This window comes from Schistocerca gregaria, chromosome 5 (genome assembly GCF_023897955.1).
Source record: "Schistocerca gregaria isolate iqSchGreg1 chromosome 5, iqSchGreg1.2, whole genome shotgun sequence".
NCBI classification, from domain to species: Eukaryota; Metazoa; Arthropoda; class Insecta; order Orthoptera; family Acrididae; genus Schistocerca; species Schistocerca gregaria.
In genome coordinates, this window is record NC_064924.1 from 476,261,315 (window position 1) to 476,405,493 (window position 144,179).

General features: G+C 42.8%; 1 protein-coding gene and 1 non-coding gene across 4 annotated transcripts; both read left to right on the top strand.

Annotated features, from left to right (window-relative positions):
* The first annotated feature begins 513 nt into the window (after positions 1 to 513).
* LOC126272245 (solute carrier family 52, riboflavin transporter, member 3-A-like) lies at positions 514 to 84,661 on the top strand. Of its 3 annotated transcripts, none has more exons than XM_049974950.1 (3): positions 514 to 772; positions 40,058 to 41,267; positions 84,261 to 84,661. In XM_049974950.1, coding segments are annotated over exons 1-3 (1,407 nt in total). In that variant the 5' UTR covers positions 514 to 770; the 3' UTR covers positions 84,456 to 84,661. The 3 variants fall into 3 exon arrangements, with proteins under 3 accessions (XP_049830907.1, XP_049830909.1, XP_049830908.1); XM_049974952.1 differs by lacking the exon at positions 514 to 772 and adding an exon at positions 932 to 996; XM_049974951.1 differs by lacking the exon at positions 514 to 772 and adding an exon at positions 14,622 to 14,784.
* On the top strand, positions 42,118 to 42,194 carry Trnas-cga (transfer RNA serine (anticodon CGA)). Its single transcript has one exon. It is a non-coding gene; the product is annotated as a tRNA-Ser (tRNA).
* Positions 84,662 to 144,179: the final 59,518 nt, after the last annotated feature.

A 144,179-nucleotide genomic window follows, 5' to 3' on the forward strand; every position in this document is an offset into this window, starting at 1 on the left:
AATGTTCCTTCACCAGACAAACCAGCAAGCAGTCGCTAATATCCTTTCTATGATTGTTGTTCGAATGGGTAAAACATACTACTGAGCCACTGAAACATCCACTTTTCCTCGCTACAACATTTATTTATACGGGTAGTTTTTTTTTTTTTTTTAACGCCCTTCAATTTACTAATGCGATGAATCATTTTTTGGTGTTAATGAATCTTTCCGATTTCACATCTCACAGTTTTCCGCAGATGGTACGCTATGTGATACTCACTATTAAATTCGTCCTTACAGGGTTGCTCAGCAAGCGTATCAGCCGAAAAAGCTGGACGTTGATACAGTAGGTCTAGTGAACCCGTTATAGTTGTCAAAGGGGAATGTTTTGAGAAAGAAAATGTTTTGTAAAAATTGATAGTCGCATTTTTATACATCAAACTACACTCGTCTAACTGTTCTACGGCTGTCTTTTCACGGGAACTCATATTCGAACTTCCGGCGTAACCCTTCCGCTACAGCTGGGCTGCTGTGTAGAACTGTCACTTCCTTATCGCGTGAGGCGGGGTCACGCGAGGCTCCTGTACGTTCCCGACATCTAGCGGCGTCGTGTTTAACTACACGACGGTTGCCTTCCCTCCCGTCAGTAGCTGCTAGCTGCTCGGAGTCTCTGAAACTGAAAACATGTCTCAGGACTAAATAAGTTTGTGTTTACATACTCGCGCTACAAGAAGTGTTTCACCGTTTGAAGATCATCTCTGTAAACAAGTCTTCTGGATGCAGTCGTCTCCATGTATGTTATTGCTAATACTTACTCATCGATTTAGCCATTAGAAAAAGTGTTTCTCGCAAGCTGAAGTGCCGTTCTATCGTCGCACTACACACTAACACACCGTAACTTCCCGAATAAGCTGTGGTTAAGTGACGTACCCACTACCGCGTCATCTAAACACGCTGAGTCACGACTCCATCAGGAAACGTAGTCCCTGACAGTACGAGCAAGTAGACGGTGATCGGGTGAGAAACTTTTCAATATTTGTTTCGCCTTATGTTCGCCTTCGTTGCTATGAAACAAGTTCAGTTTTCAAAAACCTGCGATTAACATTCTCGACGTTGGCTGCGAGTGGCCAATACACACTTCGTCAATTCCGGTTAAAGAACAGGGCTCCTTGGCGCTGAAGTGTGTTATCAGAGTTGTTCTGAGTGGTATGCGAATATTACGTCAGCGTTGTGACAGCGGGATTGAGTGTACACAACGGAAGCAGTGTCAAGAACTTGGGGTAGATCAGCTGAGAAAGTTTTACTCGGCGGTAGTGGAGTACGGCAAAACTGAGCGCGACAAATTCTGGATGACCGCATTGAGGCGTGAACTCGTCTCCTCTCGGTCGTAGGGATGCACTTTACAGCAGTACCTCACTCGGTTTCATCTAGGACTGCAGAACGAATTCGTGTTGAGAGTAAAATACACAGTTAATCCAAATAAATGGTGAAGTTGCAAAGCGACTGAAGTCCACATTTTCATGGTTTTGCGTTATGAATACAGCCACGTTCAGATGTCTAACTCGCCTAGCTTAGACCAAAATCACTTTAGTCCGCATTTTCCGTACATTAATTATTTCTAGTAACACAATACTCGTGTTTATCAGCAAAACAGCCTTAGTCCAGTACATTAGATGTTTCGTTTATCAGGCATGCAGTTTCCTCCTCCATTATTTCAATACCCGCCAGAATAAGAACAATTCTCTCACCAGGTTTTTAATGCCTGTAAGTGCTCAGAAGCATTTTTTAAACATCAGACTCCTTTTCCCTTTCTGAGGGCAATTATTTCTGCCAGCAGGAGGGGACTTCAAGTTATAAAAACAGACTGCACGATGACATGTGAAAACGTAGGTCAACAACTGGTGGCCACATTATTAAAAAATAAATGTCAGTTCCATAGTGACTTTTTTTAAGGACGTCCCTGGAGAAAAAAAGTATTGTTTACTATTCCAACTTTATGGAGTCCTGCTGTTCTGTGAAACGAAACGGAATAATTTTGGCAATACGATTCACAGCCGGAAAAGTTCAACATTCTTTCATCCTCCGTCCATCATATCCATGTCTTCTGGGACAATCAACTCGACATGCTTATCCAAATGATGCGTGTCCAGTCAATGAAATCAAAATTCAAGATACATGCAAAATCCTCAAGTACATCCCGACAGTGATGAATCCAAAGTATTTCAAGAAAAAATTGGAGCTTGGGAAACAAAGTTAGATGAGTAAAATCGCAATTCCATTTTGGAAAGATTTTTCTATATGTTTCATTTCCCTTAATGATTATTTGTTCTCTGGACTCTGAATGTGATTTTCAATTAACAAGATATATGTGTTTATATATCAGATTTAAATTGCCTGAGAAACGCAACATAAGTTCATTTTAAAAACGACTTAAGTTCCATTTTTTAAAAAAGAAAAAATGGAAGAAAGAAGGTTTAACATGAAATTGGCACCAGATCTTGCTTTTTAATAACAGTTTCATAACACTATTTTAATACAGTTTTATTTCATTTATTTTTAAGTATCATACCATACGACAATATAAAGCAGTATTCGCTTCAGTAAGATAATAAACCTTTCTATTGTTGTTCCTGAAAATTTACGTCTACGGGCTTCAGTCATTTTCCAAATTCATAATTCAAATATAATAACTTCCAGTATTATCTGTGGAATATTTTTTAGCCTCCAAGTTACTATTTACGAATTCGTATATTTAGTAGTTTAGTCCCATAAACTAAATCGTTAAGGAGATTAGTGTATAATTTATTTTACCATATATTCTTTTCTGCAGCATCATTACTTATTGACTCAGAGAAAAAATTGCTACAATAACACTTTTGTCTTGAATTCTGAACAGTTATTCAAATTCACCAAGGAGGTGAGGCAGCAAAACCTCGCTTCAGCCACAGTGTTAACAAACATGGTTTACATATTTTGTATTATATAAGACAAATTAGGCTATAATTGTGGCTTTAAAACTAAGCACAAATGACAATTTTACAAATTTTAAACACTGACGTGCAATTTGGTTAAAATGGCTCTGAGCACTACGGGAATTAACTTCTCAGGTCATCAGTTCCCTAGAACTTAGAACTACTTAAACCTAACTAACCTAAGGACATCACACACATCCATGCCCGAGGCAGGATTCCAACCTGCAACCATAGCGTTCGCGCGGTTCCAGACTGTAGCGCCTAGAACCGCTAGGCCAGACTTGCAATTTAAAATACAGTCTAAGACAAAAAAAGGACGCACTATGAAGGAATTATCCGAATAGGACGAAAATATGGAAGAGTGATGTACTTTTATAGGCAGGGCTCTGGCTAGGGCTCTCCCTAGGTTGATTGCTTTCTTCTCGGCGTTGTGTTCGGCCATGTTCCACCTATTCCTGCCAACATCATAGAATTGTGGCATCGCTCCTATTCAAATATCGAGTGATTCGCCGGTTACTCCAGCCGGCGTCTCTGGTCCCAACTACCCGTCCCCTCTCAAACGCTGACATTTGATTATAATGTTAACGCACCAGTCTGCAGTGCATAGTTGTCGTCCAACTCAACTGAACAACAGAATCGAATTCGCAAAGACTGTATGTCCTGATATCAGCATGTCCTCTGTTTATGATCCTAGCCAGCTGTGCAGTGAAACTGCGCTGCAGCGTCACACATTCATCCATCGGCCGTCAAAATCCACTATTTTAGTTCTCCATCGACGTCTGTACTAATATGAATTTGTGACCAGTCTGCATAACTCCTTCGTGGTGCGTCGTTTCGTTTGTGTTAGATTGTACATAGCGATAATGTTGTTGATGCTGCTATGATTTAATGGTGGTGTTGGTGATGTCAGAAGAAGGATCAAATTAGCGATGGAGATGAACACATTTTTGTGGGAAGAGGATTGTGGAGAATTAGGCCTGCCAAGTTAGCCTAGAGCGCTAATGCGCTGCTTCCTGGACTCGAGTAGGCGCGTTGGCCCCGGATCGAGTCCGCCCGCCTGATTAACGACGAGGGCCGGTGTGCCGGCCAGCCTGGATGTGGTTTTTAGGCGGTTTTCCACATCCCTCTAGATGAATACCGGGCTGGTCCCCCAGTTCCGCTTCATTTACATGACTCGCAGACACTTTTCCATTATTTACACTAGACGCAGACAGATGGGGTACTCTGATGCCATCCCGGGGGGTACGGGTTGGCGGCAGGTAGGGCATCCGGCCACCCCTTCACATTAACATGCCAAACCCGAATTAACCACGCCAACCCCGTGCACACTACAGGAACAAGGTACAAGCGATAGAATAGATTGTGGAGAATTACAGGAGGCATATGCACTGCTGGCTATTAAAATGGCGATACTAGGAAGCATAGAGCATAGTAATTTTAGTTATTGTGTGAAAACAGTAAAGTGGAAAGAATGCACGATGAAATGTGCATTTGAAATGGGGTGTACAGCGTGCGATAGTTGGTATAAAGGGGTTCTACCCTGACAGCAAAATTGCTCCAATCCGTCTGGGCATCGAGTCGAACTGAGCTTGGATGACAGATACGAGTACTTCATTCCATGCTGCTTCAACTTCAGAGTTGACCTGACGTAATGGCTGGCGAGTAGTGTGCCAGTTCCTCATCAACCCATGACCGCGTGGCTTCAATGGGTGAACGTACAGGCCAGTGTCACAGTCTAACACCCTCTGTATAGAGGCAGATCAGGACAGCATGGGCAGTGTTGCCACCTTTAGTTACCTTGTTGACAGACGGCGTCACGGAGACCTCTAAAACAGATCATAGCCACTGGCCTTAACATGTCACAAATTTAACATTCGATGTCCAGTTTACCGGCTATGCAAACTAGAAGTGCACCCAGTGGCACCCCATACTATCTCACCGAGTGCTGATCCCGGAAGACAATGACAAATGCACTGGCAATGTTCGTTCACCACGGAGTCTCCACACTCGGATACGTCCAACTCGATGCTGTAAGCATAACCCGTACTCTCCTGACCAGAGGACTTGGTGCCACTTCTTGATCCAGTTTTATTGAGTGCACCGCTACCAGCGTGCCTGTTTTCCGTCGCGTGGTAGGAAGCTGGAACAATGGGTGCTATAGTGGCAACACATGATGTTCCATACGTCGTCGCTCTGTCAGTGTGGGTACTTGTGTTGCAGCAAACAATTCCAGTTCCTGACTCATACGTGAATTATCTGTATGATCCTGCACAGAGGAGTTAACGGTATGTCTGTCCTCTTAGACGCTAGTCGCATGAGAACGTTGAGATCCTGTATAGTGTTGAGTATGGCCCTCCTGAACCCATTGATCCCCAATTCGCATGATAGTCGTCGTGTCCCCATCAACGCACCGGCAAAATACGAGGGCGGTTTGATAAGTCTGGTAAAAAAGCAAGAAAAAATGTTTGTTGCGTAAACAACTCACCTTACTTCTTGAACAGCCTCCTTTGAGGGATATACACTTAGTCCAGCGATCCTACAGCTTCTTCATTCCGTCGTAAAAAAAGGTTGTCAAACTTTGCGAAATAATCATTAACTTCAATTATCACTTCCTGATTTGACGTTAATTTCGTCCCATAAAGCCCGAGTTTCAAGTTATTGAACAGTAAGAAGTCACACAGGGCTAAGTCTGGGGAATAGGGTCGATGAGAAACCAATTCAAAGCCCAATTCATGAACATTCGCTGATGTGTGGGATGGTGCATTATCCTGGGGAAAGAGCACTTTTTTGCGTGCCGAACTTGGTCTTTTTACAGGTAACGCAAGTTTCAAACGGTCCAACAATGAATCAAAATAGAGTCCAGTTATGGTTCTGACTTTTTTCGAGTAATCTATGAGGATTATTCCTTGAGAATCCCCACAAAAATAGTGGTCATCACCTTATTAGCTGACAAAATGATCTTTGACTTCTACGTGCACTATCAGACTCTGGTGTGTAATGATGGATCCAGGTTTCATCAAGTCACATATAGGTGCAAGAAGTCTCGCGGATTGCGATTAAGCATTACAAACGATTCTATCGAAGTGTTGTGCCAGAGGCGCTTTTGGTCGATTGTGAGCAATCGTGGCACCCACCTAGCACACAGCTTCTTCATAGCCAATTCTCGGTGCTGGATGCTATGCACTCGCTAGGTTGAGATGCCTAAAGTGTCAGCAGTCTCACGAATTTTAATTCGTTGGTCCTTCGTTATCATATCATGGATTTTATCAATGGTTTACTTTTTGATGAACTCAGCTGAAATGTTCGGAGCGCGCTTCGTCGTCAGTGTTTGTCCGACCACGTTTAAATTGCTCTGCGCCACACGGTTTTTCCTTTATTTCAAGTGCTGGCGTTCTGCTTGTGCAATATCTCAATGAATGGATAGCTGGGGATTCACCTGAATGTTATTCCATACCTTCAAATCTTCTGATCTTCTTACAGTCGGAGGTGGGAAACTGCTGATAACAGGAAACTATAAGGTGTTTGTACTCCGAATACATCCCGTAATGATTTGCACTGCCAAATCGAGTTGCATGTCGATCTTCTTAGTGAGAGCACTATTAATCCAGGTCGAACAGGAGTATTTAGCAACAGAATATGACAAGGCTAAGGCTGTTGATCTTAAAAGTTGAGCATTAGCTCCCCGTGAGGTACCAGCAAGTTTTTGAAGAATTTGTTACATTTTAAACATCTGCTTGAAGTCAGAGTTCTATCTAGTGTTATCCCTAGGCATTTTGATGTACTGAAGGACGGCAGGATTTAGCTTCTTAATCTGACTCCTGGTTTGTAATTTGACTGTCTGTTGGCTAGGTGAAATGCAGAGATACACATGTTTTCTGAAGTTTTAGGCAGAGGCACCATATTTTAAAGTAAGCAACTAAGACTTCCATATCTGTGGATAAGTAGCTTCAGCATCAGAAGTGTTGCAGGTCTGAGACATCAAAAAATATGTTTGCGGTAAGTCGTGTGTGTACAGACTAAAAGGGGAGTCGTAACAGATCCTTGAGTCAAACCATCATTTACTTTGAATACCCTACTTCTGTCACTCTCAGAATATATCTGAAAGTACTACTTTCTATTGCTTAACGTGTTGTTAAGTAGATCCGTAAATTTGGGACGTGGAATAACCTTTAATTATCCTATACGTGATTCTCAGATGGTGATAAGATTAGACCGAATTGGCTGAAAAGATCCTTCGGTCAAAGGACATATAACTGGTCGGAAGATCCTTTTCAGGACTCACAAGTTCGTAGAATTGGACTATATTTGCCCATTTGTTGTAACAAGAAAATTTAGCTTTATGTTGCACGATTGTCAACTTGATTATACAAGTCTCACTATACGCCTTTTTAAAACTACTCCTGTTATGTTTGTTTCATTCAAATTAATAAACCGATATACCACTCTGTCATCAAAATCTCTCTTGTGGATCGTTCCTCGCCAAGGAAAATTCATCCTAAATGTTACAATTCCCTTGATATACCAGAAAGAAATGTATTCCAACTCACGTTCACCATTAGCCTACTTTCACCCACTGGTATCCTTAACCAAGTCATCCATTTTGCACACCTCTTTCCGTTTGTAGAGTACTTCCGAATCCAGTACAGCAACCAAAAATCCCAATCCCAGCTTCCTAAATTCAACTCACCAATCACCCATTTAGGTCCCCTGGTACGCCTCCACATCCAAGACTCATCTTCCATATGTTATCCATTCTTCCGTCTATTTCTAAACCAACCCCCACTTAAAAACCACGAGATTCTTCCCCGGCAGATGCCCTCCCTAACAGCCGCAACCTACAATGCCGTATCCTGTTATCCATTTCATAATGATTGACCCCTGCCTTCGAGCTCATATTCTGGTTACTTAGCATGACGAACTTCGATTTGTTGTACTTTGTCGGAATTGTGGGACTGTCTACTTTTATTTGGTGTGTGAACATTGCATTTTAGATGAAAAGAGGGCGACAAACGTGGAAATGTTTAAGGGATTGCGTACTTTTTCTAACATTTTTTGATGGGTGTCAAATACGAGGAGTTATAGGAAACAGAACATAATTAGGGGAAACATTTTCTTTGCACAGTTTGAAGATTCAAGCCTTTTCTCTTTGAAAGCGTATTTTCGTTGTTTTACGGTTAGCGCTATATCAAACGCAAGACGCTGCGATTGAGATTACCGTTGTAGCTATTGCAGCGAAAAAAGCACGGGCGTAAAGTTTGAACTTTTGTTGGTTACATCGTATGTCATTACTAATCAGTACTCCACACGTTTGTCACTTAAGTGACTGTAAAGCCTGCGGGATTGTGATGGAGCTAGTTATCATACCGATGCGCTACCATTATTATACTGTGCAATGAGCGCCTATTTACCAGCGAAGAATGGCAACATCGTACTCGCATTCCAGTACACTCCGCCGCTGACATTAAATAAAAAATGAAAGGTACTGTAAATTTTAACAGTGAATGAAAGATCGATTAGCCCGAATAACATTTTGCAGAAAAGAATGATGAATGAAATGAAACCTACCTTAATTGCTTTCGCTGCTGTCTGAGTCTTGCTGCTGCTATTACAGTCATCTACTTGGATCATCAGTAGTTTTATTGGAATGCCAAGACAGTAAGCTTTTTTTGCGTATCTGTTCTCGCGTTTCTTCACATGACTTGGAATTCCTCCGGACACTTTGGGGAACACTTTCCGGAGCAAAGCGACACAACTTTAAAGTATCATTTATCTTAAAATTCTTGTTCTAGTTTTCTACCTTGTTATTCACAAAGACCAAAATAAGCCACTGAGTTAGCAGTAAGCCACAGGCAATCACGAAATTTAATTTCCTTGTCAACTGTGTGTAACACCTCTCCAAAACATATTCTTGTGATGTGAAGTGCGATCGTGCGTGTGCTAGTAGGTCTGCTTTACTAAATCCCTTGTATAACGAGGCATTACATAGAAGCTTTACGTTATCCATCCATTTCACAGACGGATTTCGTCATACTAGATTTATCATCGCCAACGGCGATGCCGTAGTGGTAACACTGGTCCGCGCCAGATCACTGAAATTAAGAGCTGCCGGGCTTGGGTAGCACTTGTATAGGTGACCGTCTGGGTATGCCGAATGCTGTTGGTAAGCAGAGTGCACTCAGCCCTTGTGAGCCCAATTGAGGAGCTACTTGTTTGAGAAGTAGCGGCTACGGGAACGAAACAGACAACGGCTGGGAGAACGGTGTGCAGACCATATTTCCCTCCGTGTCAGCATCCAGAGACGCCTGTTGGCTGAGAATAACAGAGCGATCCTTTGTTATCGTTGGGCCATCCGAGTCCTGTTTGGACGGAGAGATTTTATCAGCTTGTGGCTTTTACCCTAATCTATAATAATCGTAATTCAGTTCGGAAATTTTTTCAAGAATGTTCCTGAAGTAACCTTCGTAGTGTCTGGCATTCATCTCAGAATGATAATCTGCACCTTCTATTTGCCCAGTGAAACATAACCCATCATTTTGTATGAATCCGTCTTCGTTCCCAAGGTGGCACTTTACAATCCTTTTTCCTGACCTGGACGGTGTTTTAATACCCCCTTTCCAGCCACTCCACTTTTGAAACACTTCATCTGCTAGAACCGTATAAGTTTTCTAACGTGTAAGGTATTTTTTACCCTGCCAACCAAACTTTCTATAATGGTTTACACCACAGTAACTCTAATCATTGTAATAAATACACTACTGCCCATTAAAATTGCTACACCACGAAGATGACGTGATACAGACAGGAAGAAGAAGCTGTGATATGCAAATGATTAGCTTTTCAGAGCATTCACAAAAGGTTGGCGCCGGTGGCGACACCTACAACGTGCTGACATGAGGAAAGTTTCCAACCGATTTGTCATACACAAACAGCAGTTGACCGGCGTTGCCTGGTGAAACGTTGTTGAGATGCCTCGTGTAAGGAGGAGAAATGCGTACCATCACGTTTCCGACTTTGATAAAGGTCGGATTGTAGCCTATCGCGACTGCGGTTTATCGTATCGCAACATTGCTGCTCGCGTTGGCCGAGATCCAATGACTGTTGGCAGAATATGGAATGGGTGGGTTCAGGAGGGTAATACGGAACGCCGTGCTGGATCCCAACGGCCTCGTATCACTAGCAGTCGAGATGACAGACAACTTACCCGCAGGCTGTAACAGATCGTGCAGCCCCGTCTCGATCCCTGAGTCAACACATGGGGACATTTGCAAGCCAACAACCATCTGCACGAACAGTTCGACGACGTTTGTAGCAGTAGGGACTATCAGCTCGGAGACCATGGCTGTGGTCACCTTTGACGCTGCATCACAGACAGGAGCGCCTGCGATGGTGTACTCAACGACGAACCTGGGTGCACAAATGGCAAAAAGTCGTGTTTCGGATGAATCCAGGTTCTGTTACAGCTTCAAGATGGTCGCATCCGTGTTTGGCGACATTACGGTGAACGCACATTGGAAGCGTGTATTCGTCATCGCCATACTGGCGTATCACCCGGCGTGATGGTATGGGGTGTCATTGGTTACACGTCTCGGTTACCTCTTGTTCGCATTGACGGTACTTTGAACTGTGGACGTTACATTTCAGATGTGTTACGACCCGTGGCTCTACCTTCCATTCGATCCCTGCGAAACCTTACATTTCAGCAGGAAAATGCACAACCACATGTTTCAGGTCCTGTACGGGCCTTCCTGGATACAGAAAATGTTCGACTGCTGCCCTGGCCAGCAGATTCTCCAGATCTCCCACCAATTGAAAGCGTCTGGTCAATGGTGGCCGAGCAACTGGCTCGTCACAATACGTTAGTCACTACTCTTGATGAACTGTGGTATCGTGTTGTAGCTGCGTGGACAGATGTACCTGTACACACCATCCAAGCTCTGTTTGACTCAATGCCCAGGCGTATCAAGGCCGTTATTTCGGCCAGAGGTGGTTGTTCTGGGTACTGATTTCTCAGGATCTATGCACCCAAATTGCGTGAAAATGTGATCACATGTCAGTACTAATATAATATATTTGTCCAACGAATACCCGTTTATCATTTGCATTTCTTCTGGGTGAATGGCCAGTAGTGTATTTGAATTAACATTCTGTCATTTTGTCTAGAGACAGTAAGCGGAGCTGTGGACACCAGAAAATTGCGTCCCAAAATGGAAACATTTCCACAACATTCTTCTGTCTGTGGATAACAGAGGGTTGGAAGCAACGAAGGCAGCCAGAAACATGTGCACCTTGTGTGGGGATAATGTCATCGGACAGAGCGCGGCAAGAAAATGATTTTCTCGTTTTAAGGAGGATCGTTTTGACATTAGTGACCCACCGGAATCAGGAAGACCTTCAGGGTTTGATGAAGATCGTGTAAACGCATTAATCCACAATGATCCACGTCGGTGTACAGGATAACTAGTGAGTGTGATGAACTGTGATAATTCCAGCATCGTCCGACGTTTGCATGCATTGGGAATGGTTCTAAAATCGCATGGTCGAAGCCAAAATCACAGAAATCAGTGAGTGGCCAAATGTGCATCCCTGCTTGTTCGTCATTTATTGTGTCATGAAAAACAGCAACCATTTCTATCCTGTATCAGTACTGGTGACGAGAAATGGTATGTTTATGCTATCAGAAGGAAAAGAACGGAATGGTTGAGCCTAAACAGACCAGCAGTGACCTCTATAAAGACCTGCACGTACCCACAAAAGACTGCGGAACGGCGAAGGTATGGTGTAATAATAAACGCATCCCCAAGGTAACCATCGCTGCTGAGATTTATTGTCAACAACTGAGATGTCTTGCAGACATAATCCAAGAACAACAACGAGGAAGACAGCGTGATGTGACGCTACTCCACGATAACATCTTCTCGCATTCTGCTAGACTGACAAAAAACGCTATACAGGAGATGGGTTGCCATGCCATTACGCAAACATCTTATTCACCTGATCTTCCGCCCTCAGGTTTTCACTTTTTCCGCTCTCTGTCGAATAGCCTTCAAAGAATTTCCTTTCCGGATGAAAATGCGCTCTGAACATATCTGTTGAGTTTATTCAACTTAAGGAATAAAGAGATGAAATTATGCAACAACCTAATCAGTTGATCAGATGGTCTCACATACGAGGAATGTCCAAAAAATAAGTTCCGTTTGGTTATATGAAACAAACGTGTACAGATACAGACGAGAAGATATTTATTGTACAAAAATCTACCACTGTCAAACTACTTTTCTACATAGCTTCCTTAATTATGTCCTAGTGAGGCACAAGTTTTTGTACGCCTTCTTCATTGAAGGTTGCCGCCTGTGTATTCAACCATGTGGTAAATGTTTCTTCATCTCGTTATAATCGTTGAAGTGTTGACCACCAAGGACAGATTTTAGGTGTAAGAAGAGATGAAAGTCGCTAGGAGCGAGGTCCGGGCTGTGTGGAGGATGATCAAACACGTATTTGTCATCCTTCAGAGTCATTCAGTTTTAATGGCCAATGACGTAAATATCTCCCAGTACCGTTTAACCATGCACGTCTTGAAATTTTTCCAGCGCTAAGTTGCGATTTCGTAAAATGACAGGATTGCATATGTAACAAGATCGTATCGGATTCTAGAAATCGTACCACTACCATTATACACTGTTCAGCCAGAACATTAAGACCTCCGACCTACCATCGATACAGACACGTCCTGGCGATAGCAGCAGCACGTGGCGACGAATGAATGCTAGTCAGACATGCAGAATCAGTGAGCGTGCTGTCCGTGTGTAGAATGGGGAAGACACGCGTTCTGACAGAGTTCGACCGAGGGCATACTATGAGGGCACGGAGACTCGGCACGAGCATTTCGGAAACTACTCGACTTGTCGGGTGTTCGAGGACTGCTGTGGTGATCGTCTTCAACACGTGGCGAAACCAAGGCGAAACCACAGTTCAGACGCCTTGACGCTGGGAGGCTACCCCCCTCCACTACAGATGTCGAACTTCGTAGGCCGGGCAAACTGGTAAAACAGGAACCAGCATCAGACTTTAATGCTGGGTAGAGTACAAGTATGTCTGAACACACAGTGCACCGAACACTCCTAACGGTGGTCCTCCATAGCCGACGACCCATACATGTGCCAATGTTAACACCAGGGCACCAGCAACTACGACTGAAATGGGCCAGTGGCCGTCGGCACTGGACTCTGGCGCAGCGGCAGAACATTGCATGGTCTGATGAATCCCGATACCTTCTTCATCATGTTGATGGGAGGGCGCGAATCCGTCGTTTCCAGGTTAACAGCCAGAACAGTATGACCAGGTATCTAACATGCAGTGCGGATCTCGGAAGCAAGCTGGCGGCGGCTTCATTATGCTCTGGGGAATTTTCAGATGAGCATCGATGGGTCCAGTGGAGCTCGCGCCAGGTCCATGAAGGCCCAGGAGTATCGTACTTTGGTTGCAGACCACGTACACCCCTTCCTGACGACCACGTTTCCCGACAACAGTGGCAGTTTGCAACAAGATAATGAGTCATGTCACAAGGCCAGCAGTATGAGAGAGTGGCTCGAGGAACACAGCGGCGATTTTCAATTGATGTGCTACCCACCGCCCCACTCCCCTACCCGGTAGATCTGAACCCGACCAAACTGGAATATGATTAAACGTAGCGTCAGAGCTCATCACCCCCCCCCCCCCCCCCTCCCGGGAATTTACGGAATTAGGTCACTTGCGTATGCAGATGTGGGTCCGGTTCTCTCAAGCGACCTACCAAGGACTCATTGCTTGCATGCCATGTTGCGTCGCCACAGTTATCCGTGCCAAAGATGGACATACTGGCTATTAGGTAGGTGGTCATAATGTTCTCACTGATCAGTGTAAAAGCGCCAGTAAGAAGCATCACAGAAATAAAAAGCTATGAGTGTGGCGTTCGGATCGAAAATAAATCCCAAATATTCGATATGTTGCAAAGAAGTTACCTCCCTCCCAGAAGTGGTAAGTTATTCTCTTCAATGGAAAGTTTTGCTCTCTGGCAAGCTTAAGCTCACAGATTGTTTCATCGGAACATTTAATCTCTGGTCCTTGGGTAGATGATGACTGTCTCCAACGTATTGGGGGCAGGGGGACAGCACATCAATTGAAACTCGCCGCTGTGTTCCTCGAACCACTATATCACACTGATGGCCTTGTGATATGACTCATTATCTTGTTGCAAAACGCCACTGTTGTCGGAAAACATGGTCGTCAGGAAGGGGTGTACGTGGTCTGCAACGATCCTAGAGTATAACGCGTTATAAATGAATACTGATATTTAAATGTAACATTAAAAAGAATAACATTCAAAAAAATTTATGACAATATGTTTGTTAAAATTAAAAGTACAAGTTCAAAGTCTGTTTTGCTGTAATGTGCTTCTTCTCGGGTACAGCATCGCTTTTACACTAATATCGTTTGCGAGATTATAACCTCAGAACACTGAAGAAGAAACAGAACTTTCCTTGAACATCGTGTGTATTTACATTCATTCATTATATTTAATAACAGATTTGCCTGATTTGTTTTATTGTTAAATACACTGACAAAAACTTCTCCCAGATTCTGGATAAATTGTAAACATGGAAGAGTCCAAGAAAATTAATAAAATCTCAGATCCAGCGATAATCGTTCGTTCAAAAAAGAGTATCGATCTATGTTAGAGTGTGTGCATCATTAGTCGAATGTCCGTGAATACACGCATCTGATAGTTTGCTTCTAACCTTGTTCTCCACGCTAAGTGGTGAAGATTTCAGTTGATCACTAGAAGTCTCGATTAAAGGTGAGTTCTGTATACAAATGTTATAGCATAACTGTGATCCAACGTGTATAACATGAAACGTAGTGAAGACTGCTTGTAGGTAATATTTCTTCTCTGTGAGTTATGGAACTTCGTAGACGTCAATTTGATTACCGTGATGTGAATTAATTCATGGATTACCGAACGTGGAAGTAAGGAAATCCTACTAGAAAAAGGTCGAAGCTCATACTATTCTAGCACCAGAAGCTTATCTATATTACAGTGGTGGCAACACTGACAATGAGCAGTCGTCCTCTGTCAGATTGCTAACAATACTCCCGAATAGCGGTGAGAGTCATCGCGAACATCGATGTGAAATAGAAGATCATTTGCAGATCTAGCTCTCATCTTCATCTACATGAATGCCCTCTGTAAATCACATTTAAGTGCCTTCACAATTCTCTATTATTCCAATTTCGTATAGCGCACGGAAAGAACGAACACCCACCCGTTCCGTACGAGCTCTAATTTCCCTTATTTTATCATGATGATCGTTTCTCCCTATTTAGGTCCGTGTCAACAAAATATTTTGGCATTCTGAGGAGAAAGTTAGTGATTCAAATTTCGTAAGAAGATTCCACCGAAACGAAAAACGCCTTTGATTTAATGATGTCCACCCCAAATCCTGTATCATTTCAATGGCACTCTCTCCCATATTTCACGATAATACAAAACGTGCTGCTCTTCTTTGAACTTTTTCGATGTACTCCGGCAGTCCTATCTGGTGAGGATCCCACACCGCGCAACAGTATTCTGAAAGAGGACGGACAAGCGTAGTGTAGGCAGTCTCCTTAGTAGATCTGTTACATTTTCTAAGTGTTCTATCAATAAAACGCAGTCTTTGATTAGCCTTCCCCCACAACATTTTCTATGAGTTCCTTCCAATTTAAGTTGTTCGTAATTGTAATTCCTAGATATTTAGTTGAATTTATGGCCTTTAGATTTGACTGCTTTATCGTGTAACCGATGTTTAATGGATTCCTTGTAGCACTCATGTGGATGACCTCACACTTTTCGTTATTTAGGATCAATTGCCAATTTTCACACCATACATATAATAGTAGTAGTAGTAGTAGCTTTATTCATCCGTAGTTCTCTTTTTACAGGGATATAGGACATGTCAAAGTATTTACAAGTTTAAACCAATTTAAAATAAGCTAATTCGTATACACATATATTTACAGACCTCTAGTTAGACATAATCATTAGGTTTACTCCTGGTATACAATACTTTTTTTCAAATAAGTTATTAAAATAATGTAATGTCACACCATTCAGTCATATCTCACTATCAGTCACTGCACACACCACACGCACATTGTTTCGTAACACTTGATTCACTACACACACACACACACACACACACACACACACACACACACACACTTGTGATCTCTGGGACATCCCCCCCTCCTCCCACTATAATGAGTGAGTAGTTGAGCTCGTTTCGTAACACTTGATTCACTACACACACACACACACACACACACACACACACACACACACACACACACTTGTGATCTCTGGGACATCCCCCCCTCCTCCCACTATAATGAGTGAGTAGTTGAGCTCAGAAAGAGGAAACGGTGTTAGTATTTTGCTATGCATAGCTTGGGGGCAAGTATTTCTAGAAAGGAAAAAAGAAGGAAAAAGAACTAGAAGTGAAAGAGTTATGTGGAATGTTGGTTTTTATAATCATTATTATTATTCTTATTATTATTAATTGTACAACTATGTTTTATCAAACCCCTACTCTGTTTTATCTAAGTAATCCGTCAATATATAAAATGTATTGCTTAACAGGTACTTTTTAGCTCCCTTTTTAAATAAGTGTATATTTGCAATTTCTTTAATCCCTCTTGGTAATTTGTTGTACAGTTTTATTCCCTGGTAGAAAATGCTGTTTTGAGTTATATGTTTATTTTTTTCTTAGTAAATGTAAGTTCAGTCTATCTCTTGTTGCATGGTCATGAACAGAGCTGTTTGTGCAGTAACTAACAATGTTATTCTTGATGTGTTCAACTGACTGGTAAATGTGTTCACATGGCGCAGTTAAAGTCCCCAATGTTTTCAACAGATCTTTACAATGAGCTCGACTAGTATTTTTGGTTATTATTCATATGGATTTTTTCTGGAGTTTGAAAATTGTGTTCATATTTTGTGCATTTGTTCCCCAAAAAGGAATGCCATAGCTAAGAACTGAGTGTACATATGAATAAAACGTAACTAAAAGACACTGCATGTTACACACTGATGATAGGATTCTAAGGGCATAACACGCAGATGACATTCTGTTTGTGTGTTCACACCACTTCAACTGAGAATCAATGTTCATTTCTAGAAATTTTGTATTTGTTACACAGTTTATAGAGGTGTCTTCTACATTTAATTTAACATTGACATTTTTCCTCTTCAAAATGAAAGTCATGGCATTAGTTTTCTTTATGTTCAATGTCACTTTATTGCTTATTGACTAATTATAAACTTCCTTGTGAGTTTCATTTGCTTTCTCAGCAAGGAGTTCTCTTGTTTTCTCAGTGACTATAATATTGCTGTCATCAGCGAAGAGAATTTTTTCACCATGAGTAACACTAGTGGGAAAGTCATTGATGCATATAAGGAAGAGTATGGGTCCTAATATGCTACCTTGCGGATCCCGTATATTAATGTATTTTTTGTTCTGATAAGTGTTCTAAATGTTTAGATCTATTTGAAGTATTTGTTATCTCTACTCTTTGTACCCTATTTGCTAGGTATGATCGAAACTAGTCATTAGCTACCTCTCTTATTCCTAATGCTTCTAATTTATTTAATAGAATCTTGTGGTCGACTGTATAAAACGCCTTAGAAAGATCCAAAAATATGCCTGTGACACACTCATATTTTTCAAGAGCATCAAGTACAACTTGAATTCTACTATGGCTGACTCCGTACTTTTGCCACTTCAGAAACCAAACTGTGATTATCTTAAAAGATTGTATTTATTCAGGTAATTCATTAACCTGTCTTTCATAATTACTTCTATTATTTTTGAGAAGGCTGACAACAGGGAAATGGGGCGGTAATTTTCTATATCTTCTGCAATACCTTTCTTAAGCAATGGTACAAATCTCGCCTGTTTTAAATGCTCTGGAAATGTCCCTGATATGAAAGATTCCTTTATCATATTTGTTAAGGGGCCTTGTATAATCCCTATGCATTGTTTCAATACACACATTGGTACTTCATCTAAGCCTATTGACTTTTTATTTTTTAGTTTTCGAACAGTTTTATTGACTTCATTCTCTTTGGTTGGAAGTAACACCATTTTATTTAGTGCAACATTATTTACTGGTGTTATATTTGTTTTGGGTAATTATTGCTGTAACTTCTCTGCAATTCTTGAAAAATGCTCGTTTACAGAGTTTGCTAAGTGTTGTGGATCATTTATTACCTTATCCCCCTCCTTTAGCAGTATGTTATTCTGCGATTGTTTGCCTCTCCCCGTTTATATATTTTCTAAATCGTTTTGCAATTTGTTTTGATCTTTTGATGACTGATGACTGATAAACGACAGCGTCAACTGCAAACAACCTAAGACGGCTGCTCAGATTGTCTCCCAAACCGTTTATTTAGATAAGGAACAGCAAAGTACCTGTAACTACCTTGGGTAACACCAGAAATCAGTACAAGCCGCTCGTGTAGTACAGTGTAAAAAGCCTTCCGGAAATCCAGGAAAAGGGGATCAATTTGAAATCCCTTGTCAACAGCACTCAACACTTCATGGAATAAAGAGCTAGTTGTGTTTCACAGGAACGATGTTTTCTAAACCCATGTTGACTGTGTGTCAATAGACCGTTTTCTTCGAGGTAATTCATAATGTTCAAACACAATATATGTTCCAAAATCCTTCTGCATATCGACGTTAATGATATGGGCCTGTAACTAAGTGCATTACTCTTACTAACTTACTTGAATATTGATGTGATCTGTGCAACTTTCGCGTCTTTGGGTAAGGATCTTAAAAAATCTTTAAAAATCTAATGAATGGCAATCCTCGCGCAGCTACATCGTTCCTTCCGAAGATTTGGCAGAAAAGTGATCTGATTTACATTTTTAAATATTTTTTTCAGATATTAATTTTAATGCATATCACGCACAGGAAAACATCGTTTGAAAATCAGAGCTTGAAATATTAGTAATTTATCAATTCTAGTCGTTCGAGAAATTTATTTATCTACTTGTTATTATTTCCCACTGATTACTATATTAATCCTCCTCTTCCTACCGATTTCGAGACGCACAAAATAGAAATTAAAAATAATCGCAGAACGCTTTTGGAAATCGAACAATGATTACTTGTTCCCAAGTCACATGCCTTGGTCGCTACACAAGAGACGCTTTCTTGTGCGGCGCTCTCCTTAACGGTGCATCAGCGGCAGTCGTAATAGCTTCTTTCATTGATTTCTAGGAAAATATACGTTTGTGGACCCAACATTTGATGATGAATAATGCTCACTTTTCAAATATCTATTAATCCTGCAAGTTTCGAGCCGACTGCGGGTCATGAAATTAGGGTTGGTTTCCTCAAACCGGGGGAAGGCTGAGTCAAAGTGTCTTTCGTTTTAGGTTGTACACAAATGACCTGCCAAATATGACGGAATCGGTTGGCTGTGTCTGAGGGCTTCCCCTTGTGAGTCAAAGAAAATGGCATCTCGCCTTTGAATAAGATCGAAAGCCTACACTCTGTAATTCCTGCGTTGAATATCTTCACCTCAAACAACGTCATCTCATTTCTCAACTAGATGTATTTCCTTGATGTTTAGGTGTCCACTCTGAATACCAGGTTGTTGCAGCTCTCCATGTCAATCCACATTGTGGATGTCTTTTCACTTCCGCATTACCTATATAACCAACCTCCATCCACTTGAAATTGCTTGTTGTATTTAAACTTCAGCCTCCTATACAATTTTTATTCTTCACACTCACCTCCATTGTCAAATTAACTATTCTTTGATGTCTCAGGTTGTGTTCTATGTACCTGTCCCTTTTATTGTCAAGATGTGCAATAAATTTTCCCCCTCCCTTCGGACCCTCTTGTTTAGATTCAGTACTTTTCATGGGTGTCGAGTAATGTATTTCAAAAGCTCGCATTCTCTTCTTGCCTCTACTACTCATCTTTCATGTTTCACATCTGTAGAAGGCTACACTGCTGACAAGTACTTTCAGAAGGGACTCCCTAATAATTAAGTTTATATTCGCTGTTAATAAATTTCTCTCATCCGAAACTCTTTTTTTTCTATTGCCCTTCTACTTCGGCCATCGTCAGTTCTTTTGTCTCCAAATAGCAAAAATCACATACAGTTTTTGGTGTTTCATTTGCTAAAGTAACTCCCTCGGCAAAGCCTGATTTAATCTGACTTCGCGCTGCTGCCTTTGTTGTTGTGGTCTTCAGTCCTGTGACTGGTTTGATGCAGCTCTCCATGCTACTCTATCCTGTGCAATCTTCATCTCCCAGTACCTACTGCAACCTACATCCTTCTGAATCTGCTTAGTGTAGTCATCTCTTGGTCTCCCTCTACGATTTTTACCCTCCACGCCGCCCTCCAATACTAAATTGGTGATCCCTTGATGCCTCAAAACGTGTCCTACCAACTGATCCCTTCTTCTAGTCAAGTTGTGCCACAAACTGCTCTTCTCCCCAATCCTATTCAATGCCTCCTCATTATTTATGTGATCTACCCATCGAATCTTCAGCATTCTTCTGTAGCACCACATTTCGAAAGCTTCTATTCTCTTCTTGTCCAAACTATTTATCGTCCATGTTTCACTTCCATACATGGCTACACTCCATACAAATACTTTCAGAAATGACTTCCTGACACTTAAATCTATACTCGATGTTAACAAATTTCTCTTCTTCAGAAACGTTTTCCTTGCCATTGCCAGTCTACATTTTATATCCTCTCTACTACGACCATTATTAGTTATTTTGCTCCCCAAATAGCAAAACTCCTTTACTGCTTTAAGTGTCTCATTTCCTAATCTAATTCCCTCAGTATCGCCCGCCTTATTTCGACTACATTCCATTATCCCCGTTTTGCTGCCATAGTTTCACTTAATTTACTTGTTATTAGGAACTGGCCTTCGTCACGCAGTCTACCTTGCACGATACACTATTATTCTTAAAACAGATTGTATTATGCGCCCCATTCTTCCTACCGAGTGAAGTAACGCAGTGGTTAGCACACTGGAATGGCATTCGGGAGAACAACGGTTCAGTTCCGCGGGCAAACGTTCAGATCTCCGTCCGACCATTCTGATTTCAGTTTTCTGTGACTTTCCTAAATCGACCCCATGCAAATGCCGCAATGGTTCCTTTCGGAATGACTCGTCCGATTTCCGTCCATAATCTGAGTTTGTGCTCCGTTTCTAATCTTCCTTCCCTCCTTCCGTTATTTCTGCTAGCTCATTTCGATATGGAAAGTAAAGTAAACCGGCTATGTTCAAATGAACAATACCAGCATTCGCCTGGACTCGTTTACCGAAACGACGTTGAGCTTACGTGAGGCTCGCTAGACGCCCGTTTGGACTCTGATTTTGCTTGTGTGAATCCAGTGCCGCAACCAGTGCGTTACGTCACTCGATTCCGCAACGTGTTGTGCGCTAGAAACTAGCGAGGCTCCTGCGGGTCTGGTGCGTTTATCAGGCAGGTCTAGCCTTGCGGCCATTCCTGGCAGCTGTTCCGCCGCGGCTGCCGTATACAAGGTCAATCGCTCGTGTAAGCAGTGCGGTTTGGCTCCCTGCAGCGCTGTGTAGTTCCCTTAGAGACTAAGCGAATACCTTGGAACACACACTCCTCCAATTACAGTTTTTACATTAGCTTCCATTACATTCTGCGCATATTGTGACTGTTGAACAGGGCACCCCAAACATATCCAAAACAAGGAAATACATTGACGGAAAAACTCGCAGCACCAAAATATAATTAATCTACAGTATTGAAATTTCGGGAATACATTGCTCTAGCTAAGTGATTAACATTACAAGATCAGAGGTTAACGTAACAGCGAGATAAGACATTGTAAATGTGAAATACCGGTTCACTAATGACCGGTGTCACCGCCGGAATGTTGAATGCAAGCATGAAATCTGGCATGCATGGTATTGTTCACTTGCCGGATGTCAGTTTGTGGGATGAAGTTACATGCCTGTTGCACTTGGTCGGTCAAAACAGGGACCGTTAATCCTGTTTGTGGATTCCGCTTGAAACCTTCCCGTGTCCTCGATATCTCTTTTGTTACGCAACCTTCTCTACTACAATAACCTATGAACCCTTCCCTTAGGATTTCTATCTCTTCCTTAATAACAACAAATTAAATCTTCCCTTTGAAATTTATTCTCTTTCTCAATCTTCGCATACAAATTTAATTGCTGCTTATTAAAAGCGATCCCCCCCATGAACCATAGACCTTGCCGTTGGTGGGGAGGCTTGGATGATTGACTGATCTGGCCTTGGTCACATAACTACCCTCCCCCCATGAACCATGGACCTTGGCATTGGTGGGGAGGCTTGCGTGCCTCAGCGATACAGATGGCCGTACCGTAGGTGCAACCACAGCGGAGGGATATCTGTTGAGAGGCCAGACAAACGTGTGGTTCCCGAAGAGGGGCAGCAGCCTTTTCAGTAGTTGCAGGGGCAACAGTCTGGATGATTGACTCTTCTGGCCTTGTAACATTAACCAAAACGGCCTTGCTGTGCTGGTACTGCGAACGGCTGAAAGCAACGGGAAACTACGGCCGAAATTTTTCCCGAGGGCATGCTGCTTTACTGTATGGTTAAATGGTGATGGCGTCCTCTTGGGAAAAATATTCCGGAGGTAAAATAGTCCTCCATTCGCATCTCCGGGTGGGGACTACTCAAGAGGATGTCGTTATCACGAGAAAGAAAACTGGCGTTCTACGGATCGGAGCGTGGAATGTCAGATCCCTTAATCGGGCAGGTAGATTAGAAAATTTAAAAAGGGAAATGGATAGGTTAAAGATGGATATAGTGGGAATTAGCAAAGTTCGGTGGCAGTAGCAACAAGACTTTTGGTCAGGTGAATATAGGGTTATAAATACAAAATCAAATAGGGGTAATGCAGGAGTAGGTTTAATAATGAATAAAAAAGTAGGAGTTCGGGTAAGCTACTACAAACAACATAGTGAACGCATTATTGTGGCCAAGATAGACACGAGGCCCACGCCTACAACAGTAGTAGAAGTCTATAAGCCAACTAGCTCTGCAGATGACGAAGAAATGTATGATGAAATAAAAGAAATTATTCAGATAGTGAAGGGTGATGAAAATTTAATAGTCATAGGTGACAGGAATTCGGTAGTAGGAAAAGGGAGAGAAGGAAACGTAGTAGGTGAATATGGATTGGGGGTAAGAAATGAAACAGGAAGCCGCCTGGTAGAATTTTGCACAGAGCACAATTTAATCATAGCTAACACTTGGTTCAAGAATCATAAAAAAAGGTTGTATACATGGAAGAAGCCTGGAGATACTGACAGGTTTCACATAGATTATATAATGGTAAGACAGAGATTTAGAAACCAGGTTTTAAATTGTAAGACATTTCCAGGGGCAGATGTGGACACTGACCACAATCTATTGGTTATGAACTGCAGATAAAACTGAAGAAACTGCAAAAAGGTGGGAATTTGAGGAGATGGGACCTGGATAAACTGAAAGAACCAGAGGTTGTAGAGAGTTTCAGGGAGAGCATAAAGGAACAATTGACAAGAATGGGGGAAAGAAATACAGTAGAAGAAAAGTGGATAGCTTTGAGGGATGAAGTGGTGAAGGCTAACGCGAATTCTGTACAGACGAATGGAAAATCTGGTAGCAGCCGACCTCGGGGAAGATCGGTTTGGATTCCGTAGAAATATGGGAACACGTGAGGCAATACTGACCCTACGACTTACCTTAGAAGAAAGATTAAGAAAAGGCAAACCTACGTTTCTAGCATTTGTAGACTTGGTGAAAGCTTTTGACAATGTTGATTGGAATACTCTCTTTCAAATTCTGAAGGTGGCAGGGGTAAAATACAGGGAGCGAAAGCTTATTTACAATTTGTATAGAAACCAGATGGCAGTTATAAGAGTCGAGGGGCATGAAAGGGAAGCATTGTTTGGGAAGGGAGTGAGACAGGGTTGTAGCCTTTCCCCGATGTTATTCGATCTGTATATTGAGCAATCAGTAAAGAAAACAAAATAAAAATTCGGAATAAGTATTAAAATCCATGGAGAAGAAATAAAAACTTTAAGGTTCGCTGATGACATTGTAATTCTGTCAGAGACAGCAAAGGACTTGGAAGAGCAGTTGAACGGAATGGACAGTGTCTCGAAAGGAGGATATAAGATGAACATCAACAAAAGCAAAACGAGGATAATGGAATGTATTCGAATTACGTCAGGCGATGCTGAGGGAATTAGATTAGGAAATGAGACACTTAAAGTAGTAAAGGAGTTTTGCTATTTGGGGAGCAAAGTAACTGATGATGGTCGAAGTAGAGAGGATGTAAAATGTAGACTGGCAATGGCAAGGAAAGCGTTTATGAAGAAGAGAAATTTGTTAACATCGAGTGTAGATTTAAATGTCAGGAAGTCTTTTCTGAAAGTATTTGTCTGGAGTGTAGCCATGTTTGGAAGTGAAACATGGACGATAAATAGTTTGGACAAGTAGAGAATAGAAGCCTTTGAAATGTGGTGCTACAGAAGAATGCTGAAGATTATTAGATGGGTAGATCACATAATTAATGAGGAAGTATTGAATAGGATTGGGGAGAAGAGGAGTTTGGGCACAACTTGACAACAAGGAGGGATCGGTTGGTAGGGCATATTCTGAGGCATCAAGCGATCACCAATTTAGTGTTGGAGGGCAGCGTGGAGGGTAAAAATCGTAGAGGGATACCAAGAGATGAATACACTAAGCAGATTCAGAGGGATATAGATTGCAGTAAGCGCTGGGAGACGAAGAAGCTTGCACAGGATAGGGTAGCATGAAGAGCTGCATCAAACCAGTCTCAGGACTCAAGACAACAACAACAATTAAAAGCGATTTTATAATTATTTCGATGAAACATAGAATGTGTCGTCGTCGTGGTCCTCAGTCGTTACCTGCCATAACCCCAAACTGTTCCTTACCATTTTTACTATTACTGGATCGCCGTCTGACTGCTACATCGAACTGCGACATGAATATACTTACTCTGCTTTCTATCCTCTATTAGCTGCTGGTGGGCTGTCATAATAAGTGGCTGTATTTATTACCAAAGCTGGCGTTGTTCTTTAATAGCAAAGCTTACGTTATTCTTTAATTAATTTGACTGAAGTTACGTAATTCATGGTTAACTTTTTCTTGACAACAATAAAATTTTGCAAAGTTTTACGTTGATAGTTTTTTTGGGACTGATTATAATCAGTAATGCAATGTTGCTGGCAAAAATTAATTATATTCTGAATGAAATGATTTTACAAACGTTCAAATGCGACTTTAATCTTACAACTAGCATTGTGCAAACATACCTTCAGTAGTCTTGAGTTTCTCAAAAAATTAACTCAATAATATTAGTTTCTCTTATGATAATAGTTAACTGATGTCTCTGTACATCCGTTTATAATCTCTTGTAAATCATAGCTGGTGGCTGGCAGGCACTCTGCTGCTCTCAACCAGTCTCTTCAGATCTGCTACCGAGTCACTTCACATCTCGCTTACTACTAGCTTCCTGCGAACGCTAAAGTGCGGTCTCTCCTACCAACAATGCTCTCTGGTGCAGACATCCCTGCTACCATTACAAAATGTATAAATGCGAGGTCTTTCCCGCTCTTTTCTTAAAATGTATCCATACGCTGTCTCTCCCTCCCTTTTTAAAATTATATCAATGTGCAGTCTCTCTTGCCAACAATATTTTGGTGCAGACATTCGCTGCTACCACTATTGTTTCCAACGTGACAAATATTAATTATTCCTACTTAATCCAATTAATAAAATACAAACATCTTTCATAAATTGTGGTTTGACAATAGACAATAGAAATATACACGTCTTACACGCTTGAGCTGTCGTACTCTAATGTCCCATGTGTGCTCAATCGGAGACAAATCAGGTGATACAGAAGTCCAAGATAGAGAGCGAGTTGAATTACAAAAGTGGTAACTGTGCGAGCGTTATCCTGTTGGAAAACACTCCCTGGAATGCTGTTCATGAATGGCAGCACAAGAGATCGAATTACCAGACAAAAGTACAAATTTGCTGTCAGGGTGAGTGGGATAACGATGACAATGCTCCTGCAATCACACGAAATCACACCCCCAAGCATAGCTCCAGGTTTAGGACCAGTGTGTCCAGCACACAAACAGGTTGGTTGCTGGTACTCAACTGGCCTCCTCCTAGCCAACACACGGCCATCACTGGCACCGAGGCAGAACCAGCTTTCATCAGAAAACACAATAGACCTCCACGCTTCCCTCCAGTGAGCTCTCGCTTGACGCCACTGAAGTCACAAATAGGTGTGGTTTGGGGTCAGTGGAATAGACGCTACAGGGCTTTTGGCTCGGAGCTGTCTTTGAAGTAAGTGATTTTTAAGACTTCGTTGTGTCACTGTGGCGCCAACTGCTACCCAAACTGCTGCCGCAGAGGCAGCATGATGCGCCAGAGCCACACGCCAAACACAATACTCTCTCCTGTCGATAGCGCCATGTGGCAGTCCGGAGCCCAGACTTCAAGGGACCGTCCATTCTCGGGACCACCACCGCGAGCAATCATGTACAGATGTTACATTCCTGCCAATCCATTACACGGCCTCGTATCTCAGTGAGGTGCTGATAATGGTGTCTTCGTTACCTTAAAGGCATTCTTGACTACCTTCAACTCACAACGTCAGTCTCAATGGTAACTAACCCTCCCGAACGTTACAGCGTGTATATAAAGCAACCCTGATTTGCGTCCTCACAGTGCCACTCTTTTGTAACTGGCGCGAAATTTGAATAGACATCGTCTTTCAGATGAAGAAACAACCAACTTTCGTTTACGTCGCAAATTTTTTTCCGTCAATGTATATCGAGATATAATTACAGCTCCTACGTCGCATTTTCCAACATACGCCAGTAATTCCCAACGTTTATAGAAGTTGAATTATGACACGGATTTTTTTAATGAGGCTAGATATATGAATAAAACGTTCTCGGTTTTCCAGCCGCGACAATTCGAATAAAATTCTCGATCTTGGTTCATAGAGCCAAGATTATCTCTGACGACGACCACTTACAGTCTGAATTGCAGAACTTAAAACGTGTTTTCGGGGGAAATGGATACAGAAAAAGAGACATCGCAAACGCTTTCAAGGCCCGCCGACGAAAGACACCTGGTGAATCAGAAGAAGAGGCCAAACGGCCTGTATTCCCGCTATACTGTGGAGCAACTAGCAGCAAGTTAGGACGTCTGGCCGGCAGCGGTGGCCGAACGGTTCTAGGCGCTTCTGTCCGGAACCGCACGACTGCTACGGTCGCAGGTTCGAATCCAGCCACGGGTATGGATGTTTGTGATATCCTTAGGTCAGTTACGTTTAAGTAGTTCTAAGTTCTAAGGGAATGTTGACTTCAGATGTTAAGTCCCATAGAGCTCAAAGCCATTTGATTTTATTTAGGACGTCTGCTGCAGAAACATGGACTAAAACCAGTGTTCTAGCCCGCCCCCAAGATACGAGATATGTTGCGCCCTGTTAAAGACGACATTGCTCTTCAAGTGGTCGGAGTGTATGGTGTACCCTATGAATGTGGCAGCATGTATATTGAACAAACAGTTCGCACGGTTGCGGAGAGTTGTACCGAGCACAAACGCCATATAAAACAAAGGGAGCTTGACAAGTCGTCCATAGCGGAGCATTGCCTAGGAAACAGACATAAAATACATTTCGAAAATACAAAAGTGTTGGCTCATGCGTATAAATATTTTGACTCTGTTATAAAGGAAGTGGCCGACATTCGTTTAAACAACAACAGTTTCAACAGAGACCAGGAGACCAGGGATACACACTCAGCAGGGCATGTGGGCGGGAGTTGGACATCGAAAGAAAGGAAAGAGAGATGCGCGACGCGAGAGAGGCAATTTCGAACGTGGCGCCTGCCCCTGGCGCCACCTGACGTCACAGGTGCTGCCACGGGCAATAGCTCCGCTAGCTGTCCGGGTCGACTTATGTGCGCGCGCCACATTGGGTCGATCTGATTGGCTGCTGCTGATGTCATCATGCCTATATAAGCGAGCGTAGCAGCCCCATGGCACCTTACAGCCATCCTAAACAGTTGCCTCTCCACACAATATTTCACTTAAGCCTGGAAGGTTGCAAAGATAATCTCTATTCCAAAGCCCAATAATGATCAGCTACCTCCACAGAACCACCTCCCTATCTCTTTACTATGTCATCTTTCCAAACTTCTCGATATTCTTATACAAAACTCCTTACTCTAATTCCTATCCACAAACAACATCATCATCCCAGAACAATTCGGTTTTCCTGCTGGGCATAGCACCGTACAGCAAGCCATTCGCCTGGTGGAAAACGTCTGCACGGAGAAGAGACAGGGCAACAGCACCGCGGCTATTTTCCTGGATATTGAAAAAGCTTTCGATCGTGTTTAGCATGACGGTTTGCTGTACAAGATTTCCAAACTAAACTGCCCTCTCCACCCGCTGAAAATCATTCAGTCCTTCCTCTCCGACAGGAAATTCTACTCCTGCATAGAGAAGCAAATAGTGTCATGAAACATATAGAAGCAGGTGTCCCACAGTGATTTGTGCTTTGCCCCCTCCTATATCTCCCATACACCAACGACCTGACGAAGGACCTGGGCGGTAACATTGCCCTGTATGCAGATGACACTGCACTCTACCACAGTGGCAGGAACATAAACTATTTAGCCTACAGCCTACAACACCACCTAGACAAAGTGACAAAGTGGTGCAATCTGTGGAAAATAAAGATAAATGCAGACAAATGCCAGACCTTCCTATTCAGTCACAAAATCAAACGCCACATAGTGAACACCACACACAACGACCAGTTACTACCCAGGAAAGAGGAAGTTACCTACCTGGGGCTAAAACTCGCCCAGCTCTTTCAGTTATATTCACTCTTAAAAGGCAGAGGACTTACAGTACCTGCCAAACTCAAAATCTGGAAAACTATCATCCTGCCAGCCATCCTTCACGGATCAGTAGCGTGGGGCATGGCAGCTGACACCAATCTCAAACAGTTGGAAATTATTCAAAACAAAACCTCCCGAATCGTTATAGATGCTCCATGGTTCTCGAGCAATAAATGCTAGACAGCCCTCATTCTATCATATCATAAAGCAGAAGTCATTAAAATTCTATGAAACATCTCGCGCATCACCACACCAACTCATCAACTGTCTTGGGAAGGGCTGACAACCCTGACCAGAGGGCACCAGTCACTACCATCCACCGCCAATTCAGGCGCTAGTCATAAGTAACTCGTAAGCAAACATACAATCACATCATCATAGCCGACGCCTCCACTAACATCATCTACCCAGGGGACAACCGACCCCTAACCAATACCGCATAACCCCCGAATCCGCAGCAACAAGGATCATTTCGAAAGACAGAGCGTTTTTCAAGGGCCCAGCCATTTTCATGTGGTCCCCACGGTCGAACACCAGACGTCGGAGAACGACCTCGTCCGCAACTTGGGCAACCAAGTGCACTGGCGCTCGAACACAAAGTGGCCAGACCCTGTTGCTGGTGTAAAGGAACGCCGCAACATGAGCCAGAAGAACTGCTAGCAGCAACGCAACCGTGAGGACGATTCAGACGAGAAGATAACATCCAACACCCCGGGAAGAAGTAGGAAATGCGTGATCCGCCACCCTATAAATCACCGGAGTATGAAACTCCGTGAATTGCGAAGCAAGCAAGAAAGCCCCGGCAGTCAGTGAACCCCAGACGACGATGGCGGAGATGGCCATCGAGAGCTCGAGGATTTTATTCGAATTGACGCTGCTGGAAAACCGAGAACATTGTATTCATGTTTGCCGTCGCGAACGACTCCAAGGACACGAGGCTACATACCTTATTTCCTGGCACGCCTGCTGTACACAAGGTCAAACGCTCGTCTAAGCAGTGCGGTTTGTCTCCCTGCAGCGCTGTGTAGTTCCCTTGTGTAAAACTAAATTAAATGCACTGGTGTGTAAAACTTAAAGGCAAAAGTAACTTTCGCACGATGTGTCACTACCAGGCTGGATGAAACTTCGGCCACACACAGAAACATCTGCTACAATGTGGTGCAGAAGGTAACTGAAAGAAATACGCAAAGTGACGAAAAAAATTACACCTTGCTTCAAAAACAATAATTACGTTTAAGTCAGCAAGATACATGATGGTCCCCTAGACATAACAAACGGCGGGACATGGTCCTTAATAGGGTGTGTGAGCACAAGTTTGGTAAGGAGTGCTTGTGATAGGGGGTTCTGTTCCTCCATCAGCGCGGGTGACGACTGCTGGATGGGCGATGCGGTATGTGGGCATGCTGCCTTACGTCTCCCCAACGCATCCCACATGCGTTCGATGTGATTTAAGTAGGGGGAACAAGCAGGCCTGAGCATTCGCCGAATATCCTCTCGTTCCAAGAGCTACTCGATCTGGGCAGTTCGAAGCGATCAAACATTGTCTTGCATAAAAAAGAATCCAGAGCCGCTTGCACCCCTGAAAAAGACACAAAGGGGAAAGAGTACAGAGCGACAATAGCGTTGAAACTTCCTAGCAGATTAAAACTGTCTGCCGAACCGAGACTCGTACTCGGCACCTTTGCATTTCGCGGACAAGTGCTCTACCAACTGAGCTACCCAAGCACGACTCACGTCCCGTCCTCACAGCTTTACTTCTGCCTTGGTTGAACTCTTGAACTCGGGTTGAGAACTGGTTACTTCCTGAGAAAACAGAGTGTGTTCGTTGCGAACTTGGCGGTGCTTTTATCGCGGGAACAGATGGTACCCGCCTCAGCGAATGCTAAGCTGGCCCTACGTGACTGATAATGCGTGTCAGTGGTAGTCTCATGTCAGCGAGCATTGTTCTCCTGCAGTGCAAGATAACGCAAGGATTACTTTATCCTCGCCTTTAACTCCGCGACACTAAAGATCGCAGCGATCTGCTGATGGTTGCAATAGCCGGCAAGTGCGGAATGGCGACACAGCTGGCTGCAAACGATTTGGTGCACAGGCGGTGTTCTATTATGGCACGTCACTGACTATCGACTCTCCGTCTCAGAATATAACACACAGAATACTGTCAGGTAAGCTCTGTTGATGAATCGTGTGAATGCTGTGGTTCGGATTACATCTTACTGCTAGTACACAAAAGGTTGTCGTATTTTCTAAATATCTACCGGTGTCGTGCATTAGACGTATGACAGGTAACTGTCAACGTTGGCAGGAATACAATTCGCGCAGTCCAAGCTGACATTCACCGCGGTGGCTAATGGGAGCGATAGCAAAGGCATTTACCATTTACAGTCGCTCCCATTAGCTGAGTGTCAGCTTGGATTGCGTGAATAACACACTCTTGAGAACTCTGAAATTATCAGGGATAAAATAACTTGTACTTCAAATAGCCTGCACGGTCGGTTCGATAATTTTTTTTAACATAGGCATATCACTGGATGTCCTCCCCTCCCCACAGTCATTACCTGCCTTTTCTTGGGATCTTGGTAAGACCTTTAGAAACAAACCTAAATCTGGTGATCGTGGAAATAGGTCGTTTTTAGGGTTGCGTACCTCAGTCGGTAAAAATGGAGCAGTTATAGGATCAGTGTGTTGTCTGTCTTCCGTTTGTTAATACCCAATTCTCAGTAACGGGCAGAGGTTACAAGTTGAAATTTGTTTCAAATGCTCAGGTCTATGGTCCCTTGGCGGTGTAAAAAATTTAAGCTTCTACGTCAATACAATAGAAAGGTATTGCCATTTGTACCAGATATTTTGGCACTCGCAAATTGACTCATAAAAACCTGTAGCTGTACACATTACATAATACGTTACTGTGTTTGCATTGAACACGCAGAGCGTGAATCCTACTCTCATTTGTCTTTTTTTTCATATAAGTGCTACATGCACATTCGCTTGTAATAGAAATAAATTTATGATTGTTAACAGCATGGTAAAAATTAAAAGAAGAAGAAATACACTAGCATTTAAGATAATTTCTGAGATCTGTAGAGGATATTAGGGAGAGCAGGAAGAACTAGATTCATTGAATTGTTCTAGCGCTAATAAAAATTTACTATCTATTAAATCGAGTAGAAGAATGAAAATATAAAACTTCTGACATTTTAGGTTAACTAAAAGAACATTTTTAACGATAATTCACTTTTCATCGGGAAAAGCAGGACAAATACCAAAATACCATCTAATTTTGTATTGACGTGTTAAACATAAGTCACTGTTTAATTGTGTAGATTGTATGTGGTACGTAAATAAAGTTTATCGGTAAGTAAATACAGTTTAGAAAATATTCCATGAAAGTAGCTGAAAACTGAAAAGGTGTTCAGAATTTTTATGTATGCAACTTAAGAGAAAAATACAGATTTGTGTGTGATACGAAAGAGAAATATTATATTAATAATGTCACGTATAATTCCTATTAATTCCTATTCTTCAGTATACATACTTATAATTATTTCCTAGGATAAAAAACATGATCACTTTTTTCTACCCTTCAACTCAGAAAAATCTTTCAAAATTGAAACAGAATCTATTGAGAGCATGGCTATTTAAACGTAGAGTGGGAATATACTTCATTCATTAGATAATAAATTAGGGGCTACTGCTATTTTCTGTGACCTGTTAAAAGCCTTTGACTGTGTGAATCACGTTCTCTTAATTAACTTAGAATATTACGGTGTTACTGCCAGTGCTGCAAAATGGTTCGAGTCTTACAAAACTAAGAGCAAACAGAGGGTGTCGTTGCGAAATACCTATGGAGTAAGAAATCAGTCTTCATTTGACTGGAAATCGATTACATTTGTTGCTCCTCAATATTCCATCTTGGGTCCGTTGCTTTTCCCTGTGTTCTTAATGACCTTTCGTCTGTTACATTGCCAGATACTAAGTTTGTTTTGTTTACAGCAATACAAACATCGCAATAAATAGCAAGTCAAGTACAGATTTAGAAATGGCTGCTAGTTAAATTTTCACTTACATTAATAAATGGTTTAAAGCTAATTCACTGTCATTAAGCTCTGAAAAACCCACTACATGGAGTTCAGAACCTGTAAGAGATTTTCTTTCAGCATGTGTATAACGTATAAAGACATGCACATAGAAATGGTTGTGAGTGCTAAATTTCTGGGATCACAACTCGGTAATAAATTCAGTTGGGAAGGGCATGCAACAGAATTTCTGAAACGCCTAAACAAGTCTGTATTTGCAATGCGATTAATGTCAGATGCAGGAAATATAAATATAAAAAAACTTGCATGCTTTACTTACTTTCATTATGTTATGTCACATGGGATCATATTCTTTGGTCACTCGTCACTGCGCAAAACTTTTTAGAGCTCAAAAGGGTGTAATGTGAGTCATTCGTGGAATAAATTCAAAAACATCATGTACAAACCTGTTCAAGGAACTGGGTATTATAACCACTGTTTTTTAGTATATTTAATCCTTATTGAAATTTATTGTAAATAATACGTCTCTATTTTTGGCCAATAGCTCACTATAGAGTATCAATACTAGGAATAAGAACAATAAATAAAGACCACATACCTTAGTCCAAAAAGAGGTCCAATATTCAGGAACACTTGTTTTCAGTAAATTGCCAGCGGCCATTAAAAACCTAATTTTAGATAAAGCACAGTTTGAAGAGAGTTTGAAAGACTTGTTGGTAGGTAACGCCTATTCTATAGAGCGATGTCTTAACAGGAACTGCAGACCAGATTAAGTAAAAATGTCTGTTAGATTTCAGTTTTGACTGCACTTGATCGCAACACTCAAGATTAGGTATATTGTGTCAGATATATTAGCAGTTCCAGTTTACTGTAATGTATTCATATATCTTGAACAGCTGCTGACAAATGTTCAGGAAAGTGAGTATTATATTCAAATGTTCTATGTTCTGTTCTTTTTTTTTTTTGTTATACTTTCTGACATGTTCCACACCCACGAGAATCATCTCATTTTTGGTTCTATGGAACGAAAACGGAATCTAATCTAATCAATGATTAAAGTTGGCGGTCCAATCAAGCGTACTAGAGAAACTGTTGGTGTAAAATGTGTTCTTTGTTGATAAAGGCTCCTTTCACCACTAACTGCAGCTACACGGTGTGTCACAGGAGGAATGATAAATATTTAGGAATACGATAGGAACGATTGTTGGAAGCAAAAGAAGTCGAACAAACATGGGCGCTAAAATGCTTACCTTAAGAGCTATAAGCACTTCTTTATATCGATAGTGTGAAGCCTGTTACTGCAAACTCTTTGTTTCACGTATTTTGGAAGGAGGTATTACGGATCAAAACAATAAAAGATTGTCTAGTGAACATGGACTCTAAAATGCTTACGTTAAGAGCTATAAGTCTTTGCTCAGTAGACGAAACGTGCTTCACAGTAGGAAGATGAAAAAGGGCTCATAGCTCTTAAGGTGTGCACTTTAGAGCCGGTGTTTACTGTGCATTATTTTCTTATCTTAGTTCATACTACCACTTCTCAAAAATATGGAAAGCAAAGACCTTGCAGTAACAGAAATTTGTTTCATAGTATCAGAGATAAAGGAGAGCTCATATTTGCTTACTCCTCGGCTCTACAGCCCTTGAAGGGCCTTGGCCTGCATCAAAATATCCTACCATTCTATCCGATCCATGGCTTTCCGCCTCTATCCTCTGACACCCAGCTGTTTCATGTCTTCTTCAACCCCATCCATCCATCTCTTTGTGGGGGTCGTCCCCTCTGCGTCCAGCCTAACCATCAAAAATCCTCTTACCAGCTCTGTCTTCTCACCACGTGCCCTGCCCACCGCAGTCTTCTTATTTTACTGGTAGTGACAATGTCAGATGCTTCAAAAAGGTGTTGTAGTTCTGCATTCGTACGAATGCGCCAACCTTCTTGATCATATATTGGGCCATATATTATAAGTAGCTTTTTCCTCTCCCAAATGCTAAGAATCCTTTCCTCATTTACAGTAATGGTCCGCGTTTCGGCACCATACATGACAACTGGTCTTATAATTGTTTTGTAAATTAGGGTTTTGTATTTTCGTGCTAAAAGCGAACTCCTAAGCATGGGTAATGCGGCAAAGTAGCATCTGCCACCTGCTGCTATTCGGGCTTTCACCTCACTTACAATGTCATTTGTCTCAGTGATAGTCGACGCAAGGTACTTGAAATCCTTCATCCTTTCAAACTCCCTGTCGGCTATCCTGAGATTTGGTAGGTTTTGTTGGTTGGTCATTGTCATATACTTGGTCTTTTCGACATTGACTCTCAGGCCAAGTTCTCTTGCACCTTTCTCCAATTGTTGATAGTCTTCGCCTAGCAAAGCAGTGTTTCGTCCGAGTAATGCCACGTCGTCAGCGTAGGCTAGGTACTGTAGTGAACGGTTTAATTAGGTTCTTCCTTTGTTTAACTCTATCTGACTTATGATTTTTTCTAGGCAAAGATTGAATAGCAATGAGGAGATACTGTCACCCTGTATAAGTCCCTTCTTCACTTCCAGTTCTCTGGAGATTTCGCCCTGTATTTTTACTTTACAGTTGGTTTCGCTGAGGGTCATCATAGGACTTTAATGAGCTTCTTAGGTATTCCAATCTCTTCAATTACATTCCGCAATGCAACTCTCGAGATGCTATCATAGGCTTGTTTAAAGTCGATATAAAGCTGGTGTATGTTAATTTGATATTTGTAACATTTTTCAAGTAGTATACGCAATGTGAATATCTGGTCAGTTGTTGACCTATTTCTTCTAAAGCCACTCTGATAGTCTCCAACTCTCTCTTCCACGTATGGAGTAAGCCTGTTGGTTAGAGTCTTGGAGAAAACTGTATATGTAGTATTTAGTAGGGAGATTCCTCAATAGTTCTGGCAGTTTAATTCATCTCCTTTTTATGTATGGGGCACATTATTGCAGTTTTCCACTCCTTTGGCATGCTCTCCTCTTGCCAGATATTCCACAGTGTTTCCCCACCATATTTGAGAAGTTCGGCCTGGATGTGATCTTCTCCAGGCGCCATATTGTTTTTTAAGGTTTTGATGGCTTGCATCACTTCCCCCAGTGTAGGTTCAGGTGTTACAACCTCTGGTCCACAGTAGGTTAGTTCCACCAGTCTCTCTCGTTCTAACCCTTCTAGTTCTGGGCTCAGTAACTCTTGTAAATATTCTGCCCACCTGTCAAGTATTTTATTACTCTCCCCTATCAAATCCCCTTCTTTGTTCCTACACATATTTGTTCTGGATTGGATCCCGGTCTTTCCTTCTTCAATCTTTTGGTACATTTCACGACTTTGCTTCTCTTCTCCGAGCTGTTCAATTTCTTCCAGTTTTTTCTTTCTAGTTCTCTTTTCTTATGTCTGCAGACCCACGGCGCTTTTAATTATATTCATTCAGATTTGCTCGAGTTCTTCTCTGCAATAGTTTCATTCGTGCTATATTAAGTTTCTCAATTCTTCTTATACATTCTCCGTCAAACCAGTCTTCCTTCCTTTGAGCCCGTTCATGTCCTAAAACCTCTCCAGCTGCCTCGAGGATTGCAGTCTTACATCGTTTCCACATTACTTCTATATGTTCATTTGATGTGTCAGTATCATTCTTAATCCCCTCTTCTATTTTCGTCTGATATGCTCTCCGTATTTCTTCTAACTTCCGTTTCTTAATGTCAAACCTCTTTTGTTTGTGGCCTTTTTGCCGCCAAAGAAGAGCTCATAGCTCTTAACATTTTTTTCGAATTATTGTTCCTGTAATATTCCTGAGTACTGACCATTGCTTTTGGGACACCATGTGTGTAAAGTCAAGATGATTTGTAGCTTACTGGGCTACCGCCACTCAGGGCCACTTTTGCCGACTCGAAGCCCCAGCGACCCACGACCAGGAGAGAGGCGGATTTCATGAAGCGAGAGCTCGAGACTGGACGCTGGAGCCATTCTGAAACCACACCGGGGCAAGGCGGGAGGATACCCTCTCCTCGCTGAAGAATGGACAACGTACAAAGAGCCGGCGAACAAAGAGAAGCCTACCGAAAACTGGACCCCGGCAGCCAATAAGACAGAGCAAAGATAAAGCGTCAAGAACGCACACGCGGAGGCGTCTGAATCTTCTGGTTCGCAGCAGCTGTTTTTACCTGCCTCAGGAAGCAAGAACATGTCGAGAATTCCAGCACCGCACAGGCACTGGGAAGGAACGTACACAAAACACTAAGAATTCGCACAAGGAGTCGTGTGAAACTAAAGAACTGCGAAAAAAGTAAGTGAGCTTGAAAAAATGTTTTCTGGGGAGTAGGGATGACCATTATAAATCACGAACACCAGCAAATTCTGAGACGACACACAAACATGAGAGTGGCCGGGGCTCAATCAGAGAAAACCGTTCAAAGAAGTGTTGTGTGATCGAAACAAGCGGCCAATGCTGGAAACAGCCTTGACTGTGAAATCGTGAGACAGACGCTAATTCTCGAGTCACACGACAGCCCAATAGACAATTTCCATCATACACTGGAAGACCTGGTCGTAAAACAGGCATCAGTCAGTGGGCGGCACTACAAATTTAGTCCGCCAATGACAACGTCGAGGAAGAAGGAAAATATCGAGGAGTCGATGAGCTTAGAGATGGATGAGGAGTGAAGGTGGAAAAGGGAGAGTCGGTGGTGAGACAGCGCGGAAGCAACAGGACCCGAGGGCTCCAGATTGGATCTCCAACATCCGCCACCCGACATCACGATAACGCTGCTTTGGCTACGGCAACAGACGGCGACTTGTCAATGGAGACCGATCAGGGCCCTCGCTTCACACCGAGGAGAGCGGCCGACTCGCTCCACACAGCTATGAGTCAACACGCCGTCCCGACCGGGCGCCTTCCGCCGTCAGCACCACACGATAACGTCCATGAAGAATGGTGAGATGATTCATCCACCCCTCCTTCCCCTTAATAGCCAGTCGTGTTCACGCCCAGTCAAATCGGCCCTGAGATATGTAATTTTTCTAGATGTGTATAAAAGTTACTGAAAATACACTCATTTCATGTTTTATTCCTCTAAGCAATCGGTTCCATTTACTTATCAATCCCTTAATCTTACAACCTTTTGGTGTTTGAGTTTCCTTGTTTAATAAAGTCACACATCACCACCCAGCAGGGGACAAAAAATGGTTCAAATGGCTCTGAGCACTATGGGACTTAACTTCTAAGGTCATCAGTCCCCTAGAACTTAGAGCTACTTAAACCTAACTAACCTAAGGACATCACACATATCCATGCCCGAGGCAGGATTCGAACTTGCGACCGTAGCAGCAGGGGACAAGGTAATTAGTAATCTGTACGTCAGTTTATGCAAGAGCTCCCTAAGAATTTTCGATTCGTTACATTTTGGCGCCCTGCGTGGGTGATATCATTAGTCATCTACATGTCTTTTGATGTGGGAGAGGAAAATATGTTAGTGATGGCTTTGAGCACTGAAGAGCCAAAGAAACTGGTACACCTGACTAATATCGTGTAGGGCTTCCGCGAGCATGCAGAAGTGCTGCAACACGACTTGGCATGAACTCGACTGTCTGAAGTAGTACTCGAGGGAACTGACGCCATTAATCCTGCAAGGCTGTCCGTCATAAATCCGTAAGAGTACGGGGAGGGGGGGGGGGGGGGCGAGACCTCTTCTGAACACTACGTTGCAAAGCATCCAAGATATGCTCAATAATGTCTGTGCCCAGCGAAAATCTTTAAACTCAGAAGAGTGCTCCTGGAACCACTCTGTAGCAATTCTGGATGTGCGGGATGTTGCATTCTCCTGCTGGAATTGCCCAAGTCCGTCGGAATGCACAATGGACATGAATAGATGCAGGTGATCAGACAGGATGCTTACGTACGTGTCAGCTGTCAGAGTTGTATCTGGACGTATCAGGGGTTCCTTATCACAGCAATTGCACACGCCCCACTCCATTAGACAGCTTTCACCACCATGAACAGTCCCCTGATGAAATGCAGAGTCCATGGATTTATGAAATTGTCTCCATACCCGTATACATCCATCCACCCGATACAATATGAAACGAGACTCGTCCGACCAGGCAACATATTTCCAGTCATCGAAAGTCCAATGTCGGTGCTGACGGGTCCAGACGAGGCCTAAAGCTTTGTCTCGTGTAGTCATCAGTGGTAAACGAGTGGGCTTTAGGCTCCGAAAGCCTATATAGATGATGTTTCGTTGAAAAGTTCGCACGCTGACGGCCCAACATTGATATCTGCAGAAATTTGCGGAAGGTTTTGTACTTCTGTCACGCTGAACGATTCTCTTCAGTCGTCGTTGGTCCAGTCCTTGCAGGATTTTTTCCGGCCGCAGCGATATCGGAGATTTGATGTTTTACCGGGTTCCTGGTTTTGATGGTACACTCGTTAACGGTCGTACAGGAAAATCCCCACTTCATCGTTACCTCGGAGATGCTGTGACCCATCCCTCGTGCGTCGACTATAACACCACGTTCAAACTGACTTAAACCCTGATAACCTGCCACTGTAGCAGCAGTGACCGATCTAACAACTGCACCGGACACTTGTCTTTTATAGGTGTTGTCGACCGCAGTGCCGTATTCAGTCTGTTTACATATCTCTGTATTTGAATACGCGCGCCTATACCAGTTTCTTTGGCGCTTCAGCGTAATATCACATAATGAGCTTCGTGGAGAACTTCCAGCAAAAAGAACGGACGCTATGGTAAAAAAGGGGGACCTATAGGAAAAATTTTCGTTTCAGATACATTTATGGTAACTAGGACAATATTTGATACTGAAGTCAGTGGCGGCTCGTAACAACACATTACTTCTGGTTTGGGGACACCCACATGTTTTTGCTTCCATTATCGTATGCTTTCACGCTTGTCCGTTTTCGCCACTAATACGTACAGATTTTGTACTTAAGCGCCTCTGACCGCCCTCTCAGCACAGCTTGACGCCCCAGGCAGCCGCTTGTGCCTTAAACCGGCTCTGATTATAGATTTTAATGAAATTTTTCATCTTTCGCAGGTTGCCTGAAATCGACGAAGGCACTCCACTTCTGTTGCCCGCTGTCCCAAGTACCTTTCAACACAAAATCAACATGAAGTTCCACATCAAAGGACTGTCAGACCGGGAAGTAGTGGTGGACGTCCTGGCTGTTCTCTTCGGGATCGGAACATGGTTGGCGATCAACGGGATGTACGTCCAGTTACCACTGCTCGTCCAGACGCAGCCAGAAGGGTGGAACCTGCCCTCGTTCATTTCCATCATCGTACAAATTGCCAACATCGGACCCATCCTATATGGCTTGACACAGAAGTTCCTCCCGGGCAAACTGCGGGACAGTTTCATTATTTACGGATTACTGATAATGGGGACCATCGCTCTCTTGCTCATGGCTCTGCTGTACGAGGAGACGACGTACATCGGAGGCGAAAAGCGCAGTACCTCTCTACTGGTGCTGACGTTCTTCATTGCGCTCGTCGGCTGCACCAGCTCTGTGCTCTTCATGCCCTTCATGAGGAACTACAGAGAGACGTACCTCACTTCTTATTTCGTCGGCGAGGGCCTCAGTGGTTTCTTGCCGAGTGTGTTCGCCCTTATACAAGGAGTCGGAGGCAACCCGACTTGTGTCAACCAAACTGTCGTGAACGCCACCAACCCAGACGAGTCTTATACGGTAGTCGCCCCGTACACGCCTCCTCCGAACTTCTCGACTACCGTTTTTATCTTCATCCTTTTCGCAGTCCTCGCCATTAGCACAATTTCTTTCGCGCTTCTAAATAATTTGAAAGTGTGCAAGGGTGAGAGAGTGAGATCGCAAAGAGAGCAGAAGGCGGAAAAGTCCGTTAAAGACGGCAGCGGAGAGGGCAGCGCCGGATCGGCAGCTAGCCGGCGGTCGGACTTGCAAGAAGTGACTCGGCTTCCGCGCCGCACCTACGTCTACCTGATGGTGCTGGTGTCGTTGGTGGCGGCTTTCGGGAACGGCGCGTTCCCCAGCATCCAGTCGTACTCGTGCCTGCCGTACGGGAACGTCGCATACCACCTGGCGGTCAGCCTCTCCGCCATGGCGAACCCACTGGCGTGTTTCCTGCAGTTCTTCCTGCCGAAGACGTCAGTGAGGACAATATCCGCGCTGTCAGTGGTCAGCGCCGCCTTCACCGTCTACATCGCTGTCACCGCGCTGATGAGCCCGTCACCGCCTTTGGTCGGCCACGCGGGTGGAGAGTTCCTCGTGGTAAGCACTAGGCTCTACGACGCGGCGCCACTACCATTATAAACAGTGTATAATAACTTCTGCGGGCCGGTGTGGCCGAGCGGTTCTGGGCGCTTCAGCCCGGAACCGCGCGACCGCTACGGTCGCGGATTCTAACCGTGACTCGGGCATGGATGTGTGTGATGTCCTTAGGTTAGTTAGGTTTAAGTAGTTCTAAGTTCTAGGGGACTGATGACCTCAGATGTTAAGTCCCATAGTGCTCAGAGCCATTTGAACCAATTTTTAATAACTTCTGTGAAGTTTGGAATGTAGGAGACGAGGTACTGGCAGAACTAAAGCTGTGAGGAGGGGTCGTGAGTCGTGCTTGGATAGCTCAGTTGGTAAACCACTAGGCCGCGAAAGGCAGTGGTCCCGAGTTCGAGTCTCGGTCCGCTACGCAGCTTTAATCTGCCAGGAAGTTTCAGTGTTTAATAATCTTTCAGTGTACTGAAAGCACGTCATGAAGTACAAAATACAGGTAACGTTTCTTGAAAGCAGGAAGTATGGCTTAAAACCAGCCCATGACGGTGACCTTGGTGTAACGGAGGTACTGTAAGTTTATATCCGGATTCAGTAAGATAACAGTCTTTTAGAATTGTTGTAGTCTTCAGTCCCAAGGCTTGTTTGCTGCAGCATTATACGTTCATCTGCCGTGCGCAAGCCTCTCCACTTCTTGCACAACCATATGAATCTAAAACTTCCTGGCAGATTAAAACTGTGTGCCGGACCGCGACTCGAACTCGGGACCTGCTCTGCAAGGTTCGCTGGAGAGCTTCTGTAAAGTTTGGAAGGTAGGAGACGAGGTACTGGCAGAAGTAAAGCTGTGAGTCGTGCTTGGGTAGCTCAGTTGGTAGAGCACTTGCCCGCGAAAGGCAAAGGTCCCGAGTTCGAGTCTCGGTCCGGCACGCAGCTTTAATCTGCCAGGACGTCTGAGTGTTTAATAATCTTGCAGTGTACTGAAAGCACGTCGTGAAGTACAAAATACAGGTAACGTTTCTGGGAAGCAGGATGTGTGTCGTGAAACCAGCCCATGACAATGAACTTAGTGTAACGGACGTACTGTAAGTTTATATCCGGATTCGGTAACATAATAGTATTTTCGAATTGTTGTAGTCTTCAGTCCCAAGGCTTGTTTGCTGCAGAATTATACGTTTATCTGCCGTGCGCAAGCCCCTCCACTTCTTGTACAACCATATGCATCTAAAACTTCCTGGCAGATTAAAACTGTGTGCCGGACAGCGACTCGAGCTCGGGACCTATACTGCAAAGTTCGCAGGAGAACTTCTGTAAAGTTTGGAAGGTAGGAGACGAGGTAGTGGCGGAAGTAAAGCTTGGGTAGCTCAGTTGGTAGAGCCCTTGCCCGCGAAAGGCAATGGTCCCGAGTTCGAGTCTCGGTCCGGCACACAGTTTTAATCTTCCAGGAAATTTCATATGAGCGCACACTCCGCTGCAGAGTGAAAATCTCATCCTGGTATATGAATCTACATATTCTAGTGAACCCTTGATCTTAGTGTACCGTTTTATCCCTCCCATTCCCCACCAACTCTTCTACACACGACCATCTCATTTCCTTGATGCCTCACGCTGTGTACTGTCAACTGATACCTTCTGTTAGTCAAGAGATGCCTTAATGATTCACTACTTCCAGATACTGTTTAGTGCCCCTTCATTAGTTATTCTATCTACCCGTCTAATGTTTATCATTCTTCTACTCGTAACACCAAATATATTCTCTGTTCTACCACCGAGCTGAGCACTACCGCAGGAGGAGGTTAGTGACCTCAGCTGTATTTTTCTTCTCTTATCCGGCCTCCATCCTCCCCAAAAGTGGCTTCTTTCGCTGGAAATAACGCCAAACGAAACAGTCAACTACTTATACGAGAGTTTCCCTGAAAATGATTCACCGCGTCTTTTTTCTTCAACAATTCTTTATTGGGCGTAATGAGAATTACACACACGAAAGAATGGTGTTTTATCTACACACCCTATTTTTCCACGTAATCTCATCCTGTTCTATGACCTTTCTCCAGCGCGAAACAAGGGCGCTTATGCCCTGTCGGTGCCAAACCTTGTCCTGGTGGCTCCCTCAGTGCTTCACTATGTGAATTATTTCCTCATCGTCCTCAGAATCTCTTCCACAAAAGGCATCCTCTAATAGCGCTAACAAATGGAAGTACGAGGGGGCTAGGTCAGGTGTGACAGCCGTCGATGGTCTCCCAGACCGCTTCAAATTGTGGAGCTCCGCCGAACGCCTTCTGGTGACCTCACCCTCCCTGACCAGCGACTAACTATACTTCTGTCGACAGCAGATGCTCCATAGACTTTGCAGAAGCGTTTTTGAATATTCCCCACAGTTTCTTTCTCTGCAGTGAGAAATTCAATGATGGCGCGTTGCTTGGAACGTACATCACCTACAGACTCCATTTTCAAACTGTCATGCAGCTACGCTATCAGTCGGAAGTGACGGAAACTTAGCAAGCTGATTCAGGAGGCTTCAGATAATACATATGTAGCGTTTCGCAGTCGTAGCATTGATTTCACCTAAGAAAAGAAATGTGGTGCATTATTTTCTGGACAAGCCTCGTATATGTGGTGTCTGCTCTTGCAGACAGGTTCCGTAAACCAGACACCATATATGTATGAGACGGCCAATGATCTCTAATAGTTCCGATGCACATCAGGCTCGAACTCTTACGCGAATCAGCGACATGCTGCGAGTAATGAGGATAATCGGCAAGAAGTACTACATTAGCAGTGTGTTGTTTGCTGTTGTTGTGGTCTTCAGTCCTGAGACTGGTTTGATGCAGCTAACCATGCTACTCTATCCTGTGCAAGCTTCTTCCTCTCCCAGTACCTACTGCAGCCTACATCCTTCTGAATCTGCTTAGTGTATTCATCTCTAAGGTCTCCCTCTACGATTTTAACCCTCCACGCTGCCCTCCAGTACCAAATTTGTGATGCCTTAAACTTCTCTTCTCCCCAATCCTATTCAATACCTCCTCATTAGTTATGTGATCTACCCATCCAATCTTCAGCATTCTTCTGTAGCACCACATTTCAGTGTGTGGATAAGCTGAAGATTTGTGTCTAATGGGAGGCGTGTTAGGGTAGTCTGTGCGGTTGCAATAACCACTGTGTCAGGAGGACTCGATGCCTGCACGGCACCAGGGGTGAAGGGGTCAACGATGAACTTGAACGGATGTCGTGTGATGTCCACCCCGACCAAATGCAACAAACAATAACGAACAAAGTGGAAAAAAGTCTATTTACAGAATACATTTAAAAGAAGTGGTCAGAACATCTACCTAGTAAGCAGGAAACCCGGTTTCGGGTAGCGGTCAGGCACAAATTTTCAGCTTTCATGATTGATTCCAATCAATGTCTGCTTGCAACCAATGTCTGTGATTTCTTTGTGCCTTGAATCAACTGCTTGTCGCCAGTGCATAAGTCATCGACCATAAACAGCTGCTTCTAGCTGATTTGGAAGAGACAATCCTCTAAACGTAACTAAACCTTACATACACGAGAAAGTAAAACCAAAATTAAATTAAGCAAAATCTAGACCCTGCTCCCATTTTAGGGAAAATGGGTGAATCAGTTTGGTTTCCAAGGACGGGCATAGTCATGGACTTGGGAAAGTCCAGTGTTAAGCAAAATTTGCAAATATTTGTTGTAATTGGTGCTGACATAATTCTTGTATTGGTAGCGCTCCTCCACCAAATACAGTTTATAGCCACCTAGGGGAGTAGCCGTCTTTGTACGCAGGAAAAATAGTTGATTTCCGTGATTTCTTTTCAAATAAAATAATAGGTAATATTAAATTGGTCGTCATAGTTTTATTCCTTGCACTTACTTCATCAAGAAATCATTTCTATGTCCACATCGGACGCACCCTGTAGCCGCTGCACGATGTGGAAGGACCCCTTGCAGCCGGAACATCGGTCTTCGACGGGAATTCCCGTAGCAGCCCTGTTGTACATGTAACAAAATAATTTTGTATAAGTCGTTTTCAATGTATTTTCTATCAGTGTACATAGAATAATTGAGAAACAGTAAATTCTAACGAAATATTGACGTGTTGAAACCAATTTCATTTTCTTCTCGCAAGCAGTAAATAATGGCGTGCATTGTAAATAGACTTTTGAAGATGGGAATTTAATTTAGAATTCTAGCATCAAATTCAGATCAAAATCGTGTGTCCGTTCTCAGGTTACGTTTCCAGACAATTTGAAAAATACGGATTCTAGAAAACCGCGTTTAAAGTTGTGGGTTACATTTTTTGTAGTTGGGTTGAGCATACCCCTAGTCAGCGTCCATGGACCATACACCAGTCCTTTCAGATCCAAGGCGAGGTCCTTTTCAATCTTCTTCGTGGCCATGGTGGTCCTGCGCGCCTCTTTGGCAGCCTATGTCATCCGCTGCGCTGCTTGCTCGATACGCTTTTTGTCCGCTTTTGTGCTGAAGTTGTAACAGGCTGGTCCAGTCTCAAATGCAAGCACGTTCATAATTTCCATAATGCATGTGAAGCGATTGTTGAAATTACATGCTGCTATACTGGCCGCTATGTCGACTACCTTTTTCCCGCTGTAAATGCTCTTCGGAGACACTGTTACGCAAATCGCCTTGTAGTAGATAACGGATTTTATGGTGAACTAGGGATGAACACTGCACTAACGTAGACAGCCCAGAGAACATTTTAAGCCTAAAAAATCGATTTTTTATATTTTAAAACAGGACTACCTTCTTAATTGCATAACAAATTAATTATTCGGCGGGCCGGATATGAGAAGGATTGCAGCTCCATGATGTTTTGGATAATACTGGGTTTTTCGTCCAGTTCTACATCACCTACTGACTTCTACAAATGAACGTATGAACAAGCGAGCAGTGTACACAGTAAAGGTTTTGTCGGAGTTTAAGTTTACGTAGACGCTCTGCTGTATGTATCATCTCACTCATAACGTCATAGGACAGTATTGCGTCTCTTCGTCCATATTCTGGACCATCTGTTGACAGCATAGTTTAAGCAGTCTTATTTCGAATACCATATGCCTTGGAGCTCTGTGTATCTTCATCAGATTTTCAGTTAGAATATCGACTTATACGTAACTTGCCTGAACAAAAATTTTACTGAAAAACTGTTGTGTGGACTAATAGATGCCACATTGATACAGCAGAGGTTGAAAATACGGCTTCAGTTATAAATTTCTTTAATTTCACTCGACCGGTTTCGGACTGTTATAAGCTCATCTTCAGGTGTCGTACCTGTGCTGTGGTCCCCAAGCAACGCGTGTACCTGGCGCGGTGTGCTGCCTATGAGTGCAGAACAGGCACCACAGCACAGCTACGTCACCTGAAGATGGGCTCATGACAGTCTGAAACCGATCATGTGAAAATAAAGAAATTTACAACTGAAGCGGTATTTTCAACCTGTGCTAAACGCTCAGTTGCGGATGTTCTTCCAACAGGATTGTTTGCTACATTAATAGCTGGGTTTCTTTCAGTTGGTTGTAGAAATTGAAACAGGCGCTATGTCATACTGAAATGGTTTCTTTGTATAATCTTCCGGGTATGCATGAGAAAAGTAGTTTCATAATGTGTGCATGTTTTCCTTACTACTAGCATCCCTTCACACAAGCTAGAGTCGAGTGCCAAAGCAACCTTAAAGATGGTAGCTTGCCAGATACACCAGGAGTCCACGACTAGTTATCCTCTGTACAACGAACAATTTAGCAGGAATATAATATAGCTCGATGAGGACGTAATTTTTATAAATGTAATTTCTTGTATGCGATCTATAGTTCTGATGGCAAGTTCTTCACGTATGGGTTGTACAGGATTAATCTTAGCTTCCCACTTCAGCTGCAAGATTGGTTGCAAAAAATTCTTTGTGTCCGTTAAGATATCATTGCTGATTTAGACAATTTAAGGCTGGCCCCACTATTAGTCCCAAATTCGTGTTCAAACTTTGCGGTCTTGTGCTCTTCCTCATTATGAAGTAAAAGGCTGATGCCACCAGTTTATCTATGGCAAACTGTTTCTACATTTAAATTTTTGTAGTTCTTGCAAGGACTTAGAGAACTTCCTGTGTAGAGGTTGTTGTGTGCACATTATGAAGCTAATTAATTTTAATTATAAGAAATTACTAACAAATAAATTAATAGGAAGTGAAAGGATTGTTGCAAAATGTAAATAGGGCACGTTAAAATAGTTTGATTTCCAAAAATATATTATTTAGACCACAACTAGGCTGATTGTAGTAACACTTTATAAATCTACTCTGACGCAGTTAATGCCTATCCATCACTCACAATTAACAACAGTAACACCTGCGGTAGCGCAGTGAATAGCGTGACAGACTAATACTGAGGGTTTGAAATGTTGGTGGTTCGCGTCCCATTATAACCAAATTGTGACTGGAATACTCTCTTTCAAATTTTGAAGATGGCAGGGGTAAGATACAGAGAGCGAAAGGCTATTTATAATTTGTACAGAAACCAGATGGCAGTTATAAGAGTTGAAGGGCACGAAAGGGAAGCGGTGGTTGGAAATGGAGTGAGACAGTGTTGTAGCGTCTCCCTGATGTCCTTCAGTCTGTATACTGAGCAAGCAGTAAAGGAAACAAAAGAAAAATTGGGAGTAGGTATTAAAATGTATGGAGAAGAAACAAAAACTTTGAGGTTCACCGATGACAACACACTATAATGCTACTTTTCTGATGCACGCACTGAAAATTATTCAAAGCAACCTTGTCAGCTCATTGATGTCCGGGGACTAATTTTAAAATAGCATTCTGAATGAAGTTTTGTTTTCCTAATTTGTATAGTGGTGGTGGTGGTGGTGGTTAGTGTTTAACGTCCCGTCGACAACGAGGTCATTAGAGACGGCGCGCAAGCTCGGGCTAGGGAAGGATTGGGAAGGAAATCGGCCGTGCCCTTTCAAAGGAACCATCCCGGCATTTGCCTGAAACGATTTAGGGAAATCACGGAAAATCTAAATCCGGATGGCCGGAGACGGGATTGAACTGTCGTCCTCCCGAATGCGAGTCCAGTGTGCTAACCACTGCGCCACCTCGCTCGGTAAATTTGTATAATTTGTAATATTTTCCATTATAACTGAATTCAGAAAGAGTTATATTGTCTTCAGGAAGAATTCCGGCGTTAAATAGCTGTCCATCAGTAGGTTAAGTTGCCGTTCGTCTTCGGCATTGACTTTCATATAATATTGATTTGAGTTACGTTTCTGTTGACTTTTTCTTTTATAATTTCCTATTTCAGGTGTGATGTATGATAGTTTTATAAGTGTAATTCTGCCATTGTGTACACAAAGAAAGAGGACGAAACATCTCCACGAGGACCAACCTGGCCCGCGGTCTCAGCTACGTAGCATGAAGGCTGCGCGGTGCCAGTCGCTGATTCCGGCTTAGTGGAATGAGTGGAGCGCTAGAGCCAGCGCAAAACTTTGAAGAACGCAGGGCTGGCCGGCTGCTTTACGATACTAACTTAACTTTGAAACGTTGAATTTTGATAATTAGGCTTCAGTTGATCGGACCTGCAGTATAGATTACTTAAACGAGTGAAATGGTATTCTGTGAATTCCTTTCTCTGTTGGGAACTAGAAGACACATTTTTTTTTAACTCCAGCTTCACAAACAGCTTCTGTAACGCAGCCGTAGAGGACTATCTCAGTTGTAGGAAACGAGATTTTGAAGACGTATTGTTATACTTCTGACACACGGCAATACGTTTCTCATGAGTAATTGGGCCCCTTCTTTAATGGGGATGACTGTGCCTCCCTTGGCTCTTTTGTTTACCAATGCTCCATAACCAACTACATTAAAAATTCGAGTAGTTATTATTTCGTGAAATATAGAAACGTCTGGAGTACAAAATACTTTCTTACACTGTACGATCTATAGCCTGATAAAGTTAGTATTGTTGTCGTCTTCAGTCCAAAGACTGATTTCATGCACTCTGCACGCTAATCCATTCTGGCCAAGTCTCTTCATCTCTGCAAAACTACTCTAACGTACGTTCACGTCAATCTGCTTACAGTAACCAAGACTTAGTCTCACTCTACTTTTGTAAGCCCCAACATGCCGCTGCCAGTCCACTACTAAATTAATTATTTCCTGACACTTCAGGTGTCTAACAACCTACTCATTCTTTTAGTTAATCTGTACCATACATTTCATTTCTCTCCAGTTTAATGCAGTACCCCTTTTTTAGTTATCCTTTCTGATCGTCAGCATTATTAAATAGCATCAAATTTCAAAAGCTTGTATTCTCGTCTGCATTGCTTATCGTCAACATTTCATATCCATATAAAGCTAAACTCCAGATATATACTTTCAGACAAGACTTCCTAACATTTCAATTCGTGTTATGTTACCGTACTTCTCTTTTTTCAGAAATGCTTTATTTTATACAGCAATATTGCTAGCCTACCCACCTTGGATAGCCGTGCGTGTTAAAGCTCAGCTTCCGGGGCGGGGAGGTGTGCTGGCCCCAGATCGAACCCGCCCAACGGATTAATGAGAGTCGGTGTGCCGGGCAGCCTGGATGTGGTTGGTTTCCCACATCCTAGTAGGTGAATACCGGGCTGGTATCACCAAGACCCGCCTCAGTTTCACGATACACAATCTTTTAGAAAAATTTCGCTCACTTTCACATGAATAACATGCAGACATTTTGCGTACACAACTTCCATCCCTGGCGGTACAGGGTTGAGACAGGTAGGGCATCCGGCCACACCTTTAACTAGCCATGCCAAATCCATTAACCGTGCCGACCTATCACCGATGCGGGGCAAACGCAGAAGGAAAAAACAACAACATTGTACTATTGCTAGTGTGATACTCTACAATCTTTTCGAGTATCCCGTTTATAGGGTTGCATTATGAATATGCACTATAATTTTCCCGTATCTCCTGCCGCTAAATGGTGCTTTCATTTCTAGAAGGAACGTTAGAGTTCAACTTACCATTGACGACGAGATCATTAGCGACAGAATATAAGCTCGAACTGGCGAGCCGGCCGGGGTGGCCGAGCGGTTCTAGGCGCTACAGTTTGGAACCGCGCGACCGCTACGGTCGCAGGCTCGAATCCTGCCTCGGGCATGGATGTGTGTGACGTCCTTAGGTTAGTTAGGTTTAAGTAATTTTAAGTTCTAGGGGACTGATGACCTCAGAAGTTAAGTCCCATAGTGCTCAGAGCCATTCGAACTGGCGAAGGATGGCGAAGGAATTCGGCTGTGTCGTTTACAAAGCATTTGCCTTTGGCGACTCCGGCAGACTACGGAAAACGTTAATCTGGATAGCTGAGCGACGTTTTCAACTAGACTACTACTATAGACACGTCCATTGTGCCAACTCTCTCGGTTTTTTCGTATTCACGATAGTTTGTTGTGCCCATCGGTTTGGAATATTGACTATCCGTGTGAAAAAGAAGCGCTGTCTTTCGTTTTGTGACTGCCAGGCTTATTGGTTTTCGAAAACTACTTTTTTTCTTCTGCTCCCTTTCCGTAGATTTATTCGTATTCGTTGGAAGTTTTCTTTTAAGTTCCACTTGTTTGTTTACGAGTAGTCCACGTAGGTGTGACCTGCTTCTGTTTATTATATCCTGATATCTCAGTGTACTGATCTACATGTTCAGGCGTCTTCTGAGAATTCGCTTCGTGAGTTTCTTGATGAACTACTATATGACAGTGTAATGAGCTGCTCTTAACCATGTGTTGTGGCTGCTGCGAGTGTTTAGTTAATTTATAAATTACTCGTGGCTGTTCTTCAGCTTGGTAATCCTTCTTATGGCCGTAGAAGAGCTCATCTCCTACCAGAATCAGGACTCATCAACTCTGATTTATAGGAAGACCTTTATTGTGCCCTTAATTAAAAAATGTCATCCGAGGTTTATCATCTAGGTACAACTCATTTAAAACAAACTCCAAACTTGCGAGGAAAGTAAGAGTATAATTTCATCAATATTTACATTATTGTTATAATCTTCTGGTCGCTGGTATTCGTTGGCTCCATGGTTCACGCAGGAGATTCTTTGCCGCCTCCGATCACTATGCACGTCATGGCACCGAGTACAGCTGTTACACTCTTGGGACGATACAGAGCCCATGCGGAATGCCTCAGACAAATAATGGAAACAAGACTTATTACATAATAAATCTTCTTACATAATAATTAAAGTTTTAAGTTCCGGACGGTTTTTCCGGGTAAACAAACGAACAGATCGTCTGCTAATAACGGTTATTCATTCATATTCAAAATTGGTATGAGATTTCACCCTCAGTCGACGAAATGACTAAATTATTTTCAATAACTTTGGCTACTATACATCTGGAAAATCTTGTACCCTGACACTATTAGCCTGTATTCCAGAGATGCAAGGTTGTGGGGCTATTACCTCTTTTGAGGTGCGATTTTAGAGGCAATAGGAGCACCATCTGTTTATTCTATTACGTGACCTCTTCCTGTCTTGTCGTCTGAAATCACGATTAAAGATTAAATTAATATCTTATGTTTTACTTCTGGATGTTAGGTGACTGGGAAGGTTCGGTATGTGTACAGATGTAGGTGTTGCACCCACAAGCATGTTGGTGTGCATAGTTCTGTCGGCTGTTACCCGTTTTCACTAACAGAAGGGTGGGTTATGTTCTTTCCGTGGTGTTTCAACTAGAGGACAGCTAGTGTTGAGACAGTTCATCGAACATCAATTACCACAAATCCTGTGTTATCTGTTAAACATAACTATGCATTTTTCGGCATTGGTTCAATATGAAAGAATATTCCATCTTAATACTTCTTACATCATTATTTACGCTGAAATGTTTCATTTCTCTTCTTGTATTTGGTCCATTGTACCATATGATTCCAAAGATTGTTAAATACAGTCAATGGTTCTTGAAAGGGGACGTTAAACAATTTTACAGCTCACAATCCTAATTCGGCATGGTTAATGGGAACTTAACTGACCTTTCCACTGGAATGCAAAGGAACAAAAAAAATTGGGTAAGCCATTAATTCTTGTCACGATTCGCTTGTAAGTTTCATCGTCAACTAGTTTCATGTAGATTGCACTTAGAAAAATGACATGTTGAAGTCCTTGAACATCTAAATTTCTTCAAGCAACCTTTTGTCAATTTCAGAATAGCGTTAGCATGCGCTTTCTAATAACGTCCTTCATGTCGTATATAGACTGTCAGTACTCACACAACACCACTAGTAGAAATCAAGCGAAGGCATGCACTACCAGGAAATGGGCTGCCAAAACCCATCATGTGTCACCTTCTGCTGCGATCAACCTGGCTGCAAAAGCAGGTGTCAGTTTACATCTGTATGTGATCTCGTTATCGGTGCAGAAATAATAGGCGAAACCGTTTAGAAGTTGCTATAAATTATGCATTTAACATTGGTCTTTTATGTACAATGTACTGTATGCAAACGAAATAAAATAGCCTAAGATAGTACTTGTTTGTTTCCAAAGGTGATTGCGTTGAGTTTCGTTTTAAAAAGACGTCTGTAAGTTAATTTTAAATCTTGCATTACGGGCTTATACAGCTGTATGCTCCATATTCACGCATAGGGAAATACAGGAAGTTGGGCAGCAGTACATCTGTACTAGAGGTGGAGCTTCCTTCTCGAGATGGGACCAGGTTGTTCACTTGTTCCTCGTTCCATTTCCACCATTCTTCCTTCAGTTGTAGTTCCTTTCGTTCATTATGTTCACCCATTTTCGTTCAGTTTCAAACCCTTCAATGAATTTCGAGACTTAGTTCTTCGTGAACGCTGTCCAGCATCTACGACCGGTAATTTATAGCTTTGTTGTAATTATATGTTAAAATTAACAAGAATTTCCGATTCGCTAGAACTTGTTTGCTACATACACTAGCGCTCGATTTCGAAAACACAGTGCACATAAAACTCCACTTTAGCATTTACAAGTAGCGTCTCTCAATAGTAATATGTCAGTTACTGTATCTATAACTTCCATGAGTTGCTAAAACAATAACATTTTGAAATGGAATCAAATGAATTTATCAAAGTAGTTCCCAGTGCGCTTTGCAGCTTTTGAGTCAGAGTAGGTGAACAACCTGGAGTCCATGTTAATCGGATTCCCTTGCTCGAGTCACCAACAATTTTTGTTGGAATTTCGAAACTTTCTGACACTGCTTGAGTTTGATGTATATAAAATATTTAAATGATAAGGGGACCTTGCGGACTGCCATGCCCTCTGAGATTTTCTTCATTGTGATATGGTTTGCAGATCAGTGGTTGGCCATCAGTTTACTAACGTAGAACAAAGCAATTCTAAAAATAAATAAATAAAGTTTTGGTGAACAAGTAAACAGGAGTGAGTCCAAAAGAGGACCGGCCACCAGTGAACTAGTCCCTACCATGAACGAATTTATTCCATCTCTACTCTATAAAAATACATACACACTCCGCAAGCCAGTAAACGCTGGTTGGTGAATGGTACATCAGACGAATATTAACTTCTTGCTGCCCTGTTGTATTCAGATATGAAGCGGAGCAAATATGTCTACTTCATTACGCACGTTAATCCATCTTATCATGGTCTCATGATCCCTACTCGAGATTTACGATCAAGGAAGGACCGACTACAGCGAATTTTCAGATAACAGCAGTGCACCAAAGGCCATGAGTTGGTGTGTACGCCTATCATTTTAACTGTGGACGTTGCAACACAGAGTTACTGTAAAAAATTTTAAAAAGCAGACTTTGCTTACTTTCATTTCATAACGTCAGACGGGATCATTTTTTGGGGTAACTCATAAATTCAGGCAAAATTTCTCCGAGTCAAAACGCGTGTAATGCGAATTATTTGCTGCTTGAAGTCAAGGACATCCTTCAGAGGCCTGTTCAAGAAACTGGGGTAGTAACTATGTTTCCCAATATATTTATTTGTTAATAAAGTTTATCTCAAATAACCTATCTCTTTTTCAAACCAAGAGCTTAGTTCATGGAATCAATACTAAAAGAAAGATTTAAGTCACTTATTTTTATCCTGAAAGGTGTCAATTATTTACGACAACATATTTTCAGTAATCTGCCAGCAGTCATTAAAAGTTTCGCTATTAACAAATTTCAGTTCAAGAAGAGCCTGAATAGTTTCTTAAATGCCAACTCCTCCTATTCCATTGACGAATTCCTTAGTAGAACAATTTGATGTACATACTATTACACTGTCCAGTGACATAAATGTGAACGCTTGTCAAAAGCCCGAATAAACACCTTTTGCAGTTGGACCACTGTGACACGTGCAGGAACAGAGTCAGTGAGGTTCTGGAAGGTATCTACAGGAAAATGGAGCCATGTCGACCCCAACGCCGTGGCCAGCTAGCTGCGCTAGATTTCCCGGTCGAGGATTCATGATGCGAAGAACCAGATCGACGTGATCCCACAGATTCTTGATTGGGTTTACATCCCGGGAGTTTAATAGCCAAGGGAAAATGGCAAACTGATCCTGGTGCTCTTCGAGCCACACACGTATACTGTGAGCTGTGAGACACGTGCTGGAAGATGACATCGTGCTAAGGAAAAACGAGCTGCATGTCGGGGTGGAAACGATCTCCGAGGATAAATACACCACTGGTCATTAAAATTGCTACACCACGAAGATGACGTGCTACAGACGCGAAATTTAACCGACAGGAAGAAGATGCTGTGATATGCAAACGATTAGCTTTTCAGAGCATTCCCACAAGGTTGGCGCCGGTGGCGACACCTACAACTTGCTGACATGAGGAAAGTTTCCAACCGATTTCTCATACACGAACAGCAGTTGACCGCTTTGCCTGGTGAAACGTTGTTGTGATGCCTCGTTTCCGATTTTGGTAAAGGTTGAGTTGTAGCCTATCGCGATTGCGGTTTATCGTATCGCGACATTGCTGCTCGCGTTGGTCGAAATCCAATGACTGTTAGCAGAATATGGAATCGGTGGGTTTAAGAGGGTAATACGGAACGCCGTACTGCATCCCAACGGCATCGTATCACTAGCAGTCGAGATGACAGGCATCTTATCCGCATGCCTGTGACGGATCGTGCAGCCACGTCTCGATCCCTGAATCAACAGATGGGGACGTTTGCAAGACAACAACCATCTGCACGAACAATTCGACGACGTTTGCAGAAGCATGTACTATCAGCTCGGAGACATGTCTGCGGTTACCCTGGACGCTGCATCACAGGCAGAAGCGCCTGCGATGGTGTACTCAACGACGAACTTGAGTGCACGAATGGTAAAATGTCATTTTTTGGGATAAATCCAGGTTCTGTTTACAGCACCATGATGGTCGCATCCGTGTTTGGTGACATCGCGGTGAACGCACATTGAAAGCGTGTAATGGTCATCGCAACACCCGGAGTGATGGTATGGAGGCCATTGGTTACACGTCTCGGTCACCTCTTGTTCGCATTGACGCCACTTTGAACAGTGGACGTTACGTTTCAGATGTGTTACGACCCGTGGCTCTACCCTTCATTCGATCCCTGCGAAACCCTACATTTCAGCAGGACAATGCACGACCGCATGTTGCAAGTCCTGTACAGGCCTTTCTGGATACAGAAAATGTTCGACTGCTGCCCAGGCCAACACATTCTCCAGATCTCTCACCAATTGAAAACGTTTGGTCAATGGTGGCCGAGCAATTGGCTCGTCACGATACGCCAGTCACTACTCTTGATGAACTGTGGTCGCTTGTTGAAGCTGCATGGGCAGTTGTACCTGTACACGACATCCAAGCTCTGTTTGACTCAATGCCGATGCATATCAAAGCCGTTGTTAAGGCCAGAGGTGGTTGTGCTTTGTACTGATTTCTCAGGATCTATGCACCCAAATTGCATGAAAATGTAATCACATGTCTGCTCTAGTATAATATATTTGTCCACTGAATACCCGTTTTTCATCTGCATTTCTTCTTGGTGTAGCAGTTTAAATGTCCAGTAGTGTACACACTTGTGTTGATCCGTTGTTGCTTCCAGAATGAGGAGATCACCCAGGGAATCCCCAAAATATAAGGCTACTGTAGAGCGGCGTTTCCTGAACGGTCGTTGAGGACGCACTGTCGTCAGTACCTTGATTCATCTGGGCGGCCATTTGTTCAGCACTCGTAATTCTGTTCGCCCGTACACATCTTCGCAGCCGGCTTTCACCCACGTCATATATATGAACATGGTATCTGTTCTTTCGGACATGTCCGAAAGAACAGATACCATCTTCATATAGTTAAGGCTAACCGGCCATTATTGAAATTCTTCTTTTGTGCTGGATGCACACGCATTTCCCGAACTCTTAGGGACTCGTAAGATTGTCTGCATCAATGTGATGGGCATGGGCACTACGAACGTAGTGTGTGGACATTTAGTTGGGAATGTGGGTCTCACGGGGAGCGTGTAAGGGATAAATCCCTGCAGTCGCACTAACGCTTTGTGCCCTCGGTGGCTCAGATGGATAGAGCGTCTGCCATGTAAGCAGCAGATCTCGGGTTCGAGTTCCGGTCAGGGCACACATTTTCAGCTGTACCCGTTGATGTATATCAACGCCTGTGGACAGCTTAGGGTCTTGATTTAATTACCATTTCACGTCATATATGGCTCGCCGTGCACCACAGTTACCTTGGCGCTGCCTTTTGAGAGCGCCACCATTGTCCCAAAAGCCAATTATCATGCCCCATTCGACGCAGTTAAATCGCTCCGTTTCTGCACAACAACAAGAGCACTCTTTTCCACCGCCCCCCCCCCCCCCCCTTCGCCCACCACACGGTTTACGTACCGTCCACTGCCGTTATGCCGTTATTGCACGTTGACGTCGAACATTAATGTGACTGGGCCCTGTAATAATATCAAATAACGTGTGTGTTGCGTAAAAGAAATCTTCTGCACATCTACAGTGTAGTAATGTGACCAATGCAGAAAATTGTTGCAATTTGCTATGTTTGATGATACATGTCTACGACTATATAAGAATTATTTTATACAACTATTACCTATTAAATGAAGACACGTTTGTAATTTTTTACTTAGTCTACATCTGTGAGGACCATTTCACACAGGATCTGTAGAAATAACATTAGCAGCCGGCCGGTGTGGCAGAGCGGTTCTAGGCGCTTCAGTCTGGAAACGCGCGACCGCTACGGTCGCAGGTTCGAATCCTGCCTCGGGCATAGATGTGTGTGATGTCCTTAGGTTAGTTAGATTTAAGTAGTTCTAAGTTCTAGGGGACTGATGACCTGAGATGTTAAGTCCCATAGTGCTCAGAGCCATTTCAATCAATTTTGAAAGAACATTAGCATAACCATTTTCTGTAAACACATATCGTGTGGTCTTGTTTATTGACGTATTCTATATCCTATGGGATACGCTCACTACACAGTAGATTTATGTCGGAAACATTGTGTCTAATCTAATATGACAGAAAAAGAATATAACGTGCCGTCGACGACAACATGACGAAAAACGGAAGCGCATCATTGTACAGAGGTATACTTCTTATAGTTGCTACCTGCTGACGCTAAGGACATAACAATACGATAATTTGTCGTGACTCTAACGTTAAAGCCACTGCGCATGTAGGTAATTTCGTGATTTACCGAGAGTATGTTCTATTTGTGAACCGAAAACTGATTTAGAGGCTATAACAATTTTGTGGAAAGAAATCTCTGTCAGGAACCTTGTAATTTATTGATCATACAACGAGAAAGATCCAAACGATGTATTTCCTACAAACTGGTAGAACAGTTACATAGGGACCCTCCAGTAGGCAAGAACTGTTTAAATCCAGTGTGCTTGGAACATTCTATTTTCATCTACATCTATATGCATACTTTGCAATCCATGCAACATTGGAATGTAGTTTGTCCCGTTATTATCTACTTCCTTTTGTGTATGGTGCGGGTAAAGTATTATTGTCTGCATGTCTCATTAAGGTCCTTAATCATCCTAAGTTGTCGTGATCTATGCGTGAGCTATGCGACAGGTACTGTAATTGTTCCATGCTCTGCCTCTGTTGTCAACTGTCCACACTTACATAACGTATTTTCGAAAAATTATTTCTTGCTGAAATTCCCATGCAAGATAGCTGAGCTTCCAAATAACACTTTCTCACTGGCAGACCTGGCCAGTCACAAATCTGGTCCTATCCCTTCCAATTCCTTTCACTTCATCAACTATTTTAGGCTGATGTGGATCTCAGCATCCTACAAGACTTTTGTACGAAACTGAATACCACCGCCCAACTGATTTTATGTGTTCAGCTCATGTAAGCTAGGTGTGCAGGGTTACTCATAAGTACTTCTAGGGTTTCAGAAGACGAATACACGAAAACTACAAGACGTACAGAAAGCAGACATACATCAGTGGATCGAGCCTCTCTCCAAGATGTTAACTCACGTTACAGTTTATCAATGTGGGCACCGTTTGTTACGCGGCAAACGTCAATACGTGTGTGCAGTCCACTAACTCGAATTTGCTGCGAATATGCGTCAGCAACCCGTTGTGGAAATCCATTCATTGAGTCGCCAACAGCGCGCGCGAACTAATTTTTTGCGACAATACAGAGGGTATGATATGCCTGCCCCGCAGTGCAACTATACGTCGGTGACATGCTTTATCCACTGATGAGTGTCGCTTTTCCTCAAGTCTTGTAGTTTTCATGCAGTCGTCTTCTGAGACCCCGAACATAATTGCGAATAATCCTGTATGGCTCAATACTGCCCATTTACACGTGAATTAACACAAAAATGGAAAATATTTCAGTTTAGAAAAAGTATAAATCGAAGTAGTTTCCCAGCAGAAAGTCTTTGAGCTCGTTTTTATGTTTCCGTACCCCAGTCGGCAAATGTCTGTCCGACCAACTGTTCAGAACCATTTTCTAAGGAAATGGTAGGCGTATAAAGTTGAAATTTATGTCACATAGTAAGGTCTATAGTAACTTGGCAGTGTAATAAATGTAAGGTTCTAAGTCAATGCGATTAAGTGATACGGCTTTTTGTTTCACATGGTTTGATACTCGCTAATTTATCATTAAAACCTACAGGTTACTTCTCGTTCGGCTATTTTCATGAAATTTGTTACGAAGCAAGGTTTCACAGTACAACCAAACAAAAAAATCCGAAGATTGTTAATGTGTAGTTTGTTATAACTGACGAAAAAGTTTTTTATCATTCGCTATCAGACTGTTTCTCTGTCCGCATGTGTGTTACAACTCTATTCCCTCAGGAATGGGCACACGTATCAAGTTCAAATTTATGTCACATACTAAGGGCTCTGACCCTTCGCAATATAATAAACGTTAGCTTCTAAGTCAACTACAGTTAAAATGCCACATATTTTGATGCTCGCAAACTCACTCATAAAAACCTATAGGTTACTTCTCATTGGTCTAGAACCATAAAATTTGGTAAGAAGAAAGGTTTCGCAGTACAAGTAAAGGGAGAAATCCTAAATTGTTAATTTGTGATTATATCACATGAAGAATTTTTTTCCGTTTGTTATCCGATTGTCTTTCTCTCCGTCCTCCTGTTAAGACCCCTTTTTCTCAGGGGCGGGTAGACGCATCAAGTTGAAATTTATATCAGATCCTGAGGTCTACAATCCTTTGATAGTGTAAAAAAGTTAAGGTTTTGAGTCAAAGCAATCAAAAGATACAGCCGTTTATGTCATACATTTTGAGACTCGCAATTAACTCAATAAAACATATAGGGTACTTCTCTTTAGTCTAGAATAATTAAATTTGGCAAGGCGAAAGGACTCAGAGTACAAGCAAAGGAAAAATAATTCAAAAAATTGTTCCTTTATAATTATATCACACAAAAATATGTCTTTTCTCATTTGTTATCGGACTTAAAACTTAAAATTAAAACATTCACGAAAGTTTTGGAACCTCTGGGACCGAAATGTTGCCAGTATCAATGCTGATGACAGGCAAAACTCGTCGAAATTCTCGATTCCCATAATGGATGAACTCTCTGTATACATAATTTAGTTTGTACAGAACCTTCAGTGTGCGAGTTCTACTCGTACCTGGTCAGTGATTAAATCAAGTTGTGCTATTGTCAAGTATTTTATGGCAATAAGTAACTGAGCAAAGATTTGGAATTCAAAAATTCACGTTCTTGAAGATTATCCCTTTTTGGTATTTTAATCGTGGGAATTGCTGTTCATTTTGAACTCCACTAGGTTACTACGAAAAATTACGTAAGTATAGAAACACAGTAATTACATTAATCGACTTCAGGAAAGCATACGATTCAGACGATTCAGTGAACCGTGAAACCCTGTTTAAAATCATTGAAGAATGTGGGATCGACCGAAAGACACGGAAAATCACATAATAGAGACTTACAGGAGCAATATCCAAAGTGAAATTCATGGGTGAAATATCCGAACGCTTCGAAATCAAAAGTGGGGTCTGAGAGGGGGGCGGATTACCGCCAATGCTTTTCAATATTGCTCTAGAAAAGATCATCAGGGAATGGGAATCTCATGTTAAGGGCATCCAAATTGGTATAAAAAAAGAGAACCGAATTAAAGTGAAGTGCCTTGCTTTCGCTGACGATATTGCAATTATCACCAATAACAGAACAGAAGCGATTCACGCAGTTGAAGAACTACATGAAATATTACGAAAAACCAGACTACAGATATCTTATGAAAAAACCAAATATATGGAAAGACAGCCAGAAAATAAATCCCCTTTAAACACAAAATATGGTAAAACTGCGCAAGTCTACCATTTTAAATACCTCGGATTACACCGAATCGCCAGTGAACAAACAATCACCAAGCCCCAGAAGACCTACAAGCTAACATGGACACATTACAACAAGAAGTGCATTTCGACAGATGCATAATTAAGACACTATAGAACAGTGATGCTTCCCGAAGCAATCTACGCAGCTGAAACGATGGTGATCGACGGTCATTCAAAAATTAGTGAAATAGAAAAGCAAGAAAGAAAAATCCTCAGGAAGATTTACGGGCAATCAACAAAAACGGCATATGGATGAAGAGATCACAAAACGAGCTCTATATAAAGACCAACACAGTAACAGACGAATTAAGAAAACGCCGATCCAAATTTTATATCTATCTACAGGATAGAAGACTGCAGAACAGCAAGAAACTTCCAGAATGAGATTTTCACTCTGCAGCGGAGTGTGCGCTGATGAAACTTCCTGGCAGATTAAAACTGTGTGTCGAACCGAGACTCGAACTCTAGACCTTTGCCTTTCGCGGGCAAGTGCTCTACCAAGAAAATTTTCAATGTTATAACAAGGAGAAAATGCGGCAAAGATCAACATAAAAAACGCCAAGACCGCACTGAGTGTCGGAATAAAATCACAAGCGTGAAGTTTGAGGAAAGAATATCGCGCCAGCCTGGTAAAAAATGGACAGAAGAACGGAAGAAGGAGCATCCTGAGAGGATGAAGAGTTTTTGGGAAGCAAAGAAGAAAAACGTTCGGAGATGAAAATATGAAGTTCAATCGCTCTCCTAAATGGGAACAATCGTTATTATATATGTCAAGATGCTGTAGTTAACATTCTATACTCCTTAATTCTCTGCAAGCCGATCGTGGACGACAACAGCAAATTTTTTCTACGGAAAGTTTTTGTGCAACAAAAATATTCCGTGTTAGAGATAGATGGTGGTAAAATATAATTTCGTATTACATTACTGAAAAAAAGCAAAGTATATTAATTTACCATTCTGTTCTTTTCCAAAACATGAAGTGATACAAGTACGAAAGTGATCTAATTCAGGCTGCTTAGAAGCTCCAGAAAGCGTTTTCCCATACATTTTTTTTAAAGATGTCGTCTTAGTTGATGTTCGAAGCTGAATATACTGTTGTCGTGCGTGTGTGGGATGCGGGGATTCTTTCATGTGTTAAGAGAGGGAGACATCTGTAGAAAACCAGAAAATAATTATTTTACAGACATAATTAGCAATGCCTTGAGTTGGCGTACAAGTACGGGATTGATTTTAATACTTGTGCCATCTTCAAAATGACCACTCGTGGTTGCTTCATGCCTAGGAATTTGATCCGACTGCTGCACAATTGCCTCCGTCAGATTTTTCACTGCATTCTGGTCTTCAGCAACTCGCGGCCAAGCTGCTTCATGATCTCTAATGGCATCTGCTCAATTTCCTTTACGTTATAGTCTCAAGCTTTTCTCATCCCTTGGAATTTAGCAAAGAATTTCCTTAGTGCGTCTGCAATCTTGTCACATTGCTATGAAGCCTTCTTATCTCGAACCCAGTCATAACTATGTCTGCACATCTTTCGTATCGTGATCCTCTTATTTGTTTTCTTGTGTCTCGTGGTAATTCGCAGTTTACATCCCTTCGTTTTTTGCTGAGCAACACTGAGTTGTTGGATGGTTAGAAGTCCTCGTCTCACTGCCACAACTGAAAATTAGTTGTATACATCGCTTGTCAACTGTCGATTTCAGACACATTGAAATCTTATGTTTTGTTTATTCTATTTAGTTTACCGAAAGGACTGCGTACCACTTCCTGTTAATCGAGTCGTTTTCTCCAATTCCCACAAACACAAAGACTCATCAACTAGCTGTATGATTTCACAATTAATTCTCAGCACTTCATTTTATCTGTGTACCCCAGACATTGGTTTAGACTTACTGCGATTGCTTTTCAGACATACTATCATACTGGCCCTATTAAGTTCTTCCGGTAGTCGCTGAAACTCATATGCACTAAAGACAACAAAATGAAACACAACCACTACAATACGTTGGTTCAGATATATTCAATTACCATGTATTCTTTCGTTGCTTTCCTAGTTCAAGATCCTCTTGGCTCTCCACAGCTGCTGCGAATAATTTTAGCAACATGGAATCTCTATCTCCCTGACTAGTTTCTATTTTGAATTTCGCACTATTTTCTTATTGTGATGAAATGTAGTGCAAGCTTCCGTACTTACATATATGTGGTTCAGTTTACTAACATAGGTTGACTCACTGTTTTGTTTCTCATGTGTTTTTACTACATAAATTGGTGAAACTGGCTCAAGAGCTTATCCACTTCTAAACGTACTGCCCGATTAAAAACCAAAATATTTTCGATATTAATGGTGACAGTAATTTACTGACTATCTCGTACATTACAGGGAGGAGGTTGATACATTTACAGATTTTTAGTCTTGTCTCTCTCGTTGCCAGTGAAGTAATACAATTACGGCAGTGCTCTAGTTTTGGTGGTTTGTGATTCCACACGTATACTGTAACTAATTTTACAAGTTTCTTCTGTGTTATTTTTCCTCCAGTTTTACCGCTTCTATCGAAACACTGTCATTTCCAAGAGTCGTATCTTTCTCCATACTATGAATACCTCTATACAACGCATTCGTTTTTCTGAGTCGTCAGTCCTCTGACTAGTTTGATGCGACCCACCACGACTTCTTCTCCTGTTTCAATCTTTTCATCTCAGTGTGCCTCTTACAGCTGACGTACTCAATTTTTTGCTGTTCTCTATGCTCCCTCTAGGACCATGGAAGTTATTCTCTGAGGTTCTAGCACATGTCCTACACCCTGCCCCTCCTTCTAGTCAGTGTTTCCAACATATTTCTTTCCTCCTCGGTGCTGGGAAGAATCTCTTCATTTCTTATCAGCCCACCTAATTTTCAACATGCAAGTATAGCACCAGGTCTCAGTCGCTTCGATTCTTTTCTCTTCCAGTCTCCTCACAACCCGTGATTCACTTCCGTACAACGCTGTTTTACAAACGTACACCCACTGAATTTTCTACCTCAAAGTAAGGCCAATGTTTGACAGCACTAGACTACTTTTGGCCAGGAATTTCCTCTTTGCCTCTGCGAGTCTGCTTTTTTAAGTGCACCTTGCTTCGTCCATCACGCATTATTCGCTTCCGTAGAAGCAGAGTTCCTTCACTTCATTTACTTCATGGTCCTTAGTTTTGATGTTAAGTATCTCACTGTTCTCATTTCTGCTAGTCCTCATCAATTCAGTCTTTCTCCGACTGTTCTTCCCATTCAGCGCGTCATGTAATCCTTCTTCACTCTTATTGAGGATAGCAATGTCATCACGAAATCTTATCATTGTTTTTCTTTCACTCTGAATTTTAATAACTATCCTGAACCCGTCTTTTATTTCTGTCATTACTTCTTCTACGTACAGATTGAACTGTGTGTGTGTGTGTGTGTGTGGGAGGAGGGGGGGGGGGGGAGGTATACTACATACCTGTCTTATAGCTTTTTTAATTCTAGCACTCCGTTCAACATCTTCCATTCTTATTGTTCCTTCTCAGATCTTATACATATTGAACAATTCCCGTCTTTTCCTTTACTTCACGCCTATTATTCTGAGAATTTCGAACGCCTTGCACCGTTTTACATTGCGGAACACTTTTTCTAGGTCGTCAAATGCTATGGAAGTCTCTTGATTTTTCCTTGCCTTTCGTCATGAGTCACAACGTAGGCAGTGCAGCTCTGGTGTCCTTATCTTTTGTAAAGCCAAACTGCCTACCAGATCCTGAATTTTCCTTTTATGCCTTCTGAATATTACTCTTGTCAGCAATTTCGACGTATGAGCTGTTAAGTTGCTTGTGCAATAATTCCTGTACTTATCTGCCGTTGCTGTCTTCGGAATAGATAGATACCTTTTTTCGATAGTCTGATGGTATGTATCCTATCTCACAGATAGTCTTTTGGTTGCCATTTACCCAAATGATTTTAGAAATTCCGAAGGAATGTTATCTCTGCCTTCTACCTTATTATATCGTAAGTCCTCAAAAAGCTCTGTCAAACTGTGATGGTAACCCTGGATTTCTTGTGTCTCCCAACTTGACTTCCATTTCTTCTTCAGTCGCGTCGGGAGACAGTTCCTCCCTCTCATAGAGGCATTCAGTGTATTGCCTACAACAACCCGCTCTCTCCTCTACATTTAACAGCGGAATTCCTCCAGCGCTATTAATGTTGACAACTTTACTTTTAACTTCACTGAACATTGTTCTGGCTTTTCTGTATGCTGAACCTGTCTTTCCGACGGTCATTTCTTTTTCGATTTGTTCATACTTTCACCGCAGCCATTTCGACTTCACTTCGCAAATCTTAAAGCGTATTGAAAGGAAGACCATTTACATGTGCCACACAAAACAGCGGTCGAGCTAAGATTGAACTTTGGGATACTTCATTAAGGACTTTTTCCTAGTAATATTTCTGGTTTTCTTGAGTTACATAGCGCAGTTCTCCGATTTTTACGTATCTGCCGGATGTATTTGTAGCAGTCGTGTTAACCAGTCACCTCGCCGTTTCTGAAGTCTGTGGCAGGCCATTAAGGCCACGCTTACGACGGGTTAGCTAACCTTGACGTGGAATTTTACAAATTTTGTGACGGCACTTCCTGTTACTTTATGTTCACTCGCATGAAACACGAAATAGGGTCTGCGACATATCACCAACGTGGTACGCAAGCCTGAAGCAATAAGAGGCAAAAACACTTTCTACACTACAAGCTGAAGTTGCGAGGCGCCATATCGTATTTGACTTTTCAAGTGATACCCACGTTTTTTGCGTTATAACTTACACCTTATGGATATACGCTGTTTCTAAGCACCAGCACTTTGAGTATCTTTCGAAACTGCATCGTTGTTGGTAGGATTTATTGTAATAAAATGATCGGAAACGTTGTATTGATGGTTTAAGACTTGCCGTATTTAGTTATTTTCGTCTTATATAACTCTAGTGTTATGTAAGTAAGCTGTTTTAATAGCAAGGCACATTAAAGATTCATCAAAAATGACCTACACTTGAGTATTGCTCATCAGTGTGGGATCCGTACCAGGTTGGGTTGACAGAGGAGGTAGAGAAGATCCAAAGAACAGCGGCGCGTTTCGTCACAGGGTTATTTGGTAACCCTGATAGCGTTACGGAGATGTTTAGCAAACTCAAGTGGCAGACTCTGCAAGAGAGGCGCTCTGCATCGCGGTGTAGCTTGCTGTCCAGGTTTTCTAGAGGGTGCGTTTCTGGATGAGGTATCGAATATATTCCTTCCCGCTACTTATACCTCCCGAGGAGTTAACGAATGTAAAATTAGAGAGGTTCGAGCGCGCACGGGGGCTTTCCGGCAGTCGTTCTTCGCGCGAACCATACGCGACTGGAACAGAAAAGGCGGGTAATGACAGTGGCACGTAAAGTGCCCTCCTCCACACGCCGTTGGGTGGCTTTCGGAGTATAAATGTAGATGTAGATGCAGCTGTAGAACCACCTAGTTGCTAACTGCACGCCCAACACATCGTTCTTCATTTTAATGACTGCTTCACATCCTGTGCCATCTGGATCCTTGATACCAACACCAGCTTTTCTGAACTGCGCAGGTGGGAACTCTCTCTGCTGTATATCGTAAGTTCCCATACCCAACTGGTCTCAACCTTCACTAGTTATCATTCTACACCTACCTGTCCCTTTATCTGTTCCCACCCCAGAACTACACAGTCCTCTATCCCGTTAGTGGACCCACAGTCTTTTAACTTCTTTTCCACTGCCCCACCCCCTTCCCTGCCAGCTGTCTAACCTCCCTATTGCACTTAGCTCCCTACCCACAATCCACCTCATCCCTCTATGATCTCATAACCATCACATTACTTTCCCCCACCCCTATTCCTGCTATACCTCCCCCTCATATAGCAGCTTCTGTACCCCACCACCCAGGTTTCTTCTCCCATCATGCGCTCCTCACGGTCTGGCAACTGCCAAACACTGTGGTCATCTGTGTGTGAGTTGCATTTGCAGACATGTGCGCGTGACTGGAGCGCGCACGTGCCTGTGTGTGTGTTTGTGTGTGTGTGTGTGTGTGTGTGTTTGTTTTGTCTAATTCGGATAAAGACTTTTTTATCTGAAAGCTTACTTTTTTGACAGTCTTTTTGTTGTGCCTATATGCGACTCTACATCTCTGCTGTATGGTGAGTAGCAATCTAAACTATTCATAATACTGTCATAATTCCAGTCTGAATTTTCCATTGTTTGAAATCACCCTTTTATTTTTATTCCGTGCATGAGCGTTTCATAAGCTATTGACATTACTTGTTCTCAGTTGTGTGATTAACAACAGACTCTTTCAGAGTTCTACTGCAATTGCAGCTGTATTAGCTTGTTATTGTTGTCAAGTTGTGTAAAGCCCCTCTATGTTTTGGGAAAAGAAGCAGATTTTAACATGGCAACAACTGAAAGAAAAAATGGTGTGCAAGACAGGCGAAAATACATAGCTCCCTCTGTTGTAATTTCGGCGCCATCCTGAAACCATTGTCTTTTCGATAATAAACGGTTGACTTGTTGCACTATTTGTCATACTGGCGTAACCCATTAATACGCTCGTTTGCTGACTTGCTAGCTGTAGCTTGTAAGATCTGCGCGATAGCGTGTGTGTGAAGGCTTAAGGCTTAAGCTGCAGAACTGCTCGTCCGCTACCACAAAGTCCAGTCCTCAAAGGAGCCCCCACCACTACAATTGTCCGCTTCCCTACCGCGCCGTCTGCACACCTATGGAACATGTAATACTGCACGCACTCTACAGGCGCCTAGTTCCCTTCACATTTTCTAAAAGGTTGTGTGACTTTCTTCTATCACGTCAGGAGACAGTTCCACCCACTCGCAGAGGCCTCCAATGTATTATTTCCACTAATCCGCTCTCTCCACCATGTTTAACAGTGGAATTCCTGCATCTCTTTTTCCGATGTCCAGTTCTTTTTAGATTTGTTCACACATCTCCTGCAGCCATTTCACCTTAGCTTCCCTATTCTTATTGTGTACTGAAAGGAAGACCATTTACATATATCATATTAAACAACGGTAGTACTAGAATTGTTTGTTGGGATAATTCTTTATGACGTTTCCCTAGTAAGAAAAATTTGTGGTTTTCTTGAATTACATAGCACTGTTTCCCGATTTTTACGTATCACCCGGACGTAATTATAGTGGTGGTGGTATCAGTCACCTCACAATGTTTGAAATCCATGATAGGCCAGTTAAACCTAGTTCCCTTCACGTTTTCTAAAAGGTTGTCTGATTTTCTTAGTAGGTTAATAGGAACATTTTCTGGAATACTCGATTTTATTTGAATATATGTGAGCTCTGTCTCAGCAGTGTATTAGTCCGATTTTGTGAAGTTTTATAAGCTTATTTCCTTACTGACTGGACATGGAGATTTCATTTTCTTGTTGTAACACGTTCTTGAATACTGTAGTGCTTATTTTTGCACGCTACAGACAGAACAACGTGACTAGGCTACTGACAAGAGAGGAAACGTGCATTACAGGCATGTGGGGCGCAGCTGCCACTGAGATGAAGAATTTGTGTAACACTGTTGGCTGCTACTGAATTTGCAGTATACCGATAATGTTACTTCTCTGAAAGGACTTTTGTGACCGTGAATGTATGTAATGGAAACGTATCGGACTATTTTTCAGTACTAGAAAGATTGTTATTGAGAGGAAACAATGTTATTGAGAGGAAACGATAGCAAAGTAAGAGGGAATCGAGCCAAGGTGCAATTAGTACTCAAGCAGTCTGTATTTCCGTAAAAGAAATGATCACGAGCCTAATTGGGCAAAGTTTTACTCAGTACTAGTATGATTCATAAAGAAGGTCAAGTATGTGTGTCGACTTAACTCGATACTAAACTTCTGTTTTACTGATAAGTTAAGAGGACAGAAGCACGTTTTAGGAAGTAATATTCCAGTGAATTGACTTGAACTACACTTGGGAAGGGTTAATGTGTTTAGGCAACAACTGGCATTCAACAACACTTACTATTTGTAGATTATAGTAGAAGGATGATGATAATTATAGGTAAACGATTACTTATGGAGGAGCGCTGTTGTCATGGACAAGGGATTCTTTTCTCAGTTTAATTATAAGAAATTATTACTATTGAAATAGCTATGAATTAATAGTATCTTTTGTACTGATTATGATTTGCATTTTTCAAGAATCGTTCACTACCTCATAATATTTAGCGCAAATGGAATATGCAGCGCCTGGATCTAGTGCAGTTTGAATAATTATGGCTAGATACTTATTTTTGGCTGCTGTTATTGATATATGACGTTTCTACTTGGCTCAAAAACCAGCATGGAGACCCAGAATCTAATTTATCGGTAGATTCAGGTCATGGCTGTACACTTAAGTCACAACACAAAATGGGAAACACTGTTAACTAAATTAAACATGAAACAGTAAACACTATTATTTCAATTAAAATAATCTCTGAACTGAGTGCTTTAACTATCCATTCATGAAAACTACATAGAGTAGTTGTGCCCACTAAATAAGTATGTACTTTACAACTCCACAAAGTCTGTTAACTTTTTTTAAGGAAAATAATTGCTTTCCAGTTCAGTAAAACGTGATACTCGGAGTAATCGTAACACTTAGGATAGGACCCTGTCTAGGTAAATGACCAAGGATCAAATACGATGGCTCAACACGAAATTTACAGAACACAAAATTAATAGTATTGAAAACGAAAGCATTATCTGTCCACGCAGTTCCAATTGTACATTACTCAACTGTTAATGTGAGATGAAGGTAGTGGCAGCGTCGATCTCATGTGCTGTTCAAAAAAGGATGGAAAAGTATCCATGGCTCTTTCTGTGTGGTGAACTCTGGAAATTCTCCTCTTAACGTCGGATACTCATAGTACAGAGCTAACCAGAGCATGCCATGAATAATAAGGCGCATTACTTCCACACCTGAGGCTATATTATACCGTCTTGCAGTTCTTGTCGCCTATTTCAGATCACAAGATGTGCATCCATTGCCTGCTAGCCACACAGGAGCCTTCTAGTTCGATCGCCAGATCAATCTTTTCTATTCCCACCTAGCCAGTTCCGTTGCGGAGAGACTTCCCTCCAAGTTCTACATGATTACAAACTTTCTTTCACTGTACATTAATCAGTATTACAATTAAATTTTTAGCTTTTTCATTCTTTTACAGTACATTACGTTTCAATTTGTATTCATAGTCTTATTACAAGTACATAAACTTATCATAAATAAAGAATAAAACATTAACATCGATGTTGTAGCAAAGAGCATGGTTATACAGAAGTCACATTAGGTAAAAACAGAAAAATAATTTAGATAATAGTAGTATAGGTAAATCGATAATTATGTTACACATGGCCCATGTTCCAGTGATGTTTCCTATTAGGTATAAATCAGTGAAACATCTATAACACCTCAAACAGTGTAGCGAGAAAGAAAAAAATTGAGATAATGACAACAGTATTCACTTCATATAAATAGCAATAGAAAAACAAAAAGCACCTTTTCACTTCATTCACATAAGAACAACATAGTTACATTTGACATAATATTTCACGGTGAGGAAGAAATTCTTTGTTAAATAGAGCACTGAACAGCAATGGTTACACCAACATGATAATGACACATAAATAAGCCAATACTTAATACATAAATACAAGAGAGAAAATATGATACAAGCTTTTTCATAGAGATTATACAGATTTTTTTCAGTATTTACAATTGTTTACTAGGAACGTTGAGCAGTTCATTTATTTTGCTTTCAAGGCAATATATGTAGCTTTTCTTCAAATTTTTTATCATTTTCAAAAATACTATTGAAGATTGTACTCTCAGTCTGTATGCATGAAAAGCAATTAGGAAAAGTTATTATTTTCACCAGGTATATGTTTTTGGGTGCATTAATTTGTATTCAGTTCTGCAAAACTCTGTTCATAATAAGCATAAATTTTCTCACTGCCCCTCCATAACTTCAGGTAGCCCATTCCCACGCCTTTATTTACAATCCTTGCTTTATCTAGGGATCACTTGGCTGCTCACTGAGATATTTGGCAGTCGTTTTGAAACATATTTCCATGTTTTATGCAGTTAGCAAGAAATTTTGATGCCTATTGCACATATTGGCAGTCCATTTTATCAGACTGCAATTCATTTTGGAATACATCCTTTTAGCATGTTATTTCACTGTTTTGGAATTCCATTTCAATCTACACACAGTTACATCGTTAAGAATCTGAAACATATAAACATACATAAGCAAAATTATAACAGCAAGTTTTCACATTATTTAAAAAAAATATTATAATACATTTCATATTATTCAGGACACGTTCTCAAATAGTGCTCTGGACATAAAGTTTCAAGTTCACTATGTTACGAACACCTGAGGGCTTCTCTGATTTTGGGAACACCAGGTAGTATGTGTTATTGCGAGGAGTTCCTTGCAGTTCAAATGGGCCATTGTAAATATATTTAAATTTGGAAATTTCATAATTCAAATCATCTACATCTGCATCTTCATTTATACTCCGCAAGCCACCCAACTGTGTGTGGCGGAGGGCACTTTACGTGCCACTGTCATTATCCCCCTTTTCTGTTCCAGTCGCGTATGGTTCGCGGGAAGAACGACTGCCGGAAAGCCCCCGTGCGCGCGCTTATCTCTCTAATTTTACATTCGTTAACTCCTCGGTAGGTATATGTAGGGGGAAGGAATATATTCGATACCTCATCCAGAAACGCACCCTCTCGAAACATGGACAGCAAGCTACAACGCGATGCAGAGCGCCTCTCTTACAGAGTCTGCCGCTTGAATTTGCTAAACATCTCCGAAACGCTATCAGGGTTACCAAATAACCCTGTGACGAAACGCGCCGCTCTTCTTTGGATCTTCTCTATCTCCTCCGTCAACCCTATCTGGTACGGATCCCACAATGATAAACAATACTCAAGTATAGGTCGAACGATTGTTTTGTAAGCCACCTCCTTTGTTGATGGACTACATTTTCTAAGGACTCACCCGCCTTACCAACAATTAATTTTATATGATCATTCCACTTCAAATCGTTCCGCACACATACTCCCAGATATTTTACAGAAGTAACTGCTACCAGTGTTTGTTCCGCTATCACATAATCATACAAAAAGGATCCTTCTTTCTACATATTCGCAATACATTACATTTGTCTATGTTAAGATTCAGTTACTATTCCCTGCACCAAGTGCCTATCCGCTGCATATCTTCCTGCATTTCGCTACAATTTTCTATGCTGCAACTTCTCTGTATACTACAGCATCATCCGCGAAAAGCAGCATGGAACTTCCGACACTATCTACTAGGTCATTTATATATATGGTGAAAAGCAGTGGTCCCATAACACTCCCCTGTGGCACGCCAGAGGTTACTTTAACGTCTGTAGATGTCTCTCCATTGATAACAACATGCTGTGTTCTGTTTGCTAAAAACTCTTCAATCCAGCCACACCGCTGGTCTGATGCTCCGTAGGCTCTTACTTTGTTTATCAGGCGACAGTGGAACTGTATCGAACGCCTTCCGGAAGTCAAGGAAAATAGCATCTACCTAGGAGCCTGTATCTATTATTTTCTGGGTCTCATGAACAAATAAAGCGAGTTGGGTCTCACACGATCGCTGTTTCTGGAATACATGTTGATTCCTGCAGAGTACATTCTGGGTTTCCAAAAAACGACATGATACGCGAGCAAAAAACATGTTCTAAAATTCTACAACAGATCGACGTCAGAGATATAGGTCTATAGTTTTGCGCATCTGCTCGACGACCCTTCTTGAAGAAAGGGGCTACCTGTACTCTTTTCCAATCATTTGGAACCTTCCGTTCTTCTAGAGACTTGCGGTTCACAGCTGTTAGAAAGGGGGGGGGGGCAAGTTCTTTCACGTACTCTGTGTAGAATCGAATTGGTATCCCGTCAGGTCCAATGGAGTTTCCTCTGTTGAGTGATTCCAGTTGCTTTTCTATTCCTTGGACACTTATTTCGATGTCAGCCATTTTTTCGTTTGTGCGAGGATTTAGAGAAGGACTTCAGTGCGGTCTTCCTCTGTGAAACAGCTTTGGAAAAAGGTGTTTAGTATTTCAGCTTTACGCGTGTCATCCTCTGTTTCAAGTCGTTAAATAGAATTTTACTTTCGAATTCACTGAACGCTTCACGCATAGCCCTCCTTACGCTAACTTTGACATCCTTTAGCTTCTGTTTGTCTGAGAGGTTTTGGCTGCGTTTACACTTCGAGTGAAGCTCCCTTTGCTTTCGCAGTAGTTTCCTAACTTTGTTGTTGAACCACGGTGGATTTTTCCCGTCCCTCACAGTTTTACTCGAGTTCAGTTCAGTTTTACTAGAGTTCTCATTAGTTTCAACGAAAATACAATCTCCAGTTCTGAACTTGGTAACTTTGAGGTTTGCATCATGCCTCTTAGATCTGGCTTCCACTTTTTGCTTCATTCTTTCGGTCACTAATTCCTTTTTTATGTTCAGTCCTGAGTTTACACATGGTGGAAATTCTAAGGTCTCTTTTATTATACTTTCACTGTTTAGCAAAATTTCCTCTGGAGTGAAGCCCTGGGACTCAAGGTGTGGGGCATTCATGACAGCATCACATTCTGACACAAATCTGACCCACGCCCTATGCCTGTGGTATCAGTAACTTCTACATAATTTACCTAGTTCGTGCATATACGTTACAACAGGGCTACTTGCAGGTTCGGGTTACTTCTCTTTTGATAATGTTACACTCCTGGAAATTGAAATAAGAACACCGTGAATTCATTGTCCCAGGAAGGGGAAACTTTATTGACACATTCCTGGGGTCAGATACATCACATGATCACACTGAAAGAACCACAGGCACATAGACACAGGCAACAGATCATGCACAATGTCGGCACTAGTACAGTGTATATCCACCTTTCGCAGCAATGCAGACTGCTATTCTCCCATGGAGACCATCGTAGAGATGCTGGATGTAGTCCTGTGGAACGGCTTGCCATGCCATTTCCACCTGGCGCCTCAGTTGGACCAGCGTTCGTGCTGGACGTGCAGACCGCGTGAGACGACGCTTCATCCAGTCCCAAACATGCTCAATGGGGGACAGATCCGGAGATCTTGCTGGCCAGGGTAGTTGACTTACACCTTCTAGAGCACGTTGGGTGGCACGGGATACATGCAGACGTGCATTGTCCTGTTGGAACAGCAAGTTCCCTTGCCGGTCTAGGAATGGTACAACGATGGGTTCGATGACGGTTTGGATGTACCGTGCACTATTCAGTGTCCCCTCGACGATCACCAGAGGTGTACGGCCAGTGTAGGAGATCGCTCCCCACACCATGATACCGGGTGTTGGCCCTGTGTGCCTCGGTCGTACGCAGTCCTGATTGTGGCGCTCACCTGCACGGCGCCAAACACTCATACGACCATCATTGGCACCAACGCAGAAGCGACTCTCATCGCTGAAGACGACACGTCTCCATTCGTCCCTCCATTCACGCCTGTCGCGACACCACTGGAGGCGTGCTGCACGATGTTGGGGCGTGAGCGGAAGACGGCCTAACGGTGTGCGGGACCGTAGCCCAGCTTCATGGAGATGGTTGCGAATGGTCCTCGCCGATACCCCAGGAGCAACAGTGTCCCTAATTTGCTGGGAAGTGGCGGTACGGTCCCCTACGGCACTGCGTAGGATCCTACGGTCTTGGCGTGCATCCGTGCGTCGCTGCGGTCCGGTCCCAGGTCGACGGGCACGTGCACCTTCCGCCGACCACTGGCGACAACATCGATGTACTGTGGAGACCTCACGCCCCACGTGTTGAGCAATTCGGCGGTACGTCCACCCGGCCTCCCGCATGCCCACTATACGCCCTCGCTCAAAGTCCGTCAACTGCACATACGGTTCACGTCCACGCTGTCGCGGCATGCTACCAGTGTTAAAGACTGCGATGGAGCTCCGTATGCCACGGCAAACTGGCTGACACTGACGGCGGCGGTGCACAAATGCTGCGCAGCTAGCGCCATTCGACGGCCAACACCGCGGTTCCTGGTGTGTCCGCTGTGCCGTGCGTGTGATCATTGCTTGTACAGCCCTCTCGCAGTGTCTGGAGCAAGTATGGTGGGTCTGACACACCGGTGTCAATGTGTTCTTTTTTCCATTTCCAGGAGTGTATTTAAAGTTCGTGCGTCAATCACCACTCGCACGCCCCCATCTTTCTGATATAGAATAATGGGAGGACTATTATATTCCATGTTGCTTCGTTCAGTTGCCCCACATTCAACTATTTTTTTCTATTTCTGCCTGTGCAGCTTGTTTCTTACACAAGAGAGCCGAATAAGTTCTCACGAGAAACGGTTCGTGTGTCAGAGTTTCGATACAGTACTCATAGTTCTTAAGTAACACAGGTTTGTCCGAAAATACATCCTAGTGTCTTTCTAATATGCTAAGCAGTTCAGATTTTTGTTCTAGTGTGAGGTCTTGTATGACCTTAATGATTTCTTTAAAATCATCCTCCTTCTGGTTGTCATCAATTAAGCGTTTGACATGGTACATTTCAAAAACACTAAAGAAGCTTTCATTTCTAGCGTCAGTTTCTAATTGCACAACTTCGTTACTGCAGTCAATGACCAAATTTTCTTTATCCAACCAACGTGTCCCTAAAATTATTTTTGGTTTCAAATCTGGAACGACCAAGAAATCATGTTCAGATTTTCGTCTTATAATCTTTAATTCTGCCAATACTTGACTTTTAATTGGCTTACTCTTTTTACCTGTAGCCTCTACAACTTCGATGCCATTTACGACGCCATTACTAGAGATCGTATTGTATATATCATAAAAACCTTAAAATATGCATGGAAATACGCATGAAAAATGTTTAAAATTGCATGAAAAATGTCGAAATATGCAAGCTCAAAAACTGAAGGTACATGGTAGTTACTGTGTGCATTACATCTCAATGTCGAATCTGTGCATATTAGTTACGAAGGAGAGCGCCGGCCACGAGAAAAATCGGTACATTTAGAACGCTGATATCATTTTCTGAACACTTTCTGGTAGAAATTAGGCAGGGTGCTTTTCTGCTATTATTTTCCAAAAATTTTCAAAATGGGACGCATACCGTGTTTCAAGAGTTGTTCCTTCTTTGCTACTGCTGTCGGTAACAAGCGGTTGCGATGAGTGAGTCGCAGCGAAACTATCGATATGTACAGGACCAACTTCGAGATATATCGCACTCAAGAGAGCCACACTCAAAAACTCCATAATATTTAATTTAAAAAACAACATACAAGCATGAATTTTTTGAACAGCATTAACTTTTAATTAACACTGTTGGACCATGGCATCATGTAAAATTTATTTTAACATTATTCTACTATTTTAGATATAAACGATTAAGTACTGTTCCAAATGTTCGATAGTAAGATTGTGTCTTCGATCACGCGAAACATTTTTATAAGCAGAATAGGACCGTTTTACGTCAGCTGAGGTAACTGGGCAGGATTTAAATTTGGATGATATGTTGGCACTTATTGTTTCTGGTAAAACTTCACCTGTCCCATTAATAAAACTATCAATTTGGTACAAGGGTTCAAAGCCTGTGTTACTGTTTAAAATATTTTCAAACTTTTCTTTAAGTTTTCTTTGGAATACCTCCGACAATGAGAAGTTCACTAGAATAATTTTATTCATTAACTGAATAGATTCATTCAACGCCAAACCTTGAGTTTCTAGCTTTTTAATACTGGCAGATATGTGGGAAAACAAAGTGCTTATCACAGCAATGTCTTTTTTAATACCGGAATCATTAAAAGCCTCCTTGCACTGGCAAACTACCAAAGTCTCTGCACTATCGAAGTCGTTTACTGTCCCTCTAATGGCCTCACAATGTCCATTGTAAAACAACACAGCTTCGACCCACATATCCCAACGAGTTACTACTGGTTCGGGAGGAAAAGGCACATTTGTTAGTTTTTCTTTGTAGGCCTTGATCCGAACAGGAGCCTTTAGAAACACCTGCTTTGTGGATAAAATCAGTTATTTACATTCACAAACGCTGAACGTACTTCTTCAGCAAGGCGATGTACTCTATGAGCAAACCAAGTCACATGAATCAAATTGGGATAAAATACTCGGAAGGCTTTTTTTGCTTTCATCATATAGCGAGCAGTAGAAACACAAACACCTTTTCATATACAGAAGATTCTGGAAATATTTTTCTAATTCCCTCATTCACAAATCTGGAGACCGTAGAATGATTTACTTTTTCAAGGTCTTTGCAGGTCGCTAAATAGGAAGAAGAAGACTCTCCTTTTAAACCACCAACAATTAAATTTGCAATGTAATGGCCAGAAGTATTTGTAGTTTCGTCAACTGAAATCCAGATAACGCTGTCCTTGAGTTCATTGCGTATTTCTTCCAGAACATTTACGTAAATTGTCGGTATGTAATCTTTACGCAATGTTGATTCATTTGGTATATTTTGATTTAAGCAATATTTGCGCAGGAGACCTTTGAGGATGGGGTTTATAAGTTTGTGAAGAGAAATATTGCTTGCAATGAATACTTCACATAGATCCATGTAAAACGTACTTTTTTGGTTACCTTTCAACAAATCTCTGGTACTGCAAATTGCTGTTGTCAGAAGTTGTTGTCGTGGTCATTTCTTCTGCATTCCTACGATATGAAGACTTGTCTTGATATGCTTGTCTATTTGAAGCTTTGTTTTTGCACGAAACTTTTTTCTAACAAACACGACAATATGAAACAATTCCGTCAAATGTTAATGTTCCAGGATGGTCAGCTATCCACGAAACGACTTTTTTTCCGACGGCATGGCGCACAACACATTACACACTAACGTCGTAGCCAGATTCAAGAGTGTAGAAGTAAATAGAAAACTAAACTGAAACAATGGACGTGCGACTAAAAGTTTAGTGTAATTGTTGCCGACGCGCACGGTACAACAAGGGAGGGGATTACCCGGGGACGCGGGCGCAGGAACATTGACTGTCTTCCTGTTCCTCTTGTGGAATGATTTTGCTACGGAGTGGCCTCTCGGTTGGCGATTGTACACAACTGCAGGTCGCGGTCAACCTGTGAGACATCAAAACCAGATCGAGCTAGAGACCACCTGTCCAAATTTTTAAAATATTGTTAAGATAGATATGCATCGTCACTAGTTTTTAGTTAAAATATGCAATAACCGGTGAAAAGGAGCCAAATATGCAAATGCATATGCAACATGCAAATGCATGTAATCCGGTTTCTAGTCATTATTAATCAATATTCGTCTGAAATGTACTCAGATATGAATTTGATCTGGCACTGACTTGTGACTCAATGTCTAAAAGGACTTGTTGCCTAATGTCGCAAATTTCGTCAAGGATGATGGTTTCTTTAATTGTTCTACTGTCGGAGTTCTTTTATTCGTTCCATAACAAATTTTGACGGACCTTAAGATCATTCCAAGACGTTTTATTCACCTACAAATTACATATGTCTGGAGATTTTTTCGGTTTTCAGATTTATTATGAATTAGTTGTTGGTTAAGTGTAATATAGTGTGGAGGTTCTTTCTTTCTTGGTTCTGTGTTTATTTCCGATTTTTGTTTTGAAGTTGCTTCGTCTGATAGTACAAAACAACATTGCGTCACGCCTTCCTCCATTTCTGTTACTTCAGTATGCTCTTCAGCCGAACTATCTTCTGTATCTGACCATTCTGGGTCACTGTTCGGTTCTGAAAGAAACGCCTTTTGTTGACACATGTTCATTTCTTCATCAGACCTTTTGTCGACCCTTAAATAATCAGAGTAACAGTTTCCTCATACTGTTATTGGTTATTTCTCTTTCATTACAGGTTCTTCGTCAGAACAGTCATTTACATCGGCTCTAGAGTCGTCTACCGTATTTTGTGTAGTCTTCGTGAACGTCAGTAATTCGTAAACATTTATCTTTATCTGCTTCTTCTGGCTTACTGACAATGGTTTGTTTCGCTGGCGATTCATTAGTAAGGAATGCTTCGTCCCGATGCTGAGATTTCATTTTCTGCCATTCCCCTCATTGTGACCGTATTTCTTTTCTTATGTCAAGCCTTGTCCTATTCTCAACATCCTTTTTCCTCTTTTCACTATTATCTAACCTTTTGGTCGCACAATTCTTTTTAAATCCTCCCAGTCGTACTGCTTTAGCCCTTGGTACAGATCATCCATCCGTTCAGAGCAACTAGTAATCCCTGACAACTCAGTATCATAAATTTTATCGTTATTCAAATTGTCATCAGCGCCTTCTTCCTCGCCTACGAACTTGTTCACCTTTACTTCCGCGGCACCTCCCGTTGGAGGCATGCGTGTGTATGTTGCTCTTGGCATAAGTTAGTTTAAGTTAGCTCAAGTAGAGTGTAAGTCTAGGGACCGATGACCTCTGCAGTTTGGTCCCTTAGGAACACATTTCGCCTTAGCTACCCTATTCTTATCGTGTATTGAAAGGAAGACCATTTACATGTATCATACGAAACAACGGTCGAGCTAGGACTGAATGTTGAGATACTTCATAAATGACTTTTTCCTGGTAATAAAAATTTGTGATTTCTTGAATATATAGCATTGTTTCCCGATTTTTGCGTATCTCCCAGACATAATTACAGCAGTGGCGGTAACCGGCCATTTCATCATGTTTAAAGTCCATGACAGGCCCGTGAAGTCTAATTCCCTTCACGTTTTCAAAATGTTGTGTGGTTTTCTTATCAGATTAATAGCAATATGTTCCGTAACACTCAATTTTATTTAAAAATATGTGCGCTCTCTCTCAGCAGTGTTTTTGTCCGACTTGTGAAGTTTTATAAGGTTATATAACCTTACTGACTAGACATAGGGATTTCTTTTTCTTCTTGTAACGTGTTCATGAACACTGAAGTTTTTATTTTTGCGTCCTACAGACAGCACAACATGACTATGATATGGAAAGAGAGGAAACGTGAATTATAGGGATGTCGGATGCAAGTGCTCCTCTGTGATGAAGAGGCAGGCGCAAGAGAGGACCTCGTTGCACGCCGCATCAAACCAACCAGAAGGCTGACGAAAAAAAAAAAAAACCTGTCGTAGGGATTTTACGTGCTTCATTTTTATAAAGAAACTGTGTGGTCTGCAAACCAGATACAGCCCATAGTTGCCGCTGGAATGCGCTACAATCACATATCACGTGAACTACGACGTCCCTTGTGACTCAAGTGATGTCTTTCACGAGTCCGCGTACACGCCCAAGTTAGCTGCCTCGTCCAGTGTTGGGACTTCTAATCTTTCCTGCTCTCTCTTTGCGACTGCAGTTATTCTCGTAAACTCCAGGGAAAAGTGACGTCACTACGTCAGCAAGACATATTTTGGGAGATTCCCCTGAAGGAATTCCTGCACCACCTAAGATTTTGGACTCGTATTGGGGAGCAACTGAGTTAGAATCCAAGTGTAACTGTCGATTATCTAAATCACTAAATACGAACTTTAAAATTGTAGACTGTTGTTTCAAGGAAGCAAGGGAGAGGGTGTTGTTATAGATGGCCAGTATCCTCTTTCTACGACACAAATGCACACGTGGATTCACGCAGTTCTTTGTTTACAGGTAGAGCGAGCTGCGTATCTTGAATAGAGTCCACGTGTTTTGGTACAAGCTCTCAGTAATAATAGTCCTCTTGCAGACACTACTGGAAATCTTCCTGTTCCAAACTTTACTCACTATAAATCAAATCTGGCCACTGTGTACTGTCTTAGCCTGTGATCCGCTATGTGAATGAATGACAAACGCCAAACTAGCATGAGTCAGTGAGTCAGTGACTGTGCTAGTGGGTGAGATCCACTGGTCAGCGGCTGCGATCTAAATAGTTGCTGTCGAGATGGCGTTGGCGGCTTGTTGCCTGCAAGTCTGTCTCCAGCCTCTCTCATGAGATTCGCACTTGATCCAGCGCCTACTATCGACATTTGCTGACCAGTGTGCTGGCGACAGCTTACGCCAGCACAAAAATAATTCCGCTAAATAGGCCAGAGCTGATTTCCCTCTGCAACCATTGTCGAATTCTGCTCCAATGAGAAGTAGTAGTTCAAATGGCTCGTAGCACTATGTGACTTAACATCTGACTGAGGTCATCAGTCCCCTAGAACTTAGAACTACCTAAACCTAACTAACCTAAGGACATCACACACATCTATGCCTGAAGCAGGATTCGAACCTGCGACTGTAGCGGTCACGCGGTTCCAGACTGAAGCGTCTAGAACCGCACGGCCACACCGGCTGGCTGTGAAGTAGTAGCTCTAGTGTTTCGGAAGCTAACAGTGTCTGCAAGACCTCTATGCTAATGACATGCTCCTCCATAACGCATCCAAATGACGCAGTTGTCAGTGGTCAACAGTGCGCCTACGTCTATATTGCCATTCTTCAGACCTCTATAAATTGATTTTAAAGGGAACTTCTCATGAAGGTGTCTTCCCGCTCCATTCATATATGGAGAATGGGAAGAATGATTGCTTTAATGTCTCTGTACATGCTGTAAGTAGTGTAACCCTCTCTTCATGATCCCTATGGAGCTAAGTACAGAGGGTTGCGGTATATTATAGTGTCCTCACTGATTACTGTTTCCTGAAATTTTGCAAGTAGGCTTTCAGGAAATAATGCGCGTCTGTCTTCAAGTGCCTGCCAGCTCAGCGTTTTCAGCATTTACGTGATGTTCTCGCATAGGTCAAACAAATCTGTCACCATTCGTGCTGCCCTTCTCTGTATGCGCTAAATATCCTCTGTTAGTCATTTATATTTGCTTTGGGTCCCACACACTTCAGAAATACTCTTTGATGGGTCGTACACGAGTTTTATAGGCAATCTCTGCCGGCCGGTGTGGCCGAGCGGTTCTAGGCACTTCAATCTGGAACCGCGCGACCGCTACAGTCGCAGGATCGAATCCTGCCTCGGGCATGGATGTGTGTGATGTCCTCAGGTTAGTTACGTTTAAGTAGTTCTAAGTTCTAGGGGCCTAATGACCTCAGAAGTTAAGTCCCATAGTGCTCAGAGCCATTTGAACCATTTCAGGCAATCTCTTTTGGAGACTCATCGTATTTTCTCAGTATTTGGGTTTTTTGAGCTGCAGAATTTTACATTTATGAACATTCAAAGCAAGCTGACAATCAGTTTACTTGTTTGATAACTTATCAAGATCTGGCAGTATTTGTCCTCTTCTTTTAGACAGAACTTCGTTATATCTGCAAGAAGGTGAGGTTACTATTATTAGGTCATTTATATAGAAAACGAACAGCAAGGTTTGTAAGGCAGTAGTATGGAACACTCCCGAGGTTGCTTCTACATCTATCGATGGCTCTTCATCAAAGATAACATGCTGCTTCGTCCCTAACAAGAAATCCTCAATCCAGTCATAGATTTAATTAGATGTCCCATATGATTGTACTCAGTCAAATGAGTTCCAGAACCGAATAAATGTTGCAGTTACCTGACTGCTTTCGCTAAAACGCTCGAATTGCGTTTCCCATAAGCGATGTTTGTGGAAGACATTCTGGTTGACTTTGATGAAGGTCATTCTGCTCGAGATTCCTCATTATGTTTTAGCTGAGAATATGTCATGTAATTCCTCAACAGATGGACGTCTCGCACAATCACTAACGCAAAAAAACGACACACCATGAAGAATTTACCCGAATGTCTATAGAGGCTCGCAAGAAGATCAGGCTCAGAACGGCGAAGTGGTACTGCCGAAAGGGAAGACCATCATATTTGGAGTATGGCTAGAACCCATTGTACTTCATCTGCAGCAGCTATTTCAGGAGCAGTTGGTATCACAGTGACACAACGAAGTATTACAAATTGGTCACTTCAGGGGTAACTCCGACCAACATGCTCTGTAGTGTGCGTTCCACTAACGCCAAACCAACGTCATTTGCGACTTCAGTGGCGTCAAGAGAGAAATCATTGGAGGGCATTGTGGAGGTATATTGTGTTTTCTGATAAAAGCTGGTTCTGCCTCGGTGCCAATGATAACTGTGTGTTAGTTAGAAGGAGGTCAGTTGATGACCTGTAACCAGCCTGTCTACGCGCAAGACACACTGGACCTTCATCAGGAGTTAAGATGTGGGGTGTGATTTAATATGATAGCAGTAGCACTCTCGTCGTTATCCCACACACCATGATTCCAGATTTGTTCGTCAGTCTGGTGAACACCATTCCAGGGCGTATTTTCCAACAGGACAATGCTCGCCCACGTACCGCGTCAGTAACCCGACGTGCTCTACAGAGTGTCGACATGTTGCTTGGCCTCATCCAACACTAGTACTCTCTCCAATGGAGCACGTATCGGACATCATCAGACGAGAACTCCAGCGTCATCCACAAACAGCAATAGGCGTCCCTCCCTATATTGTCCGACCAACTGCTGGTTCAAAATGGTTCAAATGGCTCTATCCACTATGGGGCTTAACACCTGAGGTCATCTGTCTCCTAGACTTAGAATTACTTAAACCTAACTAACCTAAGGTTCAAATGGTTCAAATGGCTCTGAGCACTATGGGACTCAACTGCTGTGGTCATTAGTCCCCTAGAACTTAGAACTACTTAAACCTAACTAACCTAAGGACATCACACATATCCATGCCCGAGACAGGATTCGAACCTGCGACCGTAACAGTCGCACTGTTCCGGATTGCGCGCCTAGAACCGCGAGACCACCCAGGCCGGCTAACTAACCTTAGGACATCACACACATCCATGCGACCGTAGCAGCAGCGCGGGTCCGGACTGAAACCCCTAGAACCGCTCGGCCACAGCGGCCGGCCCGACCAAGTGCATCAGGCATTAAACTCCATCACACAAACTGACATCCGGCACCTGTACGACACAACTCAGCACGTTTGCATGCTTGCATTCATCATTCTGGTGGTTACACTAGTTATTAATGTACCAGCATTTCACATTCGCAGTGGATTGTCTCGTGCTTACATTAACCTGTGATATTGCAGTGTTAAAAATTTTAATATGTTACGTAGAGAAATGTATTCCGAAATTTCATTACTCTGCATTAATTATCTCTTTGTGTCGCGATTCCTTGCCGTCATTGTATTTGAGGAACGAATCAATGCCATTATTTGCTTGTTTGCAGGTTATTTCGTGGGTGATCTTCACGGGAGCCATTTCGTACATGAAGCTGGCGATAGCGTCCATCTTCCGCACGGAGGGCGGTCGCAGCCTGTTCTGGTGCGGCGCCGCGCAGCAGATGGGGTCTGCCGTCGCTTCCGTGGTCACCTTCTTCCTGGTCAACTACGCCGGCATCTTCCATTCGTACTCTCCATGCTGATCACTTCCACAGACAGTGTGCACGAGACTACAAGCTGCGCACGTCACATAGTGACTGTACTATTTTATTTACACTGCCCCGTGAACACGATCTGCAGATGACATTACTTTGTGCTGTGAAACTGACACGGACATCAGTTCTGTCTACGAATTGTTTACGTGTTATATGTATACTGCCATTTACAATAAATGCCGTATATATTTTTTTATTTCAAATCTGGCTCCTCGCACGCAATGTCCAAAGAATAACAGAGTGTCCACCGACAGGTTACCAAGATGTTTTTCAAATATTCGTGTAGAAATTTGATGTAAGAGATCCACGCAATGTCTGCTCTATACAGGGTGAGTCAAAAAGGACTCTACAACTTTGGAGTGACATAGTTATTTATTACGATAACTTATAGAATCTGTGGTAGCATTTTGTAGCAAACAACCTCAGGTTTGATTCACGAAGTGCATCATACGGCAAGAAAGAAAGAATCAATTGATTGTAGGTTTTAATAATGATCATCCTCCTTTACCTTCTCAGCATTTCTGCAGATGACGTGTCACTGAGCACATTTGTTCTGTGCATGCAGTTGACGTGAGGCGCCTAGTTGTTTCCACTGCACTGTGTTGAATACGAAGGTTCCGTTGTAGTTCACTAACCTGCTGTCTTCAAGTTGATGTCCTCAGCTCAGAAAACAGCACGCAGGTCGTAGGTTAGGGATCTTGAGGCTGAAACTGACTTTTAGCGAGGTTCTGTTCTGAAATAATGTATCACTTCTTTGGGATACCACTCTCGTATTTTAATATAGCCACACGTGAAGATTACATGATCTTAACACAACACCTTCTGATACAGCAAAGGACATGATCAAACACAATGTTTACGAAAATGAATCTTTACACTATTTGTGGCACGTGTCTGTGCCTCATGACTACTGGAGTGAATCTTTTAATACTGAATACTGGTTAACACATCCTGCCACAGACTGTACATCTCGACTGCCTAATCCAGAGCGACAAATAGGAACTTAATTAAAAATTGGAATCACATCCTACGATAGACAACATGTCTGTTCTTCTCGACTGTCTAATCCAGAGTGAGGAACAGGAACTTAATTAAAAATTGGAAACACTTACTACGACATACACCATGTCTGTTCTTCTCGACTGCCTAATCCAGAGTGACGAATAGCTCGAAACACTTCGCGCGCCACACCAAAAAAGGCGTGACCCTAACGCTTCTGAAGTGCTTCGTCTGCAATTTCGTCTGTTTTTTGTTTTTGATTTAAATTGTTTTTAATAATTCTAAAATGAGTGACTGATAGTCAGCTGTTGAGAGATATTTATATTAAAAAGGGAAGTCATTCCAATGAGTAGTTTAACTAATAATAATGACTATACTTCAACGTTTTCGCGCCTTTGCTCCGAACACAGCAGCCAATTACAGAGCAGCAGCATTATGCAGGCGGTCTTTCTCACGGGAAAGGTACCGAATCTAATATATGTCACAGGTACCTCACACCACATTTCGTCATCTATATACACTCCTGGAAATTGAAATTAGAACACCGTGAATTCATTGTCCCAGGAAGAGGAAACTTTATTGACACATTCCTGGGGTCAGATACATCACATGATCACACTGACAGAACCACAGGCACATAGACACAGGCAACAGAGCATGCACAATCTCGGACCTAGTACAGTGTATATCCCCCTTTCGCAGCAATGCAGGCTGCTATTCTCCCATGGAGACGATCGTAGAGATGCTGGATGTAGTCCTGTGGAACGGCTTGCCATGCCATTTCCACCTGGCGCCTCAGTTGGACCAGTGTTCGTGCTGGACGTGCAGACCGCGTGAGACGACGCTTCATCCAGTCCTTAACATGCTCAATGGGGGACAGATCCGGAGACCTTGCTGGCCAGGGTAGTTGACTTACACCTTCTAGAGCACGTTGGGTGGCACGGGATACATGCGGACGTGCATTGTCCTGTTGGAACAGCAAGTTCCCTTGCCGGTCTAGGAATGGTACAACGATGGGTTCGATGACGGTTTGGATGTACCATGCACTATTCAGTGTCCCCTCGACAATCACCAGAGGTGTACGGCCAGTGTAGGAGATCGCTCCCCACACCATGATGCCGGGTGTTGGCCCTGTGTGCCTCGGTCGTATGCAGTCCTAATTGTGGCGCTCACCTGCACGGCGCCAAACACTCATACGACCATCATTGGCACCAACGCAGAAGCGACTCTCATCGCTGAAGACGACACGTCTCCATTCGTCCCTCCATTCACGCCTGTCGCGACACCACTGGAGGCGGGCTGCACGATATTGGGGCGTGAGCGGAAGACGGCGTAACGGTGTGTGGGACCGTAGCCCAGCTTCATGGAGACGGTTGCGAATGGCCCTCGCCGATACCCCAGGAGCAACAGTGTCTATAATTTGCTGGGAAGTGGCGGTGCGGTCCCCTACGGCACTGCGTAGGATCCTACGGTCTTGGCGTGCATCCGTGCGTTGCTGCGGTCCGGTCCCAGGTCGACGGGCACGTGCACCTTCCGCCGACCACTGGCGACAACATCGATGTACTGTGGAGACCTCACGCCCCACGCGTTGAGCAATTCGGCGGTATGTCCACCCAGCCTCCCGCATGCCCACTATAAGCCCTCACTCAAAGTCCGTCAACCGCACATACGGTTCACGTCCACGCTGTCGCGGCATGCTACCAGTGTTAAAGACTGCGATGGAGCTCCGTATGCCACGGCAAACTGGCTGACACTGACGGCGGCGGTGCACAAATGCTGCGCAGCTAGCCCCATTCGACGGCCAACACCGCGGTTCCTGGTGTGTCCGCTGTGCCGTGCGTGTGATCATTGCTTGTACAGCCCTCTCGCAGTGTCCAGAGCAAGTATGGTGGGTCTGACACACCGGTGTCAATGTGTTCTTTTTTCCATTTCCAGGAGTGTACTTCTTGCATCTCCACTGTTCTGGGAACAGCTTCTTGGAGCCTATTATGATGGCTGACTAAGCCAGAAATATTACAATCAGCACCCAATTGCGCCACCGGCAGCGCCACCATGGTGCACAGTTAAAATGGCTACTTTCAATGTTGCTGTATGTTTTGGTTTCATCAAACGAACTGTACAACAACTTTTCGGCGTAAATTTAGCACCGAAAACACTAAAGAATCTGCAAGCAAGCCTACAGTTTACTCTTGGCACAACAACTTTGTTGAGAAGGGCTGTTCACTGTGATATGATAAATCGCAGGTCGCCCTCGTGTTGATGACTATTTCGAACAGGTTAGGGAGAGCTTTGCCCGCAGTCAACAAAAATCAACGCGACGTGCGCCTCACAAGACTGGCATTCCACAAAATACTGTCCACTTAATTTTCAACATTCGTCTGCAGCACCACACCTCAAATGCTTCGATTCTCTTCTGTTCCGGTTTTCCCACAGTCCATGTCTCATTACGGTACAACGCTGTGCTCCAAACGTGCGTTCTGTTGTTTTTCCATTTATGAACACCAATTTCTTCCTCAAATTTAGGCATTGATTGATACTAGTAGACTTCTCTTGGCCTGGAACGCCCTTTTTGCCAGTGCTAGTCTGCTTTTGATGTCCTCCTTGCTCCGTCCGTTGTTGGTTATTTTGATACCTAGGTAGCAGAATTCCTTAACTTCATCTACTTTGTGACCATGAATCCCGATGGTAAGTTTCTCGTTGTTCTCATTTCTGCTACTTCTCATTGCTTTCGCCTGTCTTCGATTTACTCTCAGTCTATATTCTGTGCTCAGTGACTGTTCATTCCATTCAGCAGATCACGTAATTCTTCTTCATTTTCACTAGGATAGAAATGTCGTTAGTGAATCGTATCATTGCTATTCTTTCACCTTGAGTTTTTATTTCACTCTTGAACCTTTCTTTTATTTCCATCATTGCTTTTTGGATGTACGGATTGAACAGTAGGGGGGAAAGGCTACAACGCTGTCTTGCACCCTTTTTAATCCGAGCACTTCGTTCTATGTCGCTCTCTTATTATTCCGTCTCGGCATTGGTACATATTGTATATTAACCGTGTTTCCCTATAGCTCACCCTTATTTCTCTCAGAATTTCGAACATCTTGCACTATTTTACATTGTAGAACACTTTTTCCAGTTCGCTAAATCCTATGTACATGTGTTGATTTTTCTTTAGTCTTGAAATTGGCACAGCACAGTAGAGAGGCAGGTAAGGTTGCTCGTGGGGAATTCTGTGAAGAAAAGTTGCACCGGTCAGAGGACGATGAGGCATTCCTGATCGCAGTAATCTTCAGCGATGAGTCATCATTTCATGTCGGTTTACTTCCAGGAAGGCGGAGCACCACCTCATTTCCTCACGGAAGTTCGAGGTTTCCCTGGCACTCGCTGCACAGGTTAGCGGATTGTCCGTGAAGGGCTAACCGCATGGCCACCTCCATCTCCAGACTTAACACCGCTGGATTTCTTTCTTTGGGGTATCACTAAAGAGGGTATATGTGTTCCTCCCTACCAAACAATTTAGCCGACCTGAGAAATCGAATCTACGCTGCTATTGCACAAGTTACGTCCAATTTGCTGCAAACGAATGTGGGAAGAAATTGATTACAGGTGGGCTGTTTGCCAAACTTTCATGTGAAACTTGAGCTTGTTTGCTACAAAATGTCACATCTACCACTTCAGAAAGTTACCTCAATAAATTCCTATATCCTTCCAAAGTCCTAAAATCCATTTTGACTGACCCTGCAGTAGCAGCTACACATCATGGATTCACGAGCCATCGAAAGTGTCTGGCAGCAATTTTTATCCACAACTTCTCAAACGCCGCCCAAACTCACCGATATTAGTCATACCTACATACAACATGTGCGCATCTCGCTCCACTGCGTCAGACATTCTCAACACAGCGCATTCACTCAGAGAAGATCCGTGAAAGTTGGTGCGGCCTTTTCATGTCTGTTTCTCGCGCCTGCCACGACCACTCATGTAACAAATATTTGTTTACGTTTCTATGGTAAATTGTCAGTTTTGCCACAGTTGTAGGCTAGTAGATGGTGTTGCCAGTGCTGAGCACAGCCATCGATTAAAGCCGGGTGGCATGCATTCTCTATCTTGCGAACTTCAAAACTTGGGTTTGTCCGTTAAAGCCCCGTGTAAAACTTGCAGCCTCGTCTTAAATTCATTAAAGTGACACTCACTTTTGGTTATTTATTTAGGTACGATGTACTTCCATAGATCAGTATCCACCTGGTTAGCCGTCCCTGTTAAAATGCTGCTCCCTTAACGGGGAGAGGCGTCGGCCCCGGATGGAATCCTCCCGCCAGGTTAACAATGACGGTTGTTATGCCGCCCACCATAGATGTAGCTTTCAGGCGGTTTCCCACATCCACCTAAATGAATACGGGACTGAAACCAAGTTCCACCGAGTTACACAATTCCTTCGCTTTCACTACATACAGACAACTGAGATACACACACACAGACGCCACAGAAGTCACGAGATACCGACTACGAAAAACTTCTATGACTTATAGAGGGGCGTGAGTAACTCATTCACTTCTGCTCGAGGAACCGAATTAAGCGTGACTTAGTATAATTCGAACGGAAACAACGGAGCATCCATTTATCATTTAAGCAATTTTGTTTGTATTGACACTTAAACATTACATGCTTACGTTATTTAAAATCAATAAAGAACCCAGTATACTGTAGGTAATGAACAGCACAGATGCATTACAACAGCGACTCGATGTGGCGACCACCAACGTTGTTACAGACATTGTACCTACGAAGCATATTCTGGTATACATTCTCCATCCCACATGTTGTCTCTTCGGTTTCTAGTGCAGTGGCCAGAAATCGTGCCAGCAGATATTCTTCTGCCTCTACAGAAGTCTCGTAAATTAAACTTTGCATATAACCCCACAAGAAGCAGTCCATAGGAATTAAATCTGGCGATCGCGGCGCCACGTTATTGGACCACCTCGGCCTATCCATCTTTCGCCATGTCGTCTGTTGAGATGTCTCCGAACCGCATATGACAAGTGGTGTGGTTCACCATCGTACTTAACAACTTCAAAGAACGGGTTCGATACGTTTTGTAGGAATATAAAGTACGCAGGACCAGTTAGCCTGAGTGGAAGGTGGTATAGTCCAGTCACACGACTTTAGAGAATACTTGCCCTCAAGTTAATACGAAACCGGCAATAGGGTTTTCGTCTGCCCAGACATGGCTGTTTCACAAATTCAGAATACAGTTCCTAGTGGTCTCGTATTCATCTGTAAACAGAACTCGACGTGGAAACAGGGATGAGTCGATGTAGCGGTGCAGGAACCTTATGCAGTCAGCAACGCGTAGTGGAAAATCGGCTGGACCCGTAGCGTGTACCCTTTGTAAGTGGCACGGATGTAATTGTTGCTCAGGTAGAACGCCCCAGACGATACTGTGACTAACAACCATTGCACGCGCAATTGTCTGTGTACTCGTTGACGTGTTCTCTTCAACGTGATGCAGTACATCTTCTTCATATTAAGGGGAGCGGTGTTGCCGTGGAGCACCGCAGTCCTGCCTCCTCATTCTGAAGGTGCCTGCCTGTCTCTCGGAGCCTCTGCGTAGTTTGGGCAAAGGTTTGTGAGATGGCGTGCTACGTTGCGGGCAACGTTCGTGATACAGCTGACTAGCAGCTCTCCCGTTACCTCGCGCTTCGCCATACACAACAAGCATGACTGTATTCCGAAAACGTGTAGCGTAGCATATTTACTGTATCGGAGACGTACAGGCGTTGAATAGGTCTCTCAACAAGGTAGACGTTAAGTGACATCAGGTGACCATCTAATACAGTCCACATCATCCTGCCGACGCTATAGCATACCAGGACAAGTAACTCTGAGACTTTTATCTTTCCGGCAGCAGACGTGGACCTGTTACACGTCTGAAATAAGTCCGCTGTGGAACCCAAACGATACTTTTCGCAACATTGGTTTCTGTTCAAAATATTAATTACTCACTTCCCTCTACAAGTCCTATAAATTTGTTCAAAAATGGATCAAATGGCTCTAAGCACTATGGGACTCAACTGGTGTGGTCATCAGTCCCCTAGAACTTAGAACTACTTAAACCTAAGTAACCTAAGGACATCACACACATCCATGCCCGAGGCAGGATTCGAACCTGCGACCGTAGCAGTCGCACGGTTCCGGACTGCGCGCCTAGAACCTCGAGACCACTGCGGCCGGCTCCTAGAAATTTGTCACTGGAATCTCCAAAGACCCTGCATTATTTTATGATAGCCAGACCTTTAAGGGGTGAAGGTCAGCCGAATAGAGACCTTGCTAATAAACTTCTTTCCAGCCATTGCTTAACAAACGTTGTGTGGAAATGATGGTGTTGTGCATGTTATAGGACCACTAATTTTTATATATATATGCTTATTCGTAAGTACCTCTGTGCTTTCAGAATACGATTGCGTGAAAGCTACAAGAGTTACTAAAAATGACATCAGTAGATAGAGCATCTCACCAAGATTATAAATCAAATTACAGGTGCTCATCGTTTGTCATGTGGTAAACCATCAATACATGTGGAAGAGCATGTGCGCGCAATCGATTGAAGCAGAGGAAGGGGCAGCAACAGCAGTTCGCTTTGGAAATCTGTTCATTGGTTTGCCTGTCTGCAAGCGCGAACTAATTCGTCAGCATGTCCCGTCACGGCCACCCCTAATGGGGCGTCGTTTGTCTAAGCGTTACGAATTCTAACTGGGAGAGATCCTCTAGCCACTGATATGTGTCATTTTTCTGTTTTTCAGCGCAGATGTACTAATGAAAGACCTTTATAAACGACCTAATGGGAAATGTCGAAATTCCGGGAGGGTTTTCACGGAGAATGCTATTAAACACAGAGAAGCCAAAATTCAAGAAAACTGTAGCGAAATTCTGAAAGACCTGTGGAAGATCGACACTTGGTGCAGGGACTGGCAACGGACCCTAAGCACAAAAAAAATGTAACATATTGTGCATGATAGAAAAACCTGTTATTGTGTGATTAGATGTTTGCCACTTGAAACAGTCACGACCATCACATGCCTAGGAGTATGCGTACAGAGCATTTAAGCGACCAGATAAAATTAATTCGCAGGTAAGGTTTATGCTAGACTAAGATTAATTCCAAAAATCTTCAGAAACGTCCACTCGCAAAGGAGGTAGCTTACAAAACCCTTGTCCGACCAATATTTGAAGCCTGGTCGTCATTTTGGGATCCGTACCAAATAATACTGACAGAGGAAATAGTGAAGATCCAAAGAAGAGCACCGCTTTTCGTTACAGGTTCATTTAGTATGCACAGAAACGTCACGGAGATGCTCAGCCAACTCTAGTGGCATACGCTCCAAGAGATGCCTTCTGCATCACTCTGTGATTTACTGTTACGGCGGGTGTAGGCCAAACTGCGTATTGACATTTAAAAATCGGTATCTCCTAAAATACTTCTATTAAAATGGTAAAACTTTAGATCATTATGTAGAACATTCTGAACGACAACCTGCATAGTTTTTGTTCGATGATGTTCATGGACAGTAAGTTTATAAAGATTTGAATTTTTAATTACAGTTGTACATATAATGTAGCTTGTCTCATAAAATTATCATGCATTGTAGATAAAACTTCACAGTTTACATCTGCATACATGGCTGGTAAAACGTGTGCAACAGATGTTCGTTTACACTCATAGTTATTTTCAAATTAATTTTTCAGTCTTATGTTGACCGAGTCTGCTCTATTTCTCCATACAGTAATGGAGAACTTTTCTCAGGTACAAGATAAAGAAAAAGTGCTTTACTTCATTATTCACAAAACGGTTTTTAAGAACTGTGCCAAATTTCTGGATGTTAACTTTTATAGTTCCTGAGAAAAGGTACATTATATGCCAGAAAAATCACTGGACGGCAAATCTCATTAATGTTTTTATTTCAATTTTTAACAATGTTCTCATACCTATACTCTGTCCCTATGCATGACCTTCATTCTATTTAATGTCTTCCTGAAGTACTCTCTTCGCCTTCCTCCTTTGCCTAGTGAACTTTTGCATATTTTCCTCTGGTGCCTGTGCTTTGTCAAGTCTTTCTACATAGATGCTTCTAATTATCTTCAGTGTGAATGCACCTGGGTGGAAGCCTTTATCTCCGCAGGTATTTAATCCTACCTACATTTCCTTTATTAAACAGTAAATAGGCATCATGTGCAGCTATCTTCTCAACATTTACGACACAAATACTGTTTTTGGACAACGCATCCATATAACATGATTGTAGCTCGCATTCGTATTTTGCTTCTTCCCACGTACATATTTCTTTAGCAGTCTGTGACTCGTTAGGTACCTGAAAGTTGGTTTCATAACATTTAAAACAGGAAGTGGCAAGCCATGTTTTTGGCTTCTTCCTGAATATATTTGTACCACGATATGTCACAGAGGAAGTACTAAGGATTCTCATCTGTGCAAAGTTCTAAAAAGAAATTACAATGAAATTAATATCCCAAACTGCATACAGGCGTTGATATAAGTCAACGGGGACAGTTGAAAATGTGTGACCGGACCGAGACTCGAACCCGGCATCTCCTGCTGACATGGCAGACGATCTATCCATATGAGCCACCGAGGACACAGAGGATAGTACGGCTGCAGAAACTTACCTCTGGCACGCCTCCCGCGAGACCCACATTCCCGACTTATTGTCCCGCACTATATTCATAGTGCCCCTGCTCATTATATTCATTACTCACGGCTTTTTGCCGATTCGCATAAGAGTTCGGGCACTGTTTGTGCATCCGCAGAGGAGAAGAATATGGTTAAATGACCGGTGAGAACATGTCCGAAAGAACAGATACCATCTTCATATACACTCCTGGAAATGGAAAAAAGAACACATTGACAGCGGTGTGTCAGACCCACCATACTTGCTCCGGACACTGCGAGAGGGCTGTACAAGCAATGATCACACGCACGGCACAGCGGACACACCAGGAACCGCGGTGTTGGCCGTCGAATGGGGCTAGCTGCGCAGCATTTGTGCACCGCCGCCGTCAGTGTCAGCCAGTTTGCCGTGGCATACGGAGCTCCATCGCAGTCTTTAACACTGGTAGCATGCCGCGACAGCGTGGACGTGAACCGTATGTGCAGTTGACGGACTTTAAGCGAGGGCGTATAGTGGGCATGCGGGAGGCCGGGTGGACGTACCGCCGAATTGCTCAACACGTGGGGCGTGAGGTCTCCACAGTACATCGATGTTGTCGCCAGTGGTCGGCGGAAGGTGGACGTGCACGTCGATCTGGGACCGGACCGCAGCGACGCACGGATGCACGCCAAGACCGTAGGATCCTACGCAGTGCGGTAGGGGACCGCACCGCCACTTCCCAGCAAATTAGGGACACTGTTGCTCCTGGGGTATCGGCGAGGACCATTCGCAACCGTCTCCATGAAGCTGGGCTACGGTCCCGCACACCGTTACGCCGTCTTCCGCTCACGCCCCAACATCGTGCAGACCGCCTCCAGTGGTGTCGCGACAGGCGTGAATGGAGGGACGAATGGAGACGTGTCGTCTTCAGCGATGAGAGTCGCTTCTGCCTTGGTGTCAATGATGGTCGTATGCGTGTTTGGCGCCGTGCAGGTGAGCGCCACAATCAGGACTGCATACGACCGAGGCACACAGGGCCAACACCCGGCATCATGGTGTGGGGAGCGATCTCCTACACTGGCCGTACACCTCTGGTGATCGTCGAGGGGACACTGAATAGTGCACGGTACATCCAAACCGTCATCGAACCCATCGTTCTACCATTCCTAGACCGGCAAGGGAACTTGCTGTTCCAACAGGACAATGCACGTCCGCATGTATCCCGTGCCACCCAACGTGCTCTAGAAGGTGTAAGTCAACTACCCTGGCCAGCAAGATCTCCGGATCTGTCCCCCATTGAGCATGTTTGGGACTGGATGAAGCGTCGTCTCACGCGGTCTGCACGTCCAGCACGAACGCTGGTCCAACTGAGGCGCCAGGTGGAAATGGCATGGCAAGCCGTTCCACAGGACTACATCCAGCATCTCTACGATCGTCTCCATGGGAGAATAGCAGCCTGCATTGCTGCGAAAGGTGGATATACACTGTACTAGTGCCGAAATTGTGCATGCTCTGTTGCCTGTGCCTATGTGCCTGTGGTTCTGTCAGTGTGATCATGTGATGTATCTGACCCCAGGAATGTGTCAATAAATTTTCCCTTCCTGGGACAATGAATTCACGGTGTTCTTATTTCAATTTCCAGGAGTGTATATTCGTGAAAGAATATTGACCACACTGCTTGCTGCATTGTTTCACATTAAGTGTATTGTCCCTGACGGCTTAACCATTATATATTTGTAACGTGTGAGTTTCTTTGTCTGTCAAACAGTTAGCACGTCCCAGTGACATTAGATCTTCTAATTTCTTGCCGTGTATTTGTTTCTCCCAACTGAGAAGGCTGCTCCTCTTCGCTTTTGAGCATGCCCCCCCCCCCCTCCCATAATACTAACACGAAAAATGGCTACATGTGGTTCACAGTACGGAGAAAGGGGGCGTGGCAGGCGTAGACGCCCAAATGGAATTTTTTAGAACTTATTGGTAGGCATATTTAGATTATGGAACTTTTAAATGCCATTCTCAAAGTATCATTCTAATAAGTTAAGCAATAAAAAAAACTTCGATTTTTTTCGTTATTTTGCTCTACATCTGCCTTTGAAGTTTCAAGAGCGAAAATTCCTAGAAGTCAACCAGTATTTCTCACAAATCTTTCTCTTTTTTTTAAATTCTAAGTGTATTTTTTTAAATGTTTATTTGCACAATTTACCTTTTTTAGATATCTGTTCATATGACGTAATCCGACTGCAATGAAACGTCAGTAAGCATAAGATGACTTGTGGGCTGTAGCTGTAGAGTTCATGTAGTAGAAGTAGGATACAGTTGTATACGCTATACTGTGTGTCTCTCCTAAGATTCGTCAGGCGCATTTTCTTTAGTGTTGCGGCAAATATTTGGAATTTAGTTTTTTGCGGTGTTTAGCTGGTGTCAGCCCAAACAAATTCTGCTCATCATGTCTTTAAAACTATGCCTAGCGTCGACGGAATGCGTCGGTTTGTTTTAGATTTTTAAATCCTCATTCGATAGAGCTGTTCTAGAACGATATTCGTTTTACTGACTTGTGTTAACAGGAACAGTAAAACATGAAAAATAATCAGCACTCCTGAAGCGACTTAGCAGTATTTGTTTGTGCTGACTCCAGCTACACATTGCAACCACAAAATTATAAATACGTGCCGAAACAATAGAAGACGTGCTCCAGACAACTCTTAGGAGAGACACCCTGTATTTCTCACAACAGCATCGAAATCAGAGGGCTAAGTTCAGAGAGTAACACAACCAGTAATAAACGTGCAGTTAATGTCACCAGGTGCTGTCGAGAGAGATAAGCACAATGAATGCAGAGAGAATAAGAGAAACTGTAACAGTGTATTCTGCCAAGTGAAACGAGCTAAACCACAGTACGGACAAAGAAGAAGGCAGTAACTACGAGATAAACAACTGGAATCAAAATGGTTTAAATGGCTCTGAGCACTATGGGACTTAAGATCTGAGGTCAACAGTCCCCTGGATTTGTAACTACTTAAACCTAACTAACCTAAAGGGGACATCACCCACATTCACGCCCGAGGCAGGATTCGAACCTACGACCGTAGCAGCATCTCGGTTTCGGACTGAAGCGCCTAGAGCTGCTCGGCCACAGTGGCCGACTTAACTGGAATCAATCCATGTATTTCGTTCACTGGATCTTAAAGAATATTGTGCAGCTGAATATGAAGGTACGAAAGGAGTGAGGCCGCCGAAACAATGCAAGCGCGTTCGTGATGGTTAACGCCGTGACTGAGACAGGCCTCATACCCACTAATGAGAAAGTACTGCCGTGATGTGATCGGTCTCTGTGGAAGTTGATGGCGTGAGTTCTACAGAGAGTGCGCATGTTAGACAAAGAAATCAAACTGAACAAATGAAACCTCAGCCTGTCACTATTATTAGAGTACAGAACCATTATTCTACGGTCAGAATGGCTAACTCTTTCGTTGTGAATAAGAGACGTTGTCGGACAAAAATGTAGGCATGGTCAGAAGGTCTGTTCCTAAAGACTGGAAAGTAGCACAGGTCACACTAATATTCAAGAAAATAAATAGGTTAACCCATCGAATTCCAGACCCATACCACTGACCTCAATTTGCAGTAGGATTTTGGAGCATATACTGCACTCGAACATTATGAGTCACTTTGCTTTGAAGAAAATGGTTTATTGATACATAGCCAACAAGAATTCAGAAAATATCGTTCTTTTGCAACACAGCTAGCTCTTTATTCCCATGAAGTAATGAGTGCTGTCGACAAGGGATCTCAGATCGATCCCATATTCCTAGATTTCCAGAAGGCTTTTGATACCGTTCCTCACAAGCGACTATTAATCAAATTGCGTGCGTATGGACTATCGTCTCAGTTGTGTGACTCGATTCGTGATTTCCTCTCAGAGAGGTCACAGTTCATAGTGATAGCCGGTAAATCATCGGGTAGAACAGAAGTGATATCTGGCGTTCCGCAAGGTAGTGTCATAGGCCCTCTCCTGTTCCAGATTTACACAAATGGTCTAAGTGGCAATCTGAGCAGCCCCCTTGGTTGTTTGCAGATGACGCTGTAATTTATCGTCTAGTAAAATCATTCCAATTACAAAATTATCTAGAGGGAATTTCTGTATGGTGAGGAAAATGGCAATTGGCACTAAAGAAAGTAAAGCGTTAGATCATCCGCATGGGTACTAAAAGAAATCCGATAAATTTTGGGTATACGATAAATCGCATAAATATAAGGTCTGTCAAATCGACTAAATACCTAGGAATTGCAATTACGTGCAACTTAAATTGGAAAGACCACATAGATAATATTGTGGGGAAGGCGAAACGAAGACTGCGCTTTGTTGGCAGAACACTTAGAAGATGCGACAAACCCACAAAAAGAGACAGCCTACATTACACTTGTCCGTCCTCTGTTGGAATATTGCTGCGCGGGGTGGGATCCTTGTCAGGTAGGATTGACGGAGGACATCGAAAAAGTGCAATGAAAGGCAGCTCGTTTCGCATTATCGCTCAATAGGGGTGAGAGTGTCACTATGATACCCGAGTTGGGGTGGCAGTCACTGAAAGAAAGGCGATTTTCATTGCAGCGAGATCTATTTACGAAATTTCATTCACCAACTTTCTCTTCCGAATGCGAAAATATTTTGTTGACAGCCACCTACGTAAGGAGAAATGATCATAACAATAAAATAAGAGAAATCAGAGCTCGAACGGAAAGATTTAGGTGTTCCTTTTTCCCACGAGCCATTCGAGAGTGGAATGGTAAAGAAGTAGTATGAAAATGGTTAAATGAACCCTCTGCCAGGCACTTAAGTGTGAATTGCAGAGTAACTATGTAGGTGTAGATGTCAAAGTAACTTCGTACACGTGAACTTCATCGGCGAGTATGTGAATGATTAGGGTTGCAATTCTCTGTGACAAGTAGGACTGCCACCAGAGTGCATTAGGATCGTTCGTGTTTAGGCCTGGTAGGGTATATATAAGGGACGTGAACAGCACCAGATGAAATGTGAAGGACACGGAGATGGTGCATAACCGTGTGAGACAGCGTTATCAGCACTTGGCAGAGTTTGAAAGGGGCCTCTTTGTGGGTCTCCATTGGAGAGGATGGTCGAATCATATTTGTGGAACATTCGGATCTGAAAGTGGGACGATGTGGGAACTTGAGAGCTGGGATGCTTGTCGCCAAGGTTCCTGTCGACCATGTCTGACCTCCCATCCTAGAGCAAATACTGAACTCTCGGCAACATTTTGCGTCATCCTGCACTACTGGTCGGAGATAGTGTGCGTAGGCTGCAGTTAACAGCATAGCTCAAACGGTTGCACTTGGAGCGGTGTCATAACTGGGAAGCAAAGAGTGCTAATGAATGCCGCTGCATTGTGTTCAGCGATTAATCGGGGTTCTGCACTACCTGGGATGACTCTCATTGGCAAGTATGGTGATGACCTGAAGAGTGGTCGTATTCTTCCAACATTTCGGAGAGGTACAGCGATGTTATTCCTGGCGGCAGGGTGTGAGTCAGCCATCCGTTATACCTGGCAAAGACTGAAGGAACTCTTGAGGCACAGTTGTAAGTCACGGACATCCTGCATCCTCGCATGTTACCTCTCATCTAAGAGTATTGTGATGCCATTTTTCAACAGGACAATGCTCGTCCAGGTATGGTACCTGTCTCTATTAACTGGCTGCGTGATGTAAGGGTACTCCCGTGGGCAGAAGCATTCTGAAATGTGTCCCCGGTAGGACACGTGTGAGACCAGCTCGGATGTTAACTCAGTCCCAGTTCCAGAGTCCAGGATATCAAGGACCAGCGACAACTGTTGTGGACCAGCTTGCCTCAGGACAGGATACAACGGCTTTATGCCACTATTCCAAACTCAATCACAATGTGCATCCATGATGAGGGCGGAGATGCAACGCCAAACTCACAACTGGGCTCATACTGCTAATTTCTTTGTAAATATGACTCGATTTTGTAATTACTGCAGTAACATCACACGTCCTCTCAACCCGTGAAGTTTCGTTTAGTTTCCACCTCCGCTTCTGGGTGCTTCACTTTCTTTTTCGTTGTTGTTTAGTGCACAATGATTTTAACGAAAAACAAACATGAGGCTATCACAAGATGGAAGTTGTCAAATTGAAATGAATACCTTAGCCTCTTCTATAACTTACTTAAAAATTAATTCAGTCTACATCTTTGACGTTCAGGAACGGTGAAAACTTAGCAGCCGAGATGTATGAGTAGGTAAGATATCGGATTAAATATGTAGAGGAACAGAATAAAATTCATTTACAGCCATATGGATCTAGATTTTCCCAACATCACTACTCTATACCTGCAAGGAGACAGTAGTGAATAACTTTTTACTCTCGTGCTGATTTAGTATTGTCTGCCACAGTCATTTTCCTCCTAACAAGATACGATTCTTTACTTGAGGAGTGAGGTCACTGCATGAAGGGGACTTAACATCGCCTGCTCACAGTTTGTAAAGCGCGTTCGAAATAATTTGGACCGTAACAGCGCAAAAGGCGCGCCAGGGGAGTGGATAGGTGAGGCCCATTGTGTACTAATACCACAAGGTAGGTGACGCGAAATTCGACAGCTCAAGCCTATACACAAACGCGTATCTTGCATAACTTGTAAGTTAGCAACTAGCGAGTTTGTAGACATCAGTATTAAAAGGTTAAGCCAGTGCGATCAATAATTCGACAAATATAGATGTTCAGAGTGAAAAGTTTCTGAGTAGAGCACCGAAAAAGAAATAGTCTCATAAACAAAGGATCAAACAAATCAAGACAATTTCGACCATGCGCTATCAGAAGGAAATCTCATAAAACAAGAAGTGGGTAAAAATTTGCGCGTAGAGGGCAACGTCTCTTATTACGATACTACTATGTATTATAAGGAACATATGCCAAATGGAAATTATTTGTCACTCCTCTGATAACCTGAACGATACTATTACCTGAGAAGGCCTTTATCAAGACCACCACTAGTGACAACTTACTGCAATATTGAAGACTTATCTGCAAATAAAGAAATTTTATTATCTGACATGTGCAAACGAAACAACTGTGATGTTTTAGTGTTACAAGAAACACACAGAACACCAACTAGCCATAGACCAAAAATACAGGGCATGAAATTAGTTCTTGAGAGACCACACGAAAGGTACGGAACTGCTATATTTGTGAAACCGAACTTGTACGTATGCTCCTGTGCTCTGACCTGCAAAGAAAATATAGAAATTTTAACTATTGAGCTACATTCATGTACTGTAACATCCGTGTACAAACCAACCAGTGCGAGGTTCAAATTTACAGAGCCTGGAAATTTCCATTCAAAAAACATTAAAGTTGTAGTAGGAGATTTTAACTGTCACGGTCTCGCATGGGGTTATAAAGAGACAAATGACGATGGCGAAATGCTGGAGATCTGCGCAGACCAGGCTAAACTGAAAGTGATACATGACCCAAAGTTGCCTGCATCATTTAACAGCGCAAGATGGAAACGAGGATATAATCCAGATAACATCTTTGTCTCCGAAAAGGTATCCCTGCAAACTGTAAAGCAAATCGAGGACCCAATTCCAAGATCGCAACACAGAGCAATAACTTGCTGCATTACTGCAGTAATCAAATCAGATGTCATTACAAGATGTCCCTTCAAGAGACGGTTCAATTTCAAAAAAGCTCATTGGGAACTTTTCACAGAGGACCTTGATAAGGAGATCTTGGAAATTAAACCAGAGATACAATCACATGAAACTTTTATAGACCTTGTCAAGAAAATCTTTCGACGGCGCATACCTAGAGGGTGCCGCACCCAGTATATCGCTGGACTCAATGGTAGCAGCAAGGAAGCTCTGAAAAGTATGAATAACTGTACAATAAGGACCCCTTCTCAGAGGAAACGATCCAGGCAGGTGAGGTACTGATGTCTGGTATCTCCGAAGCGAGAAAGGAAAAGTGGTGTAACCTCCTACAAGAGACGGACATGAAGCACAGCAGTAGGAAGGCATGGAAACTGCTCAAAAGTCTCAACAACCACCCAACAGAACCACAACCAAATTACAGTGAAGTTACACCTGATCAGATAGCGCACCAACTACTCATGAACGGAAAAACTAAAAGGAAGGTCAGGAATGGCAAAATTAAAAGAAAACTGAACGAGGAGATTAGCTTCCTAGCTCGCCCGTTCTTCATTCAGGAGCTACAACATGCCATCAACGATTTGAAAAACAATAAGGCCGCTGGCCTCGATGATCTGAGATCTGAGCACATTAAACATTTTGGACCGGAAGTACAAGCATGGATCCTAGAGCTAATGAATAACTGTATTACAACAATGCAATTTCCTAAACTGTGGAGGAAAGCTCGGGTTATTGCGTTACTAAAACCAGGGAAAGACCCAACTGAAGCTAAAAATTTCCGGCCTGTCTCACTGCTTTGTCATTTATTTAAAGTGCTGGAGCGAATGATCCTCAAACGCATAGCTGATTATGTGGACAAAGCCCTCATTAACGAACAAGCTGGATTTCGACCAGGAAAATCATGCCCCAACTGAAGCTAAAAATTTCCGGCCCGTCTCACTGCTTTGTCATTTATTTAAAGTGCTGGAGCGAATGATCCTCAAACGCATAGCTGATTATGTGGACAAAGCCCTCATTAAGGAACAAGCTGGATTACGACCAGGAAAATCATGCTGTGGCCACATCCTTAATCTCACACAGTACATCGAAGACGAATGTCAGAGAGGAGAAGTAACTGGGGCCGCATTCCTGGATCTCAGTGCCGCATATGACACAGTTAACCATAAGTTGCTTACCCAGAAAGTGTATAATGTCACTAAGGACTACACCCTTTCTATTTTCGTGAAATGCATGCTACAGAACAGACTCTACTATGTAACCTCACAATCTATAAACAGCCCATGGAGGACACAGAAAAATGGACTTGCACAAGGTAGTGTCTTGGCTCCAATATTATTTAACATCTATACCAATGATCTTCCCATAAGCCACCAGACACGAATGTTCATATATGCTGATGATGCAGCAGTGGCCACACAGGATAAAACCGTTGAAGAAGTTGAGGAGAATCTCACAGGAGCCTTAACAGAACTTGCTACCTACACTCCTGGAAATTGAAATAAGAACACCGTGAATTCATTGTCCCAGGAAGGGGAAACTTTATTGACACATTCCTGGGGTCAGATACATCACATGATCACACTGACAGAACCACAGGCACATAGGCACAGGCAACAGAGCATGCACAATGTCGGCACTAGTATAGTGTATATCCACCTTTCGCAGCAATGCAGGCTGCTATTCTCCCATGGAGACGATCGTAGAGATGCTGGATGTAGTCCTGTGGAACGGCTTGCCATGCCATTTCCACCTGGCGCCTCAGTTGGACCAACGTTCGTGCTGGACGTGCAGACCGCGTGAGACGACGCTTCATCCAGTCCCAAACATTCTCGATGGGGGACAGATCCGGAGATCTTGCTGGCCACGGTAGTTGACTTACACCTTCTAGAGCACGTTGGGTGGCACGGGATACATGCGGACGTGCATTGTCCTGTTGGAACAGCAAGTTCCCTTGCCGGTCTAGGAATGGTAGAACGATGGGTTCAATGACGGTTTGGATGTACCGTGCACTACTCAGTGTCCCCTCGACGATCACCAGAGGTGTACGGCCAGTGTAGGAGATCGCTCCCCACACCATGATGCCGGGTGTTGGCCCTGTGTGCCTCGGTCGTATGCAGTCCTGATTGTGGCGCTCACCTGCACGGCGCCAAACACGCATACGACCATCATTGGCACCAAGGCAGAAGCGACTCTCATCGCTGAAGACGACACGTCTCCATTCGTCCCTCCATTCACGCCTGTCGCGACACCACTGGAGGCGGTCTGCACGATGTTGGGGCGTGAGCGGAAGACGGCCTAACGGTGTGCGGGACCGTAGCCCAGCTTCATGGAGACGGTTGCGAATTGTCCTCGCCGATACCCCAGGAGCAACAGTGTCCCTAATTTGCTGGGAAGTGGCGGTGCGGTCCCCTACGGCACTGCGTACGATCCTACGGTCTTGGCGTGCATCCGTGCGTCGCTGAGGTCCGGTCCCAGGTCGACGGGCACGTGCACCTTCCGCCGACCACTGGCGACAACATCGATGTACTGTGGAGACCTCACGCCCCACGTGTTGAGCAATTCGGCGGTACGTCCACCCGGCCTCCCGCATGCCCACTATACGCCCTCGCTCAAAGTCCGTCAACTGCACATACGGCTCACGTCCACGCTGTCGCGGCATGCTACCAGTGTTAAAGACTGCGAGGGAGCTCCGTATGCCACGGCAAACTGGCTGACACTGACGGCGGCGGTGCACAAATGCTGCGCAGCTAGCGCCATTCGACGGCCAACACCGCGGTTCCTGGTGTGTCCGCTGTGCCGTGCGTGTGATCATTGCTTGTACAGCCCTCTCGCAGTGTCCGGAGCAAGTATGGTGGGTCTGACACACCGGTGTCAATGTGTTCTTTTTTCCATTTCCAGGAGTGTATTACGACGGCAATAATCTCAAACCAAACCCTAGTAAATCTCAAGTATCCCCCTTCCATCTTAGGAACAAACAAGCCAAACGGAAACTCCGAGTGATGTGGCAAGGGGAAGAGCTGAAACATACAAACAGCCCAAAATACCTGGGAGTAACATTGGACAGAGCACTTACTTTTAAGCAGCACTGTCACAACACTAAAAAAAAAAGGTCTGTGCCAGGGACAACATATTGCGGAAACTAACAGGTTCATCATGGGGAGCTCAACCACATGTTTTGCGCACCACGGGTCTGGTGCTAAGTACCTCAGCAGCGGAATTTGCTGCGCCAGTTTGGAGGAACTCTGCTCACACTAAGCAAGTTGACGTCGCCGTAAACGAAACTGTACGTATTGCCACAGGATGCCTCAAACCAACTCCCACAGACATCATTTATCCCATCATAGGCATAGCACCTCCCACTATCCGCAGACAAGTAGCCGCCGAGATCGAAAGATCAAAACAAATGAATGATCCTCGACACCCGATGCATATGCACCGAAAACAACGTGTCCGACTGAAATCCCACAGGAGTTTCATTGAAACTACTGAAGAGCTCGCCACCAAGCCCGTCGCAAGGCGTCTATCTCTTTGGGAAGAAATGGTGCCACACTCCACAATGGAACTACTTGAGGAGGGATCTGCAGGATTTCAACTACCTTTTACAACTTGGAGGTCATTAAACAGTCTGCGTACTGGAGTAACTGGGTGCAAATAAAACCTGTTACAGTGATAGCGATAGGTGTGAATGTGGAGCAATACAGGACTTGGACCACCTACTGATTTGCCGAGACATGTCTATAACATGCACTAAAAATGATATTTTGAAAGTCAATGACAAAGCAAACTACGTTGCTAATTACTGGGAAGGGAAGATATAATTGGTGCATCCGGATATGGAAGAAGAAGAAACCTGAGAATAAAATTTACTTCTCTCGCGTCTTTCCAAAATAGTGAATTTTTGGGGACTACTTGTAGCTACTTTTTCCCATTTCTTTATTATCTTTCTTATGTGATTATAATACCTAGTGGTTCCTGCAATCCTCTCAAGCACAGTTTTTATAAGACTTTTTCTTCCTCATTGTCATCCTTGGACACTGTCTGATCAACTGTGACCAGACAACATAGACATTAATGTGAGGTGTCCGTCCTTCGCCTTTATGGTGGCTAGAACTCTGTGAGGATACTTTCAATCAAGCGTCCAAATGTCTGTGGAGGAATGGCAGTCCGTTCTTCATCTAGAGCTGAAACCAGAGAAGGTAACGATGTTGGTGGCTGGGGCCTAGACCGAAGCTGACGCTCTGACTCAAGCTAATGGTGTTCCGCTGGATTCGCATTGGGGCACTAGGCACACCAGTCCATTTCAGGAGTGTCATTCATCAAAAATCATTGCATCACAGATGCTGCGTTGTGAAAGTGAGCATTCCCATTTATGCAGAAAATCATTGTCTCCGAACTGTTCCCTTTCTGTGTGCAGTACATAATACCGTAAAATGTGTTGACATCCTTCCTCATTTCGAGTTGACTTAACTACGAGAAGAGCACAAAGCACTAACCTCGAAAAACAGCCCCACACAGTAACGGCACCTTCTCCGTACATCTCTTTTGGCACTCCACATTATGATGGGTAACGTTCCCCAGGCATTTTCCAAACTCAAATTCTTCCATCGGATTGCCGCAGTGTACAGCTTGATTCATCACTCCATATCGCTCGTTTCCAGTCGTTCACTGTTCAGTGAGGAGGTTCTTTACACCACCTCGAGCGTCACTTACCACTGAATACAGAAATGTGTGGCTTATGAAAAGCGGCTCCACCATTGTAACACATTCTTTCTAACTCCCTACACACGTCCATTCTGTTAGATGGCCTTCTGGGAGACCTTGGAACTCACAAGTGACTCCTTGCAATGATTTCATTTTTTTTTCAAATACACTCCGCAAACCACAACGGTCGTTGTGCGCCAGTACCTGAGGCCAGCCCGGTCTTGGTTTAGTTGTGGTTGTTCCTTCACATTTCCACTTCACAATCACATCACCAACAATGAAATACAACAGCTATAGAAGAACTAAATCTCCCTGAAGGATTTGTTTCTCAGGTGACATCCAGTGAGTAGTCCACGTTCCAAGTCACGTTTTAATTATAGACCAATCTCATTGCTAACCTCCTTTTCTAAAACAGTCGGAAAAGTTATGTAGTCAAGAGTAGTCTCACATTTAAGTGAAAATAATTTACTCAGCATGTCACAGTTCGGATTCCGGAAGGGTTACTCGACTAAGAATGCTATCCACACATTTACCGATCAAATAGTAGAAGCTCTAAATAACAAATTATTGCCAGTTGCTATTATTCTGATCTCTCCAAGGCATTTGACTGTGTGGATCATGTCACACTCTTAGAAAAACTCAGGTTTTACAGAACTGAAGGCTACACACACAACTGGTTTGAATCATACTTAATGACCAGAAAGCAAAAAATTTCTGCTGAGTAGCACAAATAATGTTGGGAGAGTGGTAAATTCTAGTGAATGGGGAGTTATCACAAAGGGAGTCCCACAGGGTTCAATTTTGGGTCCTCTGCTGTTCCTTATTCATGTGAATGACCTCCCACGTGACGTTCAACAAGTGGAACTAGTACTTTTTCAGATGACACGAGTGTTATAATAAATCCCATTCCAGAAAAAGCAGCTGAAGATATTAAGGATGTCTTTCAAATAATTATTAAGTGGTTCTCAGGAAATGGACTCTCCCTCAATTCTGAAAAAAACTCACTATATCCAGTTCTGTACACCGAATAGTCATACCGACAGTTGATGTAGCATATGAACAGGGCTCAGTTAACAGGGTAGATTTCTCCAAATTTTTGGGTGTTCACACTGATGACAACTTGAAGTGGAAGAAGTACATTACTGAGCTTCTCGGACAATTAAGTTCAGCTTCTTTCGATCTTCGTGTAATCGCTAGTCTTGGTAATAAACAGATCAGCTTCCTAACGTACTTTGAGTATTTCCACTCAATAATGTCTTATGAAACAGTTTTCTGGAGTAACTCACCACTTAGACATAAAGTATTGATTGCACAAAAGAGAGCAGTGAGAATAATTAGTGGTGTTCACCCAAGGACGTCATGTAGGCACCTTTTCAAGGAGTTAGGCATCTTAACTGCGCCATCAGAATACATATATTCGCTAATGAAATTCGTTACAAATGATGCATCTCAATTCGCGAAGAACAGTGATGTTCATACGTACAACACTAGAGGGAAAAATGCCCTTTCCTATCCGTTATTGAGGCTGTCAGTTGCTCAAAAAGGAGTACATTATTCAGCAACAAAAATCTTTGATCATTTGCCCAACAACATAAAGTGTCTAGCAGGTAGCAGATCAAGTTTTAAATCTAGCTTAGCTTAAAAACATTTCTTTTGGACAACTCCTACTCCATGAACGTGTTACTGTTTCAGAACTGGTATAAAAATGTAACTCTAAATGTAGTTGCATGTGTAGAACTAAAAATTTCACTAATATTAAAATTAGCACTATTCATGTGTGTGTATATATATCTTGTAATCTGACTTGTTCCACATCATATCTATAAAATAATCGGGAAAATGATCTACGGAACATGACATAACCGAAACTAAAAACTAAACTATAACTGAGCCCCTTGACTGAGTCATACTGCTGTTACTACTCCCCTGCTGACAACACAGCTCTCCCCGCCTCCTTTGATACTGACGAGTTCGCCTCTCGTGGCATCTGGTAGTTCATACTACATTAGGTACGGATGTCCGGACACTTTCGATCTGATAGTGTACACATACTCTTGTCTGATTATGGAAGACTTCACTGTACCTACAGCACGCGAAGACAGTGATACAATACTATGTAATAAAGAGATAGCAACGAAAATGCTGGAAGAGTGGAATCCATTAGGCGACAGTGAACTAGGGTACCCACAACCCCCCTCCCCCCCTCCCCTTCCCTCTTCGAAACACCGGTGTAGAATGTAGAATCGCCCAGCGCTCACAATGAGAGTGCGTTTGTGCGCCGGTGCCATGTTATTTTGCGCGAGTGCTACTGTATATGCCTCTATGATTGCTGTATTTGCTAATTCGTTGCATTAAATTCCCACATGCCATGGTACCCAGCAGAATACTACCAGAGTCCTCAGAAGTTGTAAGCGAAGGTTGCTGTCCTGGTCGGTGTAGAATGCTCTGTATGCTGTGGGCATGCATAGGGTACCTTACAAAGAACTCAGGATGTCAGAGCTTTCGGAATTTCGTAACTAAAATACGATAAGATATTGTGGCTAGTGAAGCCAACTACACAACCGTAGGGTGGTGTTTTCAAGTCATAAAGGTGAAATAAAATACTGCTTACAAGCCTTTGCATTGGACACAGTCCTCTGACACATGGATTTCTGCTAAAACGAGAGCGTTCAAGTACCACTGACGGTAAGCTACATTGTTATTCATTGCATTTTATTTATTGAGAAGAGGACAGTCCCACAGTTACGTTTGTACTTGCCTCTATTCCAGATGAAGACAGGACGAGTATGGCACACATTTAAAAATTAAGAGATAACAGGACTATTCCCTACATTATTAGTGCTAGATTTTAATTGGGATTGGAGTGGCTGACTCTTCCGGATTTTATCAGTGGTTAGCTAGCCACAACTATTTACGAAAAAGTTTAAACTGGTCTTATTTCACTATTGCATTTTTTAATAATTCTTTTCACCGTTACAGAATCATACAAACTTAAGATGTGTGTGTAGTGAGTGACTAAGTTTGCTTGTTTGGTTTTTTAAGCGTGATCGACCACACACGGGTCGTGCGGTAGCGTTCTCGCTTCCCACGCCCGGGTTCCCGGGTTCGATTCGCGGCGGGGTCAGGGATTTTCTCTGTCTCGTGATGGCTGGGTGTTGTGTGCTGTGCTTAGGTTAGTTAGCTTTAAGTAGTTCTAAGTTCTAGGGGACTGATGACCATAGAGGTTAAGTCCCATAGTGCTGAGAGCCATTTGAACCATTTGACCACACACGCATCATTGACATTGCTAACAGAGGGTGGTTCTTTCCCGCTTTTTATTAGTGAATCAGCTACAGTTTATAAAGCTTTTATCTTATTACTTTTTCTTACATTAAACATTATTTAATCTTTTTACTATTAGAGTTGTTTACCGAATTCATAACAAGGGGTTTATCAGTTTATAAGCTCTCTCGTATACGAAAATTATGTACATGCGTTAATAATGTAAGCGACGGACTCCATAAGGCCCTAACAACTACAGTAGCGTTTCTTCAATCGACACGACATTGAACTCTGACTTTCTTGAAACCTCCTGGAAGATTAAAACTGTGTGATGGACGGAGACTCGAACTCGGGACCTTTACCTTTCGTGGGGAAGTGCTCTACCATCTGAGCTACCCAAGGACGACTCAGGACCCGTCATCAAAGCTTCAATTCCGCCAGTACCTCGTCTCCTACCTTCCAACCTTCACAGAAGTTCTTCTGCGATGATGATCTTTGGTTTGTGGGGCGCTCAACTGCGCGGTTATCAGCGCCCGTACAAATTCCCAATTGTTGCTCAGTCAAATCTCGCCACTTTCATAAATGAGGATGAAATGATGACTAGAACAGAAACACCCAGTCATCTTGAGGCAGGTGAAAAATCCGTGCCACCGCCGGGAATCGAACCCGGGACCACGTGCTCGGGAAGAGAGAACGCGACCGCGAGACCACGGGCTGCGAACACTCTTCTGCGAACTTGCAGAACTAGCGCTCCTGGGAGGAAGGATATTCCGGAGACATGGCTTAGCCACAGTCGCGGGATTTTTCCAGAATGAGATTTTCACTCTGTAGGGGAGTGTGCGCTGATATGAAACTTCCTGGCAGATTAAAACTGTGAGCCGGACCGAGACTCGAACTAGGGACCTTTGCCTTTCGCGGGCAAGTGCTCTACCATCTGAGCTTGGACATCCAGAAAAATTCATATAAGCGCACACTCCCGTTTCAGAGTAAAAATCTCATCCTCTCACTTTCTTCTATCCTAACGTGAGTACTTGGCACTTGTAAGATAGTTGCGTGACTAAAGAACACATTATCAACATTGTCTAGCTCACAGTGTTGTAAGGTGATATCTATATGTATAAACAACTCATTCTTCTGCGTTCGAGGAACGTGCAGTCCTAAGTCCCACCAGCCATAAAATGAGAACACGCTAGGGTCCTTGAAGCCGCGTAATAATGTGATATTCGTGAACCACGTGTGGGTGTTACAGCAGGAACACGTCACTTACAAAGTTAGATTCAGGCAAAGTCCACTGTTTACCGCACTAGCTTCACTAGAGGAGCAAAGTTAAGAGTTCAACGTCCCGTCGAAATTCAGAACATTACAAAAGAAAGACCACATCAGCTGGAGACATAAATGCAGCAAATAATACGCCACTTTTGGCTGATGTTCCACGGGAAATGCAGGGAATTTAAATCGAGATGTCCAGACGTGGATATGAACGCAGGTGCCTCAGAACAGGATGTTTTAACTACGTCTTACACAGTGTAACGTTTAGTGCCATTGGTTCACTAATCAGCCTTCTTTATCTCGCTGAATATTATCACTAACTTTAGAACTCTCTTTCTATTTAAGCTGGCCCAATCACACTTCATCCGTTTCTAACCTTATTGCTGCTTTATACTACATAAATTGCTAATGTTATTACAAAGGTATATCAGTCAAATTAACTGTATTCAGCTGCTAGCTAGATGTGGTCGAGCTGGTTATTTTTCGTAACACCGACACACTAAAAATAAAATTGCTTTCTCCTTTGTATACTGACTGCAGAGTAGCAGGGTGGAATAGTACTCCCCAGAAATGGGTACACGTTGCAGATGATCGTAGACGAGCACGATCGCCAAGTACCACCGCTCGTCGCAAGATAGCTTGGATATCAGGTAGCATTTTAACTTAACTAAACGTCATGTTGTTTGCCACGAAATAGTGTATTCGATTATTCGAAATTTAAAGACCAAAGCTAAATAGTAAATACGAGTTTCCCGCGTATACACGTTTTAAGAGTGAAGAAAGAAATGTGATGACGGCTCATCAGATTACCTCAGGTAAGGATTGGTCCCTTATACAGTTCACTTTTTTTACTAATGATCATTGATATATTAGAAACGCTGATAAGAACAGTGTTGGTATATCTTTAGCCTATTGCACATCTACGATTTTTTGCCTAATTTATGTATACAACAAGTGAACTATACAGACACTTACACCTTTAATTTGTTATAATTAGTGGTAGTGTAGAAGCCAAATGATTTCTATTAAATTTAGGGATAAGGCACTTTGCATGCGATGTAAAACATTTTGTAAGCTATAAATTTATGGATATTCTGTTATATTACAGTACGACAGTGTAAAAATGAGGATAAAATAATTTATACTAGGCCTCCAGAGCAACAGAAATACACATTAATGGATCAATCCTGAAACAGCTTCATTTCGCGGATGACGTCCGACTGTCCTCCTATAGTGCAGATGAACTTCAACAACGGATGAAAGTAATTTTTATAGGCAGTTTGAAATTAGGTCTATAAATCGGTTATAACAGCTCTGAAATATTATGCAAACAGAACATCGAAAATAAAGTAATACAAACTAACAACGATGCAATGGAACAGCTGATGACTGGATTGTCAAACGAAAGAAATAAACAGAAGATAAAATGACGGTATGTAGTGTCTGTAGCACAAGGAACGATGTTTTCGTAGCTGCATTTGAGATGCATCTGAAAATAATCAGTGTGTAAAACGAGATTTGACTTACCGCGGAGAGACGGGGTCTTTCAATTCGAAAACGACTCAAAAACGCTCCGTACACAAAACATGTTGGGAATCATCAGAAAAGACTGGAAAGTGAACAAACGGATCGAAGTATGGTACGAGAGTGGCTATGGTGAATAGGTGGATGATAGCACCTGCAATCCGAGCAGAGATTACTAGCAAAATGTCACCAAGAACCATTGAGAACAAATAACTGGAAGCTGGGTTGGAAAGTCGAGTTGCGTTGTGTACAACTGTTGCCTGACAGTACGCCACAGGGAACAGCGATTGCATGGTGCACAGCCAGAATCAGCTAGATTACTGAGAGGTATTCTGAGCTGTTCAGGGATGAGTTTCGATTCTCTTTGGGGCGGTCAGATCGACGCTAACGTGGTCATAGACGACCTGGCGAATGGTCGCGGAAAGCAGAGATTCTTGAGACCCATGAACCTTCTGTTCCTGTCGCTGTGTGGCGCTTCCGCAGTTCCATCTCGACTCGCCGCCTGTGAGTACACATTCGGTGCAGCCGCTTGCCATCTGGCTTTGCAATGCGTTGCTTTCTGCAGATTGAGCTGTTTAGGTACACACGATGTTCGGCCTTGTTTCACTTTTTTAGGGATACCATACCCTCGCGGGTAGTGGCGGCTTTTGAGGACCCAAGACCTTCTCAGCCTGGGCTTGGTTAATGTTGTTGGGATACCATTTAGTTATTTCATGGGAGAGTCCTGCCTACTTGGTTACTAGTTTTGTACTGGCTCATGCCATTTTATAGTCAGTTTTTGCTAAATCTATGTGGTGGAATTCCTCATCCCGGTATTCACCTTACAGCTGGGGAAAACCACCAAAACCCAATTGGAATGGCGTTGGATTTTCATCTTCTGATTTCTGCGAGTTTCTAAAATTAGGTTTCTAGTCTGACTGATATTCTAGTGATAAATGGATTTTATCTTCTGTTTATGGAATTTTGTTCTAGACTGAAGATTATGGCTACGCTATACGCTATATTGACTGATATGTGTCTATCTCATAGGTTTGTTTTGGTTAACTCTATTCCTAATCTCTAGTGTGTGGGGAGGTTGGTCCGTGGGGAGTTGCGACGGGTCGTTGCACTTCACTGGTGTGATTAGTGAGGATAGGAGGTAGTTGTGTGGTGCACTTCACTTCAATGAATTTCCCTTCACTGAATTCTTCTTTCCTGATTTTTTCCGATAAGCTCCTTATTATTAGGGAAAATTCGTTGGATTGCGTGTGCGGTGAAGTATGGGAGGTAAGGGCATTTGAATTGGGTAATTCTGAACTCGTAGATTGGTCTGCAGATTAGGTCTTTCATGATCCCTTCCATACCCGCTCTGTTCAGGCTGTATTTGGCACATTCTGGAGTTATCTTATTTAAAATGGTGCAGGTGTTGGTGCCCTCATAGACTAGATCGTTTGCTATGGTGTAGTGCAGCTTCCCTGCTACTCACAGGTTTCGGCGGTCGAATGCGGCAATTCCGACATACTGTGCTTTGGAGGCTGTCCACAGGCAGGCACCGTACTCAAGGATAGGTCTGACGAATGTTCTATAGGTATGTAGTACTGCATCTGGGCTGGCGCCCCCCAATTTGGAGCTGATTAATTTCACCAGATGCATCCTTTGTTTAGACTTGTTTATAATGTTCTCTGCGTGGTGCTTCCATGGCAGAAGCATGGCAACGTGGAGTCGAGTGTCATCCCTGGACAGAGTTTACGCTTGTCTGCCACAAGGTTGTGGGGAGATCATTGTGCTTTGGCTTGGCGCTTTGCCTTAAGTTCCGGTGCCTGAACAGTAGCAGCTGGCCTTTTGTAGCGTTCGGTTTGATGTGCCATTTGGCCGGCCATCCACTGTTCTAATTGGTGGATGTAGGAAGTCATTAGGGTCTTCACTTCCTCTGCCGAGTGTGCTGTACACCAATAGGCGGTGTCTTCTGCGTAGAGGGCGAAGTGTTCGTGCCACCCATTAGGGCGAGGGATGCCAGCTGTCTATAGACTGCAGAGCGTGTATGAGAGAACTGCGCCTTGCGCTACTCCAGCTGCGGGACGGAATCTGTCTGAGAGTTTGTTTCCAACCGTTACCTTCGGTGTTCTACTGGTTATTACGGAGTTTGTGAGGGGTATGAAGCGTGGAGGGAAGTTTTTCGTGGCCATTTTAAATGCCAGCCTACCGTGCCACACCTTATCAAAAGCTGGTTCGATGTCTATGAATATCGCCAGTACGCAGTCACCTCTGTTTAGGAGTTCCGATGTGGTGCTGATGATAATGGCGTCCGTTGTCGAGTGATCTTGTCTGAAACCAGATTGCTCTGGTGGGAGGATATTTATTTTGTTAATAAATTTGTGGATTCTGTTGTTTAATGTTTTGCCTATTACTGGTAGGAGCGAAATTTGGTGGTATGAGGCGGGCTGATTAAGTGGCTTTCCAGGATTATGTATCATGATGATACTTGCGTCTTTCCATTGCATTGGCACTATTCCTAGATTAAGGGCAGCGCTGAAGAGGCGGCTTAGTGTTGGGAGGAGGATGTGGTATGGAGTGGCCGTGAGCGTTTTCCTTGTAATTTTGTGCTCCAGGTGCTCCATTTGGTTTGCCGGACGAGAGTGTTAGCGCTATTTTCTCGTCGGTAAATGGCACCAGAAGCTTTGCCTGTTCTTCTTTGAGGGCTGTCTGGGTAATGAGGGCGATTTCTAGACCTTCTTCGATTTTTCTAGCGAATGAGTCGTCGTATAGAGGGTCAATGGGGTGAGTGTGGACCTCGTTCAAGACCTCACTAAACACTTGGGACTTTTGGCGGTCGTCGACTGTAATGCGTTGTGGGGTGACGAGAGCAGTGCTGGGAGAAATGCAACCAGGAGCTCCTGTTATTTGCTTAAACGTCTTCCAAAATTTTGCTGGCTCTCTGGGTTTAAGTTTGTCACATTCTCTTTGCCCGCAGTCTGCCCTCCAGCGTTTTAGATTTTCTTTGACGGTTGTGTTAGGCCTATTCCATTCAGTCTTTAAGGTGGTGGTCACCCGTCCTCTTAAATTGTCTTGGTAGTTGTCTTTTTAGTTTTATCGTGGAGAGGATGTTTTGTGGAATTGCCTCAGTTTTATTTCTGATTGTTTTGGTGGGGAAAAATTCTTCGATAGCTAGCTCGTAGGCTGTGACTGTTTGTTCGATGAAGTTGTCTAAGTCGTCTGCCGAGTTGATGTTTATGGTGGGGAGCGTTTCGTCAAGGTTTTCGGCAAATTTTTCCCAGTTTGTTTTCTTGTAAAGTCTGATAGTCTTTGGGGCGTCGAATTTGTATTTTTTGGTGCCCAGTGCCGTGGTGTCGATGAAAAGGGGGATATGGTCGCTCCCTAGGCTTGGACCAACTCTGCAACTTCATGTCAGTTCCGTGCTAAGCCTCAAAATAGTTTTGTACTTGATATTTCGTAGAGTGGGCCATAATGTAAGATTGAATAACTGGCGTTTTTATCAGTATGTTTTTCAATCTTTTTTAGGTAAATGAGGTACTGATGCTACTTAATTTTACATAATCCCATTGATGATCACTTTTCCGAAATATGGGGACCCGTTACCTCTCCAGATACTGGCACTCATGGTGACTAGAATATAGTAGTAAATTACCTACCAGATAGTTTGTTATCAGGAAGTTCTTATTTTAGCTGTCGTCCTTTCTCGGTCTCTCGGAAGCGCATCACAGGAGCGTTCTACGTTCTTTTACGCTATTTTATAATTGACGTCCGTTGCTTTGCAAAAAATTGCTGTCTGAACACTAGTCATCCCATTCTTGTTTCTGCTCAGAACATCACTTGACTTTGTGAATATATTCATTCCGTATATATTTTCGTTTTAGTTACGTCTTCTTGCCTTACATGAGCTTTTGTCTGTTACTTTGTACGGATTACACCCGATGATGCAGCTAAAGTGCTGCGAAACCGGTCGCGTTTATAAATAAAGTACTTACAGCTGAAGCAATTTTATCTTCAAAATGAAAACTCTGTAACCATGGTGTGAAGAGCTAGTGGATGTGACAACGGGACTGATTTCGTAATATGAGTATAGTTGAAGAGAGGCTGAATGCTTGTCAGTATATGACAAGAATGGCGAACAATGTTGTCATACCTTTCATGATCAGAGTACCAAGTGACATATTCCAGCAGGATAAAACAAGATGACACCATGTAGTTCACACTACAATGGCCTTAGGGAATGTACCGATCCCCTGATGTTTCATCCAGCCAGCATTAATCGAGAACTGACGCCGAATGTGTGTCAGCAGTGCCGAGAAATTCGTCAAGTTAACATTCGAAAAATTGTTTTCTCCCATATCACAACGAATGCAGGGATATATTTGTGCCTGCAGTTGCCACGTGCCATACTGATGTTGTTGATGTGCATCAGTTCAGAATGGAATTACATTTTAATCATTTAATACCAGTTATGTAATTAATATCTCCATAAACCACAAGGGATATCGAACTGATGCTTCGTGGTGAAACATTTTTGATTCCCGTCATTCAAGTCTGACATGTATCTTCTATGCACATTTTAAAATTAAATTTTTCTCTGAACTGAATACCTCTTTTCGATATTTCCTTATGTTGTTGTTGTTATGGTCTTCAGTCCTGAACTGGTTTGATGTAGCTCTTCATGCTACCCTATCCTGTGCAAGCTTCTACATCTCCCAGTACTTACTGCAATCTATATCCCTCTGAATCTGCTTAGTGTATTCATCTCTTGGACCCCCTCTCCGGGTTTTACCCTCCACGCTACCCTCCAATGGTAAATTTGTGATCCCTTGATGCCTCAGAACATGCCCTACCAACCAGTCCTTTCTTCTTGTCAACTTGTGCCACAAACTCCTCTTCTCCCCTATTCTATACAATACCTCCTCATTAGTTATGTGATCTACCCATCTAATCTTCAGCATTCTTCTGTAGCACCACATTTCGAAAGCTTCTATTCTCTTCTTGTCCAAACTATTTATCGTCCATGTTTCACTTCCATACATGGCTACACTCCATACAAATACTTTCAGAAACAACTTCCTGACACTTAAATCTATACTCGATGTTAACAAATTTCTCTTCTTCAGAAACGCTTTCCTTGCCATTGCCAGTCTACATTTTATATCCTCTCTACTTCGACCATCATCAGTTATTTTGCTCCCCAAATAGCAAAACTCCTTTACTACTTTAAGTGTCTCTTTTCGTAGTCTAATTCCCTCAGCATCACCTGACTTAATTCGACTACATTCCATTATCCTCGTCTTGCTTTTGTCAGTTCATCTTATATCCTCCTTTCAAGACATTATCCATTCCGTTCAACTGGTCTTCCAAGTCCTTTGCTGTCTCTGACAGAATTACAATGTCATCGGCGAACCTCAAAGTTTTTATTTCTTCTCCATGGATTTTAATACCTAATCCGAATTTTTCTTTTGTTTCCTTTACTTCTTTGCTCAATATACAGATTGAATATCATCGGGGAGAGACTACAACCCTGTCTCACTCCCTTCCCAACCACTGCTTCCCTTTCATGCCCCTCGACTTTTAACTGCCATCTGGTTTCTGCACAAAATGTAAATAGCCTTTTGCTCCCTTTTACCCCTGCCACCTTTAGAATTAGAAAGAGAGTATTTTAATGATGTTGCATTAATTTGTTCTGAAAGCGGTGCTGATATTCAAGACCATTAAAGTGGGTTAAAAGCTGTGAGCTATCTGAGGAAGTTAACCTTGCATTACTGCGCAAGTGTTTCACCAGGTATCCAGTCTAGCTTACCAAATTCCCAACCAGACTAACATTAATTATAATCTTTTAGTACTCATCTTACGATTACCAGTGATATATATATATATATATATAAAACGACAATTTGAATAAAAAGAAATAAATCAGTTTATATTTGGACATTTATTTTAACGTTGATCATTGTTCCGTTAAAATTTCAGCATATCAAACTTGATTCATAACTAAACTGGTGCCTTATTTAGGATTGTGAAAATGTGAGTTTGTAATCTTACGGAACACATCAAATAGGGAGCCAAGATTGGGAGACTACATACAACACTGCATTCATAAAATAACACACGAAGAACGTTGAAACATATGCTAGAGGAAATTAACCACAACCAACCGATTCAATTTTCACCCAAAGAAGTTACGTTCGTAGCACAATCCTGTCCGTCATGAAATTACCACACTCTGGTATACTAAATTCATACTAACTCTCTGTGAAATCTTCCCGAAAAGAATCGCTGAGGGCTACTTTGATGATTACACCACATGCTTCGCGTGGTCAACTTGGTTTACACAAAGAGTGTAACTGCACAATAATTTTGATAATTAAAATAAATTTCATCGAAACCCAATTTACAAAAGAAAAACCTCGAACTGGTTACTATCACCTTACTATTAACCTGATGGGTCAAACAATTGTATAAGCACGTGGTACTGGTCTCACAAAGTACACCCCACGTGGGTTGAACATAAAGAAAAGTTGCTATATTGAAAAATATTGTCAAGACGAGACGTTATAATCTGACGCACATTCGCATTTAAGATTGATGTTCTTAGTTAGAATTATTGATCAACAAGTGGTTCCACTTTACTCACAAAGTAGTGACAAAGCAACTACCGGAAGAAATTCTGAACTTCACACTCGAATTACACTGTGATGCAATTTAAGGTAACATTAGATAGTTTAGAGCTAAACATGAAATAAAGGTGATTAAATTTTCAGTTAGGATGAACTTAAGAAATCCATTGTCCTACGGAGTTAACAGACACGCACTTAGCCGGAGATCTTGCCACTTCAGACGCTCGCCGCGGACAGACTGACCTGGGACCCTAGCGAGCGTGCTTAACAGATACAAACGGAAGTGACCAGAGAGGCAGCTTCCTATACCAACATGACAAGGGACGGACAGGACCATACTAAGAATAGAAATCTCTCTGCTTTTAGAAAGCGTAGCTACCTCTTCCGACGTTGGTCCTATTGTTCTCTAGCAGACAGGCTTGTCTGCTACCATCCAGCATGCAACTAGAAATACATTTGCTCACTCATCCTCTCACACAGAAGGGAAGGGGGATGACTGTATCTTATCATATACAGAATACAAAAGAAAGCTGATGTAAGTTCCGTATGAGACTGTGTGACATGAATTACATATAAACTGTGTTTTAAAGTGTAGTAGTGTGACAGATCGTTCTTGTTTATGTGTAAAAGTAACACGTTTCACTGCTCAGTCTCCTCCCAGTTAGTTAGAAACACCACAGTAAATTTAGAAGAGGAATTTAGCCGTAAATGACAACAGATTTAAGAAATTAACATGAAAGGAATCCAACAGAGACCTTTCAGTATTCCAGTCAACATTGTCAAAAGCTTTCTATACGTCTACAAATGCTAGAAACGTAGGTTCGCCTTTCCTTAATCTTTCTTCTAAGATAAGTCGTAAGGTCATAGTCTTTAGAAAAAGATCAGTTGTTGACTACATATTGAGTCATTTGAACAAGCTTCTTTCGACAGATCAGTATAAATGTAAACTAGCAGCACAATACACGAGTCAGGGCGCCACAGATGTGAGCAACAGGGGAAGTTACGATGTGGCGAGGCCAAATCTCAGTTCGAAGCTAATTTGTCAATTAAGCAGCGAGGACGACTGCCAACTAGGGCCCGCCCGCCCCCAGACGCGCAGCAGACTGCGTTAACGTCGATTACTACTGAAGGAAACCTAACGCAAGGCAACGTCACTGTCAAATGACGGTGTGGTCACACGAGAAAGAACAACGCAACGTTGCTTCGTTTCGCCCACCATCGTACGCAGATAGTCACGCTATAGAATACTATCCGTAACACAAAGAGTTCCAAAATCTGCATTACTAAAAGCCTAACTGTCATACGAAATCAGTTCCAGTTTGCCTGTCTAATGGATTCCAGGGGCAAAAAAATGGATTTTTAGTATTTTTCATAATTATCAACCGAACTTAAATATTTAAAATGCTGTCGTAATCTAATCTTTAAGATGTATAATCTCATGAGAAAAGCTTCACACAATAAGTTAAGTATTAAAATCAGAATGAAAAAAAAGGATGTACAGCGCATTCAAGGCGAAATGGCTGCAGGAAAGACCTGAAGAAACTGAAAAAGAAATGATTGTCGGGAGGACTGATTCAGCTTATAGAAAAGTAGAATAACCTTCGGTGGAATTAAAAGCAAAGGTGCTAACATTAAGAGAGAAACTGGAATTGCACTGTAAAACGCAGAGGAGAGACTGGATAGGTGGAAAAAGAACACTGAAAGCCTCTATGATGTAGAGGATTTTTCTGTGGACGTGATAAAAGGAGAAATGGAATCGATGTGGAATACATGGGGGATCGAATATTAGAGTCAGAATTTAAGAGCACTCTGGAAGACTTGAGATCAAATTGAGGCAAAGGGGTTAGATAACATTCAATCGGAATTTTTAGAATCATTGGTGAAAGTAGCAATCAAACGTCTATTTCAATTGGTATCCTATGAAAATCGCGACATACCATCAGACTTTCGGAAAAATTGCATCCACACGATTCCGAAGATAGCAAGGGCAGGTAAGTAAGAGGATTGTCGCACAATCAGCTTAACACTCTTGTATCTAAGCGATTACACAGAAAACTGAAAAATTGGGGACCTGTTAGGTAACGATCAGTTTGCCTTCAGGAAAGGTAAAGACACCATAGAGGCGGTTCTGACGTTGGGCTTGATAATGGGTGCAAGACTGAAGAAAAATAAAGACGCGTGCATAGAATTTGTCGGGCTGGAAAAAGTGTCCGACATTGAAAGTGGTTAAAGACTTTGGAAATTCTGAGAAAAATAGGTGCAAGCTATAAACAGGTAATATACAGTGTGTGGAAGAACCAAGAGTGAAGCATAAGAATGGAAGACCAAGAAAAAAGTGCTCGGGTACAAAGCGTGCCATACAGGGATGCAGTCTTCGCACTTACTGTTCAGTTTATACATCGAAAAAGCAATGACGAAAATACGACAAACGTTCAAGAGTGAGATTAAAATGCAGTGTGACAGGATATCAACGATAAGATTCGCTGATGATATTGCTATTCTCGGTGAAAATGAAGAAGAATTTTAGGATCTATTGAACAGAATGAATAGTCTAATGAGTACAGAAAATGGATTGAGAGTAAATTGGAAAGAGACGAAAGTAATGAGAAGTAACAGAAATGAGAACAGTGAAAAACTTAACATTCAGAATTGGTAATCGCGAAGTAGACGAAGCTAAGGAATTCTACTATGTTGGAAGCAAAATATCTCATAACAGACGAAGCGATGAGGGCATAGAAACCAAATGGGCAAAAACAAAATGAGCGTTACTGGCCAAGGGAAGTCCATCAGTATCAAACATAGGCTTTAATTTGAGGAAGAAATTTCTGCAAATGCACGTTTGGAGCACAGCATTGTATGGTAGTGAAACATGGACTGTGGGAAAACCGAAACAGAAGAGAATCGAAGCAATTGATATGTGATGATACAGACGAATGTTGAAAATTAGGTTGACTGATAAGGTAAGGAATGAAGATATACAGCGCAGAATTGGAGAAGCAAGGAATATGTGGAAAACAATGATAAGGAGAAGGGACAGGATGATAGGACAACTGTTAAGATATGAGGCAATGACTTCCATGGTACTAGAGGGAGCTGTAGAGGGTAAAAATTGTAGAGGAACACAGAGATTGGAATACATCCAGCAAATAATTGAGGATGTAAGTTGCAAGTGCTACTCTGAGATGATGAAGTTGGTTGGGACAGGAGAGGAATTCGTGGCAGGCCGCATGAAACCAGTAAGAATAGTGATGACCCAAAAAAATAGTTTTCTGTGAGATATCCCTTTTTCCTCAGGAGGGTAGAGATTCGCAGTAATTCCTTTCTCCTAGATAATGTGGAAGACGACGTCGTAATTCATTACCCTGGGTATAGCGTTCTTACACAGATGTGAAGCAGAAAAAATTAAAATTCAGCCGTTGGAGAACGGAATCTTGTTCTCACGACAACTAGATATACTTCTCACGAACCACAAGTGGTCGTTAAATCTCACATTCGACATCTGCGAGATGCGAGAATAAAAACTGAAAGAGTACAAAAGAAATACACCACGCCACACATGGATAGTTAAGTACAACATTGTTAACACAACAGTAGTTTCTATTGGGATTGCAGTGAGCAGAAAAAGAATTTCCAACAGGGATACGACACGTTATATTACTAGAGAAAAGTAATCTAGCTTTCATTTTTCGTGTTTCTACAGTTAAAGTTTATTCAGACCGACCTAGGGTGTATACTAACTTACATTTCCCAATTGCAAGTTTCAATTCTCGCTACCAATGTTTCACAATCCATCCATATCCTGTTAAATGGAAAATTATTGATAGGTGGATACTAGTGCAAACTAATAAAGTGTTACTTGTTTCAGAACAAAGAGACTCACATGTTGCTAAGACAACAGGATATCCTAGCAACTGTGTCCAGGGGTTAGTCATCGTTTATCCAACGCAAGTGATTCGAACTGACGAGCGATCGTGTGAAATTCAGTTGTTCCTACGAAATATGGATGCACCAGTGTTTGAGATAGTATCAATGCCGCAATTACGTTTTCAGTGCACTGGCAGGCAGTGGTTATATTCTATGTTTTAGCCTGAGACAGTAAGAGTAAATTGGCTTGCATAGCTCTGAGCACTAGGGGACGTAACTTCTGAGATCATCAGTCCCCTAGAACGTAGAACTACTTAAACCTAACTAACCTAAGGACATCACACACATTCATGCCCGAGGCAGGATTCGAACCTGCGACAGTAGCGGTGGCGCGGCTCCAGACTGTAGCGCCTAGAACCGCTCGGCCACTCTGGACGGCTAAGAGTAAATTGCTACAATAATAAGACATTTACGGGGATGACAAAATTAGTGTTAAAACAAAGTGGATTATTAATAAATGTAATGCAAGTGTGATATAGCCGGAAGGAAGTTTCATATCCCTGCTACGATTACAGGTACTACAATAAGCATGGGAACTCGACCAATGATGTGTTGGCTGGAGAGACCTTTCAGCGTGTTACCCATGCAAAACCTACCTTATTTACATCCCTCTTTTCTATGGACAACAGATGCATTAGTCATTGCAGAAAAAAAAACAAATTTCGGTAGATCAAATGTTTCAGCAAATGCAGAAACCTCAAGAGAAGCGGAAATAAAATATTATTACAATCGATGTATCAACCACTAGGCCGGCCGGAGTGGCCGTGCGGTTCTAGGCGCTACAGTCTGGAACCGCGAGACCGCTACGGTCGCAGGTTCGAATCCTGCCTGTGTGTGATGTCCTTAGGTTAGTTAGGTTTAATTAGTTCTAAGTTCTAGGGGACTGATGACCTCAGAAGTTGAACCCCATAGTGCTCAGAGCCATTTGAGCCATGCAAGATGGGTCCCCAACGCACATCGCTCGTGAAGTTCACCTACGTCTCCGAAACACATTTGGAAACGAGCAAATTATCAGGGGAACATTCACACATGTGCTGATCCAAAGCGCAGCACATCAAGGGTGGTAGCCACCTTACCTACGTACGTGCTTTTTTCTGCTGTGCAGCCTTCAATCCTGCGTTTTCAGAATTTTCTAGACACTTATGAGCGGCATATTGAGCCCCTTTTGTAGCAGTTAAGGTACTGGTATGTAATGGTGTGATGTACCGTAGAGGCACATTAAAAGTGTTTCAATTGAATTAATTCTGCATTATTTCTCTTCCCCATCTCGTTGACATTAACGTTATCAAGTTTGGTCCTCGTACGGGGTTAGTTTCCCTGTTATAACGTGTTAAATAAGGAAAGTTCAATTCTAACCACCAGGTATACAGGGTGTTACAAAAAGGTACGGCCAAACTTTCAGGAAACATTCCTCACACACAAAGAAAGAAAAGATGTTATGTGGACATGTGTCCGGAAACGCTTAATTTCCATGTTAGAGCTCATTTTAGTTTCGTCAGTATGTACTGTACTTCCTCGATTCACCGCCAGTTGGACCAATCGAAATAAGATAATGTCGACTTAGGTGATTGTGTTGACATGCGACTCATTGCTCTACAGTACTAGCATCAAGCACATCAGTATGTAGTATCAACAAGTTAATGTTCATCACGAACGTGGTTTTGCAGTCAGTGCAATGTTTACAAATGCGGGGTTGGCAGATGCCCACTTGATGTATGGGTTAGCACGGGGCAATAGCCGTGGCGCGGTACGTTTGTATCTAGACAGATTTCCAGAACGAAGGTGTCCCGACAGGAAGACGTTCGAAGCAAGGTCTTAGGGAGCACGGAACATTCCAGCCTATGACGCAACTGGGGAAGACCTAGAACGACGAGGACACCTGCAATGGACGAGGCAATTCTTAGTGCAGTTGACGATAACCTTAATGTCAGCGTCAGAGAATTTGCTGCTGTACAAGGTAACGTTGACCACGTCACTGTATGGAGAGTGCTACTGGAGAACTAGTTGTTTCCGTACCATGTACAGCGTGTGCAGGCACTATCAGCAGCTGATTGGCTTCCACGGGTACACTTCTGCGAATGGTTCATCCAACAGTGTGTCAATCCTCATTTCAGTGCAAATGTTCTCTTTACGGATGAGGCTTCATTCCAACGTGATCAAATTGTAAATTTTCACAAAAAACATGTGTGGGCTGACGAGAATCCGCACGCAATTGTGCAATCACGTCATCAACACAGATTTTCTGTGAACTTTTGGGCAGGCATTGTTGGTGATGTCTTGATTGGGCCCCATGTTCTTCCACCTACGCTCAATGGAGCACGTTATCATGATTTCATACGGGATACTCTACCTGTGCTGCTAGAACATGTGCCTTTACAAGTACGACACAACATGTGGTTCATGCACGATGGAGCTCCTGCACATATCAGTCGAAGTGTTCGGACGCTTCTCAACAACAGATTCGGTGACCGATGGATTGTTAGAGGCGGACCAATTCCATGGCCTCCACGCTCTCCTGACCTCAACCCTCTTGACTTTCATTTATGGGGGCATTTGAAAGCTCTTGTCTATGCAACCCCGGTACCAAATGTAGAGATTCTTCGTGCTCGTATTGTGGACGGCTGTGATACAATACGCCATTCTCCAGGGCTGCATCAGCGCATCAGGGATCCCATGCGATGGAGGGTGGATGCATGTATCCTCGCTAACGGAGGACATTTTGAACATTTCCTGTAACAAAGTGTTTGAAGTCACGCTGGTACGTTCTGTTGCTGTGTGTGTTTTCATTCCATGATTAGTGTGATTTGAAGAGAAATAATAAAATGAGCCCCAACATGGAAAGTAATCGTTTTCGGACACATGTCCACATAACATATTTTCTTTATTTTTGTGTGAGGAATGTTTCCTGAAAGTTTGGCCGTACCTTTTTGTAACACCCTGTATATGCAGACTGAAGCAATGAATGAGAATTTATACCAACGCCGGGATATGAACTAACGTCTCCTGCTCATTAGGCAGATGTGCCAACTACTACGCTACCCTGGGGCAGTGGCTTTGCACAACTGGGTAGACTGCTCTAGCACACTTCCATCCTCAGTCCAAATTAGGGAGAATACTGATTGGACTGAGGCGCGATTGGGCATATGGACTGAGGAGGGAGGTAGTCTGTGCAGCTGGGCAAAGCCACTGCTTCAGAGTGATGAAGTGGTTAGCATATCTGCCTAGTGAGCAGAAGACCTGGATCGAATCCTGTCCTTGGTACAAATTTTCATTCGTCGTTTCAGTCTACATATATAAAGATGCAAGAGTTTTACTAAGGAGTAAAGACACTTTAAGAAATTCGTTGAGCAAGTGTAGCGAAACTGAAGACCGCTGACGACTCGAAAAGAACAGAGCCTATCCAGACATTAAAAATAAAAGGCATAGTGCGGTGTCTCTCCTTGATGACATAAATAGTCCACCCCCACTAGCAGAGATCACTCGATCAAAAGGATTGATGGCGTTCATGTCATTCACACTCGATTCTCTGGTTATGGTATTATAACATCTGGTTGTGCGATTGTCGTGGTTTTAGTCTTACACTTGCTGCCTTCATGAAGACAAGAGAGATATGTAGCTATGGATGATGAACTATAGCATCCAGTACTGAAGTCAGCAGCAGCCAACACTGATGGGTATCCCACGGATCTGCCAGCACGGCTCCAGTCCAGGGCAGAAGCTGACATAAAACTTCAATGTTGAACGAGTCTGGTGGCCTACCGTACAGGTGGATCTGGTTCAGATTCAACATGACATCAGGGCAGCCAACATCGTGGTCCACCTTATGGTACAACGTGGGCAGTGATCTGGGAGGGATTGAGTACTGCCCAAATCGGCGCGTATGTCAAAAACACAAGACGTGGTCACCAACATCTCCAATGAAGCGTATCTACCTCGCCAGCAGGTGGCAAACCGCCACACCAGGGTGTTACCGAGCTCCGCTCCGAGCTGATACAGCGTTCTCGACACTGTTGAGTCCGATATTGGATTCATCGGATTCCTCTCCACATTAAGCAGCCACTAGCCATTGCAGAGGACGCAACGATTTGTATTCTGAGTAATAAAATGAATAATCTTGAATGCAGTTTTATTGCGTCTAACGACGCCACAAGACCTTGATCGAATCCTGGCCTTGGTACAAATTTTCATTCTTCGCTTCAATCTAGATATGTAAAGATTATCAAGAGTTTGACTAAGGAGTACAGACACTGCATCCTCACAAAACAGTACGTGTTTCCAGGATGTGAGTGGGCGACCCCTACAGTGCACAGAACCACGCACTGCATTAATCTATTGCTTCCTTTTTCCAATTTACTGAAACACATTGCAGGATTCGAACCTGCGACCGTAGCGGACGCTCGGTTCCAGACTGTAGCGCCTAGAACCGCACGGCCACTCCGGCCGGCATTGCAGGATTAGCTCCTCCTGTAGCTCGAGGGACCAACACAGACATGACCAGCAAAGGAGAGCTTTTTCCATATCTTTTTCCACCATTACGTATCTGGCAACAAATTTTTTTAGAAAACTTCGTCACACAGCGAACCCAATGGACCCGTAATTTCCGTACTTCTCCATGTTTAACTGTGAAAATATGTCAGCTACCTATGTACTTTCTTTAGCCTAATCACAAATTCCTTGTACATTGTCAACTAAATTTCAGATATCTGTATTTCTCTAGTGATTTGAAAAAAAAAAAACTCCGTCCATATGCTGATACTTGGATTTTGTCTTGTTCCATTGTCTCCACTATCTCGATTGCAACAAGAATAGTGTTGGTACCTGTGCTTCTGTTACTAAATGTAGCCAACTTCCAAACATTCTGCGATGCTTGTACAGCAATCAACATTTTCGCTGTGTACAGTAACAAGAGTTTGCTACAGTAAATGTTGCCGTTCTTTTGCAGAAGTTCTATAAATTTTGCACACTCCTTCGTGTTGGCAATGGACTACTTCCACTAAGACATTTATACCTCTCATAAAATAAGTCACGCTAACGTAGTACATTCATAAACTATACATTTTTTTCTACTTACACAATGCATTCTGAGAGGTTATATGAGAAACGGTTACATCGAGATAAGATACGAGAATCTTTTGCTACTCTGAGTTGCTGCTCAAACAGGAGATTCTGAGCGCAGCTGCGCTTCTCACCATAAAGTTACAAAAGAATGTCTACCGATGTATGTAACAGACTAACGCCCACTGCCTTTAAAGAGAGTTGAAGCCAGCTATAACAGCTTTGAAAGCCTTTTTTTCTCTTAACTGGTTTGTAGTCGAGATCCGTGATCACGTAGCGACATTTGTATCTACTTCTCCCTTTCGAGGCCTTTAAAGAGAGTTGAAGCCAGATATAAAAGCTTTGAAAGCCTTTTTTCCCCATATCTGGTTTCTAGTCGGGATCCGTCTCATATAGCTACATTTGTATCTACTTCTCCCTTTCGGGGCATTACGAGTAATTTATTCAATGGTGATAAGACACAAGCGTGTTTCAAAGACAGGTAGATATTTATTTTGGTACCACGGAAATTAATTGTGGCTTGTAGCTGGCAGCGAGTACTACGCAATAAAACCGAAACGCATTCTTCCTAAGGTCATTGTCGCTGAGTTCACGGAGATCCAAATCGATAAAATAACATCAAACCGAAACAATTTCCAGGCAGATTAAAAATGCTATTACCAACTGAGCTATCCAGGCACCCACAACCACAATTTCGATCAAAAACCACATTCACAACAGAAATATACCAGTATCTCTCAACCAGTTTCCAAACTTCACAAACCTCTCCTTTGTACCTCTCTATCCTAGCATCCTTGACGGAAAATGTATTGCAGAAAAATCCTTGTCTAAAAAAAATTCAAATGGCCCTGAGCACTATGGGACCTAAATGCTGAGGTCATCAGTCCCCTAGAACTTAAAACTACTTAAACCTAACTAACCTAAAGACATCACACACATCCATGCCCGAGGCAGGATTCCAACCTGCAACCGTAGCAGTCGCGTTGTTCCAGACTGTAGCGCCTAGAACCGCTCGGCCACCGCGGCCGGCCCTTAGCTACAGTCTAGGGTTTTATGTCGAGAACGAATGTCTCACTTTGCATCGTAGGTATGTAGTAGAACGTATTTAGGGGTTTGAAGTTTGGAACATAAATAAAAGATAAAATCAGGACTGAAGCTATGAATTGGGTTTTTACGTAGTGCTCATACAGGTGAGTCCGTATAAAAAGGAAGACTTGTATTTTGCATGAACGAAGAATTTTCAGTTTCTCCGCAGAAAGAATCCATTGGCAAGAAGAGGTAGTCTAAGGTTCTGTGTCTTTGAAGACAAAACTGGCGAGCTGGTTGTTCGGCTGAAGGACAGAGTACAAACTCAATAAAAAAAAGAAGAAAGTCGGTCAGAGAATTTCCCGCGAAAGTCAAGATTTCAGTCCCAGTCCAGCACACGGTTCTAAACTGTCAAGTTGCATCAAAACAGTATACGCTCGCAGCAAAGGGAAATATTCGTTCTAGTACCATCAAACTATATGCCTTCGACCGAATTATCATTGCGTATGCACAATGTGCTGACGTAAACTGGGCAACCCTTGGTGATGCCGCAACCGTGCTTAAACTGAATGAGAAAATCCTCAGCTGCTAAAACTGTTCTTATTGCTGTCTGCAAACATAATCTACCACTTCCCCCCTGCAGACAAAATATGCACCATAGTCAGAAGGGCCTAAGCCATTGATATGTGATAGGCTGTATAATTGGTTATCCCTGTCTAAAGGCGTATGTCATCGAATAGTTTCGAAAGTATTTGCTTAGTTTGCTACACAAGCGTTCTGATCTTGATGGGCCAGTCTTGACCGACCGACTGCCGTGTCATCCTCTGCCAATGGCGTCATTGTACAAGTTGTAAATAACCTTTCGATCGCTGTATTTTATCCTTGCTACCTACCAAATTGCGAAGAATGTAGTCCGGTCAACATTGTCAAAACCTGTCTCTAAATCTACAGGTGCTATAAACGGTACCAACTAAAACGCAAAAATGTGTTTTCGGGTGCAGTGTTGAGAGACGTGGAGTCAGCACACCGCCTTGTCCTCGGAGTCACCCCTTCTCGCTCAAATAGCTCCTTATTTGGTCTTACGGGGCTCAGTGCAACTCGCTCCAGTCCTCCTACCAAGCAAAACTCCCTGGTGAAGGCAACTGGCAACGCACGCGGGGTGCAGGCTAAGCTGTCTATTTGTAGCATCGTACCCAGGGCTGATCGCACTCCTCTGGTTTGGAGTATAGTGGAAGGTCTAAATGTGCGACTGTACCGGATGCGAATTTCTCGACCTCCGCTATCGGGTGCAGCATTTCAGGGTTCCTCTTAACATGCCAGGCGTGCACTACACGCAGGAAGCGGCTGCTAGGCTAGCGGAGTACGTCTTTTAGGTTAGAGAACCCGTCCCTTGGGATCAAAAACGATTTACCTGTTCAATCAGGCAAAATGACCTTAGTGAATCTTAGTCATCGCAGATCAAAGGTAGAAAAGATTAATACGATTTTAGTAAACTGCAGGAGCATCCAAGGAAGGCTACCATAATTTGTATCGCTTACTGAAGGTTATAATGCTCACATAGCATTGGGAACAGAAAGTTAGTTGAAACCAGACATCAGTGACAAAAAAATCCTTAGTTCAGACTGGAATGTTTATCGTAAGGATAGGTTAATCGCCGGCCGCTGTGGCCGAGCAGTTTTAGGCGCTTCAGTCCGGATCCGTGCTGCTGCTACGGTCGCAGGTTCGCAACACGCCTCGGGCATGGATGGGTGTGATGTTCTTAGGTTAGTTAGGTTTAAGTAGTTCTAAGTCTAGGGGACTGATAATCTCAGATGTTAAGTCCCATAGTGCTTAGAACCATCTGAACCATTTTTGATAGGTTAATCGCCGATCGTGGCGGCTTATTCATTGAAGTAAAAAATTCGATAAAATCTGGCGAGGTTATCATGCATTCCGAATGTGAATTAATCTTGTTGAAACTGAGTATCAAAGAACGGTAAAAAATTGTGATCGGATGCTTTTATACACCACCTGGGTCATGAATTGTAGTTGTAGTGCGCTTCAGATAGAACTTGCAGAATATCGTTAATAATTTTCCTGATCATGCCGTTGTAATAGGGGCTGACTTCAACTTGCCAGGTATAGATTGGGAGTGTTATGCCATCAAAACTGACGCTATGGATAGGAATTCGTGTGGAATTGTTCTGGATGTCCCGTCTGAAAATAACCTTGAGCAAATAGTTAGAGAACCAACTCATGAGGGTAACGTCTTAAACCTCCTGGCGACAAACAGACCTGAACTTATCGAATCAGTTAACGTAGAGGAAGGTATCAGTGATCATAAACCTGTGACAGCATCTATGACGACGCGTCCTACAAGGAATGTTACGAAAGAGTGACAGGATACAAATTTCAGAATATCTCAGCAGTCAGCATCAAATATTCGGTGATGAGGACGAAGATGTGGAGAACAAATGGAAAAAATTCAAAGGCATCGTTTAATATGCCGTACAAAAGTACAAAAGTATGTTCCGAGTAAGGTTTTAAAGGATGGGAAAGATCCACCGTTTTAATAGCAGAGTTAGAAAAGAGCTACGTAAACGAAGAGCACTTCATCTTAGATTCAAGAGAAGTACAAATCTAGCGGACAAACAAAAGCTGAACGAAGAGAAAATAAGCGTAAAGAGAGCAATAAGAGAAGCGTTCAATGGCTTTCAAAGTACGACCTGAGTAAAAACCCTAAGACATTTTGGTAGTATGTAAAATCAATAAGTGGGTCAAAATCATCTATTCATTCTCTCAGCGACCACACCGGCACCGAAACCGAAGATAAAGGAGAGGGCACTCAAATACTGAATTCGGTCTTCTGAAGCTGTTTCACCGCGGAAGATCGTAACACTGTCCCTCGAACGCCGGAATCAGAGATATTGAGATTACCCGTCGCGGAATTGAAAAGCAGCTACAATTGATTTGTAGTAGAACGGCGTCAGGACCAGATGAGATACCTATAAGGTTCTATAAAGACTATGCGAAAGAACTTGCTCCCCCCCCCCCCCCCCCCAGCAAAGATTCATTGTAGATCGCTTGAGCAACGAAAGGTAACTAACGACTGGAAAAAAGTCAGGTTATTCCCGTCTTTAAAAAGGTCGTAAGACAGATCCACGCAATTATAGACCTTCATCGTTGACGTCGATCTGTAGTAGAACTATGGAAAATGTTTTATGCTCAAGAATTATGACGTTTTTGGCAATTGAATAACTCATCTATAAAAATAAACATGGATTCCGCAAACAGAGAGCCTGCGAAACTCAGCTCGCTCTGTTCTTCCATGAGATTCACAGCGCAGTGGACAACGGCACACAGGTTAATGCCGAGTTCACTGATTTCAGTAAGGCATTTGACAGCGTCCTGTATTGCCGTTTAATGAAAAAAATGCGAGCTTGCGGAGTATCGGAGCAGACTTGCAACTGTATTGAAGACTTTCTTGCATACAGAACTCAACACGTCGCTGTTAACGGAACTGTCGACATATGTAAAGGCAATATCCAGAGTACCACAGGGAAGTGTAATAGGACCGTTGCTGTTTACAATATATATAAATGATCTAGTAGAAAGCGTCGGATGTTCTTTAAGGCTATTCGCAGGTGATGCAGTTGTTTATGCCAAAGTAGCAACGCCAGAAAATAGTAAGAATTTGCAGAACGACCTGCAGAGAATTGATGAATAGTGCAGACTCTGGCAGTTGAGACTGAATGTAACATATTCCGCATACATACAGCTATACCAGTAATGACAAACAGCTGGAGACAGTGCTTGTCGTAAAATATCTAGGCGTAACTGCCCAGTGCGACCTTAAGTGAAATGACCACCTAAAACAGATAGTGGGAAAAGCAGACACCAAACTCACAATCATGGGAAGGATCTTAAGGAAATGTAACCCATCCACGAAATAAATGGCTTATAAGGCGCTTGTTCACCCGATTCTTGAGTATTGTTCATCTGTCTGCGATCCCTATCAGGTAGGACTGATAGAGGGGAAAGAGAAGATCCAACGAAGGGCGACGTGTTTCGTCACAGTATCGTTTAGCTGGCGAGAGAGCGTTACGGAGATGCTAAACAAACTCCACTTGCAGACGTTACAATAGAGGTGTTGTACATCACGGAGAGATTTACTATTGAAATATCGGGACAGCAGTTTTCAGGATGAGTTGGACAACACATTACTTCCTCCACGTACATCTCGCGTATTGACCACGAAGAGAAAATTAGAGAAATTAGAGCCACTACATAGGCTTACAGACAATCATTCTTCCCGCGCACTATTCGCTAGTGGAAGAGGGTTGGAGGGATCAGATAGTGGTACCGAAAGTACCCTCCGCCACACACCATTATGGGGCTTGCGGAGTATAATGTAGATGCAGATGTCGATCCTAGTCTGCACATCTACATCTATACTCCGCAAGCAACGTACAACTGTGGTCGAGGATAGTTGCAGTACCATCATTTCCTCGTTTCCATGTTCCATTCACGAATAGTGAAAGTGAAGAATGATTGTCACTATGTGTCCATGAGAAGTTGAATTCCTCTGACCACTTCTTCCCGACGTAATCATTTCGCGAAATTTAAATGGTATGAAGTAATGCATTGCCCAATTCTACTAGGACTGTACACTCTAGGAATTTCACCATTAAATCTCTCACTGACACGCAGCACCTTTCTTCTAGCGCCCGCCACTGGAGTTTGTTGAGCACCTGTGGAACTATATCGCGCTTGCTAAACGATCCTCTAATTAAGTAGTGCACCAAATAGTCTTGAGTGATCGTTTCTTGCCGGCCAGTGTGGCAGTGCGGTTCTAGGCGCTTCAGTGTAGAACCGCATGACCGCTACGCTCGCAGGTTCGAATCCTTCCTCGGGCATGGATGTGTGTGCTGTCCTTAGGTTAGTTAGGTTTAAGTAGTTCTAAGTTCTAGGGGACTGATGACCACAGACGTTAAGCCCCATAGTGCTCAGAGCCATTTGAACCATTTTTTGATCGTTTCTTGCGTATCGGAGGTCTAGAAGAAAGACTTGCTTGCCTCCATAGCATGTTACCAGATACTGAACCGGAAAGAACAGCTTGAGTCCAGTCAAATGTGCTATGAATGAGTCATACGTAGGAACAGGATACACGGAGGGCGAGAACAAAGCCTTGTGCCTCGACTCAGCTGCACAACACCTCTAGGCACAGTATTATCTAGAACTGTAATTGCTCGGCTCACTATGCGTTTTTCTCTTTTGAATGCACTGGATGCGGAAGTTAACCTTTGTGTGTGTAGCCTACAATTTTCGTATTTCATAGTACTTGGGTTAGGGTCCTTTACAAGCCTTGTTTGTGAACGACACTGTAGTAAAAATGTCAAGAATGAAAAATCATGAAACTGATACTGACAGTCAATGTTCAAAAGTATTGAATGCTGAGTATTCCCGAGAGATTACATTTCTAGTTTTCAGTAAAGAAGAACTGTAAACGGTTTTCTAGCTAAGATTCAAGTTGAACTAGACTCGTAAAGTTCATTAAGTTTTCATCAACAGTATTGAATTATATTCTTTAACTTTGTTTAAGTAAGTAGTAAACGGGTTGAGCACCAATTCTTTCCCTGACTACAAAAATTTTATTCCTAAGGCATTATGCTAGGCACAGCTACGCTATAAGTGGTAGCATAACTAATGAAGATTTTTATGCATACACTTCCACTTACCTACGAGGGTTTTTTTAACTGAACTCTTACGGACACGCTTCTGCATGTGCTCCGACAGCATTTCATTTCTTTTCTTTCTCACACGTTACAAGCAGCGTAATTTTAAGGTGCTGCCGTCAAAATGGCGCCCATAGTCGCTTATTACAGTACAGCGACAGAAATGTCGACCATGGGCAGTGTTTTAGTAATGGGGTGCACAGCCACACTGGAGAGTTATTTGTTCGCCAGTTCTTTGATGAAACCTAACCAGACGGATGGCTCGGTAGAGATGGTTCAGCATGGTGGGAACCACGTTCACCAGACATAACACCGCTTCACTTTTTCGCAGGTTTAATTTAAGAATGAAGTTTTCAGTTCAACTCTTCCTGACTTAGTGATATGCAAACACTTATGGCACGAATACGAGATTCTGCGGAGGCGGTGATGGCAGAAACATAGAGAGGAACTGAGTATCACCTAGACGTTCTACGGGCAACAGACAGACCATACGTGGATGTGTATCCATAAAAACTTTTCGAATTAACCTACCATTTACAACAAACCGCAAGCTGTACCCAGCACGTATGTCAGAAGTAAATTTTTGTAAACATGTAAGACTTTATGCTCACCTCGTATATTTGTTTCTGTTGACATCACTGCTCGTGATGATGATGATCTGTTTAGGGCACTAAGCGACGAGGCAGCGCGTATGACCCCAGTTGTTGTTTGGGCTCTAAAACAAAACAAAACAATAAGCAACGAAGTCATAAGCACCCATCACACCACATGTATGTTGCTCATGTAACACCATGGTGTTAGCGATGTTGCAGTTAGGCAGCAACTGTATCTTCAAGTGCATTGACGTTTTTAAGAAGTACTCGTTATTAGGAGGATGTGACCGATTAATGTTTTCTGTATCTGTCCAATATCGTAAGTTAAAAGTATTACAGAAAAACTAAGACACTGTGCTTTTTAGTTAATTAATTCTTGAAAGAAAGGCTCATTAGATTTCGGTTGCATTTTCGCAATACTTATGTCACCCTAATCAACCACGTGGTTAACTTCAGCGAAAGTCCTAATTGGTATGGCGGCTATTCTCTTTACTTTTGTAATTTACTTGGAGAGATTCGTGTAGGCTGGTTTTAATCATAGTAAACTCACATTTCCTTTTACTTGTAACTGTATTGCACCATAATTTTTAATTTCTTATAGTTGGGGATCACACTCATGTAGATTTTTTGGGGGACATATTATTCACATTTTACACTAGAGATTATTTACTTCATAACTGCAATTTCGTCCTTAAGTCCATTATCAAGTGTTACTACAAAAGTTAAGAAATACAAAAAATGTGAGCACAGACTTTGTATATACAATTCCACGAACGTGCCATTTATGCAGTAGTGCATTCCAATATTGGTAAAAGTAACACATCACTTACATTTTACTTCGACAAATGTGAAACTTTGAAATCTTTCGACATTTATACATGTCATTGCCAGAACGGAGCCTTTTCACTTTAAGAATATAGTAGCATGAACGAGCACAAGGCTCCGTACATTGTGAAATAATGTCAGTTACGTGAACAATTGCCAGTGTTAAACTTCTTAACACAAATCTCAGTAAACTGATAGTCTTACACTCTATTTACATATGAAATGAGACAGTTGGCTCAAAAATGCACTCACATGTCGTACTTTCTTTGCTCTTGTCAGAGATAGTACACTGCAGCGGGAACAACTGCAAATTTGCAAGGGAAAAATCCAATCTGACATGTCGAAATCTGCCCTGAAATTTTTTGAAGAGGAAGAACACACCAAGAGAAACGCCGCATTAAAATTTTAGCTGCTAAGACACACTGCAATTTTTTTTTTAATATTGAAAATTGCTAAATACGGAACGCACCAGGCAGCTTGGGAAATGTACACCCCTACTGTAGCTGTAGCAGACAGTACGCGCACAGCATGGCTGATGGTGCATGGGTAAAAATATGACCCGTAAAATGGAACACCAATTTGTAAAGCGATTTTCAGTTTCTGTTGATAGTTTCTCTGGCACAATCAATCACAGTTACAAGTCACTCGAATTTTCAACTCATCTGGTATCCATAACAACTAGCAGTTGTTTTCGTTACATCGGAAAGTTTAACAATGAAGATAAAACTTCTCGTGAAGTACATAGAGTTATTTATTAGTTAATTTCTTGGACATTCATTCGAATCATGTTGACATTTCCTTAGAAATTGTGGATGCATTCGAAGGAACAGAAAACAACTCTGATGATTCCATGAATTGTGGTTCAAACAATTTATTGTTATGCAAATTAAAGACCAGAATAAAAATACAGTACCTTCTTAGCGCAAAGAACACGTTAAGGTAAAAGTTTACAGTGAGAAAGGAAAGGCTGTAAATTTTCTGAAGGGGAAAAAACGCTTAAAGTCAAACAGTGTACAAAGCTGAATTCGTTTCGTAAAACCTGAAAGCGAATTGTATAAATGGAAAAAAGATTTACGCGTAGAACGAAATATCCATCAAAATGAAACTCTCAAAAGAGTGAAAGAAAAGCTGTTCTAAGGATTTAGAACTGCTCGTGATAGTCAGTGCACTATTACCAAGGAAGATCTATGAGACTGGGCCATCTAAATTACAGGTGAGATGTACATTACTGATGTCCAGGCCTCTACGATCTGGTTAAAGGAATTCAGGGAATTTTACGGAAAACGAAGTAGCAAAATTGCGAAGTTTACTTCAAGTGAACGTGTAGAGGAGATGTAATTAATAGATAATACTATAGAGAATTCGTAGCTAACGTGTAGGCGAAGTTTCTTGTTATTCTCTGAAGCACTGTGTATAAAGCTGATCAGTCAGGTTCCGTGCAAGAACTGTGTTTAAAACGCATTTTATTATTTCGAGTGAAAAAAGGAAAGATATAATTGCTTTTCAGTCGACGAATGCTATGGCAACAATGCCAGTGATAAGTATCAGAAACTTCTTCTTACCAGTTGCAGAGACTAATTCATTGCTTTTGTTGGGCTTTTGTCTGGACGTAACAACACCTCTGTCTTCAGGACAACGAAAAGACTTTTGATATAATTTGGATTCCACCCGATAAAGAAATTTTTCGACAGTGTAAAGCATTTTTCAGGAAACTGTCAGACAATGTAGTGACCAATAGCTCGTCATTTCACGTTTAGGAGCGAAACGATATTGTTAAAAGTTCGGTCATTTGTGCATTCTCAGTCTGTACCACCGCGTTTTACGAATTTGATCAAGTATGCCTGGTACGCAGCACAGTACACAGAACAACGACCATTACCGTTTCTTACTCCATCCCAATTTTCTCCCAATAAAACTATTAATTACGGTGAAGTGCTTGAATGCATTAATTTTTCGTTTATCATCTGTGCCCGATGTAAAGAAAAAGTTTGTTTTCGTCAGTCAATAGACATTTCGCATTTTTGTGACGACTGCGGGGAATAAACAAGATTCTGTACATTGTTAGTGAAATATAGATCATTCAAAAATCATCATAAGAACAGTGCTACAGGAATTTTTATAAAATATTTCATGTCAACAAATTAAAGTCCCAATTGACTGAAGTCGTTTTTAATGTAACATCATACATTGCATTGATTTTCGTTTCTCTTCTAGTCACTCGAGTAACAATTACATCTGCAACAGTTTAGCTATATATCTGAAAAGCAAGATATGCAAAAAGTTAAAGATTTGAGGCATTTTTCGTATGATTTAAATGCTTCAAATTCTTGTGGAGGTACTTTGGACTTTGCACTATGTGGGGCTACATTCTCTTGCCACGACTACGTCTGCTGCTAATTCGCTGATTTGTTTGCTAGGCTGGAAAGGCTGCACAAACCGTTGTTATAAGTAGTTCTTCGTGCGTTAAAAATGGATAACATTTTTTAAAAAAAATACTTACAATGCAGCATAGCAGCTCAAATTTTGACACTGCATTTCTATCGGAGTAGTTTTCCCGTGTGAAAAAATTCAGGGTGGATTTCGACATGTCGGATTGTACCGTTCTGTTGTTACTCTCATAACATCAATTTACATTGGCTGGTTGGTTGGTTGATTTGGGAAAGGGGACGAAACAGCGAGATCATCGGTCCCATAGGATTAGGGAAGGATGGGGAAGGAAATCGGTCGTGCCCTTTGAAAAGAATCATCCATCATTTGCCTGAAACGATTTAGGGAAATCACAGAAAACGTAACCCAGGATGACCGGACGCGGGTTTCAATCTCCAGAATGTGAGTCCAGCGTGCTAACCACTGCGCCTTCTCATTCGGTCAATTTACATTAGTCGACAAAATACAGCTTTATATGCAATGATACAGTCATACGGTACACAAGGACAGGATAGAAAATTTGAAAACAAGAGAGTGGCATAAAAAATTTCTATGTTATCTGTCTTAAAGGACTTACAATGGCTTCGGTGTTCATACTAACATAACAACAGTAAAACTTCCTGGCAGATTAAAACTGTGTGCCGGACCGAGACTCGAAGTCGGGACCTTTGCCTTTCGCGGGCAAGTTCTCTACCAACTGAGCTACCCAAGCACGACTCACGCCCCGTCTTCACAGCTTTACTTCTGCCAGTACCTCTGCAAGGTTCGCAGGAGAGCTTCTGTAAAGTCTGGAAGGTAGGAGACGAGGTACTGGCAGAAGTAAATCTGTGAGGACTGGGCGTGAGTCATGCTTGGGTAGCTCAGTTGGTAGAGCACTTGCCCACGAAAGGCAAAGGCCCCGAGTTTGAGTCTCGGTCCGGCACACAGTTTTAATCTGCCAGGAAGTTTCATATCAGCGCACACTCCGCTGCAGAGTAAATATCACATTCTGGATGACAACAGTAATATTACATTGCATGCATATTCATTGCAACTGATGAACACAAAGGCACAAAATATTCGCTCATTAAATCCTGAAAAACTCCTTGAACAATTGAAGGGAGTTGGCACCACATCTGCACACACAAATCACTTAACTCCCGTAAATTCCTTGGAGGGTGGGGGGGGGGGGGGGGGTGATGAACTCTGATGCCACGTTCAGTCGCATCCCAAATGTGTTAGATCGGGTTCAGATCTGGCGAATTGGTAGGGCAGCACATGAATTGGAACTCACCACTGTGTTCCTCGGACCACTCCATCACACTCCTGACCTTGTGACACGGCGCATTATCTTGTTGAAAAATGCTACTGCCGTCGGGACACATGACCGTCATGAAGGGGTGTACATGGTCTGCAACCAGTGTACGATGCTCCTTGGCCGTCATTGTCCCTTTCACTAGCTCCACTGGACCCACGGATGCCCCTGTGAATGTTCCCCAGAACATAATGGAGCTGCCGACAACTTGTCTCCGTCCCACAGTGCAGATGACAGCGAGATGGTCTTCTGGGAGACGATGGATTCGCGCCCTCCGATCGACAAGATGAAGAAGGCATCGGAATCCATCACACCACGGAACGCTGTGCGTCTGCACCGACATCCAGTGCCAATTGTCTTAGTTATCGGTGTCGTGGTGTTAACGTTGGCATTTCCATGGCTCGTCGGCTGTGGAGGCCCATCGTTAAGAGTGTTCGGTGCACTGTGTGTTCAGACACACTTGTACTCTGGTCATGTCAGATGCTAGTTCCGCCACTGTACGCCGCCTGTTCTGTTTTATCAGCCTACCCAGCCTACCCCATCCTTCATCTGTAATGATGGGTGTCCACCCAAACCCACCATGTCTGGGCGTGGTTTCACCTTGGTTTCGTCGAATGTCGAAAGCACTCACCACAGCAGTCCTCAAACACCCAAAAATTCATGCAGTTTCTGAAATGCTAGTTCCGAGCCCCCGGGCTAACACAATCTGCCCTTGGTCAAGCTCAGATAGATCGCGCGCCTTCCCCATTCCACACACGGACAGCACGCTCCTGATACTACAAGTACCGTGCGTGTGTCTGACAAGCAGACATTGCTCGCCAGGTGACACTGCTGTCGCCAGGACGGGTTTATGACGATAAAAGGTCGGTGCTCATAATATTCTGGCTGATCAGTGTATAAATGATAAAATGAAAGTCAAAACATAAAATTACGAAACTTATTCATGTATCAGAATTAGTCACCTCCAACTGCTTCACACTCCATGGCGCCATGTAAACACAGCAAGATGATCTTACGATGGACAACTGTCTAGCAGGAATGCTAGCTGACAATTTTATAAACACATTAAAAACACATTTTTGCTGGTTTCCAACAGACATCAGAGACAGAGGATAGGCAAAGTAATATGAACACTGAGCCGTGCGTGGCTCGTATTGCTACTGTCACTGAGTTGCTGCTTCGCCTGACCGTGAGCGGCGTTACCAGCGCGTATCGATATATCCCCTCTCGTAGTATCTTTGCTCGACTGCTATTACTTCCCTCTCGTTGTCTATTGTGAGTGAGTTCGTCTCATGCTCGGGTCTGCCAGTCAGTTGGAACGCGTCTGGAGCGCAGTCCAGACATGCCAGTCGGGGAGTTGCAATGCGGCAGTAGTGCATTCGGGTTGGAGCAGCAGTGAGGTCTGCGTCGACATGGCTCTCCTGAGCATTGCCGCCACTCATCACTTGAGCTGGGCCACGGTCTTGGTGGATCGTCGGTCGGTCGTCCTACCGGATGACGCGTTTGGCTCGCCGATCGTTCATGAGTCAACTCCCAATTGTCTTCGTGTGTGCTTAGTTACTGTTGGGTATCGTTCAGGTCTTCGTGCAAGTGTTTGTCTGGTTGTGTGTTCAGTTGCTGTTGTTTCCACTGACAGCGATTTTAGATGTTGTCGGCATTCTGCGACTAGTCGGTCGGTTGCCGCGGGCCAGGGAAGTATCTCCACGCGATGCAGTCGTTTGGGTCCGCTGGCGGTCCCTGCGCAGTGTTGGAGCGTGTTCAAAACTGGCTCTGAGCACTATGGGACTTAACTGCTGTGGTCATCAGTCCCCTAGAACTTAGAACTACTTAAACCTAACTAACCTAAGGCCATGGCACACATCCATGCCCGAGGCAGGATTCGAATCTGCGACCGTAGCGGTCGCTCGGTTCCAGACCGTAGCGCCTAGAACCGCTCGGCCACTTCGGCCGGCTTGGAGCGTGTGTGAAGCTGTCTGATCGCTACGAGCTTCGTGGTTCACCGACCCAGGACGTCAAGGTTGAATAGTGGTTTCAAGTACCCAAGCCACGTCCATTCACGTTGTGTGGTTCGTTTCCGTGGTTCGCTGTTGGGGAGGTTTTCCTGTGAGCAACACTGAGTGTTGGCATTGCTGAAATTTAGCCGCCACACAGTAGAATAACTATATTGCTTCACTACAATTCAAGTGCACCAGCGAAGTGACCGATGACCGTAGCAGTCTGGTCCCTTTAATCCCACAAACCAACCAACCAACCAACCACCTACGGAATTTTGTGCACTGTGGTCGTGAGTATTCTGGTTAGCTGCCCTGGCCACTGACGTATTTTCAGACAGTGTCCTTTCCACACCTGTTCTCACTGTCCAACACCATGTGTAGTTTTGACAGCTTAACACATATACATATTTGATTGTGGATAATTATGTCCATAACATTTTTGTGTTTGAATTCTCATGTACCAATTGGTGGCAAGCAAGATGTTTGTCGGTCGGTCCATGGCTGTCCCTTGGTTGGTTTCCGATGGGTCAAGTGTAGTTTTGATCACCACCTGTCTCACTTAAGTAAACAACAGCAGACCGACACCCTGGAGGCTACTGAGTGCTGTTGACTTTACTGTCTTTCTCACTGGTGTTTAATTGGCTGTTTATAATCTATCATTGCCAATGATAAAAGAAAAATTATTTGTTTTATTGTGTTTTATGTAAGTAAGATTGAATTCCGGCAAGTGGATATTTGCTGAAAGGTTATTGCCATTGTGTTGTCTTTTTTTAAGTCTGGTTTCAGCTACTTAAAACTTAAGGCGTATGGTTATATTTTTCTAAAATTTTGGAAAATTGTGTGCCTTCAGCCTTGGAACCTTATTCTGAAAGTTACCTTTCAAGCTTAAACATTGCAGCCTTCTGCCTTTGAAAGTTTATGGTAATTTATTTTAAAATCTTGAAAATTTTATTGTAGGCCTTCACCCGTTTGTATTGCATCTTGTGTATGTTTATCAACCCTTCCCTTGAGGCTTTCAGCCTAGCTGTGATATCTCTGTTTCAATTATTTTATTTGTAATTGTAAATGCGTGTTTTCATTCACTTGCAGTTTACCTTCTTGATTTTTAAGATTTCTTGTTTGCAGGCCTTCAGCAGTGAAAGATTTTGAGTTTTTCGGCTATGTGCTGCTTGGGTTGTAAATGTGTTATTAAATGACAATAAATCACAATTTTCACGTGAAACTCACCACAACTTTATTTGCCACTTTACACAATCCTTATCACCTGTTCTGCCCAGCGGGTTTAGTGGGCCTCTCAAACACCTGTACCTACATGGGAATAGGTCAGTAATAAGGAATTAGGCCCCCATTTACCGGTAGTACAGGTGTTATTCTTCTTTAAATACTGGCATTTAATGATTGTTTAGTCTCCAGTGGAGTGTTATGCCACTCTTCGATCAGATTCTCTTCTAACTCCTGTAGTGACGAGGCAGCGGAAATCTGCTCTGGAGTGTGCGCTCCGGTACCGCCCACAAGGTTCGACGTGGTCAAGTCCTGGGACTGTGCTGTCCAGGGACGACGCTGCACTTCAGTTGCAAGCTCCTCATATCACGATTGTACTGTCCCGGCTGTGTGAATGGCTGCATAATTGTCCTGAAATGTGGCATCATTGTTGGGGAACAACATTTGAATCATATGATGCACCTGATCACCTAAACCGTTCACATAATTGTTGGCTGTAACTTGGCCTTCGAGAGAGATGATGGGACCAGCAGAATACCATGACATGCCTGCCCACACCATCACACTTCCACCTCCATGCTTAACCGTTGGAACCAAGCAGTCAGGATTGTAGACTTCCTTTGGTGTTCTCCAGACGTAAATCCGGCCTGATGTTGGACAAACGAAAACGTTCACTCGTCGGACCATATGACGTTTTTCCAATGATCAGCTGTCCAGGATTTATACTCCTCACGGTGTATTTTACACTTCTTTGCATTTTGTCGTCACTAATGGTTTTGGTATAGCGGCTTGTCCATGAATATTCGCTTTATGGAGTTCTCAGCTAACAGTGACGATAGATACAGGGTCTCGAAGATGGCTATTGAGCTCTGCAGTCACATTAACCACCGTAGTTTTATACTGTTTTGACACAATTCGTGTGAGCGTACGACGACGTCTGTCATTTAGTTTTAATT

Excerpts from the sequence above, each read along its gene's own strand:
- LOC126272245 (XM_049974950.1), top strand. Across the intron at positions 41,268-84,260 it reads CGGGTGGAGAGTTCCTCGTG|GTTATTTCGTGGGTGATCTT; the intron begins GTAAGCACTAGG and ends GCTTGTTTGCAG.